General features: G+C 35.0%; 3 protein-coding genes across 4 annotated transcripts; 2 read left to right on the plus strand and 1 right to left on the minus strand.

Moving 5' to 3' along the window:
* The first annotated feature begins 6,440 nt into the window (after window positions 1-6,440).
* On the plus strand, window positions 6,441-21,872 carry LOC128999830 (cysteine protease ATG4B-like). Its single transcript, XM_054426529.1, has 10 exons — window positions 6,441-6,572; window positions 11,012-11,190; window positions 11,908-12,072; window positions 12,514-12,691; window positions 15,381-15,460; window positions 16,212-16,345; window positions 16,974-17,052; window positions 18,745-18,899; window positions 20,481-20,652; window positions 21,691-21,872. The coding sequence occupies exons 2-10, from the start codon at window positions 11,022-11,024 to the stop codon at window positions 21,744-21,746; spliced, it is 1,188 nt and encodes a 395-aa protein (XP_054282504.1). The 5' UTR covers window positions 6,441-6,572; window positions 11,012-11,021; the 3' UTR covers window positions 21,747-21,872.
* A 2,358-nt stretch (window positions 21,873-24,230) lies between these two features.
* LOC129000967 (coiled-coil and C2 domain-containing protein 1-like) lies at window positions 24,231-62,435 on the minus strand. Of its 2 annotated transcripts, XM_054428073.1 has the most exons (18): window positions 62,189-62,435; window positions 52,984-53,122; window positions 52,478-52,593; window positions 48,202-48,371; window positions 46,599-46,738; window positions 45,385-45,518; window positions 43,262-43,495; window positions 42,371-42,572; window positions 41,279-41,485; window positions 40,644-40,826; window positions 37,655-37,851; window positions 37,152-37,301; window positions 35,998-36,173; window positions 34,907-35,027; window positions 33,722-33,873; window positions 32,492-32,557; window positions 28,614-28,704; window positions 24,231-26,879 (listed from the first exon to the last, which is right to left on the minus strand). In XM_054428073.1, exons 1-18 carry the CDS (start codon window positions 62,255-62,257, stop codon window positions 26,760-26,762), a joined length of 2,667 nt encoding a protein of 888 aa, XP_054284048.1. In that variant the 5' UTR covers window positions 62,258-62,435; the 3' UTR covers window positions 24,231-26,759. The 2 variants fall into 2 exon arrangements, with proteins under 2 accessions (XP_054284048.1, XP_054284049.1); XM_054428074.1 differs by lacking the exon at window positions 32,492-32,557 and having other exon boundaries at window positions 24,232-26,879; window positions 62,189-62,400.
* A 32,300-nt stretch (window positions 62,436-94,735) lies between these two features.
* LOC129000385 (zinc finger MYM-type protein 1-like) lies at window positions 94,736-98,443 on the plus strand. The gene is made up of 2 exons (XM_054427349.1): window positions 94,736-95,162; window positions 96,194-98,443. Exons 1-2 carry the CDS (start codon window positions 94,926-94,928, stop codon window positions 98,441-98,443), a joined length of 2,487 nt encoding a protein of 828 aa, XP_054283324.1. The 5' UTR covers window positions 94,736-94,925.
* Window positions 98,444-112,012: the final 13,569 nt, after the last annotated feature.

Here is a 112,012-nt window from a genome sequence, read left to right on the forward strand (position 1 = left end):
TAACACTTTTAAAAACTTAAAAAGGGGCCTTTAGAGCCCCTACCATCCTTAGCCCCACCCTAGCAGTCAGTACTTTTCGTATGTTGTATATAAGGACCCTTTTCCCACACCAAATTTGGCTTATTAATTTTCCCCTATTTGGTTTTTTGACTTCATTGTCTAGACTATAATGAGACACCGGAAGAACATGAAATACCTAACACTTAAGTTTTGCTGTCCATGAATTAATATGTGCTGTACTATTAAATTATAAACGAGTAAAGTGTCTCAGTTTTGTTATTTTAATAGAATACCATGTTAAATGGAGTTAAAGTGTCTTTTTAATGACGGAAAGTAAATAAAAGAAACGTCTTATAACACTTAAAACATATATTTACGCTTATACTGTTTCTCACAAGACGGTAAATATACAAAAAAGATGGTAAGTGGTGATCGATTTCGATTGGACACTCCAATCATCATCAGACCCAATAGGCGAATGATAAAGGATTCGCGGATAAAGGATAGGCGGATTCGCCTATTAGGTCTGATGATGATTGGAGTGTCCAATCGAAATCGATCACCACTTACCATCTTTTTTGTATATTTACCGTCTTGTGAGTAACAGTATAAGCGTAAATATATGTTTTAAGTGTTATAAGACGTTTCTTTTATTTACTTTCCGTAAATTTAATAACACGTACAATGCTGATCAAGGAGTTATTTTTAATGACCAAATTAATATTGCCTAATTCCATTCGTTGCTGTAGTTTTTCAATACAATTAGCACAAAATAAAAAATTTCTTTACGTTTGGGTATAGTAAACCTAACCTAACCAACATTGGTCAGTAGGTCAAATGGCTATCAAATGTTTGTTTAGCCTGTAGGCCTAGTCAAAGCCTGTAGTATGGAAAGTTTTGTTATGTTTCTTTTTTACAAATCATTAATGTCCGCACGAGTGAGTACTACGACTATCCGAAGTACTATCCTGTAAATTAGACCCATTCGTATATACCAAGACAAAAATGTGGTTCGGATTCCACTATTAGATCCCTTAGTTTCCATTAGCAGTATGGGCTTTAACAGCTGTGTCTAAGGAATAAGAGTCGGCCTTAGTCACTAACAAGACTACAAGATCGCGTCACTCATCCTACACTCATCTCCATTCATACTTGGCTTAAAATACCTACTTTGTATGGTCGCCATTTCATTGAAAAGTATTAAAGTATTAAGTTTAGATATTTCAATTTAATTAAAAACGTGGACTAAGATAATAAACGTATAGTAAATATTAATAAAAATGTATTACAAATAAGGAAAGGGTGTAGAAACATTGACTATTGGATACTGAATCGAATCAATGATTTGAGTTGATTTGATCAAAAGGTAGATTTGAGTGAGATACCTTGTGTAACTTTGTTTCTTGTCAAAACTATTTATTGTCGGGACCACGTAAATTTGCAGTTGTGGGAGAAGCCTATTTACCATATGATTTTGAATGAACCAATGAGAACCGTGCGGTGTTGCCAAATCTAATAATACCAGCTGATTTGAAATATTGTATAGTATATTTTAATTAGTGTTGTCAACGGGCGATGTGGCAACATCACACTAGCCTTGTCTTGTGATTGATTGGCTGCCACCAACTGCAAACTTACGTGGTCCCGACAGTAATTATTTATTTGACCAATACAATCCTACTAATATTACAAATGAGAAAGTTTGGATGTATGGATGTATGTATGTTTGTGACAAGTAAACGAGTGAAAATTTTAAAACGTACGTTTTCAGGAAATGCACTTTGCAATTTTTCCCCCTTTTTTCAAATCTTTTATTATTTTTTTTTATTTCATTAACATTTGAAGTTTCATAATATGTCCTTGGTAACGCAATATCTTTGGTAGTTTTTTTTTAAAGAGCATCTTTAGTGGAAAAACACAAAATCCTGTCACGACCATAACAGACGTTTAAATGAACATTAAAAATAGTTAATATTATTTTTATAACTATGTTTTGCTATAAACTAATTTACTTTTATGACCATTATACAATAAAAAGGTCACTGAGCTTTTGGTACATTCAGTCTTTCTAGAAAAAAAAATAAAAAAACTCAAAAAATTGAAAAAGCCAATAAAATCTTTTTAAGTTTGTATAACTCTGAAAAACCTACCTGAGACCCGAAAAATCGTTATGTTTGTATAGAGGTAAGCTTCTTTTGTGTATAAAACACTGAAATATGACGATATTTTAATTTTTGAAATTTTTATGATAGAAATAGTAAACGTGATGGTCAGGGACATGCGGTACGGTCGTGAATTTTCTGAAATAATCTAAATATTTCCAAACAATCCTTCAATTATACTGTTAGTTATAGTAAAAATATGTGTTTCAACTGAACTAAACTGTTCAATTTACAATTATATTCAAGTTATTGTCACGACCAAACACACTATAATCCATAAGGCTGGATTGGTCGTGAAAAACCCCGCGATGGTCGTGAAACTTTGGTCGTGAAACTTTGGTCGTGAAATTACGTGTTATTTGGCTTTGTTCTGGCAGTAGCCCTGCACCTCATGTTCGAGGATACAAAGTGGACTTCTAGGTTAATCTAGCAATTGAAATATCTTATCAACAAAAATTAACACCATGTCTACTTCATCGAATGACTACGCGGTCATGTAAACGGTCATGGACACACCAAAATTACAAAAAACACAATCGTTCCTTTATTAATCTTGTAAATCCTCCTTTCAACTCGAAACGACTGGCACTACAATCCTGACGTACACCCCGAACTAGTCTCTAAAACCAACTGACTCCATCGACGCCAGGCTTGCCACTGTCGTGCTCCAAAGTTGAAAATTTTTCCCAAATGGTCGTGATGCCAAATCGAGGGACAGACTTATTTTGTCATGGTAGTCAGTTTGCAATGACAATAAAATTATAATATGCTCCTTTTTTGTAAGTTTAATAACCATTGATGACATAAAAATATGGCTTTATATATTTCGGAATGAATAATTAGTCTAAAAACAGCGTGAAAGTTGGAAAATGTACTCTAGGGACAAGTCATGGTCGTGAATTTAGAGACTTTAAAAATACGAAAAAAATACCTAGAACCTATTTAAAACCAAATAAATGTGTGTAACATGTTGCCCCCGTCCCAAAAAATATTAAAACACATAATAATAAACTACAAATCCAGTATCTACGAAGTAAAAGGCCAGGGACATGAAAACGTACGTTTTTAAATTTTCACTCAAACACGAAAAATACTGGTCGGATTGGGCTGAAATTTGGCATGATGATAGCTCACATTCCCGATTAACATATAGGCATATTCTTATCTCAAAAATCCTTTTGGGCTCCGCCCCAGTGGCTCTGCAGTTCCCTATGTTAACCTTATGAGTATTCATATTTAAAGGGAATTAAAGAATTTAGCCAGCTGTTTCAACTAAAAGAGTTGGTTCTATGATATGCAAAAGCATAACAAATTTATAAGATTTACCAACAGGGTGCAGCACTATTATTTTTTTCATTATTTATGAAAACAGCTAATTTGAACTAAGCAGCAACAAAAAACTGTGATACACAATGAGAACTGTCAAAGTAGGATTGTTTACAGTTATGTTTATGTTTTTAATTTCATGAATAATTTATGATATTTTTCGAATTTTTAATAATCTATCTTTCTCTATTGTGTAGGTGAAGTAGTAGAACAGTGACTATGGTAGATGTGTAATACTATCGCATACCGTAAATTTGAGGAAGCAAATTTTCTCAAACCGTGTTTTCTCACATCGCAAACGCAAAGATTGTGTATAACTGCAATAAGCATTTTATACTTATTTGCCAACCCCGTACGAAGGACGGATACTCTGCTAGTTATTAATAAAAATCCAATGATCAAAGACAGGTGGGTCCAGACAGTCCAGTTTTAAACCATTAAAAATTGCTGCCTTTTTGGTTTACGAGTTACGTATTATACCGACCACACCTAATAATTATAACCTAACCACTCTTAAAAATGTATTAAAGTCTTATTTGGAAATCGATTTATCGGTGTTATCGGTGTTGGTATAATACATAAGTGTACCGTCTTGGCTTTAGGATCCAACCAACAATCTCTTGACCCAAGGCACAGTTTTACGTAAGCCTGGGGAAACTGGCCACTGTATTGCAGGCTGAAGCTGTTTCCCTGTCCGAGTGTGCGAGAGTGTGTTTGGAGATGGTTCATGGCGCTAATGGCACTTGACAGTTTTGAATTTACCTCTAAACCAGTATGGCACTGTCATCAGGCCATGAAAGCCCTGGGAGAGAACAACAAAATTTATCTTTAGTCGGGTTCTAGGGCACAAATAAGGTATTGCTGGCAATGAGGGAGCTGACAAGTGGGCAAACAAAGGGGCTGAAATCCTGCTCATGGGTCCAGAGCTGACGTGTGGTGTTGCTTACCAAGTGCGATAGCAGCAGATGACCTTGGACTGAGTAGGAAGACTCTGCGGAAGGTGGTTGGCCTCAGCGGCCACTGAGTATTCCGTGGACATCTACACAAGATGAGAATTCAAGTTGAAAGCCTCTTATGTAGAAAATGTGGTGGTGAGGAAGGAGACAGCCATCCACGTGATGTTTATGAGCCAAGCCCTACAAAAGGTCTGTGTATGACATCCCTTGGCCTATCAACTGATGGAGATCAAAGGGAAGACGAGGTTACCATAGTCAAAAGGATCTCATGGTTTACTATAATAACCTGGTATTTGACGGAGAATGAGGACCTGTGAATGAGGGTGTAAAAAAAGCTGTTCCAGCTCAGCTGCGATGCAATAACATGATCTATTTATAATCCTGGCCCTCTGTTAGAAAAAAAATAATCTTTTGACTCCGTCGTGGGGGTGGGGTTGTAATCCATTTACTTAGTAATTTCAGTAATTGGTTATTCTATTGAAAAATACCTAAATAAGTCAACTGTATTCTGTGAGGGACTTCTGTAAAAAACGAAAACAAGCTTTACATTCAGTGAAGTCTACTTGAAGTAAGCTTCTTAGATATGGCAGGGATTCAAGACGATGCCCAGACAGCACACTTTATCCCAGGGACATCCCATAGTAGTCCCATATGTCCTGAGGACTACCACGGCCACCTTTAACTACAGACCGCGGCCTGGTAGAATTGGCAACGTCGCAAGTGATGTTGTTTAGTGACAGACGTCCCATAAGATAACATGACAGACAGGTGACATCAGCTCAATAATTCGCACTTTATTGATATAAATTGAAATTTATGAACAACCGAAACAATATGAATTAAAAATCTATATCTGTATATTTTAAGTGGAGTCAATATTGTCATAGTCCGGTAACAAATTTTTCGTAAATACAAAAATACCATTAGCTGCTTCCAAACAAAACAGCTGTTACAACACCACTTGCGACGTTGCCGCTTCGAAGGCCGCAGCCTGGAGAAAGGCGGCCGTGGGACTACTCTGGGATGATCTCAGGATATGTTGTGAGCTTATCCGTGGGACATCCCCGGGCGGGGACATATCTCCGGGGATATCCCAGGTTGACCATAGGACTACTATGGGATATCTTGCATATCCTGTTGCAATATCCGTGGGATGTCCTGAGAAAAAAGTGAGGAGAAAGTGAGCTGTCAAGGTGGATATAATTCTTAAAACAATCTTTTTTTGGTTTTGGTTTTACTTTGCACTTAGTTTATGATTTTGTTTTTTGATTGTTCAAAACTGGACCCAGCTGTCCCTGATCATTTTGGCTTTAAATAAATGATTCTGACTGATGAAACAGCTGATCTTAGTCAGTAACAAAACTAGATATATAGATCACTTTCCTTCCACCATGGATCACATTCTCACAACATTCAACATTCATTATTCATCCTTCACTCTAATTCGGGTTGGTTAAAATACACATATAGGTGGCGTCCCCAGCCCCATCTCAACCAATTGATAGCTGTTACCTGTTACCCACGGTCTTCACCCCGTTTGACTTCATTGATATTATAAGTATAGAAAAAACTATTGATTGGTTAAGTTAAGTAGTTAAGCTGAAATAAGCAAAACAAAATACAGGAATAGAAACAAATAATCACGATTTTAATAAGGTAATAAATTGAAAGAATAACATACAAATAAGTAGGTACGGGTGATATGGAAAGTTCGAAAGTTCCCTTTAGAAAACAATTACGACCTTAAAGGGTAATTTATGAAATAATGTATAGTTTTGCGCAAGGTTTCTAACCATGACGAACATTTTAAGTATAGGTTTATGGGAGTGTGAGTTGTAGTTTTCTCAAAAGTTCATGGGTACAGTACTTCGGGCTTTATATATGGATAATAATAATAGTTATGTAGTCTGCAATCTTGAATTTTTGATAGTGTGGCAACAGTGACGAGTTTCAGCTGTTTAGTTAGTCATTTCAATGAATAAGATAGGAACCGTCACCGAATCAATTGTTTTTGTTGTAGCTGTGTAGGTAGGAAGTAAAATGGTGACAAATAAATTTTCCTTATTGTGAGTGGAATTTAGTCGTATATTCACCGAATAAAATAAAGATAAATACTTTTTATTTCAACGTAAGTACATTTTTTAAATACCATTTAAATAAGTTTCGTTTAATCTTACGAAACAACTAGTTAGATTCGTGATAATTTCCCAGAACATCGTCAGCATATCTGTTATCAAACAACAGCTGATATTTAGCTTATTTATTAGATCTTATTACAATTTTACTAAATACTACACCTTAATGCTCTTCAGATTTTAAATACTACTAAATATTAGATGATTGCCAACACCTACTAACGTACAAAGTGGAGATTTTCTTTACAACCTTGCACCCAAAAATAGTTTGACGAATTCAAGGTTAGCTTTTGTACCATAAGGTTTGATTGATATTTTTGCTATTATAGCTCACGCTATTTCTCTCAACAATATTTCTGTTTGTGTCTCATTTTAATAGTTGAAATTAAAAATATGCTGTTTGAGAATAGATGCTGTCTTAGAATCAATAACCATTAGAAAGGATTATTTACTCTCTAAGACAAATAAAAATAGGCCTACATAAGACAGGATTGGTGACCTAGCCTAGGCTATATTATATTTAGGAAGTTCTTCCCACTCTTATGTTATTCTTTTTTGACACTTACTCTTTAAGCGTTCTTTGGATGGTAAAACTAAGTTATAATAGGCCCACAATATAGGCAATAGGCTATATTTAACTAAAAAAATAAATTCTAACTCTGTTATACTTAACTTACCGGTATTGAATTGTATCAAAACGGAACATCATTGCTGAGTCTGCCTTTTCTACCTTCCAGATGAATGCCTTTTTGGCCTCCTCTAATAATGGACTAAAAAGCAGACGGTTTGACTTGCGTAGGCGTAACTTAGTGTAAGGGAGTTGGGAGTGACCTTCACCGGCCGTCGGCTTTAGGACCCGTACCCTTTTTGCCAAGATATGGTTCATTGTTGGTCAAGCATCTTGTTTCGCTGTGTAGAGCATTTTTTTTTTAAGAATAATGTCTCGTTAATTTGATACAGAATCACCACATAAATACATCCAACATGTTCTGTAATTTGTTAGCATCAACTCTACGAGCTTTAATTTTTAATACAAAGCCAATATGGTTTTAGTAGAATGGCACTACAGCCCACAAAGCAAGGGATTCATTGAAAGTCTTAAACAAATGTTCCTTAGCCTCATCATCTCACGCTTTGGTTATGTTCATTGACCTAATCAATCAACAGATCTTTCAGAATAGGGCCTATGACTTTTTGATTAGGGGTCAAACCTGAAATCAAAGGTTTAAATGTAGCCTAAAAAGCCCCGAACTTTAAATAAATTGATAAAGGCCATTCAATTTGAGACGAAATATCGTCTATTAAAGGGCAAACTTTCACAAAACTGGTCGAGTGGAGAACTTTAATAAAAGATGCCTGATTTGCATCCAATGAAGAAGGACGCCATCTTTTGGAGGCTATTTTCTTGTAAATAATCTAGGCCTAGATGAAAGACAGTGCCACTTTTGCTAATTAGACCTGTATCTTTTTTAAAAATTGGTTAAGTTAACAAACTCAGAAATGTAAATTAAATGTAATTGTCTGGGTGCCGAGTGGTTATAGTACTCGCCTTCAAATCTGAAGGTCGCTGGTTCGATTCCAAGCTAGATCAATTCCAGATCCAGATGCTATTTGTCATTGGGCTATGAATCAATGGTGCTATCTGACAAAAAGGTCGAAGTTAGGGAAGTTAGTAACAAGACCAGGGTTTGGACCGTTCCCTTTCAAAAAAATCCACTTGCGTAGAAACACACTTAAACAAAATAAAATAGATAAGAGTTAACTTAGGCTATGTTGAAAATCATTGAAATTACATTTGTTTCAAATCTGTTGCACTAACTCATATTGCAACAGCTTTCTGCGCAGTATTTATGTTTACACATTTGTTATTAGGCCTACCATGGCAATAGGTGAGCCAGTGCAACATTGCCACACATCAACGTCGTGGCAATATTGTAGGCCTACAGTATTAATAAGAGGAGGCTATGCTCAAAATAAAACGTACCTCCAGGGTTGTAGTGCAGTATAGAAACCTCTCATCCTTTTTTTCCTTTCAGTGGGCCTAATCTTTATTTATGTAGGCTACTGTAGTACTTTTCATGTTAAATCCAAAATTACCTTCATGCTACCTCAATTTTCTTTGTCAGAATTATTATTAAGTAAGTGTCTAAAAACTAAAACCAAAATAATTTACTACCGTATTCAATGCACAATAGCGGTGTTCCGATGGCGGTTTGGAGGACTTTATGAAGCTGTGTGGGAAAGGAAGTATGATAAGAGCAAACAGCTGTTAATATACAATTTTGTAAATAAATAAAAATCTTAAAAGAAATTTTACTTTACAAGTACCATGCAGTAGAACCCCGGTTCACCGAAATCGGGTTAACCGAAACGATTCCATGACGTATAAAGCGAGGCCTGGCGCCGAGCCCCTCTCTCTAGAAAGAATGCCTATGTCACATATCGGTGTTGTGCGTTTGACGTGTCCTTGAGATGATTCAGTTGTTGACATTTAAAATGTTGTAACCAGCTCAAAGGTGTTGAGAATTGTGAAAAAAGTTGTAAAGGTACACGTACAAACTAAACGGTAGGTTGATATTGTTGACAACAAACATTGAAATCAGCTTAATGCTTCGGCAGGAGTGAAAATAAGCAATTAGTGCTATGAATGTAAGGGGCAGCATAGCTTGCTTTAAACCAAATGCATTTTGTTATTTGTTATACCATGAAAGAACATTTGAGTTGAATAGTAGCAAAACAATTCAACAAGGTTTCTTGTGGTTTAAAATAAAAAAGGATCAAGCTGACCTAGTGGCAGAGTCTGGTACTTCAGTCCCTGAGGTCCTGGGCTCAAATACCGCCAAATCATCAATTAATAGATTTGATCTAAGTGATAATGCTGCAACCCCTAGGTTTAGCCTGAATTAATGTGAAAAACGATCCTGGGGTAGAGCATTGACTATAGCAGCTTTAGACAAAAAAGCTCACTAATTTGTGATAGAATTGTTTTAGTTGATCTGCAGTCAATCGTACCAGTTTGTAATCTGAGTTGCGTAGGAAACCTTTTTCTAATTAGGATTAATTTTCATTTTTTATACTTTTATTATGGACCCAGTTTATGTTGGGCTATTAATTAACTATGCAATCTACAAATAGGTAAATATTTTACAGAAACAAGACCAGGGCACACAACCATTAACTCAAAAAAACATAAAATGGTGTGAATAGTTGCAAACACTGTAAAAACTTTTAATAGCAACAGCTAAGTTTAGGCTAACTTATAGCACTAAATTAAATCTGCTAGGCACTGATAATCTCAGATTGAAGACCTTTTTGTGAACTGTTAAATAAAGCGTCTTTCAACGAGTTATTGATAACCCCAGATTATCATACAGTCTCCAAAGTATTAAGTCATTTAGACCAATCAGAGCTAGTTTATGTTTTGAAATTTATATTGCCTTTTTGATATTTAGGCTACATTGTACAAAATACCAATTACAATGAAAGCTTTGCTCATGTTTGAACATAGTTTTTTTTTTTCTATAAAAGAAAACACTGACAGGTTTGTTCGTTATTAATTTTTGGTTGTTAATAATATTAACAGTTATTATTAATAATTTTATATTCGTTCATTATTATTAATAGGCAAATTATAAGTGTAGGCTAGTCAAGTTTTAGTTCTAAAATAATTCTAAACTAGTGTACCTGTTGCTTAAATTTGAGCAATTGCGAAGTATTACCGGTACATGCGTTATTTTAAAACAAATAACAGTCATAATTTCTGATGACTTTAAAAGAGTCGACTCTAAGATTATGGAAATACTCACAATGTACATAACAGTTCGATATACCTAATCAGAATTTCTTGTAAATATCTTATCATTTTTCAAAAGCTGATCTTGTTTTTTAGTGTTTTCTACAAATGTTTCCCACTCATAGCCGCATTAGGCTGTCCATAATAAGGATTATAAATATAAAAAAAAACATTGTTTCTATTTTCTTCTACTTGGTGGGGTTCTATGACTTTGGTATGTTTCCTTAGTTTGCTAATCGGCTCTTTCAATGATTGCTCAAAAACTGCAGCACAGTGTTAATTCAGTTTTCTTTTTAGCGGTATTGGAAACTTAACTAGGTAACTTAGTTTCCAGCCATAACTTAGTACCATTCCCTAGAATATTGTATTTTCACAATTGATGTACCACCTAAGGAAATCACTACCAGCCAAAACACTACTGATGTATTATAAACTAGTTTACCTTGTTGCCAGATTCTTGAAATGTGTAGATATTTTGCTCGATGTACATTTTGCTACATGTGTAGCATCGTTCTTGAAGCTGGAATAATACACAACTACTGATGTGTAAAGGTTTACCCTTGTTTACGACATATTCTGAGCCGCCTATGCGTACTACAAGTTGGGAAACCCTGATCTAACTTAAAGTTTCATTGTTAGGTGGGGATGTATGGATTTCACCAAAAAGCTGGTTAAGAAGCGCAGCAAGACGCGACTGGCCATGGACATGATGTTGGAGGCTTATTTGACCCACGACCTTCAGTCACGCGATCCGGAAGACATTCCCCGCACCAAGGAACCCGTCTGGATACTCGGCAAGCAATACAACGCTATCAATGGTCAGTAACTACCTTCAGTCAAAGCTTTTATAGTATTCAGGGTAAATCAAAATTGTGATTTTTCACATAGTTACTTGGCCCATGATTAGTGTGTGCAAGGTGTAAATTAGTTTATGCCAATTGATTACCCTGTTTTTTGTATTTTTTTTGTACCGGTAATAATTAAATTATGTTGCAACAAAAATAGAGTTGTATAATCATTTCCATTTGTATACTAAAATGTTTAAAGGAATAAGTAGTTAAGTTGAGCAAAGTAATTTAACAGTCCAAATAGTTTTGGAAAGTCTGAAAATAGCCTATTTGATGATATAAGAATGGCGTATACATACAATTTTAATTGTAAACAATGCAGTTGTTTGTTTTAGGTCCCTAATGACTAAAAACATCATTAGTTAAATTTACAAATAGGTCTAAATCAGATTTGGTGAACATTTTCTATTTCCTTAAAGAAGTCCTTGGGATGTATTTGCTCAGACTATCAGTAAGCCAACTTCAGCAAAATATGTTTTACTTATTCTGTCATTTTTTAAACTGTACATTTTATATCTGCCCATCTTCAATTCTATTATTTCCTGCTAAAACTTTTCCTCCCAGTACTGTCATGATTTATTAGTAGTACAGTTACATTTTGTTCTCATACAATATCTACTCACCTGTTACTTTGTTTGATACTCCACACACCTGAGGCCACCAAAATATCTATATGTTTTGTTGTAGATCTGGAAGAAATACGTAGAGACATTCACTCTCGGCTGTGGTTCTCGTATCGGAAGGGCTTCGTCCAGATTGGTGACTCTGGTCTGACGTCTGACAAAGGTTGGGGCTGCATGTTACGCTGTGGACAGATGCTGATTGGACAAGCCTTGTTGTTTCTACATCTTGGTTAGTATTTAGTGAGAACAAGTTTTGTGTTGTATTACCCCTTTGAACACCATGGATTCTGTGATAAAATCACGTATAATTTTATTATGTTTTCTCTCAGCTTATGAACATACGTTGTTTATCTGTTGATGTTGTAGGTCGAGACTGGAGGTGGTCGCCTCAGTGTAGAGACAGAGCCTACCTCAGGATACTCCGTATGTTTGAGGACCGTCGGACAGCTCCGTACTCCATACACCAGATAGCACTAGTGGGTGCATCTGTGCTTGTTGTTTATCTGTTGATGTTGTAGGTTGAGACTGGAGGTTGTCGCCTCAGTGTAGAGACAGAGCCTACCTCAGGATACTCCGTATGTTTGAGGACCGACGGACAGCTCCGTACTCCATACACTAGATAGCACTAGTGAGTGCATCTGTGCTTGTTGTTTATCTGTTGATGTTATAGGTCGAGACTGGAGGTGGTCGCCTCAGTGTAGAGACAGAGCCTACCTCAGGATACTCCGTATGTTTGAGGACCGACGGACAGCTCCATACTCCATACACCAGATAGCACTAATGGGTGCATCTGAGGGAAAGTCTGTCGGCGAATGGTTTGGACCTAACACCGTTGCACAAGTACTTAGGTATGGTCCGTCTTTTTCTTCCTCTTTTTGAATTTCATCCCACGTTTTTAGCGATCGAATTGAACATGAATTTGGACAATTAATTGATTATCATTTTTGCTTCATCTGAGCTAAGTGTTGTTTTAAAAACCAATTTTCGCAACATTTTTCACCCCCAAGTTGTCTATCTTCCGATTAGGAGGATTTTTGCTCATCTGTAGAAAGCAGAATATAATAGAATGTAAATGTGTGTAATAATATCAACCATGTTCACTTTGAAATGTAATATATGACCCTCTGGATTTCTTAAGGGGTTTACTTAAAATCAATGCTGTCCAAAAGTAAAAGTTTTTTTATTTTCCCCCTTTTATTATTGCTTCAGATTTGGTTTGAAAAACAAATCTACAAATTCCTAGGTCATTAATTAATGACCTAGGAATAGACGGACAGGCATTACTATTTGCTGATGACACAACATTGGTGACGGAAGGTAGATGTATTGAACGGGTTAAGAGGGAAGCAAGTACATTGCTGGAGACAACAATGGAGTGGTTCGCTTCAAATAAGTTAAAATTAAACGAGGACAAGACCCAACTCCTGATCTGCACTCTTGGGAGACAAATTGCTGCTGAAGAGAATCAACCAGTAAAGTTGCTTGGTTTTTGGCTTGACCAGAAATTAAACTGGGATCACCATATAGCCCAGATCTGCACCAAATTGTCTCGAGTGATCTTCCTCCTCAGAAAGCTACGTCATGTGGTCACTGAGCAGTACCTTGTTACTGTTTACTTCTTGCTGTTCCGCAGCCATATCTTGTATGGTATACTCCTTTGGGGTCACGCTCCTGCATGCAGTAGATTGTTGATACTCCAAAAGGAGGCGTTGAGAGTGATAACCTCTACTGAAATAACAGGCAAAGATTTTACTCATAGGCCTATCTTTCAACGTCTCGGCATCCTGACTGTTTATGGACAATATGTCCTCAATTGTCTGATACACGTACGCCAGAACATCTCTATTGTAAGAAAGGGGATTAACCCCGTACCCACAGTGTTCATCTATGCAGACACTCTGTTCACATTACACTTAGTCGACCAGTTGGTGTGAACAGAGTTGAACAGTAGCATGAGCATCGATTTACAAATTCCTTTCCCAGCTGATGTGAGCTAGGCGATGACCGGTAGGGCTGACTTCCAAGAAACACCGTTAACCTATTAGCCACACACCCTATCGGTAATCAGCCAATGAGAAGGGCTAATGATGAAGATGGAGGGGTCAAGACTCTTGGAGCTGGAGGATCTGAAGGAAAACATCGAGGAGATCACCACGGGCCACCGGAGAAAGAAGATCGGGAGTTTGGGAGTGCGTGTATCGGTGTGTGTGCTTCTGGGACAATAGACAGTATGTAGAAAGAATAAAATATCTAACTAACACTTTGTCAAACATAAAAGTCATATAATTTGTCAATAACTAATTCTTTTATATTTTCAATTGATTTTCTTTTCTTGTAAATTTAACGTTGCAAATTAATTTATCTTATTATTGTTGTTTTTTGCATTTTCAAAGTTTTCTTTTGCTGTTGTAACACTTTTAACTTTTGTTGTTTTCGTAATTTAAATTTTTGTTCATTACACGTTGAGTAACACCCTTAAGCAGTCTTATGTCTCATTAACCTAACACCTCTTGACTAAGCTAAGCGAGTGAATAATTTTAGGAAACCTAAACTTAAAGTGAGGCATGGGACTCGCACTATGTATGGAAGAAGACAAGATATACATCAGCATAACACCAGGAACGCTAGAAGCCTCGACACCCCTCAATGCAGACTGTCCAAATCCCTGAATAGCTTCCCAGTGACCGCAATTAAACTCTACAATAGTCTGCCTGAAGAAGTCAGAAGTATGGATGTGGCTGGGTTTAAAACCTCAGTGAAGGAAAAACTTCAAAATAGGCCTATTTACACATTTAAAGAATTAGATGACGTGCCACTTTTTTAACTCGCCGCCATCTCAGTTTACTTTTTAAATTAAATTTGACGCAGTCCATCCGGAATCCCGGTCAGAGACGAAGCCTTCAAGTATTTTGAATTCTGCCTTTTTAAATTATTCTCCTGGTAAAAGATTTTTTAGGCTATAATAACACATTTTAGGATTACATATAGGCCTACTTGACAAATTCTGGATTTGAGAATTGTTGAATTTATAACTGGTTTTATTAGGGTGTACTGGGGAGCGAGCTGGTCTAGTGGTTAGAGCGCGGGACTCCGGTTCCTGGGGCCCGGGTTCAAATCCCGTCCAAATCACCAGTGGATTTTATCTAAGTGATAATACCGTAACCCCTAGGTCTAGCCTGAAGTAGTGTGAAAAACAATTCCTGGCTCGTGCCTAGCGTCCTAGGAAAAAAGGGTGTACTAAAACTTTGCTTAACTGATATTGTATGTACTCACTATTCACTTTGTCTGACTTCACTCTACTGATGTTTTTGATATTGTTTGATGTGTTGACTTATCAATTACCTATCATAGTTTTGGAAGTCTGTCAGTTGCAGACTGTTCAATGTGTTGTTTAAGTAACTTATTGTTTATGACATATTTAGAAAATAAACTGCATAGGCTAACACATCAAGTGGGTATTTACTGTAGTACTTAGTACTTAACAGATCCTGTTATGAAAGATGTACTAAAATTCCCTATTGATGTTTGTCTACATAGAAAACTGTCTGCCTACGATGAGTGGAGCTCTGTTGCGTTCCATGTCGCCATGGATAACACCGTTGTCATCAATGATGTCAGTATGTACCTCTTTTGAAATCCAAGGATTTAATAGAACTTAATTTCCAACCAATAGTATCTCAGGATGTCTACAGGCCATTAAAGTCTGGTTACTAAATTACCAGTAGTTTACTGGTGTTGGGGGAAATCACAGAAAAGACACAGATTTCACCATAATTTTACAGAAGTCACTGATTTTATTTAAAAAACCATGGGATAATAATCTCAATATTATCACTTTTGCGGGAAATTATGGATACAATGATGACGATGTTGTTGTATCGTAGTGACAACTTTGCCGCTAATCTTGTGTAAAATTAATATGTTTCGAAATTCATTCAAAGTAAGTAAATAATAGGCTTTCACAGAAGATTTTTTATTTATTGTACCTACTTCAAAGTTGTACTTTGATAGTCATTACTTACTACGATAGCGGTGAACTTTGTGGAGGTATTTGAAGCTAATATAAATGCAAGTTGTAGAATATAGTGGATGATCAATGTAATTGACAAAGATAAGCTGTTAGTGTTAGCCAGAGTCATTATTCTATTGTTCAAGGACAGCTGAGTCCACTTTCAGAGCACCAAAAAGCTAATGTCTTTTCCCAGGTTTGAACCTGTGACCTTCTGATTGTTTGGCAGGCACTGTCATCTCTTAGCTACCTAGCTGTGTACAAGATTCTAGATTGTATTTTTTAGGATTAGGATTCAAGATTTTGAAAATTCCCTTAAGTGGTCATATTCTGGGCCTAAGATTATGTGAATTTTGCAGGACAGTTGTGCACTTCGGAGACCCAGAGGTCAGATGTACGACGGCGAGCTCGTAGTTGGAAACCTCTTGTATTGGTCGTTCCTTTAAGACTCGGCATCACGGACATCAACCCTGTCTATGTTCAGGCAATCAAGGTATTCACACTTATACTGATTTGTATACAAACTACAGTAAACACTGATTAAATTAGACTATTAGGGGTTTTGAGTAATTCAGATTATACAGGCGTTTACAATGGCCAATAGTAACATAAACAACTGTTAGTTTAAAAAAAAAATAGATTTTGTTATATGTTTGTAGATTTTAAGTTGACAATAAAAAAAAAAACAACCTTGGTAGATTTATTTGTACCAAAAGTGCCTTTTAATTCAAACTATTGACTAACTAAAAAATAGGTTATCCGAAACGGCCTAGCCCCCTTCATTATGGTTAGCATATTTTACCATATTTTCAATTTTCTTTTTGTACAGCTTTTTACCATGTGACTGGCAATAATAAACTTCCTGGACTGCAGTTGAAAATTTACTAGAGAATAATGAACTACACAAAAATGCGCAATTATAAATTGTAGTAGCTGTCCGTAACTTACATATATTAGTTTTTTTGTGATTCATCAATAATTATCATTGGACCATTTTCATGCACTCTCATTTCTTTTCATTGAAGTACAGTCCCGTAATTTTGATTGCAGAATCTTCAATTCAATTATAGATTTTGATTCAATCTATCATGAGTTTTCTGTTATCAATTGACTTTTTACAGGCTACTTTCACATTCAAGCAATCTCTTGGTGTCATTGGTGGGAAACCAAATCACGCTCTTTATTTCATTGGCTGTGTTGGTAAGTAAAATTTAAAGTATTTTAATTTTTATCATAGTTCGCATGGAGATGTAAAAGTGCTGTAGACTCCCTTTCAATTGGACACCTTATAAACTCTTGTCCAGACTAAACGAGTTTTAACTTTCAATTTACTTAAAAAATGATTGGACGTGTTTCAAAACCACAAATTACAGTATTTATATATAACAATTTAATAACACAGTAATATTATCTGTTCGTAGTTCGTACAAAATGTGCCTTATGAACAGGTTGTGTCTTGTTCATTTCGGTGGCTATGTATAAAGCAACATTATGTGCAATACAATATATGTAGCTGTCAATATTAAAAGAATCGAAACAATAGGATCCCTACTGTTAAGAAAAAATATTCAATCATGTACAAATTGGGTTTTGGATCATGAATGTCTTAAAGTTTGTAGTTCTGGGGCTTCCTCAAGGCATTCTCCTTTCTTCCTGACACTTCTCTTTCCCCCTTGTCTTAAATATATCAAATCAAATCAAAATCTCCTTTATTCATAAATGACAAGTATAAATGTACAAGTACAATCACTTACAAGTCAGTGAGTCACTTATTGTCTAATTACAATATTTTAAATTGTAAAATTCCTCAAAGGAGTAAATTGCTTTTTCTACTAGGAATTTCTTTAGTTTAAAGTAAAATTTCCTGCTATTACATTCATTTTTTATATCTGTCTTTATATACCGGTATTGTATATATGTCTTTTGTCACAAGAGTGTTTGTTTGCTTGATCACAAGGTACCACAGCTCTAGTTACCACTAACCGCCTCACATACGTATAAATTACCTATAACTACAACAGACGCTCACTCTACTTCCGAAAGAAATGTTACATACTTTTTTATTGTCGTTATATTGTTTTTCCAATGGACAAAATAATCATTATTGTGCCTCTGTGTTCTTTTTTTTTATTTCTACAAAATCCAAAAAAAAGTTCTGGGAAAAAAACCACTTCATCTAAAAAATTCAATTTGCCATTAGCATATTAGAGTGTTTGTTTCAAAGACATTTATTTGTAAATTTAAGAGTTATGTACATATTCCTGCATATGTATATGATTTATTATTTTGTGTTTGTTTACTATGTATTTATTGGACATGGATACATAAGGGAAATCCTTACAAAAAACTTTAAAAAAAGAATTTTTCCTCATACTGCAGCAAAAACAGCCGTTTTTAATACATGCGTTGCGGGTCTAAAGTAACATTTTTACTCTCTTGGGAGCAAAAATCAGCTGTTTTAATTCGATATAAATTATTTATCTATTGATTTATTAGGTAAGGTTTTAGCCTATTGTTGTCGATTGCTCTACATATCGATGGTACAATAACACAATCGCAATAGACAAAATAATTTAATCACTTAATAAACAGCTGCTTATTTGCATTAGCAGAATTGAAAACGAGCTGGAAGTCGTTTTGAGAAATTATCTTTACTTAAAAATTATTTCTTTTTCTAGCTTAGTTTTTGTAAGGCCTAATTAATGATGCAATATGACGAAAAATATAGTTCACCACACGGGCAAAAAGTAACTTTTTAACCCTCGCTCAATTTCCCTCGGGTCAGAGAGACACTTTAGGCCCTAGTGATGAAATATACTATTTTACATTTTTTGTAAGGGTCAAATGGCTAAAACCGTGGTCTTTTTACTATCTAATTTTGACCTTTTGCAGGCAATGATGTGATATTCCTTGACCCCCACACGACTCAGAGCATAGGAGTGGTCAACGGTAAAGAACACCAACATGAGTGGAAGATGGACTCCTCTTACCATTGCAATCAGGCGAGCAGGCTACATATTCTTCAGATGGATCCTTCTGTGGCTGTGGTGAGTGAAATTAGATCATCCCACCTATATGGACCAGCTGCAGCCTATTTTCTACTCAAAAACAACATAAACATAGGCTCAACTTTACTTGAAAATCAAGTTGCTTGCACACCTCAATTAAATAGTCATATGGCTGTTGTGCTCATTAGGACAACATCGTGATCATGGTGACACTGTGATCATGGAACTTATCCATGGTTATTTCCTCCAATTGTGGCAAACTTATGGTTTTCTTCCACAATTGCGTCTTTCTTACTTAGAACCTTTTTATGAGACAGCCTTAGAACTAATTGAACACCGTTAATGAATGGACCTTTGACTAAAGGCGGTAATTATTCCAAATTTCCATACAAAATTCCATAAAGTTTTTTCATGATCATCAAATAAACTTGCAGTCCTGGTATCACAGTCAAGTTTATTTTAGCAAATTTCCCTATAGGGTAGTAGCTCTTACCGTAGGTGGCACGGTAAAACCTAGGCCCGGGACCGATTTACTTTTTCATTTTGATGTTCCCAGAGGCCAAAAACACTATTCGTTCAAATTTGTATATATTTATATATATAAATATGTGTGTACATGATCTTGAGTAATTTCTGTCCAATTTTGATGAAATTTGATTTAAAGGTGCAAGGTGGGATAAATTTGAATGAGTTTGTAAACCGGCATGATCAGATCATGGGAACGGGGTTTTATGGGGTAATAATTGGTTTTTCTCATTTTTGACCCTCAAAACACATAATTTCCCAATTTCTCTCTAGACCTTGTTAAAGAAAAGACCTTAAAAAAACAAACAATTTAGGTAGTATATTAAAGTGTTTTTGTACGGTTATTGGTAACGGATAAAATTTAAAAAAATATAAATTTAAAATTCTCATGTTAGGCCTAATTCTAATGGAGAATATTGTAAAATGTTGTAGTTTGCTTGTTTATGGACATATTTTTATCAATCCTGGCAAATTTATTTATTTTATACTAAGCTATTTTACTAAAAAACACACATTATTAGCTTCCTTGTAGCAGCAAACCTAGGTACTCGTTAAGTTAAACCTAATGTTATTTACCTAATAAATTTAATTGAAAATCAATTCAGACAAATGGGAATTCGCTTAATCCACAGGTTTGCTGCGGCAGGGGTATTTTTTTTACATACAGCAAGTTTTGTTTTTTTATCAAAATACGGTACAGTAAGAGCTTACCCCAACAGGCTGTTCAGCTTAGTCAGATGTTTTAGATTAGCGGGATTGTGGTCTGATCTGTAATGGTATTCGAAAGATAAAACTGAACATCCACATGATGCTTGGAACAAATATTGTTTAATGTACCCAGCACTCCATTTCTGCTTTGAATAAGAAAATTCCTTCTTCTTAGAGGATGAAATATTAATTTAACTTTATTTTGAACTTTCTGTGTTCCATTTTCTAGAGCCTGTATTTTTTTTGCCTGGGTTTGAATCTTTACCTTAAACTATTGTTCTTTTTATTCCTTCTTTCTATATTCCTGATATAAGTGCTTTTTCCTACAAAATAATAAAACTTTCTCCCTCACTGTATTTAGTCTCGGTCTCGGTTGTTTTGTTGCAGAGTTTCTTCTGTAGGACAGAGGCTGAGTTTGATTCACTGTGTGAGCTCATACGCAAACACATGGTGACTCCGGACGGTCAAGCACTCATAGAGTTGTCCGAGGAGAAGCAGGAACACTGGACACCTGTGGATGATACAGCAGCCGATGCACTTGGGGCTACTGCTATGTCGTGTGAGTAGAGTTCAAACTCAGCGTCTCCTCAGTTGGTTGCAATCTTTGAATTTCTCACATAGTGTACTACTATCACAAAGTCTATTTCCTCCCTTGGTTATTGCCACTGAGATATTTTGCAGTGACATAAAAAAAATATGGTATTATTTACAATACCAGTAACTTCTTTTAAGTTTGGCTTGGTTGAAAAGTTGGTGTATTCTATTTAAACGTTAGTTTTTATTGTGAAACTGACAAAATCTTCAACGAGGGAGTGGATGACATCATTATATGAACAAATGAATACATCAAGATATACCTACTGAGTGTACTTGACTAACTTGTAACTTTGCAACCATGTTTGACTGAGAGGACAACTTACTGTAAACCATTGAATCTTTCAAGTATCAGAATATTAGGGCACCTGGGGGGATACAATTTGAGAGTATACCTCTGTAAAAGCAAAGGCTTTGTCCTATTGGACTAGTGGAAATACAGCCTCCTCCCATACACGATCAGAAAATTATTGTCTTCTTACATTTTCACCCAGTATGAATGCTGCTTTGCACATAGCATTCATTGACAAATTCCCTCTGTCCCAACCTTAAGTTGGTTTAGTGAAACGCACAAACTAAACCATCTTAACTGGTCCCATAGAAAGTAACAGCTGTGTTATTCAATAGGAGTGTTGCAACCAAGGCCCCACTAGAAAAACAGGCCATGCTGCAGCACGGGCAGCGAAACACTACGTCACAGTGGTGGATAGTTGTACTAAACTAAAATCTTGTACCTTTAAAATCTTACAAACAGCCAGCTTGTTTATTTACCTAAAACATATGGGAATGGCGATGGCAATGAATTTATCTATGAAATCTATCCACTAGTGTGATGTCATGGATCCTGCAGCATGGCCTGGTTTTTCTAGTGGGGCCTTGGTTGCAACACCTCAAACTGTAGAACAATAGAAACCAAACCATGTTCAATTATTGTGCTTAAAGTATGCTAGACAACATTGCTATTGTTGAAGTTTAAGTAAATTTTTATTTTTGTGTGTTACAGTTTACCATGATCGTCAGTTTGACGATTCCGATGATGACTTCGAGTTACTCGGCTAAATCGTCCAGTTTACATACTTCTGCTTGCATATAGTCAGTGCCTTTATCAGCACGCTAACTGTAAATATGTCTGTAAAAAAAATTATACCTGTTTTCTTATTAAATAAATCACTATTAAATTATGTATTCTGTTTATTTTTGTTTAATCTTAAATCATGCGTTATGAATTATGTATATAGAACATTTTTTATAATAATAAATATAAGTATAATTTAACATAGGTTTTCCTCATTATTACCCTTATATTAAAGTAGGACGGGTGAAAAAGAGGTGTTGCAGAGAAGACCCTTACTGTACTGTACTATACATATACAGTAGTTTAGTGATTAGTTATTAATCTAATCCAGCTTTGCAATTCATTGTTTTTTGTTACAGAATTATTGCAGACTTTTTCATGACTAATAAGTAAAACAGAAGTGGCATTACAACACAAGATCTAGCATCCTGACTTTTTCACATTCTTTAGTTTGCCCTTCAGTTAAGTTATTGTGGGTTTCCTGAAAATGTCTTTTTTACTAAGATTCCTCCTTCCTATCTGAATATATGGTCACATTCCAGAACCCGATAAAAAAGCCCATCTGTTTTAGTAATCAGAGGTGGAAAACGTCTGCAATAATTATGTTAGCAACTTGCACCATAACTGTTTAACTAAAAATAAATAAATGTAAATGTAAATAAATGTAATCAAGACATTTAAAAATTAATTTTACTTTATTCGTTATAATTTTACAGAGATGTACATAAATAAACAATGTTTCCACCTAAGTAAAGTTATGATCAACATGTGCAAATAAGTTGTTAGGCAACTGTCAGTGACAGTATGCTCTTATGAAAATCGAATAGGTTCTTTGTAGAACAATTTTGATCCTTTCAGAAAGGTCTTATTTAAGTTAGGCGCGTCTGAAGAGTTTTGTAACATCTTGGTCACTTAGTATCGGTTGGAAATAAAAAGCAACCATTTCAAAACTGTAAACTATGAGCAACATAAATATATTTATTTTATTGGTGTTAATCTTAATTTGATTTTTTTTTATTATAAGTAAAAGTATTTATGGATGCAGCAATATTATGGGTTGCCTTTAATAATTAATTACCTTGAGCCTTAACCTAAATCACAATCCACTTAGAAAGATATTTAAGGCAGCAGCAATTAAGCACAATAGAAAATATTTAACTATTCATCCCGTTACATAACATTCTATGAGGTTTTAAACGACACTTTATTTAGACAGTAATGCAATTTGTGTAAGTTATAAAGCTGATGAACAATAGTTATTTGTGCAACTAGTGAGAAAAGTGAGCAATTGACTCACTCGAGAGAAATCCATACTCACGAGCCGTAGGCGAGTGAGGAATTGTTTCTCGAGTGAGGCAATTGTATTTTGAACTCGAGTTGCACATTATACTTTTCCTACAGTTACCATAAAACCATAATTTGTTACCATAATTTGTGAAGAAACATAACCTATTTTTACACAGAAGTGAACTTTTAATATAACATTTAATGTGAAGTGACAAATACAACAGTACAACAGCTGACCAGCTGATTTACAGCCAGTGCTGCCAACGTATTTCGCGCGCATACGACGTTGACTGCATGTTACTACAAGACTATTTCGTGCCTTCACGCTGCAAATCTGGAGTGAGACAAAGTAATTAGAGTGAGACAATGTTAACATTGTCTCACTGATGAGTGAATTGGCCACTTTGCTTTCTCAAATCAGTGAGAGAACATGTACATTGTTAGGTAACTGTAGGAAAAGAATCTTTGACTATTGACAGAACTACAATAGCAAAATTTGAAGTCATGGCCAGTTTTAAATAAAAATGGACGTACAGTAAAACCTCTATTAACAGTCACCCTCGGGACCGGGAGCGTGAGGGTTAAGCGAATAGATGCATAGCAGAAATCATGTAATAAACTGTATGCTGTTATGTACTTTAATTTGAAGGTTTTGGTCGTTTTGGGAAAAAAACCCTATACAAGTGATTAATACATATCTATCTATATAATTAATACGCTACATGAAACTTTGTCGGTTGAACTCCTCCGCCATTTCTTAACCGATTTTATCCATTGACGTCTCATTGAAAAGAGCATGTCGCGTAGATTTGCAAACTGGCCTTACATTTTTAAGTCCCTTGGGCTCTGCCCCAGTGGCTTTGAAAGTTCCCATGTTATCCTTATGAAGAACATAATTGTTTAAATTTTGATCAGCTGTATAATTTAATTGCTGTTATTTATTTTTCAATTCAATGAAACGCATTGAGTACATTTATTTACTATAGGGTGGACCAAAAAAAAGGGACAATTTTAAAATGTTATTACTCTGCTGTTATAAAGGCTGGAGAGTTCATTGATGCGGCAAATGAATGTTTATTTGATGCCATTTAGTGTATATTTACTATGGATCATCAATGGTTACCACAACATCGTGCCTTTGTCATAGAGACCTTTTTTAAGAATAATTTGACTTTCATTTCTACTCAACGCCAATTTCGCTTTCACTTCAACATTGGCCGTAATGGTGCAACCCCAAACCGAAAAACTATTCAAAGTTGGGTAAGTAATTTCCAGAACACGGCTTCTGCACTCAAAGTCGATACCTTGGACTGTTCGAACGCTGGAAAACATTGAAATGGTTCGCGCGAGTGTGCTGCGTAGAGCGTCCAAAGTCAACCGTTTTCAAAACATTGCATTGAAATTTAAATTTGTATAGGTTTAATTTTGAGTACAAAAGCCGTGTTTAGGACATTGTTTACCCATCTTTGAGTAGTTTATTCGGTTTGGGGTTGCACCATTATGGCCAAAGTTGAAGTGAACACAAAATTGACGCTGAGTAGAAATGATAAGACAAATTACTCTTGAAAAAAGTCTTGATGACAAAGGCACGATATTGCGGCAACCATTGATAATCCATAGTAACTATACACCAAATGGCATCAAATAAAAATTCATTTGCTACAACAATGAACTATCCAGCCTTTATAAAAGCTGAGTAATAACATTCTTAAATTGTCCCTGTTTTTTTTTTGTCACCCCGTATTTGAGTTTGTGTAAACATAACCCCCAAGACGGATCGTGTTAGTATGGTTGTATCTTAAATATGTGTATTTAGTGCATTTACCATTGTTTTGTGTAGCTATAATTTGTTTATTTGTTTTTTTTTTCTTTAAATGCCTCGGACGTGTTGACAACGAAACATAGACAAGAGGCGTAATCGTGATAACGACCGCAGCTACAGAACAGTGGCGCGTAATAGGCTTAACTCATCACAGTCAGCAACTGACCCTGGCCAATCTCAACTATTAGGTTACAAATGCGCCCTAACACTACCCCAAAACGACTTTTCGTTCTCAATTGGCCCTCTATCAATGACCTGTGTTGCCTGTACAGCGAGGCATTTTGAGAAGGAGAAAACCGGCCGGAATGCTTAAGGTTTATCAATAACGAAGATAAACATGGTCTGAGTTACACACCGGTAATCTTTGAGTTGACTCTTTTAAACTCATTGTAAACATGACTGTTATTTGTTTTGAAATAACTCCTGTTATACTTTGCAATTGCTCGAATTCGAGCAACATGAACACTAGTTTATATTTAAATTACTTACATACAAGAGTAATACAGAACTGTTACTTTGTATATTGTACTTGTTCAATGTTCGTATAGTGAAATAAAGTGGGATGACGGACAACAGAGAGTGACGGTTAATCGAAGTTGTACTGTAATTGAATTAAGTCACTGACAGATTAATGACCAATTCTGCCGAATATGGGGATATTTTACCAATTCAAACTGATAAAGAGTACTTTTACCAGGCTATAGCATCTAAATCATGTAAATAATAAGAAAGTAGAATTTTAGAGACTACAACTAGCACACTCTGCGACTGGCTCATTCTACGTTCTTTCTTAATAAAAATTTGGCAACAGCTGGTTCATATAGATGGGATATTTCATAGCCTTCTCTAATACAAAGCCAGTGTGTGGAAACGTCACGTTTCCATGCCTATTCCCATGGTATTAACAGAAATAACAAAATTGTAAACATAAACATTGCCTATACTCTACATTATATACTAGACCAACAGCTGTTTTGTTTTGACGGGACAGCGGTGTTGCCACTTTCATCTCGCCGCAGCCTTGTGTTAGAGGAGGGTATGAAAATCTACTTTAGAATCCCAAAGCTAATGACAGAATGGAGTAAAATGTTTTGTGTGGTTTTATAACTAAGACCAGTTGTTCATTTAGCCACACTGTTCACACTGCAGTTTTGGATTACTGAAACTAATATTCTTCATGAAGCGTCTGTGCAATGTTTATGTTAAAACGTTTGCTATTACCATTGACTATTGGATACAGAAGCTATTACCATGGCAATAGGCCTGCTGGTGTGATATCGCCACAAACCAACGCCACGGCCTTGTATTAGAGGAGGCTATGAGGTATCCCATCTATGAACCAGCTGTCACAAAGTGTAATGAGCCAGTCACAAAGTGTGATACTGCTAGTCTCTGAAATTATATTGTCTTCCTTTTTTTTTGTACTTAGATAGTTGTCATGATATAAAAGATCAGTTTGATTTGGTTAAAAACTCCCTATATTCCAAGTATTAGAGGAGGCTATGTTTGTAATTGTATTCATCTTGTACCAATTAAGAACACTCAAGTTTGACATAAAAAACCACTTAAAAAATCTGGAAAATTTAATAAACTTGCATAAATTCTTTAAGGATCCTAGTCAAAAATTAAAATCTCATCAAAGTGCTCTAAAAATATAATGTAAAAAATCATAAAACTGCCTTACCATTAACAAAGAAATTGTAATTGTTTGTTAATTTGTTGATAGGTTAACATTTACAGTATTACTATTCTTTAAAATAATAGCAAAATATATATTTGCGATTTGATAACATAGGAAACAACATTGGCAGTTTATATACACACAGCTAAAATAAGTAACAATAATATTACAGCAGGAAAGTAAGGACGCTAATTCATTTAAGAGATGCTAGCGATCGATGACAAGCCATTTTTCATCCACCCTCTCCACTTGTTTGGTTTGAATTGGGTTCCTTATTCTAATTTTAACCTCCAACTTCCCACCTATAGCTTTCCTTCCTTCCATCAACTGAAATCATTTTAAAAATCCATTAAAACCCTGTACATACACACACGTTTATAATGTCAATCTATAATATTAAAACGAAACAGTGTTTTTTTATTTCACGATTCTGAATCAACCACTCGACGGATTTTCATGATTTTTGTGTTGAAAGAAAGATAATTTTGAGAACTAGGGAATGTCGAAGCCATAATTTTAGTTTAGGGTCCCAGTTTTTAAGAAATTAAGTTTTAATTTTTAAAAAGTCTAGCAGCCGACAGACGAGTTTAAGTCGTTTTAGTGGTGGTTTAACTAACAGCTGTTTTCTAAATGTCATTGAAATGTTTATGTTACAAGTTGTTTGTATACAAAAATATTGATAGTCAGAGTTTGCCTACACACTATTTCACTTTGAAAGGTAGTTTCTTTTCTACCGTAAAAGATTTATGTTATCAGGAGATTGTGTAATTTTGAACTAAACATTTTAAACGTATAACCAAGTTTTGTCATAAATGCAATCCGTCTAAGTATAAGTGTTTAATCCTTGAAGATATAAGTGGTTTACGTGTTGATACATCTTTATCTAGATGTTTGAATATAAGTATGACTGTATACAGTACACATTTTATTCGCAATGAAAATGTCAACCGGTGTACTGTAGTAGGTCTTCAGAAAACTGACCAGTAAGCTGCAGGGTGTCAGTAGAAACCAAAATCGATTCATACCATATCATAACTACCCCAGTAGTACTCAATGATTCAGAAACTTAATAAAGGGGTACATTCCAAAAGTAGACCAAAAGGCTCGGATCTCGAATGGGCTGGGCAGGCTTTGCATGGCGGAGAGAAGATACTTCAACTTTTAAAAGTGTATTCCAAGGAGTACAACAAGGTAGACGACCACTTGGAAGACCAAGTAATGAAAGACATCTTCAGACTGGTATCTTCCTTAGAAATGGCAGGGGATAGAAGAGAACGGGAGGCCAGGATCATTTTAGAGGTTTCAGAGGCCAAGGTGGTAAAAAAAGGTACGGTAAGTATGCAGTGGAAGGTGGTATGTATAGCTACTGTACTCAAAGCCAGTGTGTGTGAATCGGCCACCAAGTTGTAAACTAGCTGTTCTGAATCATATTCAGTTTTAATTGACTACTGGATTCCCGTACGTAGGACGGGCCAACAGCTCGTAATATTAAAGTTATTATGAACTATTTCACATTATGAGTTTTCATTAATTTTAAACTTGTTTTAGTGATATTTATAGATTTTTCAAAGTTACAGGAGGTATCACACCAAAACTGGATACAACTAATTGCTTCTTGAAATATGCTTAAATAAATTACATTTAATTTTGCAAATGTAATTCAAGACTAAATATGGGCCTTTTGTTGGTCAGTATTGCTAGTTCTATAAACCATCATGTTTGGTAAATGACCGAGCAGTACTGTAGATTAAGGGTTCGAATTTCAACCTGTCAAAAGCAGAGTTTGGAGAAAGTTAACAGGAAATAAGAGTCCTTTGTGAGCTGCACCTCTCATCATTTTGCTACTTTCATCTTTATCATTTTTGTGACATATATTTGTTTTCTATTTAGATTTTTTTGTTCATAGATAAGTGAAATTGCCAATGGGACTCAAAGGGTTAAATGAAAACAAAACAGGACTTTAAATTTAGATAGTGCAATCATTCACTTGTAAATTAAAAAGATAGTCTACTCATTTGAAAGAAAACAAGTTTTTTTTCAATTATGTTCTAGAAGACTTACATCAAATGATTCGTGGAGAACACATTTGGTCTCTAGTGGTTGCAACTTTACTGTTGCTGTCCCGATAAGAGAATCACCTCTGAAGAAACCACTGGAAAATTGTTAAAATAATTAAAACACTAAAAACTCTTTAACAATAATTATCTAAATAGTAGAATAGAAATGTGTCTCTTGTCTTATATATCTTAAATATTTTTCAAAACTGTATCATCCTAAAAGTAGAGGCATCTTTTAAAAGTTACCAATACCAGTTTTTAGCGAATTTCCCATAAAGGAAATAAGCTATGATTGTTGATCTCATGGTAAGGACTAGGTTCGGGACCGATATTTTTCCCAAGACTTCAAGGGAGCGAGCTGATCTAGTGGTAGAGCTTGGGGGCCGATGTTCCGGGTTCAAATACAAATCCCGCCAATCACCAAATGATAATACCGCAACCCCCTTGGACTAGCCTTAGGTAATGTGTAAACAGTTACGGGCTAGAACCTAGCGTCCTCAAATGTGAAGGTGGAACAATAAAAAAAATGTCCCGAGAGCCCAAAAACACTTCACATGGGTGAACTTATAACAAATAATGGTTAAACATACCTTGTCAGACAATCCTAAATATGATCTTTATTGTTGTTTAAAACATGCTTAACTTCTGTTTCGGCAGTTATTTATAACTCCGCCATTGTCAGGCTAACTTCTTGAGGTGTCGTCATAATAAGTTGTACACATTTTACACATAACAAAAAAACTAAACAATTAAAGATAAGCCGATTAATTACTTGCGTGTCTGTGCACATTGCGGTGGGCAGGCCGGGTGCAGTAGTTCATGTTAAGGATTGTCCGACAGATATGTTATCCATTATTTGTCATAAAAACACAATAATGGGGCTATTAAAATTAATTATAAACTTTTAAATAGTTATCTAATATCAACTTTAAAATGCAGCAATAACTAATGAGGATGACTGCCGGATGTGATGATCAAATTAATCTACCGATTAAAAGGTATTCTTATCCCTCCACTTCTTATTCATGCACATTAGCTGAAGCTGTTTTCCACAATTTGTTTAGCTCCAAAAAATGGTATTATTATCCATGCACATGTAAGCTGAAGCTGCTTTTCACAATTTACTTACTCCAAAAAAACTTTTCTTTAATATTATGTTGTATTTTCTTTATTTGTTTAAAAATCTTCACTCTCAGAGTGATCACCAATGAAAAGGCTATTATATGTAGGGTTATAGTCCTTCACCTACACAAGACAAACTTTCCCGCAGCCACAACTTCTTTGCTTCATCTAACCATTTTAAGGCATTGCATTGACCATAAACATTGTCAAACGATCCAATGGCAATGGTCTCTTATGAGTTTACAAGGTCTGTTAAAAAAGTATACTACCTTACTTCTTATCTAGTAATCCAACAACCGCGTTGAGTTGCACCCAGACGCGTAGATTGAGGCAACTGTAAAGCATGTAACGTGACCTTGACATTAGCATCAGATTAGGACACCAAACGTGACACTGTGTATATAGTGTTCGTCATGTTTTTGAGCTAAGCAAAATGACAGAACGGGTGAAACGGCGTAATGCATTCAATTTTGCCTAAAACGGGGATTTCCAAGGTCAAACGATTCTTAAGGTTCAGAAAGCCTTTTAAGAAGACACAATGGGTGTAACAAAGATAAAAGAGTGGTACAACAGATTCAAAGATGGCCAAACTTCGGTGGATAGTGAACCTTGTTCTGGTAGACCATCAACAAGTCAAAGATTCAACAAGACCACAAACTTTTGGTGACTTCATCAGGAGAATGCTCCAGCACATTCTTCCAATCTCGTTCAAGGCTTCTTAGCAAAACATGGCATTCCTGAGCTACACCAGGCCCCTTACTCACTGGATATGGCACCATGTGACTTCTAGATGGTCCCTACCCTTAAAGGGACCAGATTTCAGAGCAGAAATTAGATAATGCAAAATGTGACAGCTCGTCTTAAGTCTATTATGAAGGAAGAGTTCCAGGCTTGTTTTTAACGTAGCAGGAGTGCTAAAATAGTGTGTTAAGTCCCAATGGAACTATTTTCAAGGAGATCACATTTTGAAACAAATCCATCAAAAAGTTATACTTTTCCCAACAAGGTCATATACTTTTTGAACAGACCTTGCATCCGTATTGCAGTCATATCACCTACTGCATATAACAATATTCATAATTAGGTTTCAACAAACTTGTAAAATTTCATGTCATATTATTCTTTGTTATACAGCAGACTACAATGTGTAGTAAGATTTCAATTTTATAATACATTTGAATTTATATAAAGCCAAGTGGCCAGTGTTGTAAGTGCTATAAACCATCATGTTTGATAAATGACCGAGCAGTACCGTAGATTAAGGGTTCGAATTTCAACCTGCCAATGCCAATGGCAGAGTTTGGAGGAAGTTAACCGGAAATAAGAGTCCTTTGTGAGCTGCACCTCTCATAATTTTACTACTGTAATCTTTATCATTTTTGTGACATATATTTATTTTTTATTTAGATTATTTTGTTCATATATAAGTCAAAAAATATCCAGGACTCAAATAAAAACAAAACAGGGCTTTATATTTAGCTTTATATTTAGATAGTGCAATCATTCACTTTTCATTCACTTTTAAAATTAATATCACTTTGAAACCATTGAAATTCAATTAACAGTTTGAAGTAGCAATAAACTATTTGCAGCAAAGTAGTTACCACAAAATATTTTTTAGTTTCAAAATCGCGTAGGTTTTAATTTTTTTAACCTAAAACTCGCCTTTTTAGGCCTCAATCTTTGGTTGGCAATCAGTAGGGAACTGCCACGAGGGACAATTTGTTACTGAGGAATTCTATTACTAAGTAATACCAATAATAAATAATTATATCAGGTTACATACCTTGACGTCTACAATTCCTCAGTCGAACTTCCATTGACTAGTTTCGACTACTAAGTAGTCATAATGACAGTTAAGTTAAAATATTCCATTCAATGAATGGAATATTTTAACGTTTCGATAATGACTACTTAGTAGTCCAAACTAGTCAACGGAAGTTTGACTGAGGAATTGTGGACGTCAAGGTACGTAACCTGTTATTAATTGATTACCAACTCCAGAAGGCTTCAACATGAATAAATAATAAGTAGATAGTTAAACACTAAGCACTGTAGAAAAGGTTAAGAAACTGTTAAGGCAATTTCTATTTATTTAAGGGACAGGGTGGTTTCAATAAAAATTGAGCAGTTTTATGTTTAATAAATAAAACTAATTTTTGAAAACTTTAAAATCCCATAACACCCCATTCTGATTCTTCTGGTTCGCAAACTCGTTCAAGTGTGTCCAGCCCTACATTTCCATGCCAAATTTCATGAAAATCAAACCAATATTACTTGAGTTATCATGTACATAAATAAGGAAATTGTTTCGGGTCTAGGTATTTCTGTACCACATGCGGTAATCTTCCCAATACGGCAATTCGCTAAAACAAAAATTGATTTCCATCCACCCACATTGAAAGGATCTGGAATTAGATCTTGTAAATAAGAGTGTTCTGCTCAGTTTTAACTCAGCTGGATTGCAAAGCTTACGTAAGTAATAAGGACAACAATAATACCCACATAGATGTTGGTGTCATTTTCTTTGGACATGATTTACAACAGAAATAGCCAAAATATTACTTTTGTACTTTTGACTCAACTGCTTATATTTTGTGTTTGTGTGTCTGTAGAGCCCTTAGGATTTTAAAGTAAACACCTAGATAAAAACATTGAGTGCACAAACAACATTAAGTAGCCTATACACAAATTCCCAGAAGTAAGCAAGAAGAGGTAACCAACAAGCCAACAATTACAACAAAAAGTAAAGAGTCCTACCGGCAGGCAGAAAAACAACTTGTAAAAGACGAGCAACACCCAGCATGGCAAAACCACAGCGAACACCTGGCAAAGGAATACAAGGGATCACTAAAATACGTGCTCGAATTCTCTACTTTTGATTAATATTTCATAATTGCAGTGTTTTTCTAATATATAATCGAAGAACAGTAGAGCATCAACAAACCAAATATCAGTTATCGGAACTTCTGTTTAGATATAGAAAAACATTTGTATATATCCCATGTGAGTTTTCAATTATTTAATTTCCCACGAGCTATGCTATTAGCTTAGTAATCAAGTTTTTGCTGTTTGGAACGCACACCATCTCTCCTGCCAATATAAAGCATTGCTAATCTATTTTGTGCAGTTAACATGATGTTTGCTGTTCTTGTGATTGTCTTTGTATCTTGGATATTTTGAGATTTAAGGGGAATCAACTGTATGTGTTATTTCAGAAGTCTCCGGCCTACAGCCTGATGGCCACACTCGGCCTGCAAACAGGTTTCATCCTCAAAAAAATTAATCTTATTTAAAGGAATACACCGATTTTTTTCTCCAGTGATCAAGGTAACACCCGTGAGTACTTTAGTTACCCCCTTGTATTCTAACTATCATAAGTCTACTTATGTTAAGTCAAATTATAAATATGACAAATGTTGCATATTATACTATTATATAGTAAAGAAAAGATTGTATGTGTTGTAGGTCTATATTGTTTTGTTTCATCACAGCTTTGTCAGAAAAATCAGTGTGTGCAGAAATATCATCTGAAAAATAAGCAAGAAAATCTAAAAAACCACCATTGAGCTTTTAATTACTTATTAGAAACCGACTTTGTGGATTTATTGGGAGGCTAACCTTTAATGTTTCTGGGCTGCCCTTCCGAAAAAAATTGACAATGTACATTGAATAAAAAAAGTTGGATACTCCTATGCTATTAATACAAGAGTTTAATCATTGTGTGTATTACAGCAAAGCATTAAGGTACAGTTCCTTTAAATTATGACACTAGAATCAAATCTCGATTGGTTAACAGGATTATCAGTACTCTGGACGAAGCCTGGCATTAGATAATTGATGCTCTACTGTAGACATATTATCCTCTAACTGTAAAATCCAAAGCCTGCTTTTGTTGTTTTCACGTGTTTTATATAAGGTTTAGTTACACCAATCAACTAAACTCTAAAGTCAACTATAAGCATGATACTTGTAGACAATCTCACTCACCCTTTGGACCAGATTTCACACTTGACCGCCTGTCTCTTGAACACTCTCTGACAAGCTCTGACGTTCCTCTGGATAGGAATTGTGAACTTCTCGTTGTACACCGGGTTGTTGGTATTGTACACAGTAGCAGTCTTATCTCTCCACGGCTCCTCCTGTGTAAAATTTGGATTATTGACAGAATCAATTTTCTTGAGTAAAAACATTACGAATCTGGATCTTTAAAAACCCTGGATTTTTTTCAGTTAAAAAAGAAGCAACAGCTATACTCTAAAACAGGGGGTCCCAACCTTTTTTACACATGGGCCGCATTGTCAATTTTTGGAGGAAAGGAAGGCCAGACCGTTAATATTTCAGTGCAGAAAGATAGCCCCCTTTTAAAACCCAAAACAAGGTAGTTTTCTAATTAATAGCTCAGCAGTGAAATTTTACATTTTCTTGATGGTTTTTTAGATACTAATTTATTACTTGTAGACTAACTAATATTTTGTACTTTTTGAGAACAATGTTGTGACCAATCAAAACAATAATAGACCTAGGACACATAATTTTTTATGGGTACATAAATTGTGTTTCTCATATTTATAATTTGACATAACATTAGTAAGCTCAAGATTATTTGGATTCTAAAACAAAGTTAATATTTTGTTTACTGTACATTTATTATGATACTTGTTCTGTAATGGTAGTTTTTAAGTATGGCTGGTGAGAACACTGGTTAACACAACACCAAACCTTTTACGATATTACGGTATTGCCGAGACCACACGATATGCTCATGAGTGTTGCTGCAATCGCTGACGATCTTGGTATCGCCAATACCGGAAATACTTACGGTTGTTGCAGCAATCGCGAGTGACGATCACGGTATCGCCGAGACCGCAAGATACACAAACAAGTTGCCGCGACTTTGACGATCATCTGTGTATCATCTGTGCGAACGAGCTCCAACCTAAAGGTGAGTGAGCGTAGCGAACGGACTTCAACCAGGACGTGATTGAGCCATGCGAACGAGCTCATCTTGAAAATGAACGGGCATTTGACATTAAAACACATTAGGACAGGACGACGTCTGTCGGGCCAGCTAGTATAATATAAAATTATTATCTCTCAGTAGGCCTTCGCCGGCCGGATACAATTTATTTACTGCATATAGATTCAATTACAACTGTCACTACAAACACTTACAGTAGGCCATGGAAACTCAAATCTGACGTAAGTGTCCACTTCCTTGGGGTTAGGGACATTATAGTTGATGCCTTGGGCGACTGTCAACTCTAAATCGTTGTCTCCTAGATCTGTGTTGCACCTGGTGAAAAAGGAAAGGAAACATTAAAAAACTAACATAAAATTTGATGTTGCAAATTATTTCTTGCCATCATATTATACCAAGCATATCATATTATTCTTGGTATTAATTTTATGAGGCACACAATTAAAAGTGGGTCAGTATTCACAAAACTATAATGGGTATGTTGAACACAATTAATTTTTTAAACCTTCCCTCGTTAACATGATACCATAATATCATGTTGTCACAGTAATACGTACTTGGAAAACAAAGAATCACTGGCAAACACATTGCTATACACTCTAAAACTATTGACTACAAAAGGAAATGTAAGATAAGAAACAATTTTACAGGTTTGTGAAAAATTTTGTCATTTATTGGACCTACAGTCTATTTCAGTATTTTAATTAATGTCATAGTGAGCTAATTAAAATATAAATAGAAAGCCTTGTATATCTCAGTTAGAGCCATTTTAATGAAATGGAAATCCTACAGCTGTTAAGATCTGCTAACAGCCTAAGGCTGATGGACTGAATTAAGGGTGTTACATAAGGTCAAAAGGTATAAGTAGCTTGTCCCTGTTAAGTGTAATAAAATATCTACATATTACAGCAAGACTCACTGATGGCATCTAGCTAACAAAATGCTGGCCTTGGTTTGCTCATCAAAGTTGAATGAAACTAAATCACAGAACAACTCCCTCACTTATATTGCTGAAACTCTTAATAAGAATAACTTTACACATTCACCTTGAAAAAGTCTCGTGGTTCCACAATTTATTACTTAAAAATTATGAACTAATTTTAAAATTCTGTGGGGTTTTTGGGATATTTTTAGCATCAGTTTGAAATATTGAGGACTTTCCAGAAGCTATAGAAACACTGTTTGTTACATCTTTTTGTTTACAAAACCACAATGGAACTTTTTAAGCTTTGAAAATAATCCTTTCATATAAAAATGACTGACGAACAATACTCAAGGAACTTACTGGACTATAGAGAAGCTCCTAGTCTCGTAGTGGAAGCGTGGCACGGGATGTTTATGTTTCCTCGTCACTCGCACTACGTCCAAATCCTTCTTAGAGTAAAGTGCTTGCTGCTCAAACCTGTTGGCACTAGCAACATCTCCGATAGCCTTGAAATGGTTCCGAGTCTCCATTGACTTCTGTTAATTAATAAATAAACATTGTATAACAAATAGTAGGTAACTCATTAACAATTATTTCATCTCCACTTTTAAGACACAATGTAGAAGGGGGAGTGTTAGTAAGTAATACAGTTAGCCTATATAAGTTTTCCTTTCATTGCATTTATGTATCTTGACCAGGTAGGCCTACTTCAAATCAAACCATGCGGCCCAATATGTTCTCCACCATATTTTGTACTCACATCTAGTTTTTACATTATACATTAAGTCCCACTAATGCAATTTAATTAGAACCGGACCCTGTTTGGATTAGATAAAAATTCTGTAAAAATATATTTAGAAAATGTGTTTTAAGACTTTAAATGGCCATATATTGCACCTGCGATCACGACAACACAGTGATTGTCTTCCGCGAATATGGGGATGTGATTTATTTACCACTATCGCGGCAACAGCCAACAAAAATGTTAACAAAACAATTATCAATTATCAATCACTGAGATGGGGACGCCACCTAGATGTGTATTTTTACCCAAATATGAGTGAAGGATGAGTGTAGAATGTTGTGAGATGATCTGTGTAGCTTTGTTACTGACCAAGATCAGCTGTTTTATTAGCCAGGATCATTTATTTAAAGCCCAATGATCAGGAATAGCTGGGTCCAGTTTCGAACCATCAAAAAGCTACTGACTTTTCTCAGGATCAAACCAGTCAATACCTGTTACAGTATATCTAAATTTAAACCCATAACATGTTGTCTTAACCTCTTAGTATAGAGGTCTTTACAAAGGAATTAGAAATCCTTCTTACTACACAACAACGACCATTCTGGTCTCCTAATATGTATATTATCATCTTAGTTTTTTTTTAATAAAGTAACTTTTTCTCCAACAGGTAGTTTGGATTAGCTGGATGTTTGTATTAGACAGACTGTGATGTACTGATGTAGACTAAAATTAAATATCTATTCTTGACATGATAAAAAAGTGTGTTTACCTTCATCTGGTCTATCAAGTCTCTCTCCAGTTTCTCCAGGATGTCATCCTCAGACCCAGGAGATCCGGGGGATGATGGTCCACAATCATCAGCAGTCACTATGTCAAAGTCCGACTCCAACGCTACTTTAGCCGTTGGTGGCACCGGTACCTAGATCAACAAAAAGGTTTTGAGACCATGGTGTTGATGTTTTTCAAAATTGAAAGTGGATTTTTTTATAAGACCATTAAGCACTTCTAGTGGACGCTTTAACTTTATGAATTCCAGAGATCACTTAGTTATTAATATGCCTACTACGTATTCCCTCCCTATCCCCTTAGAATCAATCCACCCATACTCACCATCAACTTCCACTGAGCCATTCCAGAAGGTACTTACAAACAGACAGATGTTCTTACAAACAAACTCCTTGATATAATTTAAGTTCCTGATATGTTTTTATGGCTCATATAGACTTCAGGGTTATTAAGAGAGGTTCTAGAGACAAGACAATGTTTACTGACCGTAGCCATGTCGACGGGCAGACCACAGTTGGAGGCTTCTATCAGCTTGTCAAATCCCTTGGCCAACCTCAGGTATTCCTTGGCTTGGTTCACTTCCCCCTTCTTCTTCGCCTGCACTGCAGCCAACTTGAACTGTTTCTGCTTCTCCAGCAACTGTTGTAACTGTCGCTCCTGATGAGACCCTCCCATCTTGCGCACTGGAGAACAATTTTAAATAAACCTTTGGATGCTCGGGACTAAAATTTTAGTTAGTGACAGGTTTTTTCATTCAAATTTTTGGAAAACATAATTTGTCTAATACAGTAGACCCCCCTCTTAACCGACCTCGTATTAACCGATAATCGGATTATCCGCCTTCAATCGTAAAATAATACAGTTTGTTTTAACCGACCTTGCCTTGAAAGCAGTACAGTTTAACCGCCGCTTTCTAGGAATCTCGGCATTCCGCTCCCACACTGGGCGATGAGAACTGAAACATACGCTTATCTCCACAGGATATGACTAATAATAAGTTACAGTAGAACCTCTTTAATCCGAACGAATTGGGACCGGGGGTAGTTCGGATTATTGAATAGTTCGGATTACAGAACATATTGTTGTTTTTACATATAAGAATAGCTAAAATGGCTCTTAATGAAATGAAATGTTTATTTGTCACATAGAATTTACATAATTGTGATACATCACCAGTAAACATATGACACGTCAGTTTTTCACAACAAAATACACGATATTATATATTTTATTTCATTGTAGTTAGTAATATATTAAAAAATAAGATCAGAAGATTAAAATATAACAAAAAGAGTGACGTTAGTTACAAAAAAAATTCATCAACTGAATAAGGACAAAGTAGTTCCAAATGTTTCCTAAGTAGTTTTTTAAAAATATCCATCTTTTCTGTCGATTTGATTTGGTTAGGGAGGTGGTTGAATAGCTTCCTACCCATATAAAAAGGAGCTTTCTCATAAATAACTGTTCTATGGATAGGGAACTGAAGAGTGTTTCTAAGTCGAGTGTTATATGGATGTTGGTGATTTTTTGATGAGAATGAGGTCAAGTGTTTTTTAGCAAATATACATAGTTGATATATATACACAACATGAATTGTTAATAGTTTCAAATGTACAAACACAGGACGACAAGAAGTACAAGGTGCAGTGTCAGTTAAAACTCATATGGCCTTTTATTGAAGAATAAAAAACCCATCTATGATCGGAGAGCTGCCCCAAGAAATAATGCCATAGCAAGCCCTGGACATAAAATAGGAATGGTAAACAGTCAAAGCAGCATTTAGTCCCGTTGTTTTGAAGATGACCCTTAATCCAAACAAAGCTTTGGCTAACGATTTAGTCACCTGAAATGAAATTGATGTTCTGTCCATTTTAAATGTTCATTCATATACAAAACAAGAAATTTTATGTTTTCTGAAGCCTTGATTTGTTCCCCAGAATCCAAGCTGATGGTTACCTTTTCTGTACCTAATTAACTGTGGATTGTGAAAATGAAGTAAGTGTGTTTTTAATTGTTACAGGAAGAGTGAAAAAATGCTTTATAATAGTTATTTGTGCAACTAGTGAGAAAAGTGAGCAATTGACTCACTCGAGAGAAATGCTTACTCACGAGCCGTAGGCGAGTGAGGAATGGTTTCTCGAGTATTACCACAATGGCTCAGAAAGATTTCCCCAAATTCCAAAACCCTCAACATGTAAACGCAATGATTGATTGATTGGATGCACAGACTTAAGTCTTTTAGACTAAGTACCTTCAAGAACGTCTGTTGCAACACCTGGCTATATGAGGTCAGCTATCTTAAAAATATCGCAATCACAATATGTAATGAATCACAAACATGACGAACATATATCAAGAAAAATTAACTCCGGTTTATTCGCCTTAAGGCGTATGGCCAGCCTATGCTCATTGCCTGTACTAAAACAAATATATTTTGCTCTGATTCACTCTAATATTTCTTATGGAATACGGGGAGCGAGCTGGTGTAGTGGTTAGAGCGTGGGACTTCAGTCCCTGAGGTCCCGGGTTCGATCCCCGCCAATTCACCAATGGATTTTATCTAAGTGATAATGCCGCAACCCCTAGGTCTAGCCTGAAGTAATGTGGAAAACAATCCCAGGCTCGTGCCTAGCGTCCTAGGACAAAAAAAAAAAAAAAAAAATTCTTATGGAATTGGCTTGTATGGTGCAACAACAATAAATAATCTGAATACAATTCTAAACCTACGGAAAAAAGCAATTAGATGTATGCTCAAACTTGAAGATGATGACTCCGCAAGAGAACACTTCAAAAATCTTAAAATTTTAACTGTGTATGGTCTGTATATTTTTGAATGTATCTTATTTTTTATAACAAAAACTTATGTACAACCAAAAGGTCATCAATATAATACAAGAAGACAGACCGAAAAACATTTTGAAAAACATAGATTGGAATAAAAAAAAAAGACGACATACATTGGCAATAAATTCTTTAAAGCACTTCCGAATAAACTAAGATCAGAAAAAAACAATAACAAACTAAAATGTAAATTGAAAATATATTTGATCAACAAACCCATTTACTCAATAGAGGAATTTTATGAATACAACAAAATTATGAAGCAGTAGTGGTAGTTTTTTTTTTTTAATTTATAATTGTATTGTTTTTTAATTTTATATTTGACGCCATTTCTTGTAATGACATGTACAAGGACAAATAAAGTGATTTGATTGATTGATTGATAATATGATGTGTAGTAAGTAGGTTACTGTTGGCAACACTAATTTTTCATATACTAGTGCTGAGGCTTAAATCAGTGACTAAAATAAATTATCAACCAAAAAACCATCCAAATGAGCCAGTCATTAAAGGCGCCTCACAACTGAGAAATAATTACTGCAGATCAAAATAAAACAAATGCTATAACACTCCATATATTTAATGCTTCTGCATTTCAACATATATATTTTCTGTCATTTGTATTAGTACTTGCCATTTGTTTTATCGGGTGAGCTCGTAGATGGTTGGGGCGAAGGTTCTCCAGCGGATGTAGATGGAGAGACCAGAGCAGGAGTGGGGGTAACAGACAAGGCAGGGGTAGGAACCTGGGGTTTCACAGCTGGTAGAGGGGATGGAGGAGGTTTAGCACTCCCGGGCACTGGTATCGGGGGAAAACCTGTAACAAATTCATTATTAGAAAAGTAAATAAAAACGGCAAACATGTCTTGAACCAGAGATGAGCAAAATACTAGTCAATCCAGCCCGCGACATGGTTTTGAATAACCCCTCCATTTATAGGCCTACTTAGGATCAAATTTATCAGCATCTGCAAATCTAGAATGGAACGGTTGAAATAAAACTCCTTGACTTCAAAGTTATTGAATGCTAGACAATTTTTGCATGTCATTTAATGTTTTTTGTGAATAAGTTAAACCGGAATTTAAGTTTAAACTGATTGGTTTCTACAAGGCTCTGTGTCAAAATCAAGTTTCTTAAATTTGAAATTTTACACTCAGGAAATGTCTTGATCACCTTTTCTGCAGGCGTAAGAATAAGAATGAATATAACGAACACAGCCAAACATTTATGGATAAAATAACTTTTTACACAATTTATTCTTCGACATACCAGGAGGCGTAGGCAGTTCATCGACAGGTATTGGCTTGCCCGCCTTGCACAGTTTTATAGCATCATTGTATTGCTTGACAATCCTTCCCATTCTCCGAGCTTTACTTGCGTTCCCCTCAGCTTTGGCTGCCTCTTCTTGACTCTTGTACTTTGCTAGCCTTTGTTCTAAAGCTTCCATTACTGTAGCTGGCATTTCAACAACATACTCTGCAACAATTTTAAGGGGATATTGAGAGTAAAACAAGGTGGAACAGGAATAAAGAGATCATCGAGGGGTAGATAAGACAGCTAAAGAGGGATAACACTGATTTAAGATAGGGATTGGATTAAAATGGTTTATAAATATGAGAAAAAAATCATTTTCTCAGTGTTGATGATAGAGGGGAAGAGGCAGAGAGGAAGACCTAGGTGGATTGTTGTGGTGAAGAGACATTTGGAGGATGAGGAACTGTGGAGAGGTCTAGTTGGAGAGAACCTAGAATAACCGATGCAGAAGAGGATGCGTATGTACGGTATGTATGTTTATTGCACAAGAGAAGGTTGGACAGTTTTAAAGTCGGCAGGTTTTTAATAGTTCAAATGGTCCTGGTTAAAAAGAAACAGCTGTTTTTAGTAACAAAGCTACACAGATCAACTTAACATTCCATCCAAATGTTAGGGTTGTGGGATAATTTAAATGGACTTTTGTGAATTGCTGATTTCTGTTGAATACGCCAATTTTCTTACCAAGTGAAAGGACAACTCATTGTAAGCTCTAGCATCTTCAAGCCACATCAACAATCTCAGTTATATTAACTATTAACAAGGGAGAAAATAAAGTTGTAGACTGAGGCGTCGGTCACAGTTGGTCAGAATAGATGGAATGTCTACTTCAGTATCTAAAGTAATTACTCTACATTCATCTTCCATTTTAAGCTTAAAATACCTACCAAAGTAGTGTTTCTGTCTAAAAGGAATGATAAACTTAAAAAAAAAACAACTTCAGACCTAAAAATATTTTTTACAAATTGAATTTTCTTTGTATATAGCATTAATATTTCTGTACAGATGTTGTCTTGTTCATACACACATGTCTCAGCTATCATTACTGACCTTGAGGTTCATCCATTCCTGGGTCATTTTCCGGAGCAGCAACACCGGGAGTGTCTGCAGACATCTGGTTCTCGGATTCTGTCCGCGGCTGCTCTGTGATTGGCTGTGATGGTGGAGGAAAGCTTGCAGAGGGGGGAGGGGGCATAGCACTCAAGTCTACTGGTTGTCCTGCCTCCAACCCCGATATGACTGAGTCAAATTGCTAAAAACAACCAAATAGAACCAAAATAAACACCAGAACAATTAGGTTAATAGCATAATTCAAGGTTTTCATAGCTGGCGGCAACTCTGTTATTCTACCCCATTTTACCTACTAAAAATCGTAATATTTCAGATATTTCTTATTCGATCTTTTTGAACTTGGTATCGTTTAGGAAATAAAAAATGCTAAATAAAAGTGTTCTTGAAATTTTTTCATAAAACCAGCCATTTTATTTTGTAATTTAAGTTTAAAAAATTAAAATCGCTGCCATTTTGAAATTTTAAGTGGAATCTAGATGAATTTGATTTCTAATATGGGTCTCTTCTATCTTAACATTCATACCAAGTTTCATAAAGATCGGTTGAAAAATTCAAAGATAGCCTAAAAATGTACAAAATGGCGGATATTTAGTTAAGTAAGAAAGCGATTTTGGAAAAATGTTATTCTTGATTTTCTCCTTTTTTTGACCCAAGGAATCACTACGTAAGTTATGTCCCCACCTTTTTTGAGCACTCTGTATATTTGTTATTTGTGTAAATTATTTATAATGCATGATATGTACTGACATTTCACGTATTTATTGCTGATCTTCAGCCTCTGTATTGTGAATGTTGTGATGAATAAATTGAATTCAATTAAAATATGAAGAAAGGATTTTTATTTTATCTTAGGCCTATTTGATTTGATACCTTGGCAATTTTAATGTAGTTTATGGCAGTTTTGGTGTCTCCAGACTTCTTAGCCACAAGCGCAGCTCTTTTGTACTCGTCCCTCCTGGTTGTTAGTAGACACAATGTCTCACTGTTATCAATGTTATCAGTAGTAGCCGCTGGTTCTTCAGGTTGCGGACACAGCTTCTTGGGTGAACTGGGAACTTCCGATCCAGGTGACGGACTGACAGGACTGGGCTCGTCAGAAGAAACCTGAAGGAGAAATTTTAAGTCTACATTATTTTTTGAATCTATGTAAAGGTTGCTGGATAGCTAGGTGCACACCTATTTATCAGAAGATTACCAGCTTGGTCCTGGGAAAGTTTTTTTTTTCATCTTATTCTGTGAAATTTTGAATCTTTGCCTCAAAATACACACTGTGAGACACGATTTTGAAATAAATATTAAATACTAATTAAATCTTGAATAAAATAAATATTGAAAAAATCACTATCAAGTTCAAATTAAAAAATGACGGCTCGAAACCAAAACCGAAACTTAAAAAATCGAATCCCAAATCTCGAATCTCAAAACTTGAACACAAAACTTTTTAGTCACCTGGTCTAGGTTGCTAAAAAACAAAAATACAGGTACGGTAGGGCCTAATGAAAAAATTTTCATTATGATTATGCGATCAAAACTGAAAGAGATTGACTCCTGATCCAGACACAAGAACATAAATATGTGACAAATAAACTTCAAACCCAAAATAACATATTTTTTTATAAATATAAACAACTAACATTAAAATAAATGAAACTCTTGACATTGAAATAAACATGAATATTACATTAATTAGAACATTTAGTAGTCAATATTTCTTAATGTTTAATAAATATCGATATGAAACTGAATTGTAAGTTGTTCCAGTATTTAAGATGCCTTTTGCAGTTCAGAATAGGCCTAAATGACAATGTCTAAATTTACTTGTTTCATTAGTGACAGTAATGGGGATGTGTTTGCTCCATTGCTACCAGCTTGTCTGTATAAACAATAATAATGACACAAAAATGTCATCATTTTCAAAAATATAAGTGCCAAAACTTCCTATTTAGAAACTTTTGAGTATCGAAACTTGCCTATCGAATCTCGAAACCGAAACTTTTCCAAAGTTTTGATGGTTTTGAGATTTGAGATTTGGTTTTGACACATCACTATACCAAACTAAACTAATAAATGTTTCAACTAACAGAATAACATTTTTTTTATAAACTCCTACAAGTGCAGTGTTTTTTAGTTTATCAAAGGTTGAATCAGTATTGGTATTAAATTCAATGAGGAATTGTATTCAGTATCGTATTGAAATTGAAACGATGAATGTAGACCTATCCTTCCGCGCATCGCGGTACAAGCCGTGTTTCCATTCGTGGGATTATTATCCCGAAAACAGAATTTTTAGAGCATGAGCAGGATTTGAAGGGGATGTGGGATAAAACCGGAGTTTTGGCTATGACGTCCGTATTTATTTACTATGCTTTATTTTAGTGAAAAACTAACCCCAATCGAAAAAATTACCTTAATAATCTAATAAACCTAAAAAATTAATGTTAAAACAACTATTTAAACACAATATGTCTAATTTAACACTCAGAATTTAAAATCAAACATCTTAAGGAATTAAACGCGATTTCTTAACCCAGTGACCGGGATTATATTCTCTTGGTTGTGTAGAAACACTGGGAGCTCGGTGCGTTTAATTAAAGCCAGTAATCAGAGGGTGATGATAGAATGTCTGCCGATGTTCGATGTTTTTTATATCGATGGTAGGTTCCCGATGTTTTTGTTACATCAATGTTTTCGTCAAACTTCGATGTTTTTGACCAAGTATTGAGACGTAGATGCAAAATGTAGCATATCTGTAAAAAATGTAGTCTTTTAAGAGAAATTCCAGATTTTTTCCAAAATTCCCTGACTTTTCCCTGACTTTTCCAGACCAACAAAATTCCCTGACATTTCCAGGTTTTCCAGGTTTTCCCTGACCGTACCAACCCTGTAATTACCTACTTCAGTCAGTTTACAAAATAAATATTCAATATTCTTTTAAACAGTGTGAATTTCTGTGGTCCAAATATGTTTGAACAGTCTACGTAATGTTTCCGCACCTGAGGTGGAGGGGATGAAGGGGTCTCTGGCAGAGATGTCTGATTGGCCAGTCCCGGCAGAGCCACCCCTCCAGTCACCCCTCGTGGAGGGATGGGTGGAGGAGGTGCAGGTCTCAAAGGGGAAGTCGGCTCTTCTGAAAACAACAGGAAAATGTCTTTGACAAACTTGATTTCGATTAATTTGAAATTGTGTTCATAGTAGGAAACTTTTATTAATTAGAAATAAAATTAAAATTTTTATTTTTTAGTAAACAATTATTATGTAAAAATATTTCTAAAATATACTATCAGTAGATGACACATCAGATAAACTTGCTAACAGAAAGATTTTGTAGGCTACAAATGACTAGTTATCAGAGAAATGAATAAAGACAGTAGGAATCATGGAGCAACAAAGCAGTGTTAAGGGTAGGGGAGAAAGGGTAGATTTGAACAAGTTTAAACTTCCCGCCATTACTGCAGCGGGATTTGTTTATACCCCATTTTATTTTATAGTATAATTACACAATAACAATAAGTCTACAGAGATGTGTGTGAGGGGTGTCAGTGCAGAATATATGTCCACTCTGCAACACAATTGTTGGTGGATAAAAATGTATTCGTTGTCCAGCTTTGGATTGGTATTGGAAGAAAAAGAAATAATAAAAAGAATTCAATTGGTAAAAAACTATTAACAAGACATGAGTATAAAGGAGTTTTGTCTGTATTGGCATTTCCAATTTTCTTCTACAGTACAGCCTTGAAAACAAGTCTCTTATGGGGATGATCAAATATGAATTGTTATCAAGGGTAATTCCTAATTGACATATCTAGCATTTAGGATAGACACTGATATGCATAATCAAAATAAAAAATATGCACTGTCACACAACTATCACGTCTATTGCTCATAGACTCGTTAAATAAAAGGCAAGTGTGCAACCTAAGAAAAGGAACAAACGTTCGCTTGAATTTGATTAAGCATCAAAGGTAAAAAATAAATTAATGGAGTGTGGCTGGTCTAGCGTAGGCTAGAGATCAGAAATGTTGTCACCCATCAGCTTTTAGCTATGAGATAATGTATTGACCCGGTGGTTCAAAACACACATTTCCCTCATCCAAGAACGTTACAGAGCTCCCTCTACTAAAAGTCAGACAAACATTTTAACTGTAGCTATAGACAAAAAAAAGTTTATGAAATAACAAACACTTTTGAAATCAATAATTGAACCAACCTGTGGGTGTTAAGACAGGTGCAGTCTTTGGTGCTGTTATTTTGACAGCAACAGGTGGTGGAATGTCATCCTCACTGATTGTGTGTCCTGCTGACGCTTGCTTGATTAGATCATTCAAGGTTTTTATCCCTCTTGAAAATCTGTACAATAAGAAATAAGGATTGAAAAATATACTATAACGTCTAGTACTCATAATGTCCCAAGCTACCGGTACTGATGGAGGATGAGCAAAACTTCTTAAAAGTAGATGAACACTTTTGAGTGTGAATGAGGATCTCAATCAGGCAAATGAGGAAATACAGGAATTAGAGTATAAAAAAGCTCTGCATGAAACTAAAGTATTGAACAAGGGAGAAACTATAATAAAGTTGGGGAAAAAATCAAGGATTTGAGTTGAGTTAACCAGTTAGCCAGCATTATAAAGCAAAAGTAATAGTCCCATCCCAAATTAAGTCAGATTTTTCCAGTAAATAAAGCTACACCTTAAAGTTAAAATAAAGCCAGATGTAGCACAACCATCAGTTTGTTTTCTAACCAATTCAAGTAAGGAGGGCTGGAGGGCAAAAACAAGATTTAATAAAAAACTATAAACATCCAGATCCTAATTTTCAAAGTGTAGAAGAATAAGATTGACAGGTCATATGTAGAGGGAAGAAAATTCAACAATTGGCAAATGTATATTCAAGGAGTACCATGAGGTAGATGTCCACTTGACAAAATGATAGTAAGAGCAATTAAAGAAGTCTGGCGATGGCCAGACTGGAGACAACAATAGGAGAAACAGAAGATAGAAGAGAATGGAGGCCAATTGTTTGTGAGGCAAAGAGGGAAAACCCTTCTTAGGTTGTGATGTCCACTGAGGTAGGATAAGGGTAATTTGCTAAACTGAACATTATAAAATGAAAATATTTGTCAATAGGTACTAGCTTTCTCCATGGTCAAAGTGTTGCTGTAAAAACAATTTGTTTTACTAATAAAAAGGTTAAATACCTGTAGTACTTGTCAGTGATCCTGAATTTAGGTCAGCGACCCAGGTTTTGAACCTAAACGTTCATTTTCAAGCTGATACCATAGTTAAAACGCATTCCAAACACACAAATCCTCTTCATAATTGTGAAGAGTCATTAACACACGAAACACGAACACAAAACACTAAACATTAAACAAAATTGGCCAATTAATAATACTGGTATGGTAGCAAGCGTGGTGTAGCCGGCATAAGATGAGTCATGTTCGTGCTTCGTGTGTTAACGACTCTTCACAATTATGAAGAGGATTTGTGTGTTTGTAATCCGTTTTAACTATGGTATCAGCTTGAAAATGAACCTTTAGGTTCTAAACCTGGGTCGCTGACCTAAATCCAGGATCACTGACAAGTACTACAGGTTTTTAACCTTTTTATTAGTAAATTACGTAATCCAGAGGCTAAACATGTTAAAATTTGTTTTAGCTTTGATATTTCAGCATCAGATTATTACTACAATACTCTTTCTGATTATGACTATCTTATCCTGATGTTTAGGACATGGAATGAAATAGATGATAAGATAAGGTTAGTAAGTAGGCCTAAAATAGATTTGGAATGTTTGGATCTCCGACTCACCTCCTAGCTCTTGCAGACTCCCCCGCAGATTTAGCGTTGGTCTCCGCCTCCTGGTACATCTGCAGCCTCTCCCTCAACTCTCCCACCTGTACACCATTGGAGGGGGCAGAGGGAGGTGGGGCCTCTAGTCTACCACCCCCGTCATCCCCTGTGATAGCACACAGCTCATCCTACACATGGAACAACTATCAAGTCTAAAAATAAATACACCCCATGGAGTTATTTTGTAATTTAGGCTATAGCATCTTTTGAGTCGCATGACACAAAATATTTTACAGTACGGTATCAAAAAGTAAAGAAGAAAAATTAATTATGACAACAGCACACTCTGTGTGACTCATCATTCAACTAGCTTATATTTAATTTTAATAGCATATCGGCTACAGCTAGTACATATTGATGGGATTTCTAATATAGTATTCTAAAGTCAATGGCACTATCTGTGGGGAGGATTCAAACTTTGACACTAACAGTAGGCCTAGTCTTGTAATTTTTGTAACTAAATACAGTAGAACCTCAATTACTCGAATCTCAAATTCCTTAATGTCTTGTTTTTTTTTTAATTGTCTTGAAATTCACATTAATCATAATATTAAAAATACCTTTATAAGTCAAAGTTTCTAAATATTTAAACCTCAATAAGTCGAATTTTTACAATTTTTGATCAGTAATATTCTATCTCTGTAACTCGAATTTTCCTGTCATTGAGCCTCAGTATCTCGAAGTTTAATTTTATTAGTCAAAGTTCGCACGAATGTGCCTCAATAATTCAAAGTTTTGCCTTACAGTGCAAGTCAGTTGTGGTTTGATTCCTGTCTAGACATGAAAATCCAACTTCCTGTGTCCGTTTGGCTACAGTATTTTTTTTGTTTTTAGGCCTATTTAGTAGGTTTTTTATTGTACTCTATCAAACTTATTCATTAACTTGTTCCATACACTAGGCCTACACAATGTTACAAAACGTTAACAGGACTTATGTTTAACCTCAATAACACCAAACATTATGATAAATACAGTACTGTTCATCCATAAACAATTAATTGTTGCTTAGTATTTTTCACAGCAGTTTTTCATTATTCGTATTGTAGTACTGTATTTGGATGTATAGAGCTTATACAGTTTTTATGTTGTTTACTTTGTTTTTAAAAGTTCCAGTGAACTTACGTTTAAAATAAATTAGAATTATTGCTAAACAATAAATACAGTACCGGTACTTTATGTGCATTAAAAATGTTTTATTTTGCTTCCACAGTTACTCTTCAGTACCTATAAATAGTCTGAGTTCAATTTATAAAGGTTTCAACACACACAAGACCTGGAGAGACTGTTGGGAGTTGCTGAACATACACTGTCAGATCCCAACCACTCAGATTTTGAACTTTTTCGTATAGCACCTTCATGACTCAAACCTCACTTACTAAAACTTGATAACTCAAATTTTTATCATACCCCCATCAGATTTGAGATATTGAGGCCCTACTATATATCACTACTACAGTGGAATGTGGCTAATTCAAACTTCTATTATTCAACATCTTTGGTGATTTGAATATTTCTCCTGGTCTTAAGCATTTCATACACAACTAATGCTTAATAATCATGGTTGATTCGAATTATATTTTGGATAATTTGAAGTTTCCATGCAAAAAAAAAGATAATCGAAAGTCAAATTAACAAAAACTACTTTGTATCATTGATTGTTTTGCGGTCAAAATTCCTCACCAGCCCTTTTGGGAAGTGGTGCAAGTCTAAATATAGCTTCAAGGTCGTCGCACCCACCCCTTTCCCCTGCTTTACTCAACTTTTTGGCCTACGTAGCTCACGTTTGTGGCCTGCACTCCTTTCAAGGTCATTGCCCAACCCCACCCACCCTTCTATTGTTTTCCTTTCTAATGTTTCCATTCTGACTTTTTGGGAAACATTAAATCTATTGCTTAACATAACAGAATAGTCAATTTTAGTGAATTTCCCTATAGGGAAGTAGCTATTACCGTAGGTGGCACGGTAAGACCTAGGCCCGGGACCGATTAACTTTTTCATTTTGATGTCCCCAGAGGCCAAAAACACCATTCGTTTAAATTTTTATGTTTGTATATATACTAGCAGAGTACCCGTCCTTCGTACGGGGTTGGCATATAAGTTTAAATTGCTTATTGCAGTTATACTCAAGCTTTGCGTTTGCAATGGGGGAGGACAAAGTTTGATAAAATTAGCTTCTTTAAATTTACGGTATACTATGGTATTATACATCTACCATAGCCATAATGTTCTACCTCTTCACCTAAACAATAAAGAAAAATAAAGTATTACAAATTTAAAAAATCACAAATTATTCATGACATTAAAAACATAAACATGACTGTAAACAATCCTACTTTGACAGTTCTCATTGCGTATAACAGTTGTTTGTCCAATTTAAATTTACTTACACTGCCATCTATGTACATTCTTTGTAATTTAATTCATATAAAAAACAACCCCTTAAAATTTTCTAGCTATTCTCATCCATACAACACGAGGCACAAAAACAACCTAGTCACACCTCAAATCAGACTTTCAAAAACTTTAAATAGCCATTTTTACAATCAACATATTTTCTTCAAGAAGCTACCCACTTGTTTTCGTGAACTACCTTTAAACCAATTTAAAAGAAAAATTACTGAGTTTTTTAAATCAAGAGCATTCTACACGCAGGAAGAATTTTTAAATAGTGACATGTCATGTTTAGTTTAGATTCTAAATAGGATATTTAAATTTATAATTGATGTATGATCTATTTTTAAGTACTATTGTAACAATGCCTATTACAAAGTGTTATGTTTAATGGCTGCAATAAATCTTATTGAATCTTATTGAATCTTATTGCTGCTTAGTTCAAATTAGCTGTTTACATAAATGCAAAAAAATATTTAGTGCTGCACCCTGTTGGTAAATCTTATAACTTTTTAATGCTTTTGTATATCATAGAACCAACTTTTTTAGTTGAAACAGCTGACTAAATTCTTTAATTCCCTTTAAATATGAATACTCATAAGGTTAACATGGGGAACTACAGAGCCACTGGGGCCCGAAGGGATTTTTGAGATAAGAATATGCCTATATGTTAATCGGGAATGTGAGCTATCATCATGCCAAATTTCAGCCCAATCCATCCAGTGGTTTATGCGTGATTGACCTTCAAACACACAAACAAACAAACAAACAAACACACAAACTTTCACATTTATAATATCAGTAAGATACACGTCCGTAAACGCGATAACTTGAGTAATTTTTGTCCAATTTTGATAACAATTGGTTTAAAGGTGTAGGGCAGGATAAACTTGAATTAGTTAGCGAACCAGCATGATCGGACCATGAGAACGCCGTTTTATGAGGTAAAAAATTTTTTATCTCATTTTTGACCCTCATAAATTTCCCAAAATTCCAAAATTTTCCAAAATTTCCCAATTTCTCTTTGGACTTTTTAAAAGAGCTTATAAAACAAATAATTTCCTATATCAAGGTGTTTTGTACGGTTATTGGTAACGGAGAAAATTCAAAATTTTTTTAATTAAAATTCTCATGTTATTCTTATGGAGAATATTGTAAAATGTTGTAGTTTTCTTGTTTATGGATATATTTTGATCATACTTGGCAAATTTATTTATTTTATACTAAGCTATTAATATAAATTCAGACCAACCAAATCAGGTAATAATTACAATTAATTACAATTAATTTACACTTAATTTGGTAATAATTATTACCAATTCAGACAAATGGAAATTTGCATAGTCGACAGGTTTGCTGTGGCAGGGGTATTTTACTGTAAAACAGTAGGCTACAATAATTTACTGTAGACTACTTTATTAGTACTATGCTGTAAAACAAAATTAAAGTTATTCACAATAAATGTTTTATGCAGAATAGTTTTATCGTTGTAAGCATTTTAAACAAAACTGTTTAGCTCAAATATTTGTATAATTTGTTATTGCAATTCGTTATAATTCGTAATTTGTAATTGGTCCATGAAGTTTGAATTATCGAAGTTCTACTGTAGTTCAATCAGTTTGACGGTGCTAATAAAGCTTAATTCATCAGGTAAATTATAATAACCAAGGCCAGCAAGGCTAGACCACAAGGTCAAAAGTCAAATATTAGCCATATAAAGTTGCGGGTAGGTCTATTCTGAATGGCCGATTAAAAAGTTTGATTAACGTATTAAGAACAAATTTCTAACCAGTAATAAAAGAATAATTAAGTTATGGTATTCAAATAAACTGTATGAGTTTACCAATAGATCAGGATCGTCGTCATCTCCAGAGACGTCTTCGTCAGAAGGATCATCTCTAAGGCTAGCTGCGACCATCAAGTCAAGGTTGGCCGTCGGTAAAACGATTCCTGTAGGACCTGCAAGTAATCATTAGGAGGAATTTAATAACAGTATGTTCTACGATGTTACATCAGGAACTAGTCACAAATTCAAAACAAATTACACCGAAAATTTTATATATATTTCAATAAAAGAGTTTTATGAAAAAAAGTAAAAATTGGCTCAAGCTTTGGTGGAATTATTGAGCTATTATATACGATTACCGTTAGTGTTCAACTTTGTAGCGGTTCCTAAATTCTAAAACAAATTTTCTCAAAAAAAATTAATCACTTCCTTATGTCATAGGCTAAGTTTAAATTATTGATAGTCATAGTTTGATTTTGATGGGTTTTCAATAAATAGCCTACAATAGAGTTGGTTATTAAAGTTCTCAAAAGTTTGCCTAGGCTGACAGAGATTATTCTAACCTTTTTTAGGTCGATGGGAAGCTTTTGAGTCTCCTGTGATTGCCATAAGTTCTGCCTCAAGATCATCATCATCGTCATCATCATCATCTGGTCCATCAACTCCCATGTTGTTGACATCAGGAATATCAAAGAGGCCATACTGTAACATAATCACATTATAACTTGACAATAGTGAAACAAGCTGAATTTGGAAACTGTTATTAACATACTGGGTAGTACAAAAACATGGTCGAGGGAGTGAGTTGAGTAGTGTGAGGGAGTGGGCCACCGGTCATCAGTACATCAGCTCCCTGGTATCCAGAGTGCCAAGAAATGACGCATTTGACGGTCAAGCATCGCATTTTTGCTGTGGAGCATCTTTTTTTTTAACAATGACTCTTTTTACTGTGCATCGGATGTTTTGACAGCAGTTTACTATGACACTTGACCAATTCCTGAAAGCAGATCCTTCATACGATGGGTCACTGCATTTAGGACTACGGGGTCAGTAAATCTACTGGGCGTTCACAATCCACATACAGCCGTCAATCCAGAAAGCATTAAGACTGCATGAGCATTGATTATACTTCAAAGTCCACAACGTTCCACTAGGCCGTGTGCCTCAGCTGTAACTGCCTTAGTTGTAGCTTGTTCATGTTAGAGCGCATTTTAGGTATAGAATTAAATAACATGTACAAAATAATGATTATGAAAAGCTTTACAAGCATGATTACAAGTAATGTAAGACTAAATTGCTTGTGTAATTCCCATCACAGCTCAACAATGGACATACCTATATTTAATGCCCTACAAGCTTTGCATACAGTTTTGTGAACAATAGCATAGCCATCTCTAGTAATAAGGACGCGGCCTTCGATATGGCAACGCCACGACTCATCCCCGCCCTGATCCAACTCCGGTTATTGCCGCCAGCGGTAATTTCGCAAAACAGGTAACATTTCGCCAAAACTGCGCTTATTCACGTTGAAAGCTATGAAAATGTAACCAGTTCAATAGATACAAATTTTAATATTCTGTTCATTTTAGCGAATTTCCCTATAAGGAAGTAAGCTATTACCGTAGGTGGCATGGTAAGACCTAGGTGGCAGTGGTAATGGCAGATGTGACTGACGTGCTTACTTGTCCGGTGTGCAATATTCGTTGTTTGGACGAGGAAAAAACCCTACAGTGCGACGGTTATTGCGGATGCTGGCATCATGCCAAATGTGTGAACCTCTCAGCAAAGAATTTTAATGATCTTCGTAAAATTGAAGCTTTTATCAAGTGGTTTTGTGCCGACTGCAACACGAAGCTCAAGTCTCATCTGGCTGTGACAAAGACCGAAAGTGAACTTAAAGGTGAGCTTTCTGATCTGAAAGAAAACGTGAACCTTTCGATAAATGCTCTTGAAAAGAAAATTAATATTTTGGTGAATCAAGGCTTAAAAACCAAAGTTGTTGTAAACAAAATATTATCCAAAATTGACAAAGCTGACATACTATTTGAAAATAGTTTAACCGAAAATTTGATATTTGAAACAACCAATGACAAAGCCGATACGAAACACCTGTCCCCATTGGAGGATCCTAACGTCGACAACATCAATTTGGCTGTGACATCTCCAAACGCTCAATCCAGCAAGAAGGAACAGCGGAATGAAACAAACTCGGAACAGTCGGAACGAAACCAAAGCGACACTTCTGCTTCTGCTTCTGAATGTGAAAATATCTGTAATGGCGTTCCCAACGTTTCGGCAACCAGCAGTTTGATAACTGATTCAGTGCTACCCAAACCAAAACTACTATACTCCGATGCTACTAAAACTTCGCAGACATCAAAGAAGACTAACGTATTGAGTCAAACCAACAACCAGTGGAAACAAAACATCATAATCGGTACAAGTGAAATTAAAAACAAACTGAAATCAGCCGCTAAACGCGCACAGTTTTTTGTCTCAAGAGTTTCGCCTGACACAACGTGTGACGAGGTTCTGTCCTTCCTGAACTCTAAAGGCATAGCAGACAAGGAGTGCGTGGAAATAAAAACTCGTTTTTCGACCTACAAGTCTTTTAAAGTGGGTGTTCCTAGTGAAACAGAAAATCTGATTCTGGACCCAACTTTCTGGCCTAGTGGTGTCTTAGTTAGGCATTTCCTACCCTCCGGCCGTTTTCGGAATCAAAACCAAAATCAGAGGTCTTTTTTAGGAAGAACTGTATACAGGACCCTAAAGACCTAGACCTAACCTATGTAGACAGTGACCACAGGCCTAACACACAGCTAAACCAAGAGACTTCGGGGGTGAGGGTAGCTGTGTTAAACGTGCAGTGCCTGAGAAATAAAATAGAACTCTTAACAGACTTCATTGGACAAGTGAATTGTGACTTTCTATGCGTAGTGGAACACTGGCTTCAACCTGGTGAGTCTGAATTTTACAATACCTTGTGTGGCCTTCACCTTGTAAATATTTTTTCACGTAGCGTACATAGGAATGGTGGGGTAGCCATTTTTGCTGCAAGCTCTTTCAAATGTAACAAGATATCTCTTGACAATTTTTGTATTGAAATGCTCTTTGAAGTCACTGCAGTGGAAGTAACTGATATTAACACAATATTAATGACAGTTTACCGATCTCCTGATAGCAATTTAGATAGTTTTTTAGACCAAATGGACTTGTGCCTAACATACCTAGCGAAATATAAATCTAGTAAATTAATTGTGTGTGGAGACTTCAATGTACACTTGGAAAGACCTTCCCCTGATGAGGCTTCTTTTGTGAATCTTTTTCGAAGTTTTGGGCTCTATATTGCCACAAGAGAGCCAACCAGAGGCGACGCGTGTCTGGACACAGCCGCTACCAATTTTGACTCCTGGGATTTGAAAGCGGAGGTTGTTCCGTCCCATGTCGGTGACCACAATGGAGCCGTGGTCCTTACATTGGGACCAACCAAGGTAAGCAAAGAACCCCATTGGCTAGACTCATACAAGATAATTAAAAGGAAACTTGACTTAAATAATGTACCGACCCTGTGTAATATGCTAGAGAACACAAATTGGGAGAGTATCTACACAATACCTGACGCTTCAGATGCATTTAGGACTTTTTCTGGTCTTTTCCAAGAACAATTTGACTTGGTCTTTCCAGCTAGAGAAATGAAGAAAAAACCACATACTGTAAAACCTAAATCCACCAAAGTAAGTAATCCTAACAATTGGTATACCCCAGAATTAAGCAAGCTGCGTTCACTGATGGTTTTAGTCCATGATCATTACAAACTGACCCTTGACCCTGCACTGAAAGTCAAATACCTCTCACTCTATACTAAAATAAAAAAAGACTACAGTTCCAAAGTTAGGTTAGCTAAGAAAATGTCCAATGCTCAGACCATCTTGAATGCTCCAAATTCATGTAAAGCCGCTTGGGGCATCATCAATCAACACAGACCATCCACTCATGTATCATCATCTCCATCATCATCACCCGACGACTTTAATGACTATTTTTCTGGTATAGCTGATAATATAATCTCTGATCTACCTCTGTTACAGCCTAACTCAGTTGACTACCTCTCGGACCTAACCCCAACTGTCACCCTTAGAAATTGGAATAAGGTGAGTGAGAAAGATTTGATTAAGATAGTGCACAATTTTAAGGATTCATTTAGTCAAGACATCAATGGAGTTTCTAGTCATATTCTTAAATCTGTATTTAAATCGATTGCTGCCCCTCTTGCTTATTTAGTCAACAGCTGTTTGGCCGAAGGTGTTTTTCCCGAAAACCTGAAGATAGCTAAAACCATCCCTATCTACAAGAAGGGTGACCCGGCACAGCCCGCTAACTTCCGGCCGATATCAATTCTTCCTGTTTTCTCTAAGGTTCTGGAGTCAGTAATGAAACAGCAACTGGTGGCCTATTTCGAGAACAACAACCTGTTCAATGATTCCCAACATGGGTTTAGGGCCGGACGATCCACAACCTCTGCACTCCTTAGCCTAGTCAAGAACATCTCTGATGCCTTTGAATCAAATGACTCCCTCCATCTTAGTCTTTGTGACCTTAGCAAGGCATTCGACGTGGTATCTCATGATATCCTTCTTACCAAGCTTGGTAAATATGGCGTCACTGGAGTAGTCCACAAATCGTTAGTCAGCTACTTGGAAAACAGGAAACAAATTGTTTCGCTGCAGGGAGCCTCCTCTAGTATCAGGCAAATACACCACGGCGTGCCCCAAGGATCGATTCTGGGCCCTGTCCTGTTCGTCATAATGATCAATGATCTGTCCTTAAACAGGCGAACGCTGCTCTTTGCAGACGACACAACACTACTGACCAGGCACAGCAACCTGAACGACCTGAGAACCGAGGCAGCAATTCTGCTGGAGGAAGCCAAGGAATGGTTCGTTTTGAATCGTCTCAAAATCAATGACGATAAAACACAATCCGTCACGTGCACTCTCAAACAGGGCATCGAAGACGAGGCGGTCAAACTGCTAGGTTTCTGGATCGATTCCAAACTCAACTGGAACCTCCATGTGGAGAAAGTATGTGTTAGGCTAAGTAGAATATTATATCTGATTAGGAAACTTAAGCATGAGATCACACGTCCCTACCTAGTCATAATGTACCATGCTTTATTCCATAGCCACATAAATTATGGACTGGTGGTATGGGGCCATAGCCACGCGACCCAGAGTGTGCTGTTGCTTCAGAAGAAGGCGTTAAGGCTAATAACATCCTCCGGCCCTACCGACCACTGTAGGCCTCTTTTCAAGGAACTTGGCATTCTATCAGTCTACAGCCAATATACGTTAAACACCCTAGTCCTTTTGAGAGAAAACATAAACAACTTCTCAACCAGAAACATGCAGCACAACTATGGGACCCGCAGAGCTTATGACCTGGATGCACCCCGTTGTCGACTTAGCCACACGCTTAATTCATACCCATCTCTAGCGATAAAATTATTCAATACGCTACCGACAACCATCCGGACCCTAGAACCAAAACAGTTCAAGTCTGCACTTCGCCAGAGCCTAGTCAGTAGGCCCCTGTACTCGATTAAGGAACTGATTGACGAACCACTCGCCTTTCCAAAAATCCGAGTCACATCCGTCAGTTCAGATTAAATTGTATATATATATATGTTTATAGTGTTTTATAAGTTAACTCTTTTTTTTTGACGCAGTCTATCCAACTTTTGTTGGTCAAAGATGAAGGAATCGAGTATTCAAGTAAGTAAGTATAGAGCCAGGACAGATTTACTTTTTCAATTTGATGTCCCCAGAGGCCAAAAACACCATTCGTTAAAATTTGTATATATGTATATATAGTGGCTTGTAGGGACATAAGTCCCTAAAAAGCTCAAATGTAAAACAACTTTTTGCAATACCGGTATTCAAACAAACTCAGAATAACTTTATCCATGTGTCAGAATAGGCATCCCTACACCATATCTTTTGTGTAAAAACCAGTTTGTTGTTCTTCTTTGTTTGCTTTTGTTGATGTCATTTTCAATATATAATTTGAATCACTCCAGTGGTTTAACATGAAAAGGCAGCAAACATATCATTGTTTGTGAATAAATACTGGTTTACTAAGGTAGCTTTGGTCTTGTGGTTAATGAGGATAAATAAAAGCTTCCCTGTTTGGAATTTTAAAAATTAATTGGAGGTTCGCCTTCAGATGAATTGAATTGTAAACGGGATAACTTGAGTAATTGTTGTCCGATTTTTATGAAATTTGGTTTGGATGTAAAGCAGGATAAACTTGAATGAGTTTGCGAACCACCATGATCGGACTATGGGAACGGGGGTTTATGGGGGGTTTTATGGGGTAAAAATAGGTTTTTCCCACTTTTGACCCTAAAAACACAACATTTCACAATTACTTTCCAAACCATTATGTAGAGCTTAAAGAAACAAATAATTTAGTATATTCAAGCGTTATTATGCGCCTAAGGGTTACGGAGAAAATTCAAAAAAATTGTAATTTTAAAATTCTTATGTTATTCTTATGGAGAATAAGTCAACTGTTGTAGTTTGCTTATTTATGAACATATTTTGAACAAATTTGGAAAATACATTAATTTCTTACTAAACTACAGTAGCCTACCTATTAACATTTTACATTAAAAACACTTTTTTACCCTCCCTGTTTCAGCAAACCTAAGTACTCGTTAAACTAATTCTATTTAAATAGGGAATAAATATCATATATTTAAGGAGACATTTTAGTGTAAATCCAATGAAGCAAATGGAAATTCGCTAAGTCTGCAGGTTTGCTGCGGCGGGGGTATTGTTGTAATTTCGTCACCAGCATGGCAGCCCATGCTTATTTTTTTAGTCTATATTTACATTTATAAAGGGATTCTGCACATCTACAGGAAAATATCTTTCTAATAGTACTGTATGCGCATATTTTCTATGCGTTGCACACAAGCTGAGAAAAAAAAGGTTTTAAACACGCTTGCCTATTAATACTGTATATATGGATGATAGGCCTATTATAATTTCAAGCGTGGATTTTAAAATATGCAAAGCTGTTTTATATTTTCAAATTTCGTCATTGAATGTTCATGCAGAACTGTACTAAGGTAGAAATATTGCTACACCTCTGACTAAATGCATAGGTAATGTGCAATACATAAATATTAAAATGTACAAAACACAACTGCGCAAGATCTTGCCTAGATCTAAAATATTTCAAATTATCAGTATCAATAGTGTATTGATTTTTCATTTTGATAATACATAAGAGGTACAAAAACAGTTAGTTCATACTATTACTATTAATAAATTTTAGTTCTATATTTTTATCCAATATGTTTTACTTTAGTTTTAATAAGGTAGGAAATGTGTATTTTCTTAGTCAGAATGTGGTACTTGATTAAATTTAAATGTAGGCTTTAGCTCTAACCCACTCATATTTACGCGGACCTTCTAGAGGGAAGTGAAATAATTGTATATACTTCTCAGTTTTTAATGCTTTTGGGTGATTATTTTTACACCCTGGCATCACACACTTATGAGACATAACACACTGTCACTACGAATACCATATTGTCTCTAACTGTGTAAAACAAACAGGTTAATCACCGGTGTCTATGTGTCCAAACTAATGGCGGGAGCCGACTGGACTATGCCTCGGATGCGACGTTGCCAGATTTCGCTCGCTGCAGCCTTATACTAGAGATGGCTATGACAATAGCTTACTGGGCGTCTTGTACTCCAATGACAACATTGTGCTCAATGATGAGACTTATCATTACCAAGACAAAGATGCCAACAAGCAAAAATGCACTGTATTGTGGAGCAGACAATCTGATAAAGTTAACTTACACAACTTATGTAAAATCAGAAGTAAATGTAAACAAAACCCTGAACCTTAAATTAACTAAAAGAGGCCATTCAAGAAGAAATTATATCGGCTGTTGAAGGGGAAACTATCACAGAAGTGATGGAAAACTTTGAGGGAAGGATCCTGATGTGCATCGATGAACAGGGACAGCATCTTCCAGAGGTTAATAGGTACCGTAAATAATAAGGGTTAGAGACAGTACCACTTTTGTTAATTCACCGGTCTACCGGTAAACAAATAGCCTATTAACTTCAATGATTTTCAAAATATAGGCCTAACTCTTTTTATTTGAGTTAGGTAGATCGGAAATTTCTGAAATTATCGATTCCCTCAATTTGAATAAGGTTAATTTGAGTTAAAATTAAGATAAGTGGTAGCCCGGCCTACTCAACAAAATTCCTGGGAATCTAATTGATGAAAACCTAAGCTGGCAGATCCATATAGATTACCTTAATAAAAAACTGTCAACCACACTCTTTGTACTCCGTAGAATCCGCAACACCACCGATCTGGACACTACAATGATAGCCTACCACTCCATCTTCGCTTCACACTTGAGATATGGCATTGCAGCATGGGGTTCTACAACTGCCAAAAACCTCAAAAGAATAATGGCTGCACTTTACTTGACGTCCTACACTCATTCGAATGAAAATATCGATCGGTATATCGATTAATCGATTGCTTCATTCGATATATCGTTTGGTTAGTTAGGTAAGGTTAACCTAACCTAACTAACCAAACGATATATCGAATGAAACAATCGAATGAAAATATCGAATCGAAAAAACAATCGAATGAGTGTAGGACGTCAAGTAAAGTGCAGCCAGAATACTAACTTAATTCTACAGAAAAAGACCGTAAGAACAATCTTGAGGTTGGACCCGTATGAACATTGCAAACCACACTTCATCCGCCTTAACATCCTTACCATCACATCATTGTGTATAAAAATAAAAAAATGCCTTTATGGTAGCCTATTTGTCTATGGTAAAAGGTACTTTCTCTCACCCAGATTATTTATAACCTTACTCCATCCTATTTGAATACCCTAGGCCTACCAGGGGCTGCACTTTACTTTACGTCCTACACTCTTTCGAATATAAATATTGATTATTCGATTGTTTCTTTCAATATATCGTTTGGTTAGTTAGGTTAGGTTAACCTTACCTAACTAACCAAACGATATAGCTTATCAAATAATCGATAGGCCTATATCGATCCATATTTTCATTTGAATGAGTGTAGGACATAAAGTAAAGTGCAGCCCTACCAGGCAAAACAAACCTGAAACTGTCGCCATTGAAAAATCAAAGTTTACCGAAATGATAACTTAGATGACACAAGGAAGGTTAAGTTGTAATTGGATAAACTTAGACTTTCATATCTGTTGTCAAAAACGACCGGATGAAAAAATCTATCGTTAAATCGATTGTTCGATTTATCATCCATCTGATGCATTAAATTTTTTGGTTAGGTTAGGTTAACCTAACAAACCAAATGATATATCAAATGAAATAGGTAATCAAATAAAAATATTGATCAATATTTTCATTTGGTTGTTTTTGACAACAGAAATTTTCTTATGAAAGTCTACCCGTAGGCCTATATTTTCCTAAATGCAATTTGACAAGAACGTATTTTTGTTGTTTGGTTGAAAAAACGTTAGGCCTATAAGTTGGGCATATTAGGCTAGGCCTAGGCTATACACTTGAACATATTTGTTCACAACAAGGATAAACTTAAAGAATTTAAAGAGAAAAGTTTATTCCGTTATCAAAATGGTTTATAGCTAGGGTTAACTATTACATTACTAAATGTATAAAGCACTGATTAACCTTATGGCAACATATTATATGGAGAGATCCTAACCTGTGAAAGATTACGACCTCCTCTTGATTGTGACTTGGGTTTTGGGGTTGGTTTCTTTCTAGTAAACATTATAGGCTAATATAACATAAGCTTCTGTAATTGTTAACCAAACAGGCTGATGAAAATTTTCTTTATGGCTGTAAGTAGTACCACGAGTACGTTTAGATTATTTTCAACAGTTGGAGTTGGAAAAACGAAAATAATCCTTTACTCCTTGTCAGCAAACACAACAATCGTCAATCGAACAATCACACACACAAAAACAAAAGGCAGACAATTTCACACACTAACTACAGTCACAACACAGCACACACAACACAATAAAATTCAAGAAAATGACAAGTCAAGTGACGGACGAGAGAAGAGAAGAGAGACCTGGCTGACGACTTTATCTGACGACCAGATTTTTGACCAAAATGAACAGACGGAGACAAATAAATCGTGGGGTCCCAGTTTATCGACATCCCAAAAGATCGACACTGAAATAGTCCCACTTTGTCGACAACTCAAAATGTCGGTAATGTGGGATGTCTGTAAAGTGGGATGTCGGTTATGTGGGATGTCTGTTATGTGGGACGGTTGTGTAAATTTTCCCACTTTATCGACACGCAAAATGTCGACAAGCAAAACAGATCGACAAAGAGCGGGAGATTCAAATTGAAGGTGAACAGCTCTTGCTGAACAGATCGGTTGAGTATAATGAGAGTCGTTCTTTTTTTTTAACTCCGAACGACTTCTATTCACGGCGCTTGCAGCTTGCAGTCTCCTTCAAATTTGTCAATGCTATCTCAACTATCTTGTGTATATAATATGTGTTCTGCCGTTTGAAGGCTTAAAATAATTTGACATTTATTTGTCGCACTTGTATTATGATTTATTAACAGTTTTTTTCGTGTAAGAAGGTAGTTAAAACTTGCTACCTAGGCCAAACTTTGCTAGAGGATGATTATGGTATCCATCAAAGTTTTTTCAATCATACATTTATTTGAAATATATAATGACATAGTAGGGGTGTACATAGTTTTTTCATTTAACTTGCTAGCTTAGTGTTAAAACAGATTAATCCAAATAACAAATTTACGTTGTTCATTGTTACACTTTGAAATATTAAATGAGTTGTAGTACATTTGTATCAGCAACTTACACCGGAAATGAGGAAATTAAAAAAACTGCGTTAATTTGCCTAAACAAACTGCAGATGCTTTGATTCTTTTGTTAACCTTTCCATTGCCAATATGGCGATACATAAAAAGCAATGACAAATTAACATTTTGCAATAATTTCTTTCCAAACTATTTTGTAGAGCTTAATAACAAATTATTTAGTATATTGAAGCATTATTATGCGCCTAATGGTTACGGAGAAAACTCAAACCGTTTTAAATTTAAAATCCCAATGATATTCTTATGGAGAATAAGTAAACTGTTGTAGTTAGCTTGTTTATGAACATCTTTTGATCAAAATTTGAAAATGCATTTATGTGACGGCCTGGCATATTTGCCTCATTTTGTTGTAATTTGTTAACTTTGAGCTTAAGCTGGTTGGCCTTACTCCCTAAACCTGGCCCGTTGGCTATCACCGAATATTTGCTAGGTTGATGTGTCAACCGTATTCAGCAATATTGAATTTTATTTAACTTCATATAAGTCTCCAAGTGAACCTTAAAACTCATACTCCAACTCATTTCATTACTTTGTAACCCTACAATAATCCTAACCAGACGTCGTGGCTTGGCCGGATATGCCTTGGAATGTGCTGAATCTGCATGCACGTGTGCCGCGATAAACAATGTTACACTTCTAGACTCGGTTCCTCGCTTCAGTCCCAGATAGCAAAAAATACTTGATTAAAGCTTGAAACAAGTTTGATTTGTCAAATCTGCAAACTTGAATCAAGTTTGCTCGGATGGGTCCGTAAACTTGATTCAAGTTAATATCATGCGTCGAAGTTCCCGCTCTTCCAGTTTGAATAAAACTTGAAACATCTAATTTGAATAAAACTTGAAATATCTAATTTAAATAAAAATTGAAACATCTAATTTGAATAACACTTGAACTATCTAATCTAAATATAAATTGAAAAAATACTTGATTCAAGCTTGAAATAAGTTTGGTTTGTCAAATCTGCAAACTTGAAGGATCGGGTTTGTAAACTTGATTCAAGTTATAATCATGCGTCGAAGTTCCCACTCTTCCAGTTTGAATAAAACTTGAAAGATCCAATTTTAATAAAACTTGAAATATCTAATTTGAATAAAAATTGAAACATCTTATTTGAATATTAATTGAAGAATACAAGAAATAATTCTTTTTTAGCCACTTACAAGTTTTTTTTTATTTCTGAAAATTTAATTCATATGCTTTTACCAGGATTTACACAGTCTTACATGTAATAAAAATTTTATATTTTTAGGTTGAGATGCATAGCACAATATAACCTTCCCAATATTTCAGATAATTTTTCACAATCACAACATAATTTAATAACTTCAATGCCTCTAGTTGTTACATGCTAAGACACTTCTCTAAATAAAAAAGCGAGATATCATCTAAAAACTTGTTTTTATAAAAGAGCAGGAAAACATGAGTTATTATAGTTTTCAACCCTACAATTTTACATATTATTACTATTCAGTACGCAGAATTCAGAATTCTTTGAAATTAAAAATAAAACACAAGAGATGATTTGTCTAAATAGATTTATATTGAAGATATACATAACACATTCACATTTGAAAATGCCTCGTATCTTTAACTTTTAACAAACAGTTCCCTCAAAAATTCCTCATTTTACGATTACTTAAATAATACAGAGTAAGTTATCTATTCAACAAGATCTTCATCCCCATTGAGTGGAACTTCTTCCCCACCGTCCACAGTGGCAGGTTTTTTCCCTCTGAAAAAAGTCAAAACAAATAGAATCAATATTAAATTTAAGGATAATCAACCAAAATGATTAATTTTGTATCTGGTATAAAAAAAATAGGCAAGTAAGCAACATTTTAAACTAACACAGTTTAACTCACAACCAGTGTAGGCCTGTTTAGTGAATTAATTTATTCCTACAATGATATACAAATACAATATATGATCTTCCCAATAATATTAGTATTAATTATTAATATGTATAAAACACAATTACATTTTGATTGTCAAAAAATGCTAAACACAAGCCCAGGATTGTTTTCACATTACTTCAGGCAAAACCTAGGCGTTGCAGCATTATCACTTCGATAAAATAATTAGGTGAATCTGCGGGATTTTGTATTTTACGGTTTAAGTATAAAACTAGTTGAGCGAAGCTCACTTTCCCTCACTTTGTAACTTCTTTGTAAGAGCATCAGAATGTAATGGCTTGACCAATTGATATGAAATTTGGCCAACAGCTAAAGAATTATGAGCACAATGTTTAGGTAAAAAATATTTGCAAATTTCCTTCTGGATTTTATTTTACGCGTCACGCAATTTCGCTTGTTATTTTAATATAAGTTGAAAGAAAAATTATATTGGGTCTATGACATATGGGTTTATCTCGTTTCATTTAATTAAGATAAACATATGTTAATTGTTTGTAACTGTTTTGTTTACATTTCAATGTTTACTTTCATCCTTAAAGTTGGAATGTAACAGTTTATCAATGGAAGTAACAGTTTTGCTATATTTGTTTTGAGCATGCCTCAAAGGCCACGTCGTAATATTGGTCGACGCACCAATAACGCAAATATTGTAAGAGAGTGGCGTCGTGAACAAGAAGAACCAGATGAAGCAGTAGCGGAAGAAGCTGATAATGATAGGCAGTTAGCTAATCAATTCCAACATGAATTAGATGCACTAAAATTTTACATTTGCACTAACTGTCATCGCCAACAACTAACAGCTTCAAGCAATTTTTTGGTGTTCAAACCAATCACCGATTTGTTTGCGTTGACGTTCAAATGCAACTAAATTCACGGCGTTAAATAATATGGATGTGTCAAGTGTCCCGAACGAATGAACTGACCTGACGATTGTAGAACAAATGTTGATTGCACGAGTACATCCCGCTATGCTCATTTACAAAGTACAAGCAAATGGTCAGGCTTTTATCAATTCTTATTCTTAACTAAATAAATGAACTATCAGATAAATTTGTCATTCTTTAGAACCTAAATAATATTGGGCAAACAAACGGTGAATCTGTTGAAAGGGAACATATTGTAGGTTGTTAGCTGCTTTAGCCATTAATCTTCAAATAATGCTTCGCTCATTTATGCGTCTAAAGTGTAACGGCAGACCACCCTAGTGATAGTTCTTGTTTGGTTATCCTAAATATAGCCAAGATATTTGTTTCAAATCTTGTTCATACTTTACAAATATATATAAGCTTTAATTTACTGTATAAATTAATTCAGGTAAGCCCAGCATTGCTATGAAACATGAAAACCCCTCTACAAGAATAAAAATACTAGCATTTTTCTTTTGGCGAATTTCCCTATAGGAAAAAATCTATTAGCGTAGGTGGCATGGTAAGCCCTAGGCCCGGAACCGATTAACTTTTTCATTTTGATGTCCCCAGAGTCCAATAACACCATTCGTTCACATTTTTATATATGTATATATAGATTATATGTCCGTGAACACGATAACTTGTGTAGGCTAAGTTAATTTTCGTCCGATTTTGAAGTTTGAGAACCAGCATGATCGGACCATGGGAACGGGGTTTTATGGGGTAAAAATGGGTTTTTCTAATTTTCTTAATTGACCCTTTAATCACAAAATTTCCCAATTTCTCTCCAAACCTTTTTAAAGAGCTTAAAAAAACAAATGATTTAGTATATCAAAGTGTTTTTGTACAATTATTGGTTACGGAAAAAAAAATAAATATATATTTTAAAATTCCCATGTTATTCTTATGGAGAATATTGTAAAATGTCGTAGTTTGCTTGTTTTTGACCAAACTTGGTAAATTTATTTATTTGATACTAAGTAATTAATATTTTACTAAAAAACACACTTTTTTACCCTCCTTGTAGCAGCAAGCCTATGTACTCATTAAAGCTAATGTTAATTAAATACATTTAATTGAAAATCAATTCAGGCAAATGGAAATTCACTTAGTCGGCAGGTTTGCTGCGGCGGGGGTATTTTTTAGCTTATACAGTACTTGAGTAATCATAATGATAAACAATAAAAAACATTTTTATGAAAAACCATTATGCAGTAGACTCCTTTATTCCCGAACACCTAGTAACCAGACTGCACTCAGCAGATATAATTCTTAAACCAGACAATTTTTATCAGTACGGTTTAACCACCCTGGATCTGCAGGAAGTGAGCGGTGCTGAAACAACTTGTCTTGTAGGATAGATTTGAGACCATTCATCACATGTCTAAAGATTAAAATATTTAAAAGGTATAAAGTCTTGGCATCTTGTGTTTTGTTTACAGAAATTATCCCAAAGTGTCTATAGTTTGGCTATTTTCACAGAATTAACATTATTGGCTTAAATATATTTTGCATTAGACTTTAATCATGTAACAAGTATGAGGGAACGTCAGTTTCAAGTGTCTCCTTCCCTGTATAATTGAGTCCACTGTACAGTATTATTAGGCTACCAATGGAATTCTATTAATGATGAGTTGAATAGTTAGTTAGTGACAATTTTTTATCCTTACCTTCTTTCACATCTGGTTTTGGCTTGTTGAAGCCACTTAGCAACAACGCTTGTAACCTTGGCTTCCGTGACTTCACTTATGCCCAACATTTTCTGTGCAGCAGCTAAAAAAAAAAAAATACTTAAAATGAACTTAATACAGAATAGTAGCCTACATTTAACCCCTAAGACCTAAAGTTTGTCTTCCCATTTCAAACATGGGGTTTAGTTTAATTTCTGAAGTTCAAGATTTTACTTTCATATTAGGTATCCTTAATATTTTAATAAATCAACTGTTTGACAAGTTCGCTACTGATCGGTTGTACTTTCGCCGGTAGGGCGATCAAAATAGACCGATCCTAATATTCAACGTCACTGATGGACTAAAGGTAGTAAATTATTCAGTAGCAATAATTAGTAATAGCGATTATTAGTAGCGATTATTAGCAAGTTTAATTAGTAAGGTTAGGTTATGACAGTTTAATTTTTATACTACACAAATTATACTTTTTTTATTTTTTTACTCTCATTTTGTCCGTATTAAAATTCCGCAGGTGAAATAAAAATTGTGCCACCCCTACAGTGCCTGTCTTAACCACTTCTGGTTAAAAATAATCCAGCTGTAGGCCGATGTGTATAACTTTATTTAGAAGATCTTTATTACATAACCTGTGAAACTTAAGCCTAGAGCTAAGTTATTTTAGTTATAAAATATTTATATTATTTATGTTAAAACACCCAGGTACAGTTCTGCAATAAACCTACAAAAGGCCTATTTTATATCATCAGATGCAACTTTTATTCGATAATTTAACTTGGGTAACCTTAAAATATTAAGTTAAGTTAGGATTATGTTATTTTCCCATAAAATACTTAAGTAAAGTTATAACTTAAAATGTTTGACTCAGATTAAAATGTTTCATTCGATGTAAATTATTAAGTTTAACTTAGGTCAGAGTTTCTCAAGGTGTGGTCCGCAAGCATTTTTTTGTGGGGTCCACGAAAAACATTTTAATCAAATTTATTTTTATATGTATTGTATACTAGCAGAGTACCCGTCCTTCGTACGGGGTTGGCGTATAAGTATAAAATGCTGAATTGCAGTTATACTCGTGCTTTGTGTTTGCAATGGGGGATGACACAGTTTGAGTAAATTTGGTTCTTTTAACTTACGGTAATTTACACATCTACTATAGCCATAATAATGTGCTACCACTTCACCTAAACAATAGAGACGAATAAGTTACCAAATATTCGCACAATCACAAATTATTTATAAATAAAAAACTTAAGCATAACTGTAAACAGTCCTATTTTTTGTCAGATCCCATTGTGTATCATAGCTTTTTGTTGCTGCTTGGGTCAAATAAGCTGTTGTCATATATGAAAAAAATTACAGTTCTGCACCCTATTAGTAAACACTATAACTTTTTAGTGCTATTGAATATCATAGAACCAACTCGTGTAGTTGAAACCGCTGGTAAAGTTATTTTATTCATTTTAAATTTGAATACTGATAAGGTTAACATGGAAATCTCCAAAGCCACTGGGGCGGAGCCTGAATGGGTCTTTGAGATAAGAATATGTCTATATGTTAATTGGGAACGAGAGCTATCATCATACCGAATTTCAGCTCGATCCGACCAGTAGTTACTTAATGCGTGATTGAACTTCAAACAAACAAACAAACACACAAACTTTCACATTTTATAATATTAGTAAGATTATATTATACTAGCCTATTTTGCTATAGGCTAAAGGATTAAGATTAAGAAATATGCAAAAAAACTTAAACCTAAATAAATAACCTAGCCTACTTATTTATTTAGGTTTAGGTTCCTTTGCATTTTTCTTAATTTTGATTTTAATAAGTAGCTTAAACTAGCCTACAGTTTTCTATTTATATCCTAAATAGTGACATCTAGTGATACGTATCCGTTCCAAACCCTATCACTCACTCCTATCCTATCCTATCACTATGTATTTTCTATCGATCGTCTATTGATACTTCCCCTAGGGTCAAGTAGAGCCTCCTCTTCTAACTCCTCCCTGAGGAGATAGTTTAAAAAGTTACAACACGCACTCATGACCTCACCATTGTGAGTGCTGATGAAAAATCGTACGACGACCGTAAATCAATCGCTCTAAGCAAAACGGTCGCCGTAACAGCGATAGTAACTGAGCGATAATCGCTGTGCGACTATCGCTACAGTCGCTCCAAGCAAAATAGGCCTTAAGTTAAGTGGACTAAATCAAAGTAAGTTAACCTAACTCAATGCCAATTTTAGTTTAATGTAGAAGAAATTTTGTAGCCTACCTATGTCAGAAACTAATCGCCTGAAAGCTGACCAGACTCTTACTGCGATTAAACGTAGGTTACTGCATTTTATCTGACAGTGTCACTAACAAAGTAGCTGCTTAAATACTTATCGAGTAGGCTGCTGAAGTAACTTAGCTTTAAGTCCCTAGCCCTAAGTTATAAGTTACCTACACATTAAAATATCATGGTATAAAATATGGCATTAAGTTAAGTCTAAAGCCAGGTTTTCCTAGACGCGGAAGAGGAGCGCGGAGAGCGGAAACTCGATTAACATGGCATTCCGCTCTGCTTCCTAGGAAAACAGTACCGGTAACATTAAACTATTTAAGACAAGATGAGTTCACTCTCCACACTACTCTCTCCACGCTACTCTCTCCCCGCCTAGAAAAACCCAGCTTTATAGAATAGTCTACAACGTAACTTAGGCCCATTATGGCTAATCTAGGCTATAACCTACCATAGTTTATACTATGAACAGTGAAGACAATGCCTAGGCCTAAGTTAGACCATACCAGTACCACAATACCTAAGTATCTTACATGGAGAACTTGATATCCAAACTGGTAAAAGAAATATGTTTTTATGCATACAAACAACTCAAAGTTTGGCCGATAAGTTGACAAAATTTATTTTTTAGGCTAGGCTACTCATTGCATTGCACGTAGGCTTACCAACTCAAAAGTGGCTGGCTTTAGGCTATAACTTACTTGGCTCTTTCAAAATTTTCACTGATTTTGAGTTTACTTAATTTCTTCCTAGGCTATTCTTGTAATTAACTTAGTATTTAGGTGGCAATGAGTGGTTATAAACAAAAACATAACCTCTCAATGACTAGTGATTTGTAGTCCTTTAGATGGTGTAAATATATAAGGATTTGTACAGATTTAGTAGTATGGCGTAAACTATCGTACGTCACTCGTCCAAAATGTGTGTACCGGACTCGTATGGTAATCCCGTACTCGACTTCGTCTCGCACGGGAACGACCACACTCGTTCGGTAAACACTTATTTTCAGGACTAGTAACGTAATATACTATTTTGTCATACTGCAGTAAAACAGTCGCCATTGATGCATGCGTTGCGGGTCTAAAAGTAGCATTTTTACTCTTTAATGAATAAAATTCGTTCGTCATCGTCGCTTTTGTCAACTCAGTTGTAAATTTCTATTGTAAACTATTGAATACGTATCGAAATATGGTACGATTCGTGCTTCATAATCATTTTAACCAGTCTCATCCCATAGCATTTTAACATTGCAGATACATTCATCCATTCCCACACTCAACACTCCGCACTGCCCACCTTTACTACTTCCTTTACTACCTTTACCTTAACTACCTTTACCTTTACTAACTTTACTAACACCCCCTACGTCGTGGACCTGTTTCCCTCTCTTCCCATAGCATTTTAGGATTGCAGATACATTAATGTAATTGCCAAAGACAGTTCCCACACTCTGCACTGCTAGCCTTACTACTTCCTTTTATCAATTATCAATTATTTAAGATGGGGACGCCACTATGTGCGTATTTTAACCCAAATATGAGTGAAGGATGAGTGTAGGATGAGTGGCGCGATCTTGTAGTCTTGTTAGTGACTAAGGCCGACATGTTCCTTAGACACAGCTGTTAATTAATAGCCCATACAGCTAATGGCAACTAAGGGACCTACAGTTTATAGTGGAATCCGAACCACATTTTTCCTCGTAATTAACGAATTGGTCTAATTATTTAGGATAGTACTGCGGATAGTCGTAGTACTCACTAGTGCGGACGTTAATCCACACCAGGTAGCATCGCATCCACAGTGCATCCCTATAATTATCCACAATTCGTGACCTCCTAGTAGCTGGATTACAGGACGACGCCACCCGTCAGTAGTGGTGAACCCACAATATGACCTCACTTTCGGCGTTTTAGAGGCACTTTTAGGGCACTTTTTATAGGGGAAAAATGAGAAAAAAATGGAAGAGCTTTTTTTGGCCACTTTTTTAAAGACCCAGCTCTCGACCTATACACCCCTATATAAATTTTCTACTTTTTTAATACTGAAAAACGCGTCTGGAATATGGCTCATTTTTTTGGCCACCCGGCTCTCGGCACGCGAACTCGGGCGCGCTCCCAGCTTATGATGTGCTCCCTTGGACATCCTTAGTGGAAATCCATGAGTTCTGGCTACTTGGAAACCCAAGCCATTTGACATACAACGAATCACCCTTTCTCCTAATTATCTTCTCTACCAAATACATGTCCTTATACTTGGTCTTTAACAACTCCTCTGTATAGAAGCCTCCTCTGATTATATTGCCATTTTCATCTTTCAAGATATATGTTACAGGCTTTGTATTCTTAACTTCTGCTATTGTAAATAGTTCCCCTGTCCAATTTGGAGTATAACCTTTACTAAAAACATGTTTATACTTGGAAATCCTTATGCTATCACCTACCTTATATCTTGGTTTTTTAACTTGCACTACTTTAGAAGTCAACCTCTCATGCACATATTTACTATTCTTAACATTCACTTGGTTAGGCTTCATTCCTATAGATCTATGCACCTTATTATTATATTTTCGAATTAACTTTGGAAGTAAATCCAACCATTTATAACTCCCCTGAGCACTAAATTCCCTATATAACCAATTCTTTAAAGTTCTCTGAAACCTCTCCACAATTGCAGCCTTAGTTGTAGAAAATGTGTGATAGTGATTAATATTTAATTTTTTCATTAGTTTGTTAAAATATTGATTAAAAAATTCTTTTCCATTGTCAGATTGAATGTTTTTAACCCCCTTTGGTAGAATGGTTTTAATGGCTTCTGTAACCACTAACCCTGTCTTATTTTTTAGTGGAGCAGCATAAGCTTTTTTAGAAAATGTATCTATTAAAGTTAAAATATATTTATTGCCAGAATTTTCTCTAGCATAGTTTTGCATATCAATTAAATCTATTTGTATGGTTTTGTTTATACCCAATACTTTAAAAGACCTTCTAATGAAATTCTTTCTTGCAGGTTTATGAAGTTCGTATGCAATTTCATTCATTTTTTATAACATCATCCTTTCCTGTAACTCTAAATACATCACCATTAGCCCCAATCAATAGATTATCTTCCATTCTTTTAAATACATAGTTTTCTGGTATATATGGTCTATTATCTATATACTTAAATCCACTCAAAGATGTGGGGTCAGCAACTAATAAATCAGGATTATATTCCATCAAATTAAAATTTTTTTCTCCATATACAAATTTTGATCCATCATAACGCATAGCTTGTGACATTAGACAAATATCATCCGAATGTTTCCCCTCTGGTAGATTTCTTATAAATTGATTTTTGGCATCCCAACAATATAGTTTTTTATTATAAGTTATAGTCTGTTCTTTTGTAACACAGTCAGTGTCATCAATGGCAGGTTTAACACGTACTAACCTTTTATTATTAAAATTCCAATAGCCTACTTCCATTTTTGGAACTTGTGAAACATTCACAGCATCTTTACTATCTGTACCTTCCATCAAATTGCTAAGTTTCTGTTTCTTAGCATTCCAAACACCATTCTCTGATTCTAAAAATTCATAATTACTATCGTCTTGTACAAATTTACCATCTTCTTTTCGTATTAAAGTCTGTTGTAAAGTGGGCACATCATTTAAACTTTCACCCTTTTCCACATTAGTAATTTTCTGTTTCTTAGCATTCCAAACACCATTCTCTGATTCTAAAAATTCATAATTATTATTGTCTTGTACAAATTTACCATCTGTTCGTATTAAAGTCTGTTGTAAAGTGGGCACATCATCTAAACTTTCACCCTTTTCCACATTAGTAATTTTCTGTTTTTTAGCATTCCAATTTTTATTCTTAGATTCTAAAAACTCATATTTAGTTTTACCTTGTAAGAAGACATCACCTTTTCTAGTTAATGTCTGTCCCAAAGTTGATACATCATCTACAAACTCCCCATCTTTAACATTACCAATTTTATGGTTTAAACCATTCCAACTATCGTCTTGTAAATTTAAAGTAGGTTCACTACTAGCCCTAGGTTCTGCAGGCTTATTATATGGATAATATAAACGATAAAATTTATCTATAAACATATTTTTATTTAATAAATAATTCCACTTTCTCTCAATTCCTCAATAATGGAATCTATTTCATTATCCACTCCTGAGTTACCGGCTTGGCGACTTAGCCAAAGAAGTCTTAACCTATCTACAAGCTCATTAGGATCATCCCAATAAATATAGTCAATTTTATTACCAGTCACTTGTCTCAAACCTTCACCAACAGATTTAAAAAGAGGTTTAATTATATTAAGATATTTAGTATGTCTATTACTTGAAATTGGTGCACCATCTTTGTAACTCTTTAAATGTCCATTTGTAGCTTCCAAAATTTCTTTATAATTTTGCAAATCAGCCGGAGTATAATCCTCAGGTTCTTTTAAAGTTAACAATTGCCACAAACCTTTTGTCCCCTTGTAGGTTTTATTTTCAATTGTAACATCATCATTGGCAATGTCAACTTCCTTATTTCCAATAAAAAATTTATTTGCTTCTCGTCTAATACCATATGTAGTGTCTGTCATACTACTTTTACTGAGGTAATTTCCTAAATAGTCTGATGCTAAAAGACCAAAATCTAATTTCTGTGGAGTAGATTGTTGTAATGGTTGCAATCTTGGTATTATTGGTATTCTAGATGGAGTCATTGGGAGAATCTCCATTCGAGACCTCTCTGTTTTGGAGATTTTTTTTAATTCTTGTAATGGCTCTATTAAAGGTTGGAATGTTTGAAACCTCTCTTCAGCCTCTAGAAACTTGCCACGTTTTAAAGCTCTATATTTCTCTCGTATTTGATTTGCAGAGTCAACCAATTCTTGTTGAATGTTTTTCATCTTTTATTTACATTTTATTTATCTCATTTGACAAAGGATTGTACTCAAACACTTTATCATGTATTATCAAACAATATGCAGATGTATTTGCTGGCACATTTTCTGCAGTTTCAATCTCTAATTTAATATCAACAATTCCTTCCTTCACTGTTTCGTTCTGTCTAGAACAGTCTATTACAATTAGTGGATATTTCTTCATAAACTCAGCCCTACTTATCATAGGATCTGGGATAGTATTATAGTAAGTCTCTCTAAATCTCATAAACATCTCATAAGCTTTAGAGACATCTCCATTTTCAAAGTCGAGATTTAAATCACTATAAGGATAATATTCAGAGTTTAGAAATACTTTGAGATTTTTTAACTTACAGTGATCAAATTCATCAGTTCTTTTTCGTGCACTATTATCCCTAGCTGTTTGGAAACCAAATATAATATACCTAGGCTTCTCCAAACTTGAAGATGTCTTTACTGACCATGTATGTCTTGTAGTATTGGGATATGATGGAAGTTCATGCAACTCTAAGCTTCTAAATGCAATTTGCAAATTTTTATTTTGCAGTAACATCTTTTGTAATTGTAACTTCTCCCCATCTGATGGTATTACATGTGGCATCACCCATTGAATTGAGTTAAGTGTAATTTTAGGAATCATATCAGCAGTACCACTGGCTGGAGCACTAGTGGTTGTTAATATACAATTCAAATCATTTTTGGATCTTTTTAACACCAATTCTTGTTTGACATTTACTAATACCTTATTAAAATCCTCAAATACACCCATTAACAGTTCTAATGGCAAACAAGTACTAAACTTGCCACCTTTATGGAACTCTTTTAAATTCGTGACAGAATCAAATGCCACATTTGACAATTTAGTAGTTTTATTGTAAGAGCTCAATATTTTCATAAGACTAGAAATTCCTGGGTTTCTTACAATGTCTATTTCTTTACCTGCGACTTCATATCTAATTTCATCAAATAAGAATGCAAATGCATTATTTATAAAATGACCTTTATCATGATTTTCAATTTCTCCCTTAATATACAGATAACTCCTACATGGGAGAGTTAGCAAATCTTGATTATTAATACATATTCGAATTTCATCAGAATTATTTATTGCCAAAGTGTTATGGGGAACATAGGAGTGATTTGTAATTTTAACCACACTATCGTCGAATTGGGATTTCCCTGTAACGTCTAGAAAATCTTCCATTTTTATTAATAGAAAATTTTAACTTTAGTCCTATTGACTTTAGGAACCTAGCATTTTGTACACTTATAGATAAATTCTTATAAATTCTCATATCTTTTTTATATGACAAGTAATTGTAGTTTCTTCTCCGTTAAAGTCAATTGCCTTGTCATGCTGATCGGCAAATGTAATACTGACAACATCTAAACTTCTCTTATTTACAGGAAAATATATAATATTTCTTGGAACTTCAATAATTTTGTAGCCAGGAGGAGCTTCTGGATAAAAGCTATGTATGGTGTGTGATTTGTTTCCATTTAAATAGGACCCGTTGGCAATATTACATTTTACTCTAATCACATTTACATTATTAATGTTTATTTTATTTGTAGATTCAAACTGAACACCAGGAGTAGAAACACCTTTAAATCCCAATAAAACAGACCCTAAACATGGTTTTGTAAAATCAAACACGTGGCTAGAAAGTAATGTCGCTTTCATAGTTTTATTATTAGCTGTAAGGAAAAAGTTTGGAATTTGCTTTTGAATTTCCTTTGCAAGCTCAACCACCTCATATGTTCCTTCAGAAATTTCTATTGTAACTGGAGCATTGTGGTCATAATAGAAAACATCATCACCTTCTCCAATGGTTAATTTGTTGCCTTTAAGTTGATTTAATTTTGGAATAAGCCCTTTAAATAAAAGTTTGGATTTAGTATTAATTAATGCTTCTCCATTTTTATCTATTATAACTTTAAGTTTACCATTTAATAATTGGTTTAAATCATCAACTAAGATCTCTCCCTTTGGTAATGTTATTTTCTCTACTTTGTAATATGTTAAAGTATTTAGTGGTTTTTTAACATTAAATATAGAATTATAACTTTGAAAATCTACTAATCCAATTACATAATCATCATTTAATTCTATGGGAGGAAAGAACACTGACTTTAGCTCTGGCTCTGTACCCGAAAATGTTATTGTAAATGAATCCATTTTTATAAACAAAAATTTTTTATGAATGATAAACATAAAATTCCACAAATAGAACTATTTAAATCTTGTATTTGATCGGTTGTATAGAATATTTTATGTCCCTCAAAATATTTAATTACTTCTTTTGGAGGTTGGATTCCAAATGGGTCAAAATAAATTACAATATCTTTATTTTTACGATATGCTGTCCAATGTGTGCCAGATGAACTGTCTAAATTAACTATTCCGCACTCTTTTACTTTTGGTGTTAGATTTTTTAGCTCGTTTTTTAGGTACACCCCCCGGAAGTGAGGCACGTCTTTTGCGGCCTCTAACAGCTGGTAGTTGTCCATCTTTTTTATTAAATTTTAATCCCATTCCCATTTTTGCTTTTGCCTTCATCAAATTTGTCACCGCATAAGCTGCAGCTCTTTCAGCAAGATTTGCGTCATTCGCCGTTACTCTAGTCCAAGCTAAGTCTGCTAATCTCATGTCTGCTTTGTTCCGAGCAGCGGTATCGGGATTATTCATGTAGAATATGTCATGCTCTTTACAATAAGAGTCTAACTTATTTTTTGGAGGTACATTTTTGGCTAGATTTTGACGTATATTCGTTCCAGGTCCACAGTACCGATATGATGGTATGTGAAGTGGAAATGGAAGATTATTTATAAGAGTATTCAATAGCCCTCGACCCCTGTAAGGCTTTAAGAATAAACCTTTGCCTTTTTTACATGTTTTCTTATTATCATTTTTCACCATTTTTATTATATAAAAAATGTCTTTTATTCAACAAAAACATAAATTTAAAATAGTACATACTAAGGAAAATATACCAAAGAAGTTGGGTCTATTTCCTACCAATATTCGATGTGTTATTTGTGGTCCAAGTGGAAGTGGGAAGACGGTTGTAATTTACAATTTAATTGTAAGAAAGGAAGGATTAAAATTTACAAACTTATATTTAATATCTAAATCTTTAGAACAAGAAAAATATAAAAAAATAATTGAAATATTTAGTTTGTGTGACGAAGTGAAATTACACACGTGTACTGACTGTGAAATCACACCAAATGATGTAAAATCACAGTCAGTTGTTGTATTTGATGACATAAATAGTCAAAATATTACACAATTTTTTTCAATGGGTCGACATAAAAATATTAACTGTTTTTACTTGTGTCAATCTTACAGCAAAGTACACAAACATTTACGTGATAATGTAAATTTCCTAATATTATTTAAACAAGATGATTTAAATTTAAAACATGTATATAACAATCATGTTGGTAATGACTTTTCATTTAACCAATTTAGAAATCTCTGCCACCAATGCTGGGATAAAACTAAATATGGCTTTTTTGTAATAGACAAAGAAAGGTCAAAGAATAATGGCAAATATAGATTTATGTTTGATCAATTTTATAGTGACCAAGCGCAAGCGTATTGATGCCATCTTCTAGAATAAACCTCTTGTCATCGTCAAATGATAGTACTTTCTTGTTCATGGTTAAGGTTTGAAGATGATGATTTGTATATTTAATTCTTGTCACATTCTCATAGTAATCTTGCCCAGTTGCAAGACAGTTCAAATAATGTTGATGTCTAAGGAGATGTTTAACTGTAGCACCATCAGCTCCTTTAGCTTTCTTCACCTCTAAAGCTTGCTTGTCTTCTTCATATAACCATTTTAGAGGAATATAAGAATATAACTTTGGTCTTAAACCACAATATTCATACATAATATGACCATCTAATTCGTCTTTGAACTTGCCTGTGACTTTTTTATTTTTATCAGAATATAAGAAATGGTCTTTACTATATCCAGAGGTATCAAAATAGTGCAAGTCACTTTCTATTTCCTTGTAAAAGTCCTCTGTAACTATAGAATACATTAAAGAATCTGTATCAGTCATAAGAAATCTTTTGTTCTTAAATTTTGACATATAATTATAGTGGAAATCATACATTATTACTTTACTAATATCCAAAATGGTCATTCCCAAATATATCGGCTTATTAAACTTTACAACTAATTTATTTAAATGTATAGCATGTAAATTGTTATCGAACTTTTTGCTACAGTCAAACCTTGGATTAGTGACATATTTTGTTAATAGTGACTCATCCTTGAGATATATATCACGAAACTTGCGTTGGTTCATAATTGTTCGACCAAAGAGACTATTATTTAACAATTTGTAAAAGTCTTTTTCAAAATCATTTTTAGCACATTTGCGTTTTTCAATATTAAAATTAATATAGGGTGCAAGCCATTTTGATTGTCTAAATTTTAAAATTCTATAGTATTTTGTAGCAACCAAACCTAATTCCTCATATTTTTGTAATGCTTTATAATGTAAAATATATTTAGTTTTGTCATTTAAATTAGATATTAATTTGCCATTCATTTTCTCAGGTGCTAATGGATAGTCATTATGTAAATCATGTAAGCTTTTATCGTATTTTAAATCAACTTCTAAGATATATCCAAACTCATCATTTTGATTGTTTTTGTAGTCTATCTCATTCGTCCAACGAAATCCATCCACGGGTAGTGTCTCACACATAGCTGTGGAGTATAGCGAGTTACAATCTAAATATATTAAATACACACTTTCTTGATTGGGATCATAATGTTTGCCCATATATCTATTATTGGCTTTAGCGTAACGTGTAGAAATCATACTGACTCCTCCTCTGATTGCACTTTCTATGAACAAATGCATGTCAATATCTTGAAATAATTGTAATTTTATACCAGTCATTCTAAGACAAGCTTCCCATGTTAGTCCTGGAAGTGAATACATATGTACGGGGTCAAGTTTGTAATCCTTTAAACACAGGTCTCTAAATGTCTCAAACACATCAGCCAGTAGCAATACATCTGTTTTAAGATATAAATCATGATATTCTTGTAAATTATGTATATTAAAATGGGTCCAGACATTTTTAGCATGTTCATATTCGATGGGAGAGATATGTTCTTTAGTTAAAGTACTGTAAAATTTTTCAATTGGAGGTAGAGACTCTGCAAACTTATCTGGTCCTGTCATATATTCATAGGGAAATACGCCTTTGCGTTGTAGTAGTGGATTGTCTATGAATCTAAATGTATTTAAATTGGAAGCTAATTTGTATAATGGAAGGGACAGAAAGTTATAGGAATCTAAAAATACTAAATCATCAACAGAGAATGAAATGTACTTTTCCATATCTTTGGCTATGCAATTTAATTTACGATTAAACTTTCCCAAGTGTTGCATAATTAAATGTCCATCGTAATTTTTTAAGTTATGAAAGAATACTGGTATTTTCTTTGTTACTTTATAGTTTAAATTGCAATCATTGTGGGCAGCTCCACGGTATTGGCCATTTGAATGACAATGTTCCCGTACCCTATCAAAATATAGAGGCTTTTCACAAATATGACAATGTGTTGAGTTTTGGAAAGATGCCTCTTGCTCAGGAGTCATTACAAGGGGGATATATATTGCCATTTGATTTTTAATGAAGTCATAAGTCTCAAACAACCTTTCGAAAAACACATCCATAACATTTTCGCCACTATATAACTCTTCAGAAATAATCTTAGAATCTTTTACTACGACAAATGCAAATCCAGATGGAGTATGGTTGTTAGAGTTTATAAAGCACTCAAAATCAGCATAAATTACAAATGGGGCTTTAAGTTGATATTTATAATTTTTAAATTGTAATGTATCTTGTTTAGACATTTCCACTCGTTGGACATCAAAGTTTTTACAATATGTTATATGACACTCCAATTTATCTTTGGTGTAAAAATGTTGTAAACAAAACTTGCAAAAATGCTTTTTACTGTTATCTTTTGTTGACCGTAGCATTAACCTATTAAAATCACGAATTAAACAGTAATGTGATTTACGACCTTGTTGTAATAATAATAGATCTATATGAGTGTTACTATTCAGTTTGGTTCTTCTTAATGGATATATAAATTTTTGGTCTTCAACTCCAAATACATTAACACTTATATTATTCTTTCTTTCAAATTGATCTATGTCAGATATTTTTACGGGATATTTTATATTTGTCATGTTCAACTTACCTACGTAGGGTGCATAGTTAGAGACTCTATTAGCATGTTTAGCATTCCTTGGATGTAAAGCTGCTAAAATTGACCAAAGGAAGCATTTATTATCAACATTCTTTATATTTAAAACTGCTTTTGTCAATTTAATACTTTTTGGTGTGGGAATGTATGACTTTGGAGTTAGGGGCTTATACTTGTAAACGTGCAACTGCCAATATTTAGTATAGTCATATATCCATCCACTACCCTCGGCTTGGTATTTGTGCATGGAAGTGTCAATCTTTAAAAGAGCATTTTCAATTTGATGCTTTAAATCTCTCTTCTCAATGGTTAGGAAAGTAAGGCTTCTAAAATCTGCAATACATTCTTTCTCATTAACTAATTTTCCGTTTTGATCCATTGAATATTTTATAAATTTGATTCTCCTTACTAAAGTCCATTTTATCGGTAGAGGACAAGACTGAAGAGTACTTTTAAGTTCAGTTTTAATCGATTCACCGACAAATTTAATCATTGTATATGGACATTTGTTACAAGAATTTACGTGTCTTTTAAAATGACCAACAACATTTCTTTTACAGAAATTACAAGTCTTATGAGTTTGTAATATATGAGATTTTAGAGCTATGTTACTATCACAGATTAAATCACAAACTTTGCACAGTTTCACCTTCATTTTATGTATTACCTTGTAGTGGCGAATAAGGTTGCTTTTTTTGGAGAGCGATGCAAAACAATGTTGACATGTGGTCTTCATTTTTATATATGAAATTAAAAAATAGGTTGGCATCTTCTATATAGTAGAACAATTTACAATTTAAATTAATGAGAAGTAATAATTCAAATCATAATTCTAAATTTTAATATTCAAAACAATTTTATACAATAATATTTGGCAATTAAAATTTTCTAAATCAAAACTAAATTCTAAATCTTAAATAAAAACTCTTTTTAGCAGAATGCTGAGTCTACATTTATACAGAGTTAGTGTTAGTTATATAGAGAAGACTACCTACGAAAAAATTATATAGAGATTGAGATTCGGCTAAGTTTAAAAAAAATAACTTGTACACTTTTGACTCAAAGTCCCCAGTGATTGAGATTCGGCTAAGTTTTAAAAAAATAACTTGTACACTTTTGACTCAAAGTCCCCAGTGATTGAGATTCGGCTAAGTTTTAAAAAAATAACTTGTACACTTTTGACTTGCTTAAAAATAGTAATAACAAAATAAGGTTACATTTTGGATAGAGAAGCAGCATACAATTGACATATAACTAAAAAACTAGGTTGACATCTTCTATATATAGTAGAAATTACATTTTAAAAATTTCATTTAATAAAAATAATAATTTTGAATATTAATTTTATATTTTTAATATTCAAAATTATTTCACACAATTAGATTTGGCAATTATAATTTTCTAAATCAAAACTAAATTCAACTTAAAGAACTAAAAGAAACTAAACTTCAAACTAAAAGAAATACATAGTATGAGTACAAGCATCAATTGGTCACAACCAATTGATCCCATGACCCGACACGCGACAATATATTAGGCCTACACTAGTCTAGCTTACATGTTAAAACAAGAAGATTCAGGTGATGAGCAAAGTAGTCCAGGCGGGTGAGGTGGTCCAGGCGGGTGAGATGGTCCAGGCGGGCGAGGTAGTCCAGGCGGGTGAGATGGTCCAGGCGGGTGAGGTAGTCCAGGCGGGCGAGGTAGTCCAGGCGGGTGAGGTGGTCCAGGCGGGTGAGGTAGTCCAGGCGGGCGAGGTAGTCCAGGTGGGCGAGGTGGTCCAAGTGAGTGAGGATACGATAGAATCTCCCCCTTTTATACCCAAAAATTGTCAAAAAAACCTGCCCCAGACAGACTGGCGCCAGACAGGCAGAGAAAATTAACAATTAGTTTTGATTGGGGTCATTGGGTTACACTCAGTCATTCATTAGAGTCAGGAGCGGGAGCATGGGGCAGGAGCCCGACCATAGCATGGAGCACGCCATGGGTCAAGAGCATGCCAAGAGCATGCCCGCGAGCGGGAGCACGCCATGGGTCGAGAGCATGCCTAGAGCACACCCGCGACCAGGAGCGCGCCCGAGTTCGCGTGCCGAGAGCCGGGTGGCCAAAAAAATGAGCCATATTCCAGACGCGTTTTTCAGTATTAAAAAAGTAGAAAATTTATATAGGGGTGTATAGGTCGAGAGCTGGGTCTTTAAAAAAGTGGCCAAAAAAAGCTCTTCCATTTTTTTCTCATTTTTCCCCTATAAAAAGTGCCCTAAAAGTGCCTCTAAAACGCCGAAAGTGAGGTCATATTGTGGGTTCACCACTACTCCCGTCCCAGTCCTTCACCATTTCCTACGTCATAGACCTGTTTCCTTCCCTTCTCATAGCATTTTAAGTATTAGATACATTTATCTAACTGCCCAAACGGTTCACTCAATCTGCAATGCCAGCCTTTACTACTTCCTTCACCACTTCCTACGTCACGGACCCGTTTTCCTCCCTTCCCATAGAATTTTAGGAATGCAGATACCAACCTAAATCTAATCGTCTTAAACAGTTTCCACACTCCAGACTGCTCACCTTTACTATTTCCCTCACCACTTCCTACGTCACGGACCTCAAGCTAGTGTCGTCATTTGATTATATTTATGATCCATACCACCGTTTATGTTCTAATATCTGTGGCATAGCTATTTATTATCTAATGCATTCAAAAGTCAACAGCTGATCATTGTCTTTGTTTATGTGTCAAATACTGCTTCCATAAGGATTACATTGAAACTTTGAGACCCAGTGGGGCGGATTCCTGAGAGACTTTTTTAACGCCATATAGATGTTGGCACTCACCGGTATGGTCTTTATCCACCATGCAAAATTTGAAAACGATTGATTTAGCCGTCTAGGAGGAGTTTGCGTATTACGAAATGCATAAAAGTCGACGTATAAGAGCTTCGCTCGCTCCGCTCAACAAAATTCCTTATCCTGCATGCCATACATAAGCTATTTGCAATTGGTTAACATTTTAAATTTTGTTTGGAGATTCACTCATTATGCCCATGTAAAAATCTTTACCTTATTCTTATTACCCTCGTAATAGTAGTTTACGCAACGATTGCGTTAAGTTAGTCTTTACGACACGAGTAGAAAATTTAAGGCACGAGCCTTGGCGAGTGCCTTAAAAACTTCTACGAGTGTCGTAATAGTATATTTCGTACCTAGGGCCGAAAATGAGGTTTTGCCGGCTCGAGATAGTTTTTAAGTTCGAGACGAAGTCGAGAACTTAAATCGATCGAGAGCCGCAAAACCAATTCGGTTCGTGGTACGAACGCTATTTTTCACCACACTATACCCTATTACCACTATTCACCACAATAATAATGCACACTGATAGTCAATACAACTACAACTTTAAGGTTATGTGAAGAAATAATTTGAGGAATCAGCAAAAATAAAAATATATAGTTGCTAGGCAACGGTGACAATAACACAATTAAATGCTATGGATTTTGATTATGCATTTAAAATGCATTCATGTTTTAAGTAAGTAAGCGGACAGCTGATTTTGCGGCCCCGGCCTGTAAAAACCTGCTCGGTCCCCAAATTATGGACAGCTGGCATCGCCAGCAAAACGTAACTTTCGGCCACCAATTAACGTATGTAATACAGCCAAAAACATGATAGTGTGGTGAAAAGACTATTAACGCGAGTTGCGTACACTACTTTACCTACGACCGTTTTTTAATTACTATCAATCTGGATTTAATTACTAACAATCACTAACGATAACTTTTTAGAGAGGTTATGTTTTCGTGTATTGTCATTGCCACTGAAAGTGATGCATCGACTTGTTGTATAATCAGCTGATTTCCTGTAATTACGTGTTTGTTAAACTTCGTTAAATATTACATTGCTAGCAGCATTCTTACCATAAATAATATTGTATCAGGTACAATTCGGCAAATATTTCATTTATTTTTGGACTTCCACCAACTTAATTAAGAATACGCGAGTATCCACATGAACAAGTCGGATCAACAATTAAATTGGTCAACTGATCAGCTGATCAGCTGATTAGTTGACGTTCGAAGCATTACAATTTTAATTCTTTTCTCTCAATAACTGAACCTCATTGGTCCGTTACCTGTGTGGATATGAGAAAACTATGCGGATATGAAATGAAACTATGCGGATATGAAAGTAAACAGCTGTAAAGTGAAACTTTTCAATTCTAAGAACTGGACTGAAATGGCTACTTTAAAAAACGGTCGTAGGTAAACTCATTTTCGCGTATTCCAATTGTGTTGGTTCGCGGACTCATTCGTTGTAGGTTTACACGACACGTTTTTACAAATTTCATCAGGATCGTATTATTTTTGCCATGAGGCCATGAGAGATTTTTTCGCATACGCGTATTACCTATATGGAACATTCACCAAAATGTTTTTTCATCACTCCGTAACGAAAGTAACTATTTTCGATAACGGCTGACATCAATGAAAGTAATCATTTCGCAAGCTCAAATTTAGGGCGAGGGAAAATCGATCAGCTGATTTTCCCTCGCTCTAAATTTACTTTCCCTCGCTCTCAATTAGTTCTCCATTTATTCACTACGCGCGCTAGTGTTTTGTTACGGTATTTAATGATTTGAATCAGCTGTATGTATTGTTAAAAGATGTTTTATCTTTTATTTTCATGTTTAAACAAAATTTATTGAGAAATATACGTAGGTTTTCTTTTAGAAGATTTTATTTTATTTTGATGTTCAATCAAATTAATTGAGAAATAGAATAGTTGTAATATTACTGAGGTCTGCTAATCTGTGTTTGTGTATTTTTGCGTCGTGATGAAAAGTATCGTTCATAACTCGTACCGAAAGTTATTATCCGGCACTTGCTCCATTATTCCCGACCTCGGCTTCGCCTCGTACGTGAAAATAGCTCTCACATACTCGGCTTCGCCTCGCAGGTGAAATTGGGGTTCCCTGTGGAGGGATCTTAAAAGGTTTCTGGGGCAGAGCCCTAAGCTAATTTACTTCGTTTTTCTTTTGATAACTCATCTACAGACAAAGACCTTTCTTAGGACACCTCTACCTAGTTTCTACGCCCAGCCGTTCTCTCAAATTAGTGGAGACAAAGTTTCCAATTAAATATTTAGATTCCCCCATGTTAATCTTATGGGAGAAAACCCAACTTTGATGGAAGATCCAGCCCGAACTAATAAAGATTTCAAAAAAATAAAAACACTTTGTAAAACTACAGATAAGGGCCATTCTTTTGACACTTTAATCATACAAATCGGTCCAAAAATGAGGGAGGAGTTCTGTTCACAAAAATCGGGAAACACTTTTCACACGAACTGCGCCTCGCAGTTAAAACGCACCCTCGAAAGGGCGGGGGGGGGGGGGGTCAACGTCCTAATGTTGTTTAGGCCTAAATTAATATTTCGGTTGGAAATCAATAATTAATTACGTTATTAATATATGTCTCTGTTTGAAGTAGGCCTAAAGTAAAATATCAAATAATTTTTGATTTGTTATTTATACATATTTGAAATGATTATTACAGTACAAGTATTATTTTAATAACGTGCGAAAGTTCCGCATTGACCTATACCTAGACAATTTGAATCATAAAAGTACAGTACTAGGTTGACCGCAACTGTAGCCGTTGGGAGGCTCACATCGTTGGACGATCCTTTATGATATCAATGGCATTTCCGGCATTTCCGCTCGGGTATTGTATACTGCTGGAGAGATAGACAGCAATTGAGATAAGACTTGTTTGATTTGTTTCGGCTTCTTTAATGTATGAAATGTAAAAATACACAAATTTTCAATTACCTCCACCTATTGAACTAATGTATTATTATCGATTGCATGCACCCAACGTTTTTTGTTTTAAATCTTAAGTATTTATACTCTCCACATATTTATAATTTATTTTCTAGTTTTTAATGTGTTTGGATGTTAAATCTATTAAGCATCTATATCAGATTAAGACAGAGGCATGTGATGGGAAATCTAAGGTTTATTTGAGTTTCTTTTCATATAATTATGTATTAGATTGAATGTATGGCCTACCTACTAACTATAAATATACCAATCTACTAGCAGAGTACCCGTTCTTCTTATGGGGTTGGCATATAAGTATAAAATGCTTATTGTAGTTATACCATAGATAAAAGGAGTATAGACTATAATCAAGAGTTATACTCAAGCTTTGCGTATGCAATGGGGAGGACACAGTTTGATAAAATTTGCTTCTTTAAATTTACAGTTTACATAAACATAGCCATTAACTTATGTTCTACCACTTCACCTAAACAATAGAGAAAAAAATTATAAAAATCCACAAAATATCACAAATTATTCATGAAATTAGAAACGCAAAGATAACACAATCCTACTTTGACATTTCTCATTACTATCACAGTTTTTTTTGCTGCTTAGTTCAAATGAGCTGTTCTCATAAATGCAAAATAAACGGTATCAGCAATTTGACACATACTTTCTCCCATTAGCTTGTCAACAACCTTTATCATAGGTAAGCGATGATAGTGGTAGGCCTATTTAATAGGTAAAATCTCAAAAGTTTCCATTATCCCATTACCCATTATCCATGATATTATATGGATTAGCCACTTTGCCGTTAATTAATGAATTAAAAACCATCACAGATACAAACCAAGTATGGCATGCGGATGACTCATCATGTCAAGAAAAACTTTATAATGTGATGAAATGGTGAGAGAAATCACAAAAAATTGGGCCTAAATATGGTTACTACCCACAAGCTCGCAAAACCTGTTTGATTGTTGGATCTGAACCATCAACATTAGACCTATCCAACATATCAGGATTAAAGATTGTTACTGGGAGTAGTTATTTAGGAGGATTTATTGGATGTGTCAAAACTGAAAAAGATGTCTTTATTAAAAAGAAGGTAGAAAAGTGGAATAGTCATGTGGTAAAAGTCTGGCGAATGTAGCTGAAAAATACCCACAATCTGAACACACTGTTGCCACAAAATCAATACAAGCTAAATGGATTTTTTTTCAAAGAGTTGTTGAAAGTGAAGACATTAATTTTCATCCAGTAAATAACTCAATAGAACAAAACCTATTTCCTGCTTTATTTGGCTCTCACCTAAACCAAGATGAACAACAAATATTACATCTGCAAGTAAAAAATGGAGGAATTGGTTTAGTGGATCCTACCGCTCAGGGAAAAGCATTGTTCCGAGCTTCAAAGAGATGTTGTAAATTTATCATAGACTCCCTAAAAACTAAGAGGAAAATAAGAATGCAAGAACATGAAGAACATTTGATTATCGCAAAAAAGGACTTGAAAGAGGAGAGAAGATTAGGAGAAGAAAACATTTTGAAATCGACTATTCAAAATTTTCCTCTAAAACAACAAAAAATTATCTTGCGAGGAGCAAATACTAAAGCGAAACACAGTGGATGGCTGTCATGCATTCCTCTGAAAAAACTTAACTTAGATCTTTCTCCACTGGAGTTCAGAGATGCTCTTGCATTAAGATATGGGAAAACTCCTATACACCTCCACTCTTCATGTGATGGCTGTGGCAAAAACTTCAATATGGAACATCCCCTTAAATGTTGCACAGGTGGTTTGATAATAAGAAGACATAATGAGGTAAGGGATACCCTTGGAAGCTTGATGGAGCTAGCATGGGGAAACTGTGTGTGTGGGGAACCAATGATCTCTGAGCAAGGATCATTTGATACTGCAGCACTAAAAGCAGACTTGGCTTGTAGGGGTGTATGGGAGTGGGAGGTTCAGACGGAAGCATTATTTGATGTACGTGTCGTTGACACTGATGCTCCATCGTACTTGAACCTCCCATACAAAAAAGTGTTGGAGAATGCAGAAAGAGAGAAGAGCAAATATTTAACAATAACAGAAACCAGAAATGTATCTTCACTAGTCACGTCTGTGGACGTAATGCTGGGCAAAGAGTTTCAGACCTTGCTCAGAGCAATGGCAGAACGCCTAACAGAAAAATGGAAGAAACCTTTTTGTGCGACGTTTAGGGCCAGCAGCATGTGTCTATAAGGAGGACAAGGAAGAAGTGGAGGACCCTTAGAGAGTTTGAAGATGGGGCTGGAGTACCAGTTATTTATTAATTTAAATAGCAAATGTTTTATTATTTTTCCATATCAAAATTGTGAATTATATTATTTAGTATTAAAAAAAAAATAGATGACTTAAATTAATTGATATATTTACATTCTTTCAAAATGTAAACATGGAAAATTTGGAAGGCCATGGGGCGTAGCCCAAGGGAAATGTGAAATTAAATGATATAATATTGCATTGTCATCCATTTGGGGAGCTATGTTTCAAATTTAAAGTCTCTAGCTCATCGGGAACTTTGTTTAAAATTAATATCAAAATTTGTAGGAAAGCGACTACCGAGCTAATAAAAACAAGCCCATGCCCATGGGGCGTAGCACAAGGGAAATATGAAAATTAAATAATATTGCATTGTCATCCATTTGTGAGCTATGTTTCAAGTTTCAAGTCTCTATAGCTCATTGGGAACTTAGTATAAAATTGATTGCAAAATTTGTACCAGACAAGAAAGCGAGCTAATAAAAAACGTGTTAATATATAATTCTGAGCAATTTACAGACAAAACTCTAATTATATTTATGAAGATTTATTGTTTGTTTGTTTACTCTATTACTGAATTATTAATTATAATCATAATTATGAATCTTTGATTCTCAATTCAATTCTCATTACTGTATAGATGTTTGCATTACCACAAAGTTATTGGTTTTTGTTCTGTCATACTGTTCAATGCAAACACAAGGTTGCCTGCATATTCCAACCATGGTAAGTGTGTGTAACTTATTCAGTTATAGGCTAGTTTGACTAGCCAGAAAACCGGGCTGACACTAACAATGACAGGTTTTTACTTTCCTGACCCTATTTTCACAAGGTCAGTTTGTGTGATGTATTTTCCAGGGTGGCTATTTCAGTGACATCCATATCCATGTTAATCAGACACAAGAACAAACACTGAAAATCTTCAAAAATATTGTTCAAAATGGTTCTTTGTGCTGGAAATATATAAACACCTTACCTACCCTATGTTAAAAAAATCTAAAATCGTATAACTCATTGAGCGAAGCTCTTATACGTTGACTCTTATGCATTTCGTAATATGCAATCTCCTTCTAGACGGCTGAAGTAATCATTTTCAAATTTTGCATGGTGATAAAGACCATATATATCGGTGAGTGCTAACATCTATATGGCGTTAAAAAAACTCTCTAAGGAATCCCCCCCACTGGCTCTAAAAATTTGTATGTAATCTTTATGGACGCAGTATTTGACATAAAAACAAAGACACAAGATCAGCTGTTGACTTATTAAAGGACTTAACTGAAACGGCTACTTTAAAAAAAGGTCGTAGGTAAAAGGAATTACTGTAACTGTTATCACCGATATTAGAACAGAAACGGTATGGTTCATAAACATAAAAAATGATGTCAATAGCTTTTTATTATAATAATAGTTGTTTATTACAAATCCAGTTTTTTTATTATAATAAACCTTTTAATTGGAAGTCAACTATACTTTTTATACTAAATAAATTGTTGTTAATTTAATTCCCTCATCAGTAGATTGAAATATATATAAAAATAGTCACACAATGTCCACAAAATGTCAATATCAAGCAGCTGATTCGAATCCTACCTGGTGTTTTCTAGTTATGTTTAATTTTTTTACTCCTATTATGGATACTATAGTAAAAAGTGTTCCAATAGTTACATGAATAACAAAACCCGGTTCTTATAAAAAAAAGTTGACCCATAAATTGAACTAGGTATATGTTGCTTGAAATCGAGCAATCGCAAAGAAGTACATAAAGGAGTTATTTAAAAACAAATAACTTGTTTAAGAACAAATATAATTTATAAATTCCGATGAGTCTAAAAGAGTCAACTCAAAGATTACGTAACTAATGATAATACTCACAATGTAACTTACCAGTTCAACATAATCAACATTTCTTGTAAATATCTTATCATGTTTCAAAAGCTGATCTGGCTTTAGCATGGTGGAAGGAAAAAAACATAGGTGTGCTATTCCCGTCATATTCTGATGTCACTTGGATTGCAAACAAAAGATCACCTGATTATAACTGTCAAATTAGTATATGTATTTGTTTTGATTTGGTTGTTATTGTTTTTATAATGTGTGATTTTATAAAAAAACATAACAATCAAATCAAAACAATTACATACTAATTTGACAGTTACAATCAGGTGATCTTTTGTTTGCAATCCAAGTGACGTCAGAATATGACGGGAATAGCAGACCTATGTTTTTTCCTTCCACCATAGGCTTTTAGTGTGTTGTAGAAATGTTTCCCACTTATAGCCACAATAGGTTGTCCATGTTGGTCTTTGTCAATGATAATGTAGTTTGCGTGGTATCACCCATTGTCGCCAGTACGTTTACAAACTTCAGTCTTTATTTTAATAGCACTAAATAACCATTAACTACCTGATTTTCTGCATAACCTCTCTGTCACAATTTTATAATTAACATATGTTCTTCTTCTCACTTTAAATTTCTGACAACAGCTGGAGTTTCATAACAATATTTGTTTCCCATGTTAATCTTATGGAGAAATACAAAACTTTAAAGGGCCCCAGGTCCTCACTTCTCTAATTATTTCCCTAAAAAGAAAGTTTCTTGCACAACTTCACGTTATGCTCTTTCCAATGACACCAAAAACATGTCAATCGGTTCAGTAATTTCGGAGAAGTAATTGTCACAAAAACCTGCTTGCGTACCTATTTAATAAGTATAGATACAAAATTAGGTACATCAATCTCCTTAAAACCAAATCACAAATCCTTCAATCACTCAAAAGTCACAATAAATCATTAATTTAAACACAAACATAAGCTGTTATAAACTTTAGAATATTGCTATGTCTTTTTAATAGTGTGTAATCAAAATATATAAAAAAAAAACAACATTTCATTTCATATAATTTTATTCATTTCAGTACATCAATACAGGAATAGCGATCTATACTATATAAAGTTGGAAATGATTAATTTACCAAGTATCGAAATATAAGAAGGTTTCTACTGACTTATACAATCCCCGCCCATAGAACAGGCACCCTGCTAGTTAAATATCAAGATATCTCTTTTTACCCAAGACAAGGTCAGTTAGTGAAAGTAATCATTTTAACAAAGATAATAATAGTTATTTGTGCAACTAGTGAGCAAAGTGATAAATTGACTCACTCGAGAGAAATACTTACTCACGAGCCGTAGGCGAGTGAGGAATGGTTTCTCGAGTGAGGCAATTGCACTTTGCACTCGAGCTGCACATTATATTTTTCCTACAGTTACCATAAAACAAATAAATTGGTAAAGAAACGTAACATATTTTTACACAGAAGTGAACTTTTAATATGACATTTAATGATACTTAACAGTAAAACAGCTGACCAGCTGATTTACAGCCAGTGCTGCCAACGTATTTCGCGCACATACGACCTTGTCTGCATGTTACGCGCTCACTATTTTGTGCCTTCACGTTGCAAATCTGGAGTGAGACAAAGTAATTAGAGTGAGACAATGTTAACATTGTCTCACTGATGAGCGAATTGGCCACTTTGCTTTCTCAAATCAGTGAGAGAACATGTACATTGTTAGGTAACTGTAGGAAAACAGTATTTTTTTACCAGGCAGAAGTACAAACAAATATTAAAAATGTAAGAGAACATCTTCATAAAAACAATAAAATTATCTTAATTTAATAATCTAAATGAGAAAAAAATTTAAATACTGATGTTCAAAATAAATGTTAAACTAATCAACATAATGGATCTAAACTGATTTGTCTCCACTTCTTCAGCCTCCTCTCCCCCAACCTCCATGCCTCCATCGCGATCCACCCTGTCATCAGGCCTGGATATAACAGAACAAAAATTAATATTAAAAACAGTATTCTGAACAGAACAAGAGTCTTTTTATGCATACTTCTATCATTATTTAATGTTCTCAGTGGCGTACTGAGGGGGGGGGGGAGGTTTGCACCAGACCCCACACCAACATAGGCCTCCAAATCAGGGCCGTATTCCCCTAACGGTGGACACTGCGATTGCCAAGGGCTTCGGCCTGGGAAGGGGACTCACTTGGGGCCTCAAAAGAATGCTTTTTCTCTTGGAAAATTTTCCCAAAATCTGTTAGAATTAGGGGGTACAATAATCCAAGTTTGTCTTGTATTCTCATGATAGCCGAAAGCATCTGCAAAGATTGCGTGATCGAAATTTACGACTACCAGCGGGTAGTCGTAAAATATAGCCTACATTTCCTAAAAAACAAAAGCAAATTTTTGGGCACATCTCCAGTTAAAATGCTGGTTAAATACTAGTAATTCAGGAGGGTTATGCGAAATAGGCTTGGGGGCAATGGACACGGCCCTGGATTTATAAGTTTTAAATTTAAGTAAATGGCAAAACTTACCATTAGTTAGTTCTCTTCAATCTTAGTCTTTACTTCGCCCCATCCTCCATCTCCTCTTCCTCTGACACCTCTCCCCTGTATTCTCCAATGTCGGAGGATATTAATTACAACGCCCCCATTTTACTGGTAGGCTTCAGTTCTGTACAGAAATATTGCAAAAAATAGTGTTATACAAATACTTTGAGTCCAACAAATAATACAAGTCTGTATACTCCTTTCTATATTTGTAATATTCAAATAGGTACAGATAATAGGAAAATGTTTGAGCAAATCTGGGTCAAGTTAGTACAACTATTATAATTTGTAACAATAATATGGTTTAGGCAAAATAAATTGGTTTAACACGTTCGCTACCACAATTATATAAAATTTACGTTTGCATAGACTAGCGACGCAATTGTGCGTCGACTCATTTCTCACAATAGACCACCGACGCATATTTGCGTCAGCTGATCATATTGAAATAGACTAACGACACACACTTGCGTCGGTGTTCAATGTTATTAATCAGCGTATTTCTTAGCAACGGTCTATTTTAAAGCCCTGATTTTATCGTATCAGTCTAGACAGGGCCGGCTTAAGGGCCGGGCAACCCGGGCGGCTGCCCGGGGCGCCGTGGGTTAGGGGGCGCCGAAACGCCGAAAAATTTTTTTTTTTTTAAAATAATATTTTGCACACAATTAATTGTTCTGTCGCGGGGGCGAAAGCGCCCGCCATAAGAGATCATGAAAATAACTTGCATTACATTTTTAGAACTTAAAGCAACGTAAACTTTGATAATATGGGTCCATAACATAACAGTTGTTTAGTAGTTTTGCATAGGCTACCTCATATAAAATACTAAATATTTACAAGCTTACTCGAGCTCAATACATAATAGCGGCCAGGTTACGTTACGTGCGCCCCACCCCCTTTTAGAATCATAGACTCGTCCGATGACTCATGCAACCAGTGGTGAGTGAAACGTCAAATGGACAGCTCTTAATCCGCACGCTGCGTTGCAGGTTGAATTAAGATTACAATTAATTATACGTATCTAATTGTGTTAAGTGTGTGTGTATGTCATGTGAGTATTTACGTGTGCTACAAACAAATTGGAAATGTCCGGTAATAAAAAACCTTCGGGAGCATTTCACCGCAAAAGGAAACTAGAGCGTTCTAAAGAAGATGAGAAGCAATCCAAAGTGTTGCAAAAGTTCTTGACAACTGCATCATCAAGTGAGAAAATTGACAATACTACAAATAAGGTAACAAAACCCGATGGAAACGAAAAGGAGATATTATCTGAGAATACTTCGCTTCTTCCTGAACCACCAGTTATTGACAAATCCGTTGAAGTAAGTAAAGAGATCATGATATGTGTTTTTATTTTAGTACTTAGGATTAAGGGTGCGCTAGACCTGGGCTCAAAAGTCTCAGCACGATGTTGCTAACCGCCGCTAGGAACGGGGAGTACGAAAATCAGTCGGAACGCTGTACAGTACAGGAATTGGGGGGGGGGGGGGGGCGACTGAAAGAGCGGCGCGGACGGAGGGGAAATTGACAAGATGGCGGCGGTAGTCTGGAGCTCCTGTCGCCCCTATTCACCCGCACGCGCATTGTCACACCGATCCGTTCCATCCGCGGCCTGGTCTCCGATCCGGGCATGAGATCGGGGACTTCTTTTACGCTTATTGAGTACCGTAAAACAGAGAACCATTAACACTCGTAATTTGGGTCTATTATTTTTTTTATGTACCTGTAGGTTTCTTTTTTTAAACGTAAATTTAAAAAGGCTTAATTTTTATGTTAAAAATTCAAGCAAACCATTCAAAGGCAAATTTAGTTTGAAAATGTAAATGTCAAGTCACAGTAATTGTGTAATAGTTGTTATGATAATGGTTAACACAGTAAAACATATGGTTTTACATGTGTCTGATATCTCTAGATATTTATCACCAAGTATAATTGTTAATTTCTCCATGTTTATTCCAGTTTATCGAGGTAAATTTATAAATAATGGTTTGATTACGATACTGCTCTTTTAATCCAACTGCATTTTTTTGTGTCCATTTCCATTTAAACTTACCTACATTTGAAATATAAGTATAATTTTACTTTCTCCCCCCTATACATAGTATAAGGAGAAAGTATTGTTTTCGTCAGAATTAACAGTGATCCGGATGATTCGGGCCCGGATAATCCGAGGTTTACTGTAAATGCAAATTTATTTGCTGGTATTTTTTTTGAAAGATAAGATGTGAACGTTAAAATAATTGTAAGCATCAGAGTCTTAACTGCTTGTAGTCAAAACAATTTTGTAAGCCTTTATACAATTTTTATATGCTCGGGCTCGGGCTGGTACTTAATTTTTCTTATTTTTTCGCAGGAACCGAAACCTGTAGAAAACGAAGTTGTATCTCATGATCCCGGAAACTGGCCTGCTAACATACCGACCTCTATTAGCGACATCATCGTACAACGAGGACCTGAACAAGTATTTGATGTAGAATTCCCGGTTAATAATCAAGGACGTCGTTTCAGCGTAAATTCCTACCGTAGGCGCATGGACAATGGTGAAGAAATTTCGCGTCCCTGGCTTGTATACTCAATATGTAAAGACGCAATTTTTTGTTTTTGCTGCAGACTATTTGGTAAAACTCATTCTTCGCCACTGACCTCTGAAAATGGTTACTGTGATTGGAAACACATGTCAGGGCTCTTATCTGAACACGAGGGATCTCCATCACATATGCAAGCATTCCAGACTTGGATGGACTGTTCAATTAGGTTAAAGTCTAGTAAAACCATTGATGCGAAAAACCAGGAAATGATCAAACGTGAAGTGGAGCGGTGGAAAGAAGTTATCAAGCGAATAGTGATTTTAATAGAGTTTCTTGGATCACAAAACCTGGCTTTTCGGGGATCTTCGGACAAACTAAATGAAAGGGGAAATGGAAACTTTCTCAAACTTGTAGAGTTTGTTGGTAAATTTGATGTTGTTATTGCAGAACACATCAGGAAGATTACTTCTAAAGAAACCTATGTACACTATTTAGGAAAGAACGTGCAAAATGAAATAATTAAAATGCTAGGTTCAATGATTCACGATCACATTTTAAGTGATGTCCTTAAGTCTACGTACTATTCTGTCATTTTAGACTGTACACCTGATGTAAGCCGAACAGAACAAATGTCGCTAGTTGTTCGATTTGTGCAATGTGAGTCAGGAGAAGAACCCGAAATTCATGAACGTTTCTTGGGGTTCATCCCAGTTGAATCTACAACTGGAGAAGCTTTGACAGACGTCCTTTTAAACAAGCTTAAAGATATGAAACTGTCATTGAAGAATATGCGGGGACAAGGGTATGACAATGGATCAAACATGAAAGGGAAAAACGCAGGAGTGCAGAACAGAATTCTAACACTGAACCCTCGCGCATTTTTCGTTCCTTGTAGTGCACACTCTTTAAACTTAGTAGTGAATGACTCTGCTTTGTCCTGTAATGAAGCTGTAGGATTTTTCATGATTATACAAGAAGTGTATAACTATTTTTCTGCTTCGACTCACCGATGGTCGGTGTTGAAGAAACATGTGACTTCCCTAACAGTCAAACCACTTAGCGAAACTAGATGGGAGAGCCGTATCGATGCAGTCATTCCTTTCCGCTATCAGTTAGGAGAAATCTTCGACGCTTTGTTTGAGTTGTCAACAGACTCAGCTATTGACGCCTATAGAAGAAATGCTGCATTAGGTCTAGCTCGGAAAGTGAAAAACTACAGATTCATCTGCAGCTTGATAGTTTGGCATGCTATTCTTTCTAGAATAAATGTTATCAGTAAGCAGTTGCAAAAAGAAGACTTCAGTATTGCTAATGCAATTGAACTGATATCTAGTGCAAAGACCTATTTTGACAAGATGAGGACTGAGAAAGGATTTGAAGAAGTTCTAGTTGATGCCAGAGAAGTATCAGAAACAGTTGACATTGAAGCATCTTTTCCTCCTGAACACCAAGTTCGAGCGAGAAAAATCAAACGGCAGTTTGATTATGAAGCACCAGACGAGCCCATAGTGGATCCAAAAAAGGCTTTCAGAAGTAATTTCTATTACCACGTCCTGGATTGTGCAATAAATTCCCTTGAAGAAAGGTTTACTCAGCTGTCCAACTACAATGACGTCTTTGGTTTCTGCTACAACATAAAGAAAGAGGACAAAAGCTTACTGCTAAAAAAGTGTGCCGACCTACAACTAGCTTTAACAGATGGGGACCACCGAGACATTAAGGGGCATCAAATGTACCAAGAACTGTTAGTAGTTCAAACCCTATTGCCAGAAAACTGTGGCAGCAAGCCTATGGACGTATTGAAGTACTTAACGAAAAACAGGTTGTGTGAAAACTTTCCTAACCTGTGTATTGCCCTCAGGATAATATTAACTATACCGGTAAGCGTAGCCTCGGGAGAAAGGAGTTTCTCCAAACTGAAGCTAATCAAAAACTACCTAAGATCTAACATGTCCCAAGAACGACTAGTAGGACTGTCACTAATGTCAATCGAATATGACGTGTTACAAAAAATAGATATAGACACTTTTATTAAGGACTTTGCGGAAAAGAAAGCTCGAAAAGTTTCATTCTAACTTTCATTTATCTCTGTCCGTGTCCGTAGGATTAAGTTTGTTTATGTAAAATAAAATTCTATGTTGAATTATACATTGTTTATAATATCTTCATCTAACCCCGAAAAATACTTTCGAACAACTCTTAAACGCAAAACATACACTTTAATGTTTGCACAAAATTGATGGACATTTTTCTACAATAATTTTTCTATTTTGCTAAAGTATTGTTTTTTTTTTTTTTACTTAAAACTAATTCAACTAAGTAATATGTTCAAATTGAAAACTATATCACTGAAAATTATTATAAACTCACTGTTAGTTTTAATGCTTCAAAAAACCAGTTGGAGGGTATATTTCTCCCATTGCTTGATTTTGATTCAACCGGGAGCATCACCGGGGAGGGGGGGGGGCGCCAAAACAGCAGTTTGCCCGGGTTAGTATTTTGCCTTGAGCCGGCCCTGAGTCTAGAGGGATATCTGCCGCAAATGTGCGTCGCTTGGTGTGTGGATATGACGATTGGTTACGTCACACAACAGTTGGCAACATTGTTGTTTACATTGTGCATTCCGCGACATCTCAGAACAGATGTAAACGTTATAACCTTTGCAGTTTTGGCGAGTGTTTGGAGTTTCTTTATTTGTTTGAGTAAATGCTTAAAACAACCAAATTTAAAACGACGCTTAAACGTGCGTCGCCTGGTCTATTGAAACGAAAATGTAGGTAATCTTTTTATCTGAATTTTATTAAATAGACTGACCGACGCATATATGCGGCGTTTTAAAATTTGCTCAAAACGATAAATAAAAACAATATTTATTGCTTACTAATTCACTTAAGGTCAATATGAAGTCAATTAGTCCATTTAAACGATATTTCTCTTTTGGTCTGTTGGCAATGTTATTCCTATATCACTTGGTCTGTAAGCAACGTCATGATCATTCCTTTTGGTCTGTAGGAGTGACCGGACCGACGCATATGAGCGTCGCTCGGTAGAACATTAATTCTTTGTTATTTCCCAATTTGCAAAAATGCAAGCTCTAGCCTAATTAAGACATTTTCAAACAACATGTTTCGAGATGTAATCCAAATGCATTTTAAGTAGGGGCCTAGTTTTGAATGTTTATAAAAAAACTATAAATTTGCAATAAGATTAATTATCCTTATGTTCCACCAAAAACTATTAATAATAGTTTATTTGTGTAGGTAACTAGTGGGCGAAGTGGCACTTTGCTACACATGAGAGAAATGTTTACGCACGAGCCGTAGGCGAGTGTGGAAAGTTTGTCGAGTGCAGCAATGGCAGTTTGCACTTGTGTTACACATTATATTTTCCCTACAGTAACCATAAAACATATAAATAATTAGTTGTTCAAACTCTGTTCAACACAAAATGCAAATGATTCAGTTTGGATCAGTGTCTATGGTTGTCGATAATATGGAACCCACCCAAATATCGACAGTAGGCCCTCCGGATAACACTTACCAAAGTACCGATTTGAACTTTGAATAACTTAGTTAACAAACATAGCCTAGAATCTATCACAAAGGGGAAAGAATGTTGACTCACCTCACTTAAGATATGGTTAGACCAAGGAACATTATCACGGCAGTATGGTAATTGCCTCCAGGGTCCACAACTCTGGTCTCTCTTTCTCTCTCATCTGCTGTGATGTCGATGGCAATGTCGTCCAGAAAGGTTAGTCCTCTTAACTTATTGGTTCAAGACAATATCTATATAAATAAAATTAGAGTTTTGTCTGTACATTGCTTAGAATAATGAACTTTTTGGTTATTTTTACATTTCATAGGTCAGAGAACCCGAATCAAACCTTATCTCAATTTCTGTCTGTCTGTCTGTCTGTCTGTCTGTCTGTCTATCTGTCATTCTCTTGGTAACGCTAAAATACGCACTTTATTACAACTACTCCTCAATAACTATAGCACTGTCCCGCCTGAAACTTATTTTCCAAATACTATACATATATGAGATGGTTTTAGACGTATTTCATCGAATATGAGACAGTTAGATATTTAACAGTAAACCCTTGAAAATCAAGTTTTTGTCGATTTTTGACGTGGAATTTCTGGAAGCCCATGTTAACCTTATGAGAAATGAAATTATTGAATCTTAACAGCTGTTTCAATTAAACAAGTTGGTTCTGTTCTGTGATGTTCAATAGCATTAAAGTTACAAGGATTACCAACAGGGTGCAGCACTAGCACTATTATTTCTTTTACATTTATGACAACAGCTAATTTGCAACCTGGAGGCGAGTGAGCGTAGCGAACGAGCTAACCTGAAGGCAAGTGAGCGTAGCGAACGAGCTAACCTGAAGGAAAGTGAGCGCAGCGAACGAGCTCCAACATACAGGTGAGTGAGCGTAGCGAACGAACTTCAACCAGGACGTGATTGAGCCATGCAAACGAGATCAGATAGTAAAAATAAAAGTAAGCCTACCGTTATAGGATCGACCGGCAGACACAGAGGTAATTTAACCTTTTATTGATTGTCATACCGATCCGGAACAACAAAAAACAACATAAAATGAAGCTATGTATAATAGTTTGGCCAGCATATCTTAAAATATGCAAACCAACTGCTGTTCGTTATATAAGAAGGTTTCAACTGAATATTATAAGATCCCCGTGCGTAGAACGGGTACACAGCTAGTTTAAAATATAGACCAATTTGGGTTCAGGTCAAATTACAGCCTTTGCTCCAGGATCATCTATAAAATTAACATTGATGTCATCAGCAATGAATGATATAATCCAAGTCTAGTCTTACACCAAATACAAACAGCTCTAGAATATTTTGCAGCACTTAAGTTTACGTCCTACACTCATTCCAATGAATATATTTCTTTAATAGGCCTACTTTCTTTCTTATTACTTGGCGACCATACAAAGTAGGTATTTTAAGCCAAGTACGAATGGAAATGAGTGTAGGATCAGGATGAGTGGCGCGATCTTGTAGTCTTGTTAGTGACTAAGGCCGACATTCCTTAGACACAGCTGTTAATTAATAGCCCATACAGCTAATGGCAACGAAGGGACCTACAGTTTATAGTGGAATCCGAACCACATTATTGCCTTGGTCTATAGCCTATACGAATTGGTCTAATTATCAGGATAGTACTGCGGATAGTCGTAGTACTCACTCAAGCGGACGTTAATCCACACCAGGGAGTATCACATCCACAGTGCATGCCTATAAATATCCACAATTCGTGACCTCCTACGGTAGTAGCTGGATTACAGGACGACGCCACCCGTCCCAGTCATATTGATTATTTCATTCGATAAACTTAGGCCTATATCAATTTTGGGTAATGTTAGGGTGAAACCTAACCTGACTAACGGAATGAAATATTCAAAATATTAAATAGTCTAACTTATGTATTCATATCGGGTACAGTTTCTTAACTGGTCTATGCTAATATTGATTGAAACTATCGAATTGAAAATATTGATTAGTAATCGATATTTTTAAATACATCTATTGCAAAATAAAACTATCATAGGCTAACCTAACCTAACCAACCAAACTTGCTGATGGTGAAAAAATCGCATGAAGGTTTACAAATCGAAACGATAGTTGCAATCGATATTATCATAGCCCAGTTAAGAAACTGTACCCTTAATATCTTTCATTTGAATGAATAAAGGACATAAACTAAAGTGCAGCCGCATATTTTTAAATAACAAATTCTTAAAGTTGACACTGGGTCAATGGGAATAAGAGACAATCCTAATAGCCTAGGGATATGCCTATTCAAACATTTGCTACAATATTGCTTGATGATTCAGAATTAGCCTACGAATAAGCTGTATCTTAAGTTCTTGTTGGTGTCTTACTTTACCTTCTTGTTGGTGACTTACCTAAAGTGTCCGTTATCATGTTGATTAGCCTACATAACCTACCTATACAAATTATTTCACATTGTTTCCCTTAAAAACTATTGTTTGTAACACACGAGTCACCAATTTTCCTGTAAGCAAGGAAAGAAATAAAAAAGATAAATATTTACAATATAAAAGTAATAACTTAATGCTTAGTCAAAATGGCCAGCTTATCATTATTCATTGTCCGTCGGAATTCGGAATTAAATATTGCGATGCGACTCGTAAGTTGAGGAACTGAACGATGAATTAGAACAACTCCTTTTCAAGAGTAGCTCCGAAGAACGGGAGCTTGTCGATATACTGGGACTATTTCAGTGTCGACATAGTGAAACTATTTCATTGTCGACAATATGGGATGTCGACAATTTGTGGTGTCGATCATTTGCGACGTCGGTTATTTGGGATGTCGGTTAAGTGGGAATATTCCAGTGTCGACAAACTGGGAATAATTCAGTTTCGATCAATTTCTACGGTTGTCGATATTATGGAACCCACCCAAATAAATAACTCATGGAACATTGATTATAAGGCAAAGAACACGTTCGCTACCAATGGCTCGTCATATGAGCCAGGGCGGGACCGCGCCGAACTTGGACAACGACACACGCGGACAACGTTAAAGTTGGACAGATTAAGTTTCCAGGGTTGTCGTTTGCGTGCAACGTTACCCTTGGACACATTTGAATGTGTCCAGATTCGTCGTGTCGTGCAACGCCACCCCTGGACAACTTAAAAACTTGTCCAGGTTCGTCGTTTGCATGCAACGTTAAACTTGGACACATTTGAATGTGTCCAAGGGTAACGTTGCACGCAAACGACAACCCTGGACAACTTAAAAACTTGTCCAGGTTCGTCGTTTGCATGCAACGTTAAACTTGGACACATTTGAATGTGTCCAAGGGTAACGTTGCACGCAAACGACAACCCTGGACAACTTAAAAACTTGTCCAGGTTCGTCGTTTGCGTGCAACGTTAAGCTTGGACACATTTGAATGTGTCCAGTCTCGTCGTGTCGTGCAACGACGAATCTGGACATTTGTCTTAAGTCTCTTGTTTTGGGACCTGACTGTACATTCTACCTGTCAAAGTCCATTGTTTGGGATTTTGACCAAGGCCCCACTAGAAAAACACGCCATGCTGAAGGTTCATGAGTCATGTATTCATGCTATGTACTCGTAGCGGATAGTTTTGAAACTATTCTTGAACATTCAGCAGTGTATTAATACGAACTGTCAGTGTCAGTCAAGCTAAGCACACAAGCGCTGTCGACTCGTAGTGGCAAAATCTGGAACAACATCCGAGTCTCGACTCGAGTAGACATGCACCCAACCCAAGCGCTATGGACTCGTAGCGGCGGATCTAGTAAGCTTTAGTTCACGAGTAATAGTACTCGAGTATTGCCGATTTGGTATCGAGTCGACTCGATACTTCATTGGACTCGATACTCAACGAGTCAAGTACTCGACTCGTCACATCACTATTCATGACGTCACACTAGTGGATAGATTCACTGCAATATCCCATATGTTTTAGGTAATAAAGCTGGCTGTTTTCAGATTTTACGGTTACATTTTCGTACAACTATCCACCACTGTGACGTAGTGTTGCACATAGTCGGTATTTTTGCATACATAAAAGTAAACGAATATTTTCTGTTCCCTACGGACGGAAAAACTAACACTTGCTCGGAAAACAACACATGTGAGTAGTGGCAATATGATGGTCCTATGACACTTTAGGCACATTTTCCCCATAAGAATAACATGGTGAGCTTTTTTTGACCACTTTTTTAAAAATCCAGCTCTCGGCCTATACAAGCCTATATAAATGTTCAATACCATTGTACAACACTATTACTATTTCAAATCCACATCCATTCACAAAATCGAGCGAGGTTTGCACGCGAACTCGTGCGCGCTCCCGGCTCATGGCATGCTCCCTTGGACATCCTTAGTGGAAATCCATGAGTTCTGGCTACTTGGGAACCCAAGCCATTTGACATATAATAAATCACCTTTTCTCCTAATAACCTTTTCTATCAAATACATGTCTTTATATTTGGTCTTTAACAATTCCTCTGTATAGAAGCCTCCCCTGATTATATTACCATTTTCATCTTTCAAGATATAAGTCACAGGCTTTGTATTCTTTACTTCTGCTATTGTAAATAGCTCCCCTGTCCAATTCGGGGTATATCCTTTACTAAAAACATGTTTATACTTGGAAATTCTCACACTATCACCTACCTTATATCTTGGCTTTTTAACTTGCACTACTTTAGAAGTCAACCTCTCATGCACATATTTACTGTTCTTAATATTCACTTGGTTAGGCTTCATTCCTATAGATCTATGCACCTTATTATTATATTTTCGAATTAACTTTGGAAGTAAATCCAACCATTTATAACTCCCCTGAGCACTAAATTCCCTATATAACCAATTCTTTAAAGTTCTCTGAAACCTCTCCACAATTGCAGCCTTAGTTGTAGAAAATGTGTGATAGTGATTAATATTTAATTGTTTCATTAGTTTGCTAAAATATTGATTAAAAAATTCTTTTCCATTGTCAGATTGAATGTTTTTAACCCCCTTTGGTAGAATGGTTTTAATGGCTTCTGTAACCACCAAACCCGTCTTATTCTTTAGCGGAGCAGCATAAGCTTTTTTAGAAAATGTATCTATTAAAGTTAAAATATATTTATTGCCAGAATTCTCTCTAGCATAGTTTTGCATATCAATTAAATCTATTTGTACAGTTTCGTTTATACCTAATACTTTAAAAGACCTTCTAATGAAATTCTTTCTTGCAGGCTTATGAAGTTCGTATGCAATTTCATTCATTTTTTATAACATCACTCTTTCCTTGTACTGTAAATATATTACCATTAGCCCCAATCAATAGATTATCTTCCATTCTTTTAAATATATAGTTTTCTGGTATATATGGTCTATTATCTATATACTTAAATCCACTCAAAGATGTGGGGTCGGCAACTAATAAATCAGGATTGTATTCCATCAAATTAAATTTTCTTCCTCCATATACAAATTTTGATCCATCATAATACATAGCTTGTGACATTAAACAAATATCATCTAAATATTCCCCCATTGGCAGATTTCTTATATATTGTTTTTTGGCATCCCAACATTTTTCTTTTTTATCAAAAGTTATAGTCTGTTCTTTTGTAACACAGTCAGTGTCATCAACGGCAGGTTTAACACGTACTAACCTTTTATTATTAAAATCCCAATAGCCTGCTTCCATTTTTGGAACTTGTGAAACATTCACAGCATCCTTACTATCTGTACCTTCTATCAAATTGCTAAGTTTCTGTTTCTTAGCATTCCAAACACCATTCTCTGATTCTAAAAATTCATAATTATTATCGTCTTGTACAAATTTACCATCTTCTTTTCGTATTAAAGTCTGTTGTAAAGTGGGCACATCATTTAAACTTTCACCCTTTTCTACATTAGTAATTTTCCGTTTCTTAGCATTCCAAACACCATTCTCTGATTCTAAAAATTCATAATTTTTATTGTGTTGTACAAATGTACCACCATCTGTTCGTATTAAAGTCTGTTGTAAAGTGGGCACATCATCTAAACTTTCACCCTTTTCCACATTAGTAATTTTCTGTTTTTTAGCATTCCAATTTTTATTCTTAGATTCTAAAAACTCATATTTAGTTTTACCTTGTAAAAATACATCACCTTTTCTAGTTAATGTCTGACCCAAAGTTGATACATCATCTACAAACTCCCCATCTTTAACATTACCAATTTTACGGTTTAAACAATTCCAACTATCGTCTTGTAAATTTAAAGTAGGTTCATTACTAGCCCTGGGTTCTGTAGGCTTATTATATGGATTATATAAACGATAAAATTTATCTATAAACATATTTTTATTTAATAAATAATTCCACTTTCTCTTAATTCCTCAATAATGGAATCTATTTCATTATCCACTCCTGAGTTACCGGCTTGGCGACTTAGCCAAAGAAGTCTTAACCTATCTACAAGCTCATTAGGATCATCCCAATAAATATAGTCTATTTTATTACCAGTCACTTGTCTCAAACCTTCACCAACAGATTTAAAAAGAGGTTTAATTATATTAAGATATTTAGTATGTCTATTACTTGAAATTGGTGCACCATCTTTGTAACTCTTTAAATGTCCATTTGTGGCTTCCAAAATCTCTTTATAATTTTGCAAATCAACCTGAGTATAATCCTCAGGTTCTTTTAAAGTTAACAACTGCCACAAGCCTTTTGTCCCCTTGTAGGTTTTATTTGCAACTGTGACATCATCATTGGCAATATCAACTTCCTTATTTCCAATAAAAAATTTATTTGCTTCTCGTCTAATACCATATGTAGTGTCTGTCATACTACTTTTACTGAGGTAATTTCCTAAATAGTCTGATGCTAAAAGACCAAAATCTAATTTCTGTGGAGTGGATTGCTGTAATGGTTGTAATGGTTGTAATCTTGGTATCATTGATATTCTAGATGGAGTCATTGGGAGTATCTCCATTTGAGGCCTCTCTGTTTTGCCAATAGCTGTGATTTTTTTTAATTCTTGTAATGGCTCTATTAAAGGTTGGAATGTTTGGAACCTCTCTTCAGCCTCTAGAAACTTGCCACGTTTTAAAGCTCTATATTTCTCTCGTATTTGATTTGCAGAGTCAATCAATTCTTGTTGAATGTTTTTCATCTTTTATTTACATTTTATTTATCTCATTTGACAAAGGATTGTACTCAAACACTTTATCATGTATTATCAAACAATATGCAGATGTATTTGCTGGCACATTGTCTGCAGTTTCAATCTCTAATTTAATATCAACAATTCCTTCCTTCACTGTTTCATTCTGTCTAGAACAGTCTATTATAATTAGTGGATATTTCTTCATAAACTCAGCCCTACTAATCATAGGATCTGGGATAGTATTATAGTAAGTCTCTCTAAACCTCATAAACATCTCATAAGCTTTAGAGACATCTCCATTTTCAAAGTCAAGATTTAAATCACTATAAGGATAATATTCAGAGTTTAGAAATACTTTGAGATTTTTTAATTTACAGTGATCAAATTCGTCAGTTCTTTTTCGTGCACTATTATCCCTAGCTGTTTGGAAACCAAATATAATATACCTAGGCTTCTCCAAACTTGAAGATGTCTTTACTGACCATGTATGTCTTGTGGTATTGGGATATGATGGAAGTTCATGCAACTCTAAACTTCTAAATGCAATTTGCAAATTTTTATTTTGCAATAACATCTTTTGTAATTGTAACTTCTCCCCATCTGATGGTATCACATGTGGCATGACCCATTGAATAGAGTTAAGTGTAATTTTGGGAATTGTATCAGCAGTGCCACTGGCTGGAGCACTAGTGGTTGTTAATATACAATTCAAATCATTTTTGGATCTTTTCAACACCAATTCTTGTTTGACATTTACTAATACCTTATTAAAATCCTCGAATACACCCATTAACAACTCTAATGGCAAACAAGTACTGAACTTGCCACCTTTATGGAACTCTTTTAAATTCGTGTCAGAATCAAATGCTACATTTGACAATTTAGTAGTTTTATTGTAAGAGCTCAATATTTTCATAAGACTAGAAATTCCTGGGTTTCTTACAATGTCTATTTCTTTACCTGCAACTTCGTATCTAATTTCATCAAATAAGAACGCAAATGCATTATTTATAAAATGACCTTTATCATGATTTTCAATTTCTCCCTTAATATACAGATAACTCCTACATGGGAGAGTTAGCAAATCTTGATTATTAATACATATTCGAATTTCATCAGAATTATTTATTGCCAAAGTGTTGTGGGGAACATAGGAGTGATTTGTAATTTTAACCACACTATCGTCGAATTGGGATTTCCCTGTAACATCTAGAAAATCTTCCATTTTTATTAATAGAAAATTTTAACTTTAGTCCTATTGACTTTAGGAACCTAGCATTTTGTACACTTATAGATAAATTCTTATAAATTCTCATATCTTTTTTATATGACAAGTAATTGTAGTTTCTTCTCCGTTAAAGTCAATTGCCTTGTCATGTTGATCGGCAAATGTAATACTGACAACATCTAAACTTCTCTTATTTACAGGAAAATATATAATATTTCTTGGAACTTCAATAATTTTGTAGCCAGGAGGAGCTTCTGGATAAAAGCTATGTATGGTGTGTGATTTGTTGCCATTTAAATAGGACCCGTTTGCAATATTACATTTTACTCTAATCACATTTACATTATTAATGTTTATTTTATTTGTAGATTCAAACTGAACACCAGGAGTAGAAACACCTTTAAATCCCAATAAGACAGACCCTAAACATGGTTTTGTAAAATCAAACACATGGCTAGAAAGTAATGTCGCTTTCATAGTTTTATTATTAGCTGTAAGGAAAAAGTCTGGGATTTGCTTTTGAATTTCCTTTGCAAGCTCAACCACCTCATATGTTCCTTCAGAAATTTCTATTGTAACTGGAGCATTGTGATCATAATAGAAAACATCATCACCTTCTCCAATGGTTAATTTGTTGCCTTTAAGTTGATTTAATTTTGGAATAAGCCCTTTGAATAAAATTTGGATTTAGTATTAATTAATGCGTCTCCATTTTTATCTATTATAACTTTAAGTTTACCATATAATAACTGGTTTAAATCATCAACTGAGATATCTCCTTTTGGTAATGTTTTTTTCTCTACTTTATAATATGTTAAAGTATTTAGAGGTTTTTTAACATTAAATATAGAATTATAACTTTGAAAATCTACTAATCCAATTACATAATCATCATTTAATTCTATGGGAGGAAAGAACACTGACTTAAGCTCTGGCTCTGTACCCGAAAATGTTATAGTAAATGAATCCATTTTTATAAACAAAAATTTTTATGAATGATAAACATAAAATTCCACAAATAGAACTATTTAAATCTTGTATTTGATCGGTTGTATAGAAGATTTTATATCCCTCAAAATATTTAATTACTTCTTTTGGAGGTTGGATTCCAAATGGGTCAAAATAAATTACAATATCTTTATTTTTACGATATGCTGTCCAATGTGTGCCAGATGAGCTATCTAAATTAACTATTCCGCACTCTTTTACTCTTGGTTTTAGATTTTTTAGCTCGTTTTTTAGGTACACCCCCCTGAAGTGAGGCACGTCTTTTGCGGCCTCTAACAGCTGGTAGTTGTCCATCTTTTTTATTAAATTTTAATCCCATTCCCATTTTTGCTTTTGCCTTCATCAAATTTGTCACGGCATAAGCAGCAGCTTTTTCAGCAAGACTTGCGTCCTTGGCCGTAACTCTAGTCCAAGCTAAGTCTGCTAATCTCATGTCTGCTTTGTTCCGAGCAGCGGTATCGGGATTATTCATGTAGAATATGTCATGCTCTTTACAATAAGAGTCTAGTTTATTTTTTGGAGGTACATTTTTGGCTAGATTCCCACGTATATTCGTTCCAGGTCCACAGTACTGATATGATGGTATGTGAAGTGGGAATGGAAGGTTATTTATAAGAGTATTCAATAACCCTCGACCCCTGTAAGGCTTTAGGAATAAACCTTTGCCCTTTTTACATGTTTTCTTATTATCATTTTTTACCATTTTTATTATATAAAAAATGTCTTTTATTCAACAAAAACATAAATTTAAAATAGTACATACTAAGGAAAATATACCAAAGAAGTTGGGTCTATTTCCTACCAATATTCGATGTGTTATTTGTGGTCCAAGTGGAAGTGGGAAGACGGTTGTAATTTACAATTTAATTGTAAGAAAGGAAGGATTAAAATTTACAAACTTATATTTAATATCTAAATCTTTAGAACAAGAAAAATATAAAAAAATAATTGAAATATTTAGTTTGTGTGACGAAGTGAAATTACACACGTTTACTGACTGTGAAATCACACCAAATGATGTAAAATCACAGTCAGTTGTTGTATTTGATGACATAAATAGTCCAAATATTACACAATTTTTCTCAATGGGTCGACACAAAAATATTAACTGTTTTTACTTGTGTCAATCTTACAGCAAAGTACACAAACATTTACGTGATAATGTAAATTTCCTAATATTATTCAAACAAGATGATTTAAATTTAAAACATGTATATCACAATCATGTTGGTAATGACTTTTCATTTGACCAATTTAAAAATCTCTGTCATCAATGTTGGGATAAAACTAAATATGGCTTTTTCGTAATAGACAAAGAAAGGTCAAAGAATAATGGCAAATATAGATTTATGTTTGACCAATTCTATCAAGAGGATGGTAAGGGTAAATAAATAAAAGACTTTTATCTATGAAAGTTTTTTAACATTTGCATTTATTTTATATCTACACATACAATTTATGTTTGATCAATTTTATAATGACCAAGAGCAAGAGTATTGATGCCATCTTCCAGAATAAACCTCTTGTCATCGTCAAATGATAGTACTTTCTTGTTCATGGTCAAGGTTTGAAGATGATGATTTGTAGATTTAATTCTCGTCACATTCTCGTAGTAATCTTGCCCAGTTGCAAGACAGTTCAAATAATGTTGATGTCTGAGGAGATGTTTTACTGTAGCACCATCAGCTCCCTTAGCTTTCTTCACCTCTAAAGCTTGCTTGTCTTCTTCATATAACCATTTTAGAGGAATGTAAGAGTATAACTTTGGTCTTAAACCACAATATTCATACATAATATGACCATCCAATTCGTCTTTAAACTTTCCAGTGACTTTTTTATTTTTATCAGAGTATAAGAAATGGTCTTTACTATATCCAGAGGTATCAAAATAGTGCAAGTCACATTCTATTTCCTTGTAAAAGTCCTCTGTAACTATAGCATACATTAAAGAATCTGTATCTGTCATTAGAAATCTTTTATTCTTAAATTTTGACATATAATTATAGTGGAAATCATACATTATTACTTTACTAATATCCAAAATGGTCATTCCCAAATATATTGGTTTATTAAACTTTACAACTAATTTATTTAAATGTATAGCATGTAAATTGTTATCAAACTTTTTGCTACAATCAAACCTTGGATTAGTGACATATTTTGTTAATAGTGACTCATCCTTGAGATATATATCACGAAACTTTCGTTGATTCATAATTGTTCGACCAAAGAGACTATTATTTAACAATTTGTAAAAGTCTTTTTCGAAATCATTATTAGCACTTTTTCGTTTTTCAATATTAAAATTAATATAGGGTGCAAGCCATTTTGATTGTCTAAATTTTAAAATTCTATGGTATTTTGTAACAACCAACCCCAATTCCTCATATTTTTGTAATGCTTTATAATGTAAAATATATTTAGTTTTGTCATTTAAATTTGGTATTAATTTCCCATTCATTTTCTCTGGTGCCAATGGATAGTCATTATGTAAATCATGTAAGCTTTTATCATATTTTAAATCAACTTCTAAAATGTAACCAAACTCATAATTTTGATTGTATTTGTAGTCTATCTCATTAGTCCAACGGAATTCATCCACAGGCAGTGGCTCGCACATTGCTGTAGAGTATAGCGAGTTACAATCTAAATATATTATATACACACTCTCTTGATTGGGATCATAGTGTTCACCCATATATCTATTATTGGCTTTAGCATAAC

Source organism: Macrosteles quadrilineatus, unplaced genomic scaffold (genome assembly GCF_028750875.1).
Source record: "Macrosteles quadrilineatus isolate MER2022 unplaced genomic scaffold, UCM_ALF_1.0 Scaffold_8__2_contigs__length_117827958, whole genome shotgun sequence".
Taxonomy (NCBI): domain Eukaryota; kingdom Metazoa; phylum Arthropoda; class Insecta; order Hemiptera; family Cicadellidae; genus Macrosteles; species Macrosteles quadrilineatus.

Bases quoted from the DNA above. Each gene is read 5' to 3' on its own strand.
- LOC128999830 (XM_054426529.1), top strand. From the start codon at position 11,022: ATGGATTTCACCAAAAAGCTGGTTAAGAAGCGCAGCAAGACGCGACTG. The intron at 11,191-11,907 runs GTCAGTAACTAC...GTTTTGTTGTAG, and splicing joins GCAATACAACGCTATCAATG to ATCTGGAAGAAATACGTAGA. The intron at 15,461-16,211 runs GTATGTACCTCT...TGAATTTTGCAG, and splicing joins CGTTGTCATCAATGATGTCA to GACAGTTGTGCACTTCGGAG.
- LOC129000967 (XM_054428073.1), bottom strand. From the start codon at position 62,257: ATGTTTACTAGAAAGAAACCAACCCCAAAACCCAAGTCACAATCAAGA. The intron at 35,028-35,997 runs GTAAGTTCCTTG...CTTTTTCACCAG, and splicing joins AGGAGCTTCTCTATAGTCCA to GTGCAACACAGATCTAGGAG. The intron at 28,705-32,491 runs GTAGGACTCTTT...ACAATTTTCCAG, and splicing joins AGTTGTTTTTCTGCCTGCCG to TGGTTTCTTCAGAGGTGATT.
- LOC129000385 (XM_054427349.1), top strand. From the start codon at position 94,926: ATGTCCGGTAATAAAAAACCTTCGGGAGCATTTCACCGCAAAAGGAAA. The intron at 95,163-96,193 runs GTAAGTAAAGAG...ATTTTTTCGCAG, and splicing joins TTATTGACAAATCCGTTGAA to GAACCGAAACCTGTAGAAAA.